General features: G+C 34.5%; 17 protein-coding genes, 1 long non-coding RNA gene and 1 other non-coding gene across 23 annotated transcripts; 9 read left to right on the top strand and 10 right to left on the bottom strand.

The window, feature by feature from the left end:
- The first annotated feature begins 900 nt into the window (after nt 1-900).
- On the top strand, nt 901-2,881 carry LOC142530911 (uncharacterized). The gene is made up of 5 exons (XM_075636832.1): nt 901-996; nt 1,870-1,926; nt 2,139-2,222; nt 2,327-2,496; nt 2,586-2,881. The coding sequence occupies exons 1-5, from the start codon at nt 975-977 to the stop codon at nt 2,682-2,684; spliced, it is 432 nt and encodes a 143-aa protein (XP_075492947.1). The 5' UTR covers nt 901-974; the 3' UTR covers nt 2,685-2,881.
- Nucleotides 2,882-3,987: 1,106 nt separating this feature from the next.
- On the bottom strand, nt 3,988-9,702 carry LOC142530909 (methylmalonate-semialdehyde dehydrogenase [acylating], mitochondrial). The gene is made up of 19 exons (XM_075636826.1): nt 9,551-9,702; nt 9,274-9,371; nt 8,855-8,926; nt 8,573-8,734; nt 8,410-8,488; nt 8,169-8,323; nt 7,933-7,996; nt 7,658-7,737; nt 7,426-7,491; nt 6,534-6,584; nt 6,301-6,452; nt 5,881-5,971; nt 5,657-5,737; nt 5,087-5,164; nt 4,955-4,990; nt 4,832-4,875; nt 4,671-4,749; nt 4,415-4,505; nt 3,988-4,212 (listed from the first exon to the last, which is right to left on the bottom strand). Exons 1-19 carry the CDS (start codon nt 9,573-9,575, stop codon nt 4,100-4,102), a joined length of 1,617 nt encoding a protein of 538 aa, XP_075492941.1. The 5' UTR covers nt 9,576-9,702; the 3' UTR covers nt 3,988-4,099.
- Nucleotides 9,703-10,349: 647 nt separating this feature from the next.
- LOC142530751 (methylmalonate-semialdehyde dehydrogenase [acylating], mitochondrial-like) lies at nt 10,350-23,771 on the bottom strand. The gene is made up of 20 exons (XM_075636557.1): nt 23,543-23,771; nt 21,974-22,532; nt 21,093-21,190; nt 16,320-16,391; nt 16,079-16,240; nt 15,925-16,003; nt 15,392-15,546; nt 14,761-14,824; nt 14,556-14,635; nt 13,374-13,439; nt 12,991-13,041; nt 12,773-12,924; nt 12,579-12,669; nt 12,344-12,424; nt 11,817-11,894; nt 11,684-11,719; nt 11,526-11,569; nt 11,365-11,443; nt 11,126-11,216; nt 10,350-11,033 (listed from the first exon to the last, which is right to left on the bottom strand). Exons 2-20 carry the CDS (start codon nt 22,503-22,505, stop codon nt 10,651-10,653), a joined length of 2,394 nt encoding a protein of 797 aa, XP_075492672.1. The 5' UTR covers nt 22,506-22,532; nt 23,543-23,771; the 3' UTR covers nt 10,350-10,650.
- A 300-nt stretch (nt 23,772-24,071) lies between these two features.
- On the bottom strand, nt 24,072-38,606 carry LOC142530785 (oligopeptide transporter 4-like). The gene is made up of 6 exons (XM_075636616.1): nt 38,006-38,606; nt 35,887-35,984; nt 25,725-26,288; nt 25,383-25,635; nt 25,032-25,214; nt 24,072-24,946 (listed from the first exon to the last, which is right to left on the bottom strand). Exons 1-6 carry the CDS (start codon nt 38,546-38,548, stop codon nt 24,332-24,334), a joined length of 2,256 nt encoding a protein of 751 aa, XP_075492731.1. The 5' UTR covers nt 38,549-38,606; the 3' UTR covers nt 24,072-24,331.
- Nucleotides 38,607-45,941: 7,335 nt separating this feature from the next.
- On the top strand, nt 45,942-50,202 carry LOC142531897 (uncharacterized). Its single transcript, XM_075638167.1, has 5 exons — nt 45,942-46,328; nt 46,639-47,538; nt 48,918-48,997; nt 49,247-49,511; nt 49,679-50,202. The coding sequence occupies exons 2-5, from the start codon at nt 46,791-46,793 to the stop codon at nt 49,951-49,953; spliced, it is 1,368 nt and encodes a 455-aa protein (XP_075494282.1). The 5' UTR covers nt 45,942-46,328; nt 46,639-46,790; the 3' UTR covers nt 49,954-50,202.
- Nucleotides 50,203-51,518: 1,316 nt separating this feature from the next.
- LOC142530803 (heat shock 70 kDa protein, mitochondrial-like) lies at nt 51,519-54,789 on the top strand. The gene is made up of 6 exons (XM_075636644.1): nt 51,519-51,716; nt 52,264-52,331; nt 52,419-52,497; nt 52,591-53,157; nt 53,223-53,843; nt 53,939-54,789. Exons 1-6 carry the CDS (start codon nt 51,642-51,644, stop codon nt 54,563-54,565), a joined length of 2,037 nt encoding a protein of 678 aa, XP_075492759.1. The 5' UTR covers nt 51,519-51,641; the 3' UTR covers nt 54,566-54,789.
- A 2,663-nt stretch (nt 54,790-57,452) lies between these two features.
- LOC142531688 (fatty acid amide hydrolase) lies at nt 57,453-66,209 on the top strand. Of its 2 annotated transcripts, none has more exons than XR_012816357.1 (21): nt 57,453-57,631; nt 57,730-57,833; nt 57,920-58,029; nt 58,174-58,234; nt 58,596-58,786; nt 58,861-58,990; nt 59,129-59,206; nt 59,283-59,430; nt 59,826-59,938; nt 60,012-60,087; nt 60,798-60,869; nt 61,486-61,537; nt 61,813-61,893; nt 61,981-62,064; nt 62,242-62,345; nt 62,473-62,565; nt 62,819-62,887; nt 63,696-63,807; nt 64,420-64,481; nt 65,134-65,229; nt 65,853-66,209. XR_012816357.1 is itself a non-coding variant. In XM_075637914.1 (21 exons), exons 2-21 carry the CDS (start codon nt 57,755-57,757, stop codon nt 65,913-65,915), a joined length of 1,827 nt encoding a protein of 608 aa, XP_075494029.1. In that variant the 5' UTR covers nt 57,454-57,631; nt 57,730-57,754; the 3' UTR covers nt 65,916-66,209. The 2 variants fall into 2 exon arrangements, 1 of the variants encoding a protein (XP_075494029.1); XM_075637914.1 differs by having other exon boundaries at nt 57,454-57,631; nt 63,696-63,760.
- Nucleotides 66,210-66,542: 333 nt separating this feature from the next.
- On the bottom strand, nt 66,543-68,973 carry LOC142531689 (L-galactose dehydrogenase). The gene is made up of 5 exons (XM_075637915.1): nt 68,704-68,973; nt 68,132-68,360; nt 67,610-67,909; nt 67,065-67,193; nt 66,543-66,690 (listed from the first exon to the last, which is right to left on the bottom strand). Exons 1-5 carry the CDS (start codon nt 68,886-68,888, stop codon nt 66,559-66,561), a joined length of 975 nt encoding a protein of 324 aa, XP_075494030.1. The 5' UTR covers nt 68,889-68,973; the 3' UTR covers nt 66,543-66,558.
- Nucleotides 68,974-70,494: 1,521 nt separating this feature from the next.
- TRNAV-AAC (transfer RNA valine (anticodon AAC)) lies at nt 70,495-70,568 on the top strand. The gene has a single exon. It is a non-coding gene; the product is annotated as a tRNA-Val (tRNA).
- Nucleotides 70,569-71,030: 462 nt separating this feature from the next.
- LOC142531856 (malate dehydrogenase, glyoxysomal) lies at nt 71,031-73,777 on the bottom strand. The gene is made up of 9 exons (XM_075638125.1): nt 73,523-73,777; nt 73,125-73,340; nt 72,260-72,574; nt 72,003-72,092; nt 71,826-71,909; nt 71,703-71,738; nt 71,510-71,599; nt 71,333-71,427; nt 71,031-71,256 (listed from the first exon to the last, which is right to left on the bottom strand). The coding sequence occupies exons 1-9, from the start codon at nt 73,580-73,582 to the stop codon at nt 71,184-71,186; spliced, it is 1,059 nt and encodes a 352-aa protein (XP_075494240.1). The 5' UTR covers nt 73,583-73,777; the 3' UTR covers nt 71,031-71,183.
- Nucleotides 73,778-74,241: 464 nt separating this feature from the next.
- Nucleotides 74,242-77,530, bottom strand: LOC142531857 (uncharacterized). Its single transcript, XM_075638126.1, has 7 exons — nt 77,201-77,530; nt 76,691-76,755; nt 76,545-76,606; nt 75,419-76,406; nt 75,250-75,325; nt 75,018-75,140; nt 74,242-74,933 (listed from the first exon to the last, which is right to left on the bottom strand). The coding sequence occupies exons 4-7, from the start codon at nt 75,769-75,771 to the stop codon at nt 74,778-74,780; spliced, it is 708 nt and encodes a 235-aa protein (XP_075494241.1). The 5' UTR covers nt 75,772-76,406; nt 76,545-76,606; nt 76,691-76,755; nt 77,201-77,530; the 3' UTR covers nt 74,242-74,777.
- LOC142530711 (uncharacterized) lies at nt 75,793-77,399 on the bottom strand. Its single transcript, XM_075636525.1, has 5 exons — nt 77,201-77,399; nt 76,691-76,755; nt 76,545-76,606; nt 76,386-76,467; nt 75,793-76,332 (listed from the first exon to the last, which is right to left on the bottom strand). Exons 1-5 carry the CDS (start codon nt 77,397-77,399, stop codon nt 75,793-75,795), a joined length of 948 nt encoding a protein of 315 aa, XP_075492640.1.
- Nucleotides 77,531-78,022: 492 nt separating the features above from the next.
- On the bottom strand, nt 78,023-82,884 carry LOC142531855 (DUF21 domain-containing protein At2g14520-like). 4 transcript variants are annotated; one of them, XM_075638122.1, is made up of 12 exons: nt 82,526-82,884; nt 81,568-81,644; nt 81,392-81,475; nt 80,673-80,786; nt 80,489-80,575; nt 80,194-80,333; nt 80,010-80,097; nt 79,632-79,705; nt 78,915-79,042; nt 78,566-78,837; nt 78,409-78,492; nt 78,023-78,306 (listed from the first exon to the last, which is right to left on the bottom strand). In XM_075638122.1, exons 1-11 carry the CDS (start codon nt 82,701-82,703, stop codon nt 78,445-78,447), a joined length of 1,290 nt encoding a protein of 429 aa, XP_075494237.1. In that variant the 5' UTR covers nt 82,704-82,884; the 3' UTR covers nt 78,023-78,306; nt 78,409-78,444. The 4 variants fall into 4 exon arrangements, with proteins under 4 accessions (XP_075494237.1, XP_075494238.1, XP_075494239.1 ...); XM_075638123.1 differs by having other exon boundaries at nt 78,023-78,302; XM_075638124.1 differs by having other exon boundaries at nt 78,023-78,217.
- A 3,362-nt stretch (nt 82,885-86,246) lies between these two features.
- On the bottom strand, nt 86,247-86,955 carry LOC142531184 (uncharacterized). Its single transcript, XR_012816226.1, has 2 exons — nt 86,817-86,955; nt 86,247-86,695 (listed from the first exon to the last, which is right to left on the bottom strand). It is a non-coding gene; the product is annotated as an uncharacterized LOC142531184 (long non-coding RNA).
- A 4,248-nt stretch (nt 86,956-91,203) lies between these two features.
- On the top strand, nt 91,204-95,223 carry LOC142531813 (protein trichome birefringence-like 13). Its single transcript, XM_075638083.1, is given in 8 exon segments — nt 91,204-91,596; nt 91,598-91,733; nt 92,474-92,651; nt 93,491-93,614; nt 93,616-93,632; nt 94,165-94,285; nt 94,397-94,531; nt 94,857-95,223. Coding segments are annotated over 8 exon segments (1,239 nt in total). The 5' UTR covers nt 91,204-91,332; the 3' UTR covers nt 95,121-95,223.
- Nucleotides 95,224-102,367: 7,144 nt separating this feature from the next.
- On the top strand, nt 102,368-103,061 carry LOC142531542 (pathogenesis-related leaf protein 6-like). Its single transcript, XM_075637710.1, has one exon. The coding sequence runs from the start codon at nt 102,398-102,400 to the stop codon at nt 102,887-102,889; it is 492 nt and encodes a 163-aa protein (XP_075493825.1). The 5' UTR covers nt 102,368-102,397; the 3' UTR covers nt 102,890-103,061.
- A 542-nt stretch (nt 103,062-103,603) lies between these two features.
- Nucleotides 103,604-106,202, top strand: LOC142531888 (uncharacterized). Its single transcript, XM_075638159.1, has 2 exons — nt 103,604-103,754; nt 104,669-106,202. The coding sequence occupies exons 1-2, from the start codon at nt 103,604-103,606 to the stop codon at nt 105,985-105,987; spliced, it is 1,470 nt and encodes a 489-aa protein (XP_075494274.1). The 3' UTR covers nt 105,988-106,202.
- A 4,369-nt stretch (nt 106,203-110,571) lies between these two features.
- Nucleotides 110,572-112,379, top strand: LOC142531887 (uncharacterized). Its single transcript, XM_075638158.1, has 2 exons — nt 110,572-111,236; nt 111,759-112,379. Exons 1-2 carry the CDS (start codon nt 110,637-110,639, stop codon nt 112,119-112,121), a joined length of 963 nt encoding a protein of 320 aa, XP_075494273.1. The 5' UTR covers nt 110,572-110,636; the 3' UTR covers nt 112,122-112,379.
- A 558-nt stretch (nt 112,380-112,937) lies between these two features.
- Nucleotides 112,938-137,599, bottom strand: LOC142531491 (aspartate--tRNA ligase, chloroplastic/mitochondrial). The gene is made up of 15 exons (XM_075637640.1): nt 137,155-137,599; nt 136,882-137,025; nt 136,346-136,455; nt 135,518-135,629; nt 135,300-135,371; nt 117,346-117,437; nt 117,098-117,218; nt 116,619-116,741; nt 115,970-116,165; nt 115,693-115,880; nt 115,499-115,570; nt 114,802-114,900; nt 114,630-114,710; nt 114,094-114,151; nt 112,938-113,559 (listed from the first exon to the last, which is right to left on the bottom strand). The coding sequence occupies exons 1-15, from the start codon at nt 137,539-137,541 to the stop codon at nt 113,390-113,392; spliced, it is 2,025 nt and encodes a 674-aa protein (XP_075493755.1). The 5' UTR covers nt 137,542-137,599; the 3' UTR covers nt 112,938-113,389.
- Between the last annotated feature and the right edge of the window lie 3,739 nt (nt 137,600-141,338).

The raw sequence follows: 141,338 nt of genomic DNA, 5'->3' as shown, positions 1-141,338 counted from the left end.
CATAAACTGTGTTCCTCAGATTGATTTTAGTTGTGTATGTATAAAAAAAGGATATTACTTTATTTTATTAATTAATTAACTAACTAACTAACTTTAGAATGTGAAATTGAAGATTAATATGATTAATCGATCCGGTTTATAATTATAGTGGAAACTAAAAACGAACATTATCTTTATATCTTATAAAAATAAACACAGATCTGATTTCTATTTATAATAAGAACTAGAAATTAATATTTTTAGTATAAAAATAAATTATTTTTATTCAAATTGTAATTATAACAATATATTTTTAATATAAAAACAATATTTTCATTCAAATTAATCTATTCTATCTATTAAGGGTGATGATATGATAGTAACCATCTAGGGGACACCAAATTTTTCTTCCAATTTTACCCTTATATGATACTAATATTATTTTTTGATTTTTTTTTTTAAATTTCAACACACATTTTTTTTTTATTTTTATTTTAATTTCAACAATTCAAATATCAATTTAGTTCTTCTATAATTTGTCAAATTTTACTTTAATTCATCGATAATAATAATAAAAAAAAGATTGTGCAGAGTAACTAGTATATATTATAAATATATTTTGAAAAAATAATAATTTTAATTATATAATATTTTTATAATATAACTAGCAAAAAAAATGATTTTTTTATATAAAATATAATATTTTTTCTGTATGAAATTGAACATAAAACAATCTAAACGGACTGACTATTGATTGCATTGACCCGGCCATGGAATGGATTTGACCGGAATCATCAACAATAAAAGTAGAAAATTTTATTAAAAAAATATTTTAACCAGCCATTCATATATTGACACGTATCATCACCGCAATTCCAATTTCGAATAAGCTTGAACGATTCTTATTTTCGCCTCATTTAGGGTTTACATTTCAAGCCACCAAGATCGAAGCTTCATTTCCGTCTTTGCTCTGCCCCAAAAACCTCAAAGAAACAATGCCTCGCCGCAGCTCCGGAGGTTGATTTTCTGATTCTTTTACTCTATATCTTCTCGTACGGCTCACTATTGGTCCGATCTCTGACTCGGCCTTTGTTTTGTTTCATTTTCTTTTAGATTTATACATATATGATACGAAACAATTTTACAGGTTTGACTTTTACGGATAATTTATGTTTGCGACCATTCTTAACCCATTTGGGATTTTCTACTCTCGATTGATTGCGAGTGTACAGGGTTTTTGGTTCGGAAATATTTAGATGTGTGATTTGTACTTCTTGGAATAATGACTGCTTGGTTGGCAGTTATTTGATCGTCTAATATTTTCCACGTTTGATTGATTGGGGTAGATCTTTTCTTCTCCACTCTCGTTGGTTATGGGTTAGGTTTTTAATGGATTTAATTGGGATCAGGCTCTGTGTTTCGGGCTATTGTGCTTAGCCTTACATTTGTGTATATATATATGATTATATTTGGAGATGTAATTGAAACATTTGGTTTTGGGGAAACATTCATTCCCGAAAAAGAGGGTGGATAATGAATCCAACATACCCTTGTTTTTCTGAGAATATTTTCTTTTAAATTTTTGATAAATGTGTTGTTTCATGTGAGAATTATTCAATTGGTGGTTTGAATCTGTTACTGGAAACGGAACTCGAGTACTTATTCGTTTGTAATGTTTCAGTCGACGGCATTACACGCTCGACGTGTTAAGGTAGTTACGTTTACAGTCTCCCACTTGACATCATAGTATACCAGTATAATAAGTAGATGTGCATTTTCATTTCTATATATGGTTTTGATTAGGTATAGATTAATTTGGGAACCATTTAATGTTGAGTGCTAATTTTAAGAACAGTCCATTTCTCGTCACCTGCGTAATTGGCTTTACAGGAAGATCTGCACGGCCAGCTCCTCGTGCAGCTCCAGCTCGGAATCCACCTCAACCAGGTAATTTGTGCCAAACCATTCAATCGTTTATTAATTTACAAGCAAGATAAGATCAGGGTTGGAGCTATATCTAATATGTTGACAACGTTAAAAGTTTAAGCTATGTAAGATCCTCGTTTGAATTGGTTGAACGATATAATGTCTGTACTATATGTAAGCTATGTGATGAATGTTGTTTCCAAGATTATCATTTTTGCGCATTATTCATGCAGTGAATCATGCTCCTCCTCCAGCTCCTGTTCAAAGTAGTTCTGGTGGATCCATGTTTGGAGGCATTGGTTCAACAATAGCCCAAGGTTAGACTTGAGCCAGCGGAAGCTTTGATATTTGACCTGGACGTTTTTCTGTTGGACAGAAGATTATCTTTAATGCATTTGTTTTGAATACTGAATTTCAACAGGTATGGCATTTGGTACTGGAAGTGCTGTTGCACATAGAGCTGTGGATGCCGTTATGGGTCCTCGCACAATTCATCACGAAACAATGGTCTCTGAGGCTGCTGCCGTACCAGCACCCTCCAGCATGGGCAGCTCTGATGCTTGCATGGTGCACTCAAAGGCATTTCAGGACGTAAGCTTCTTAGCACTGTAAATAATATGTCACGTAATTTTAACTTAATTTTGATGAGTTTATGATTGGAACGGCGATTTTTTCTGCAGTGCATCGGCAGCTATGGAAGCGACATCAGCAAATGCCAGTTCTATATGGATATGTTGGCCGAGTGCAAGAGAAACTCAGGCCCTATGATGAATTCCTAAGAAATGCTCTTAATCAACTTGGCCGAAGTTACAAAACTTCTATATTTTTCATTGAATGTTAACGTCGCTTGAACTTATGAGTCTGACTATAATAATGTTGGTTCAAGCGCAACTGCCTTTTCTATTTGAAATCTTATGGTGTCCGTTTATTTTGGGTTTGGATTATTGGTTGGCTTTATAATATGGAATTCCACCAAGACTCGTTTTAATTCAAGGTTTTGCGATTATGTAAAATATTTGTTTGTAAACTTGTACTTTCTATCTTTACACAACTCAAACCATCAGTGCAAAAGACCACAATCACCGAATCCAGCAACATCTAGGACCATGGCAGATTTAAGAAACTCAACAAGAGCAACTACTTAATGATAAACAATTTAAAGGTTTACACAAATTGTGGTAGAACCTAATATATAAATAATTTAAACATTTTTTCATTTCATTTAGTAGTTCAGGTTGGAACAATGAAAACTATACCACAAAATATGGCGTTAGATTATTTATTTACCTTGCAACGGAAAAAAGACAAGTGCTACAATCTTTGGGTCACGTAAACAAAAAACTATGACAGCTTGACATAAAATGAATCAGTTTAAAAGCATTCATGTGGCCAGGACTCAAGTGATCATCTTCTTTGGCGTCAAATACAACAATGGATACACTTATCAAGAACACGTTTTTAGCGGCATCGAGTCTAAGAGAGATCATTCATAAAATTCTCTCTTAAACCACACTTCTATTGCCGATTTATTCCTTCTGCAACCAATTGGTTTCTCGAGGTTCTCCTAAAATATAGGATATAATAAGAAAACTCATGATCCAGTACTTACCTTGTATTGTAAGCGTAAGAGTTTTTCATAATCACATCATGTGCCAAGTATTTAGTTCAAGCATATTGTGTGTTCGTACCAGTCACTTCATCTATGCAATCCATATTTTCTAAACTAAAGTTCCCTTCTACTATTCAACCTTCTATTCCTCAAAATCACAACCGAATCCTTCATCAAATCATTGTATTCTTTCCAAGTTCTGTCAGAGGATGCGGTTCTACTGTCAGCTCATTACCATAAGCATCTTTCAGAATAATTGTGCAAGTTTTATTCTTCAACGACAAATAAAACATGTGTGGATGGTATCATATTGCATTCAGATCAAAAGTTAAAAACATTTGTTTTGTTAGTTAATTCACTCGAACTTTAATATTTTATGATTATTTTGATTATATATGGCTATATTAATTAAATTTCGTTTACTCACAGTCTCTCCTATCAGACCATTCACTCAATTTCTTTGGAAAGAAAAAAAAAAGAAAGAAATTTCATTACATATTCATTTGATAAGATGGCTCGACTTTAGAAGAAAATCATCTGATAACACAAGATTTTTCAAATATTCAGCTAAGCATTTATCATGATTCATGACTTTTGGGAAGTTGGCATGGCGAGAGAAACTCCAGCACCACTTGGTAAATCCTTCCATTGCTGAGTCACAGTTTTGATCTGTGTGTAAAACTGTACTCCAGCCTTACCTGCAATGAAACGATCCATCGCCCAGTAGAACAGAGTGAAGATTGGGCATTTTACCTCTTATAGAATAGATACACAATGCTAAACCATGAAAGTTGGTGAAAAAAAAGGAACTGACATATATTTTTTAAGCTGAGTGTTTAATATGCGAGGAAAGCAAATGATTTTATTTGTGATAAAAGGATCGAGCTGAGTTTGTCTTACCGTAGAAATTGAGATCCCCCGCAAAAGATGCCTTGGAGCCAGTGAAGGAGAAGAAAGGCAGAGGAACAGGAATGGGGACATTGATACCAACCTGAAGCAAACCAATTCAAGTCAATGTACGCTGGAAAATCAGTGGCGTGGTAGTGCCTTTTTGGGCAAAAAAAACTCGCTGATTCATGATAAATGGTTCGATTATGATCATAAACTGTTGCATTAACAATAAATTTGAATCAACTCCATGAAACAATTTAGTTACCTGGCCCGCCTCTATCTCAGTTTGAAATTTCCTTGCAGCAAATCCAGACGATGTAAAAATAGCTGCACCATTCCCATATCTGCAAAATTTGGATAACATCATGAAATTGCTCAAAACAAGAATAACTTGACGATTAAAGAGAGAAAAGGAAGTGTAAATACTTGTTTTTGTTGACAATCTTTATAGCTTCTTCTATACTGTCAGCCTGAGATAAGGAATTGAATTCAATAATACTGGGAAAGAACACATGATATGAAATATAATATGGATAATCACTGACATACCTGCATGCAAATGAGAACAGGGCCAAATATCTCCTCCTAGAAGCCCACAATAAGAGAAGATAAACATAAAACCCCCGACAAGATTCCTATTGACTTTATGAGATACAAAGAAAAGAATACAAAGACTGGTACCTTGTAACATTCCATATCAGCAGTGACATCAGCCAAGATGGTGGGCCCAATGAAATTTCCTTGTTCATATCCTGGAACCTATTACTCCGCATGGAAGAAAAAGGGTAACTGTTCATTTTAATCCAACGAATCCATCATCTGTTTCCAACTATGGATGCAAAATACATGAATAAATCCAAAAGTAAAGCACATTCAGAGACAAAATGCTAATTAAATCCAAAAGTAAAGCACATTCAGAGACAAAATGCTAATTATTTCACTAAATTGCATGTATATCTTACCAAGCATATTTTCATTTGTATCCTGCCCTCGCCCCACCTCCCAGACTTCCAAGATAATTTGAACTTTTCACGGTGTAGTCATCAAATTAAATTTGCTAACTCGGTGAAAATAGATTCTACCCCAATCAATTTGATATTATTTAATGAAGGGCTTGTGGTCCAAGAAAAGATGTATAAGCCTTTGCTAAAAGTATAATTAATAATTAAAACATGAGCATTCAAAGCATTTCATCGAGAACCTGGTTGAAACTCAGAAGCTGTAATACCGAGTAGCTAAACAAACAAGCACCTTAATAGTTCTTCCATCAAGCAATATTCTGGCCCCATTCTCAACCCCGCTTTGGACCAAGTTGCATACTCTGTCCTTCGCCTAAGATGTAGATGTGAGATTAGAGCAACAAAGAGGCCAGAACAAAAAAACAACTGACATTCGTGCAAAAATTCGCAATTATCATGACCTAAACATGGGAAAAACACAGCTTTTGATGGAAATCTTGACAAATACCCACTGACCTGCTTACTAATGACTGGACCGAGGTCTGCCTCTGGATCTGTTCCAGTATTCACCTTAAGGGCTTTGGCACGCTCCACTAGCTTTTCTTCCCTACAAAGATCCAAATAGTTTGCTGAACATGGAACTTCTGCTTAACCGAATCGCACTAACAAACACACAGGTCTTTTGAAAACAGCCCACATAAGAGAATAGAAGAAACGTGTTTCACTTAACAAAGTAAAATCCTGAATTATAAACATTTTCTGAAACAAAAATTGAAACAGCGCATCTGTAAACAGAAAGATATTGAAACAGCGCATCTGTAAACAGAAAGATTGCCTTTCTTAGTTTTGCTGGTAAACATTTGAGCAGTTGTGTTTAATGAAACGGAAACAAAAATGAAAACAAAATGTGTGATGCCCGTTAAGAAAGAGGATTACCATAATTTTGATCCCCCAACAAACACCACTGTGCTAAGAGCCATGCACCTTTGTCCCGCGGCACCAAAACCAGCTGCAACTAAAGCATTTAAAGTTGCATCCAAGTTTGCATCAGGCATCACAATTCCATGGTTCTTTGCTCCCATGTTGGACTGCAGGTGTTCGTTAGTTAGGAAGTTAAGTTTTTCAGAAATAAAAGACATTTGAAAACAAAATATATTAACAGCAGTGACCTGAACGCGTTTTCCACTAGCCGAAGCTCTCGCATAAATATGCATGCCAGCCTAAACAAGAATAAAAATCAGACCCCTGATTGTAAGAGAGATGGAACCAATCGGTTGCCAGACAAACCATTTAAGATCAGAAAATATGTTAAACGGTATCCTCAGAATTGGAACGGAACTTTACCAAAATGCAAAGAAGCTAACTAGCTAAGATAGGAACAAACAACTATCATAATATTGAAGAGCTAAATGGCTGTATTATATAGTACTGATGCAATGCATCTTTGTTTTGCAGACATAATAGGGAAGAAAGTATTTTCTAAGAGAGAGGTGTTAGACATCATAATTCCTGTATACCATCTTGCGCAGAGTTGGCATAAAGAATGTTCATGTTGCATTCTGCAAATTGGTCACCGACCAATTGCATTAACACGCAAAGAACTGCTTGCACGCACTCACCAGAGAGAGATGGGGAGAGAGTCTGAGTTAATCAACGTGATGAATGTGGACGAAAAACTCTTGGACTTGGGAGAGAACACATGGAACCAGCTTGCGTGTGGTCCTGACTAGAAGTTTTTGCCCGTTACATGGCAATAATTTTTAGATGCATGAATGGGTTGGTATATGTGGTTTAGTGGTTTTCTTTGGGGTGCCTGATTTGTATCTGATCCATTTAAACTTTATATAGTCAAATCACAAGTGACATGTGGATCATTTTGGGCCATACTGACGGAATTTGGTGCTATTTATTTACAAGTTGACTCCAGATATATTGATTGTTAATCCATCTAAACCAAACAAATAAGTAGACTGAAACTATCACTTGCAACAAATAATTTCGGTTGCATAGGCAAGGTCAACTCAACCTGAAACACAAGTGTGACATGGACAGCTTAAATACCGTGTTTGAACCAACAAATGATATGGCCCTAATATCTTCGTCATCACATATAGCATTAACCGTGTCCTGCACGAAAGAGCATTAACATAAAATGTATCAGATCTACAATAAATCAATAGTATTCGCTCATACCCTGGTATTGAGCAAATGATCACTGTTTTCTAATTCAAAATGATTATTGAAGGCATGACAAGGGAGTATAGGTGATATAAAATTGAGAACAGGAACATACAGTGGTGCCATGAACAATGTTAAGGACACCATCGGGCAAACCAGCCTCCATAGCCAACTCTGCAAGGATCATAGAAGCCCCTGAAAAAGTAAAAAGAAAAACAGACCAAAAAATCAGTCGCAAAACAGGCACTTAAATATTCTAGAAACATTATGCAAGTAATACTTGTGAAATCATTGTGGAAAAACTTCGCGTGTGTAAAATTTTCACATTCACAACAAAGACTAACTAATACTGACAGTAAAGAGGACAAAAGATGTGAAGCGAACACTCACCTGGATCTTTTTCAGATGGCTTAAGAACAAAAGTATTTCCACACGTCACTGCAACCGGAAACATCTGACATGAGACATTAGAAAAAGATGTCTTAATACCATGGATTGTTTTGAAATTTCAAATGAGAAAATATACTTATTAATTATTAAGCATAAAGAGGGCTGAATGTAAGATAAATGAAAGAATCATACAAACTTAAAGTTATGTAAGCATAAGAAACCAAAGGCAGATTTACCCATAACGGAATCATTGCTGGGAAGTTGAAGGGGCAAATCCCAGCACAAACACCAATTGGTTCTCTAATGCTGTAGGTATCTATTCCATTTGACACGTTCGAAACATACTCTCCCATCTGGAGAGTGGCCATTCCACACACATGTTCCACCACCTCTTCACGAAACCCAAAAAACAATAAGAACTCAAATCATTATCTAGTGTCCAAAACAGTAAAATCAGCACACACATAAATTACTAACCTAGACCGCGGAACACGTCACCTTGAGCATCCTTCAATGTTTTCCCTTGTTCTGTGGTAATGTTCAAAGCAAGCTTATCCTACAGCAAAAGTTAAAATTATTTTGTTGAATTGATGCCATGGACAAAAAAATAAATTATATTCAAAGAAATTAAACCACTCACCATGTTCTTACGAATAAGATCTTGGAACTTTAACATTGTGCGCTGTCTAGTTGTGATTGGGGTGTTCCTCCATGATGGAAATGCTTGTTTGGCTGCCAAAACAGCAGACTTGAACTCATCCTTTGTAGTTAGAGGTACTTGCGAAACCACTTCTTGTGTTGCCTAAGGTAAAATGTCAAGTAATCAAAATGAAGGGCTAAAGAACTACACGCAACTCAAAACATATAGACAAACATAAAAAAAAAGAATAAATGCAATCATTTCAGCATCTAAATCACTTACCGGGTTTATGACATCAATGGAATCGGATGAATGTGAATCTACAAAGCTTCCTCCGATAAGATTTGGCACCCTCTGACACAAAAGATAATGTAATCCACTCGAACTTCATCAATTAAAATAAATAAATAATAAATAAAAAAAGAATGCAATGCAATACATAGCGGACACTTCTGCCCCATATTTTTCTTGATATTAATTTTATTTTACTTCCATTCGTTTGTTGCCTTTTTAATAACCATGCTCAAAGTTAACTGAAGAAAACTAAAGTTCTAAAGCAAGCACGCACCTTTAGCGTTTTTTGTTTGTGATCCTATTTCCAGAATATGTTCTTTATTCGAGCAATTATAAAAGAAACGAAAAATGGTAAAAGAAAAAAGAAATGGATCCAAACAAAATCGAACAAGATAAAAAAAACTCACAAGCGAGTTCCCATGCCTCCAGGATGGTTCAGCAGCAGTTGAAAATTGAGAATTCGCAATTCCAATTATCCCATGATGCAACCTCCTCATATTTCTCACTAAAATAAAATTAAAACACGAATTGACAAAAATCAGGCACATTCAATAAAAAATCATAGCTTTGAATCTGCAATTAAACAACTTTCAAAACAGACATAATTCATAAATGAACAGGAACAAAAAAAAAATTAACATGAACACAAACTCATCAAATTAGCAAAACCACAAAAAAGCTTACCTCGTTGGACTGAAAAACGCAACATCTTGATATTCTACTGAAGAAGCGACCTGAAATGATGTGCATAAAAGGACTCAACTGTTTACTGATCTCAGGCCAGTATTCTAAATTCGTTATATTTTTGTATTTTTCGAAAGAGATGGACTACTTTGTAATTTCATTTAAATAATGGGGTGGTGTCTGTTATTTATAGTACAATAATAGTAGGCAACTGTATTTTCCCATGTGGCATTTGCAAACCTAAACAATTTTTAATATAAATACTTTTTTAAAAAAAACTAATATTGGACGATTTCGCAGTTCAATTTTATAATATTAATTCCAACTTGTTTTATTGTAGATATGGATCGAATTGACTTGTCTCACAAATAAAAATCTACAAAAAACCTACTCAATTTTTTTAGTTAGATACAAGATAACAATGCGCCACACCTCAGAGATAACGAAGAACTTTATCAAGAAGAAAATATAATAATTAAATAATATGATAAATTTCAATCTTTTCAACTTCTAATAGGATTTGGGTTTGATTTTCAAATACAAGTAAACGAGAACACTCGTTCAAATAACGTGGATAAAAATTTTACACGTTTCTTGTTTGCCATGAAACTCCAAAGTTTTTTTTGGGTAGTATTATATTACAATTTTACGGTGGTAACTTATAATTATAGAGTATCACAAGTAGAATACCATAAGAATGATTGTTTAATAACAAAATTTTTAATAAATAAAAACATTCTCAATTAAAATACTCGGGTTTTCTAATCGAAATCGAAATAAAATAAAAGAGTAACCCACATTAAGTTTAAATAGCTCGTTCATAAGCGCTCCTCCCGTCTATCTTGGAAAACAAAAATTAGTTATCTTTCAACTCTTGTAGCCCAATTCCCCCCCAAAATCAAATACATTATTATTCACAAACGCACGACTACCGAATTTAGTAATGGACTAAAATACCTTAACAAAATTGCAGAAACTTTAGCTCCAAATCTTTCACACAAATTAAATGAGATACATTCTACATACAAGAGGATTCCTGCAGTCTACATAGGCTGCGTCGCCACCACGCATGGTCAGCCGCCCCCTCGATAAGTAAAACACTAAAACTGAAGGGTCCAATGTGATCCATCTAAAATGGGGATTGCTGAAGATATGCCCCCACTGTTTGGAATGTCCCTCGATTGTTCCACCAGAGACTCCTCATCATTGCTAGGATAATCCTTCATAGACTCCCCTTCATGACTTGGTATATCAGTCGGAAGCAATGGTAAAGATACCCCTTCACCGTTTGGGAAGTCCCTCAGCTGCAAACCTAGGGATCCATCGTTACTTGTGAAATCTATAGAATGGAACGCACTGGGGTCCCCATTTTCACTTGGAGGATCATATGAAACCGACATTGGCGATACACTGTTACTTCGAAAATCCTTCCATTGCTGAGTCACGGTTTTTATCTGTGTGTAAAACTGAAATCCCGCTTTACCTGTAATTCGTGAGAACAATAATAAGCAGTTGCAAAAAGTACCACTTCCAGCAGTCAAAATGCTTAAGTCATACACATATTCGATGTTTTACCATAGAAATTGATGTCCCCAGTAAAAGATGCTTTGGAGCCAGTAAACGAGAATAAAGGTAACGGTGCTGGAACAGCCACATTTACACCAACCTAAAACCAATCAAATTAGTGTGAGAGCTGAATGCTAAAAAAGAATCTAGAACAACACAATTTCAGAAGAGTAAAAGGTTGGATGTCCGGGAACTGATAAACTGCGTCTGCCTCGCGTGAAAAAGTATTCAATTTTCCTTGGATTTACCTGTCCAGACTCCACCTCAATCTGAAATTTTCTTGCAGAAGCGGGGGATGATGTAAATATGGACGTTCCATTCCCATGTCTGCTCAAGAAAACAACCGTATCAACCCAACATCAACCTATATAAAATGTTAAAACTCAAAATACCCAAGAAATTGTGTTACTTGTTTCTGTTTACAATTCCTATTGCCTGGTCCAAGTTTCCGACCTGTGCACGAGACGATGGATAATTAATTAATAAATCATTCATATGAGCAAATAATTACAATAGAAGTTTCTTTTTTCTTCTTTTATATTTTAGTTAAGAAATACAAGAGATCACCTTCATACAAAGAAGAACCGGGCCCAATATCTCCTCCTGCATGCAACAAGAGTATGAATAGTCACAATTTACCAATTTCTGGACACAAGGCCCAGCAACCAAACCTAAAGTCATCAAATCAAAAACTATATACCTTGTAACACTCCATATCTTCAGTGACATTAGTTAAGATGGTGGGACCAACGAAGTTTCCCAGCTCATATTTGGGGACCTGTTTTTTTATCAATAAAAAATTAAAATAAATAAATATGTTCTCCGTTAACAGTAGACACTTGCAGGAAAGATTTTCACACACTGGAAGAAAGAACTAAATAATCACAATGAGACCAACTAACATTCCAGTGATAGTCGTTGATTTTCCAGGATATTAGGTCTCATGTCAAAATTACTCTGGATGTGAATTTAAAATTTTTAAATAATTACCTACAAAACTATAATTTATTTTATGCTATGTTAGTTTCTTATGGATGGATATGTGCTGTGTGATGAGAGCCAGAGTACATATATACAAATTGTTTTGAAGGAATTAAGGCAGCATTATTATATTGCCACCTAAGTACCCAAGAACAGTTCACACTGTCCATCGGAATGTATGGAGTCTTATTTTGGATTTAATTATCATAAAGAAGGGTCAGAATAAGAGGAAATCTGTAGTCATACCGGAATCTTTCTCCCATCAAGAATCAATCTAGCACCATTATCGACAAAAGTTTGGACCACTCTGGAAATCCGTTCACTAACCTGCACATATGGAGAAAGAAAGCAAGCCGCTGCTCCGGTTACTTGTGATGAATTCTAATTGATATAATGAAGTAACATTTCACTCACAATCTTAACTTAATGTAAGCAATCCGAATACTTGACTACTAGCAAAAACAAAAATATTTGAGTGCACCTGCTTACTAATCACTGGACCTAGGTCGACACCCGGTTCTGTGCCAGCATCTACTTTGAGAGCCATGGCACACTCCACTAGCTTATCTTCCCTGATGAAATTATTTTTATCACTATTCAATTCAGAATTTCCACGTGAATTTTGTCACAAAAAGCAGCAAAATGAAAATACTATGCATTGAAATAGTCACAAACCACGACTTTGAATCCCCAACAAAAATGAGAGTGCTGATTGCTGTACACCTCTGTACTGCAGAACCAAGGCCAGCAGAAATCAAAGCATTCAGTGTGGCATCAATATTTGCATCTGGCATGACAACTGCATGACTCTTGGCACCAACATTCATCTGAAGGGAACAATCAATGAAGTTGAGCACAAACATATGCCAAAACAACTAAAAACTTATTGTTACCTGAATACGTTTACTGTTGACAGATGCTCTTGCATGAATATACATCCCTGGCTGGAAACAGAAAAACTAAATGAATATACCGGTGTAGTACATTTTTCCTTTAATAGTAAAATTACAATGTAAATAAATGTGAGGTAAGGTGAGAACATGTCTCTACTTACATATCTCAAGCAAATATCATCCTTCAAAATAGTTAATTACTAATGAATGTAAAGTAAACAAGTTAAATTATAAATCATAAGCAACTACGTAAGACAAAAAACTATCAAACCTTCAGCACACATCAAAGAACTGCAATTAGTGCGGACTACGATCTGCTAATAAAATAGCATAATCGGTTCTGCACACACTCTATCACTAATAGACACTGAAAACAAACTCACAGCATCTGAACCAATATATGACACAGCTTTGATTTCCTCGTCGTCGCAGATGGCATCGATGATATCCTACAAAGATATCACAGACATAAAGTAGTCGAGTGAATCAATATACCACATGAACAGTTTTACTTACAAGCAAAGCAACAAATCTCAACGATTTTCTGGAAGTTATTACTGGAATTTAATGAAATGAGAAATTTCCTTCCAAATAGTCACACTGTAAATTATTTTAATATTTGCAATTTAATATGGAATCCATAAGCTTGATACTATTAAATTCCTATGTGATTGATTGCAATGCTAGTTTCGTTTCTATTTTAGCATGCTCTGAATAATATTTATGAAACTCCATAATAAAATACTTTCTCATTCCAAGTTCAACATCTATTCCTGAAAGCTTTTCTTTCCATCTCCTTCAAGCTAATAATTGAAATTTTCCTAACTTCTCCTCTTTGACACACTTCCACCAAATTTACGTGCTTAGAAGTAAGTAAACCACTGCACCAAGTACTCATTAATCGGCCACTAAACCTTTAATTCAACTTAAAAATCCAATCATTAACCATTTTTTTATAAATGCTATATTAGCCATTTAACTAGTCTCGTGTGGTCCATTTATTTTCTAGAATTTTTTGTATTTATCTTATCCAGGACCAGAATAGTACTCAAATCACGAGTTATTATTGAAGAACTATTGATTCATAAACACATTCTTCGACACTATGCTTTCAGCGATGCAGCATTTTTAAGATCACACCTTCCGATGGAATAAAGCCAAACAAGATTGCATCGATTGTTTGAAAAATTGATTAAACTGAGAAACAGACCATTCAATCTTATCCTGAATTGTTTATCAAACTTGAAGATTAGTTTTGCAACTGGATTGATTATTAAACTCATTAAGCTTATACAAACTTTAATCAAGCCGACGGTGATCTGTATTCAGGTGAATCTAGATTTTCAGATATAAATCAATTTTAGCATATCAAAACAACCTCAAGCCAAGCTACAAAAAGCTTATCAAACGATAAAAGTTTAGCTTGATTTGTAATGCATAACAAACAGAGTTTGGACAAGCTTTCATAGATCAATCTTGACATGTATTTAGTGTAGCTTAATTCTTAGCGACCTTTCATGCAATCATAGAAGGGGACACATCAAATATATCTTTAATGAGCTTACATTGGTTCCTTGGATAACATTTAGGACACCATTGGGTAAACCAGCCTCCATTGCTAACTCCGCAAGAAGCATACAAGCCCCTGAAAGCACGAATGAGAGAACAGTGGCGATACTTATTGGGTTTCTCTAAGAAAAATTTAATAGCATGAATCATAATAAGAACGTAAAAAGTACAAGCACATCAAAGTAAAGAGGTTGCGGTTACCTGGAGCTTTCTCAGATGGTTTTAGTATAAAGGTATTACCACATGTAACAGCAATTGGAAACATCTGAAGAGAAACAGTTGGCAATAAGGCAAAAAAAATATTTTTAGAAAGTACAAGACATAAAAAGTGTCAAAAATATATTTGGTAGCAGAGACGGACGTCTTTTCTTGCATAATAATCTGTGCTCCCCTTTTATTTGAGACAACCTTAAACCACACAGGCAAGGTTCAATAAATCTGAAAAGCAATATCCATCGCCAACAGTTCACTAAAATCTGGTCAATAAGATGTTTGGTCCTTTAAGTATGAAGCTGATTAAATAAATGTAATTTCCTTGTCCTTTTTGGTTTTCACCTTTAAATACCGCACGTGCAGCGATTTCGACAATTTCTTGGATGTGGGTTTGTTTGGCTTTATAAATGACACCGAGTCAACAAGGAAAAAAACACTTTCCTTCCAAGAAAGACGTTCCTTTGCATCTATTCTAGAAAAAGTGAATTCTAACAAATTGCATTCACAACATACACAAACCTACTGGGAGACACTGAAAATATTCAAGAGATCTAAATGGGTGAGCAGAAGAAGCAAAACACAGCATACAAGAGGAATGACTGAAACAAGCACAGCTGACCATTAACGGAATCATGGCTGGAAAGTTGAAGGAGCATATCCCAGCACAAACACCTAAAGGCTCGCGAATGCTATGAGTATCTATGCCAATTGAGATATTTGACACGAAGTCCCCAATGTGCATATTTGCCATTCCGCAAGCATTTTCAACAAGCTCTGTAAAACAATATTATATCAAGATGTTCAACGGGAAACGAACTAAGTGTTGGATTTCAATAATGCTTGAATTTTTTAAATTATTTTTTCCTTCTTCAGGCTTGGTATCACCGTTTAACGGATAAAAACAGGGAAAGAAGATCCAAATAAGTTCATTTTTCATTGTCTTGTTCCCAAATCTCCATAAAGTTTCACAAACATCTATGGTAATGCAGCTATTGGCAGATAGAGACATCTCACTTAAAATAAACACAATTACTAATCAAGTACCCAACTGTATTCATCTATCTAAGTCTATAATTTAATCCTGAATTTCAAATCCAAATTCTCTAGGGCTAATAAACACTCAAACTAGAAAAGAAAAATGAAGAAACTCACCAATGCCGCGGGACACATCATTAAATGCATCCTTTAAGGTCTTACCCTGCTCTGTTGTTATATTGCTCGCAAGCTTGTCCTATAAAATGAATAAAACATGCATGTTACTAAATATCTAAAAACAGAGATTTAAGATGTGAGATTGTATGCTCACACTTTCTCTGCGTATAATCTCCTGTAGCTTGAACATAATGCGCTGGCGAGTTGTGACCGGGGTATTTCGCCACGATGAAAAAGCTCTTTTTGCAGCAAACACCGCAGCCTTAAGTTCCTCTGGCGTGGATAAAGGAACTTGTGCAACCACTTGCTGTGTCGCCTATAATTTTATACAGAGTATCAGCATAATATTCTTTCAAAATGAGGACTGAAGAAATTCACATCGTCTCCACACTTACAGGGTTCAACACATTGACTGATGTTGATGATTGTGAATCAACATATCTCCCACCAATGAGATTTGGGACTCTCTGCAAGATTAGTTAAAAGAAAGTCTAAAATATAAAATCAAATCATCTTTAAATTAAGGTACCACTTGGCTGGTGGGACGAGGTAAATGAAGGATGAGCGATCAAAGTCATAAAAACTTAGGATATAGAAATAAATAATATAGTGTGACACGTATATGGTCTCTTGTATGATTTTAATATATTGAATTAATTTTGTGTATTTTCTTGAAAAGATCAAGATACACCCACTATTTTTTCCTTTTACCTACTTATTTTCTTATTTGAAATTTAATTACACTATATGAAAAATCTCTTTGGACACACTTCCACAAATATTAATTTTATTTTCCATTACAAAAATTAATTATCACTATATTTTTTCCTATAATTCCATAAATAATTTTTCCTTTTTCGGCTGCCATACATATTGAAATACTTTTTCACAATTCAGCCATTATAATTTATCTATCTTCATTTTATCTAATTAATATTGTGACTGAAATTAATGATTAGAAATATAACAATGATTTATTAGTTTCAACATAATTACAACCAAAACATAAATGTTTCCATTTTTTTAGCATACTACATTTCTATTAATTAATTACATAAAAAACTTAAAATAATTTTTAATAAAAGCATGGCACAAAAAATTTATTGATTCTTCAAAAAAAATTTATTGATTTGTCTATATTTACGTAAAACAACTTTACCAATATATAATATTTTTACTTCCGCAAATATATACTTTACTCTCCAAAATATTTTTATTTTTAGCTTCAATATGTTTACATCTTTCTTTGAGGCTGCTCTCATATGATATTTTAGGGCTTTTTTCAATGTAAAACAAGGACAAATAAGTAATATTATACGCATTATCCATGGATCAGTAGTTGGGAGATGAGGCATCACAAATCTGTCAAAGAATTTCTTCTCATGGCAGCATAAAAATTTCTTAATGTTTCGACAGCTTGATAGGAGAATTGGGACTTCATGACCCTCCTCTTTTGAATGCAAAGTACACGTGGTCAAATTTCAGGGCAGATACGATTTGCTGCCGATTAGACAGATTCCTCATCTCTAATGGATGGAGGGATATTTTCCCTCGATTCAGACAAACAGTGTTACCCAGGATTACTTCGGATCATTGCCCGGTGATGTTTGATACCACTAAGTCGAAATGGGGGCCTGCTCCGTTTAGATTCTAGAATGTTTGGTTATCACATAAAAATTTTAAAGACATGGTGCAGACATGGTGGAATGATGGGGTGAATCAAGGTTGGGAAGGGTATAAATTTATGACAAAACTTAAAAAACTGAAAGTTGATATTTCAAGTTGGAATAAAGAGGTTTTCGGAGATGTGGGTGTCAGATATGCGGAGTTGACTTCCAGGATAAATCAATTGGACGAGTTAGAAACTGAGGGGGGCTAGTCCGAGAATTTACAGTCCGAAAGAAGGACCGCAAGATGTGAGCTGGAAAATGTTGTGTTTAAAAAATTCCAATTGGAGAGTCAGAAAGCGAAAGTGAGATGGTTGAGGGAAGGTGATCAAAATTCTAAATTTTTCCATTCATTGTTGACCAAAAGAAGGAGCAGATCGATTATAGATAAGGTAGAGTTGGAGGATGGGTCATTGATTACGGATGAGGGACAGATTGAAGAAAACATTGTCAAATATTACACCAATCTCTATAGGGAATCAGAGGGGGATGGGGGAGGTTTTGATGGGTTGGAATGGTGTCCTTTGGATACGATTGAAGCGGAGGAGCTGGAAATTCCTTTTACGGAGATTGAAGTCAAAAAAGCCGTGTTTGAGAGTGATGGAAACAAAGCTCCAGGGCCGGAAGGGTTGACACTAGCTTTTTTCCAAAAGTATTGGGAAACAGTTAAGGAGGATTTAATGGAAGTATTTGATGAATTTGTTGAAGGAGGAGTTGTAAATGGCATTACAAATGAAACGTATATTTGCCTCATTCCTAAGAAACAAGACGCGATTAGGATCAACGATTTTCTGCCTATAAGCTTGACAACTAGTTTGTATAAGATATTAGCCAAGTGTTGACAAACAGAATGAGGAAAGTTTTGAGCGGTACAATTGTCGAGAATCGGTGCGCTTTTATCAAAGGGAGACAAATTATGGATTGTTGCCTCGTTGCCAATGAAGTGGTTGAGGAGTACTGCAAGAAGAAAAAGAAGGGTTGGGTACTTAAAGTAGATTTGGAAAAGGCGTATGACAACGTCGACTGGAGATTTCTTGATTATGAGTTACAGAAGAAAGGGTTTGGAGATAGATGGAGGAAGTGGATAAGAGGGTGTGTGTCTAACGTATCATTCTCGATTTTTATCAACGGCAAGCCGAGGGGAAAATTTAGAGCGGAAAGAGGAATTCGACAAGGGGATCCATTATCCCCCTTTCTATTTAATTTAGTTGTTGATGTGTCGGGGAGGTTGGTTGAGAAGTCTAAGGATTTGGATGAAGTGAGAGGATTAGTGGTGGGAAAAGGAAATTTAGAAATTTCGCATATTCAATTTGCGGATGACACGTTGTTTTTGGTACAAACAAAGAGGCACGTGATGGCACTAGTGGAAATAATCAAATTATTCGGATTTAAGTCGGGTTTGAAGATCAATTTTGACAAAAGTGTTATTTTGGGGATTAATTTCGAGGATGATGAAGTGGTTGGTTTGGCGCAAGCGATTGGATGTAAAAAAGATGATTGGCAGATTAAGTATCTCGGGGTACCGTTGGGAGGTAAGCCTATGAATTTCGAGTTTTGGGAACCGGTCATATCCAAGATGTCAAAAAAACTATCAAGTTGGAAGAAGGCGTTCTTATCAAGAGGGGGTCGCCTAACTCTGATAAAGTCAGTATTATGCGCAATGCCTTCCTACTACATGTCTTTGTTTAGAGTGCCAATTAAGGTGGCCAAAAAAATGGAAAAACTAATGCGTGATTTCTTATGGGATGGAATGGACGGGGATAGGCATTGCCATGTTGTTGGATGGGAGCAGGTTTGTAAACCAAAGGACAGGGGAGGCTTGGGTTTGGGAAATATCGGATTGAGAAAAAGAGCGTTATTAGGAAAATGGTGGTGGAGAGGTGCAAAGGAAAAGGAGACGTCGTGGAAAAATGATATAAAAAGCATTTACGGTCTTCAAGATAATGGGTGGGACTTGGGTTTGGCCAGGAATGCGACATTCAGAAGCCCTTGGAAAAATATTTCTCGCTCCTTCCCGGCAATTCATCTTCTGAGTGGAACGGTTTTGAGAAAGGGTAATTTTATTCGGTTCTGGGAGGATGTTTGGGGGGGAGTGGGTCCTTCTTTCAAAGACCGTTTTCCTTATTTGTTTAGGATTTGTACAGAGATTAATAAACCTATTCGTAGCTTCTTAGAGGTTGTCAATGTAGGAGACAGTCAAACTTATCAATGGGACGTGCGTTTTAGGAGACATGTTACGGATTTCGAGCTAGGGGAATTTGCTACTCTTGCGGGTGCTTTACATACGGTTAGGTTACAGGTGGGTACATAGGATTTCAGGGTTTGGTTGGGGGATTCTACGGGCTTGTTCTCGGTCAGATCTTTTTACGAGTCTTTCTTTCCAGTTCATATTTTTCCTGTCTTCCCTTGTCGTGATCATATATGGAAAGTCCCTATCCCACAAAAGGTTCAAATTTTCTCGTGGATTGTGGCTTTGGGAAAACTTCCCACATCAGACTCGGTGCAAAGAAGATGGCCAACTTGTGCTTTAAGTCCGCAATGGTGTACGTTATGTCAGGACCACAAGGAGACTCAGGATCATTTGCTGCTACACTGCTCTTTTTCACGAGGATTATGGACTATGGTGTTGCAAGAGATCAGATGTTGTTGGGTATTTCCGCACAGGGCACGAGATATGTTCATTATTAAGCCTGGTATTTCATCGGGGATAAGAGTAAAGAAATTCTGGTATGTGATCATTCATTTCATTTTTTGGTCAATCTGGCTCGAGAGAAATAACAGAATTTTCAACGACTCGTCCGCCACTGTCAATGAAGTTTGGGAGATCATCAAATTCAGAGTTGCGTCATCGATAACAAAGATCAAAGAGTTCAGTCATTTCTCGATATCAGATATTGTTAGGGATTGGAATTTTGTAATGTCTTGACGAAAGTGTATTAGTTTCTTTTAGTTCGCGGATTACTCATCCGCTTCTTATGTAACACGAACTAATTATTATATAAAATTAATGTTTCCTATCAAAAATAAAAAATAAAAAAATAAAACTTTCTTAATGGCCTAAGGTTTCTCATAAATTGAGACAAAAACTAGATGAAGAAGGCTTTGAAGACTATCCTTTCCTTATTAACTGCACCAAATGGTGACTAAATACATGATAATCAATCATGACACACAAGAATCCAAATGATAGCTTAGCATATTGTTCATAAATACATCTCTCGGTGCTCATTTACGTGAGAGAATCCAAACAAGGTGGTAACACATTTTCTTTCACTGAGCAATCATGATTGTTAAGAAATAGACAATGCAAATGAAATTCAACAAATTTTACCAGAAACTAGTATAAATAATTCCTCAAAGCTTCAAAAAGGAACTATTTTCTTCAAACAAACCTCCAATAGTATTAATGTATTATAGTAAAAATAAAAGAAAAAACTCCTTTAACTTGGAGACGGAAAAAAAACTCTAATATAATTTCCGAGTTGAACTATGTGAAATTACCAAAGGATGCCGTTTCCTCCATGATGGTTCAGAAGATGTGGAAGGTTCAGAATTTCCCTGAGTGCCCGTGGGAGTTTTAAGTGTCTTCAATCTTCTCACTGCAGCACAAAACATGAAGAAGGTATTTAGCAGCTCAACATGATCAGCTTATGGAGCGCAAGAAAATCAACCCCAGCGACATATTACCATAAGCCCCTCAAGTCTTAAATCAGATGACAGTTAAGTACTGATAGTCCAGGAAAACAGAAATCAGAAATCAAAGCTTATATATCATAATCCTATGTGATATTGCCAAAAAAAAAAACCATCTTTCATTTCATTTTATTGCGATTTGATTTGAAGGACTACTTGTAATATGCTCAACTTTCTCCCTTCACTATATTCTTACTATTCCAAAGTTTGACGCAAGAATATGTTCTTTATTGTTTATGTCTCGGGTTTATTAAATGGGAGCTTGATTACTTGGTCATCTGAGTAGGTAGGTTCTTTTTTTAAATATCCATGTAGGGTTGATTTTTTTCCTAGTCCACCTTCATCTGATATGGTGCTGGGACAGAAAACTTGGTCAAAGTTTTTCATTTCTGTCCCCATATCTCAAGGAGGCCACGTCTCCCGCCATGATGATCTCTTCTTAAAATTCTCACTTTTTAAAAATAGAAATTGAAGGCATTCCATTAACTTTTTTCAAAGAAAAATTTGGAGGTCAAAAACAACTACGGATACATGAGATGCCCATAAAAAACCTTAAACGCAATTGTACAGTTGTACTCCAACAAAGTAACCAACTCAAGATAAATTGTACTGGCCAACACAACATAAAAGTGATGGTACAGAACATTAAATGTTCAAGACACCCCAAATATAAATTAAAGAAACTCTACCCGTAAGATTCCCTTGCCGGAGCTTAGCTTTAACATTATAAATATGCTTTGGTGTTGATAGAAGCTCGGGATTGGTTTGTCGAAGTCTTTTTAGTATTTGGCGTGGTTTTAGACCTGATTCAGTCATCTCTTTAATTTGCACCACTTCTTTCTCATTAAAACGACGAGCAGATGGATGTTCTGATATGTTCTTCATTGGTTCATGATTATGTGAACCATTCTTCACAATGAGAACCCATAAGCCATCCTCTTTCTTACCCACAAGTTCAAAAGGACAATTTGTAAGTCGAGAGCCTGATTTCCTCTTGCGCACATGTTCACCAGTGGCCTCATCAATGAGCTTACGCCTATCTCGGTAGACACCTCCTCTGTCGCAACCAAGGACAACAACTTTCTCTTTTTTGGACTGTTTAATGGTGACCACATATCCCTGAGAGATGGCAAATTCCCCAACATGTTGAATGAGTTCTTCACGATCAATGAAACTCCCAGGCGGAGGAGGGTGCATCTGTGGAGATTCATCTAACTCCATGTAACAGGTCTTATGAGAACGGAAATCCTATAAATAAAGTGAAGTCAATATAACCTCTTGAATCCACATAAAGGCCTTAAAAATGACTCCATGCATGTCAAAAAGAAAAAGGACGAAGTAAAGACTGGCAAACAAGTGTAACGTGGAAAATGCACATCTGCATACATTTTGTTATATGGATTTAAGAGCACGACCTGAAACTTTATTAGGTCTGACAAGTCTCAAGGAACAAATCTTTACGGACAAATTCTAATAGTACATTAATTTATGCTCGAACATCACCACATTTTGTGACAGACATCACCTCCATAAGTAGCCATTTAATGTTGTTGGGGTCTTTTATCAAGCCCTTTACATCACCATAAAGATTCATAATAAGCACACACGCTTGTGAGTTAATAGGAGGTGTGAAATTTGTACACTTGTGGTAAAAAATCAAATTGGTCATGGAATGCATCCAAGGCAATATGCCAATATATAACCAACCTTAATGATTTTGCCACTAAACTTACACTCATGCCACAATTCTTGAACAAAATAATGGTGATTATGATAATAACCACATCATTCAACAAAAATAATAACAACACATGACCATATAATGAACCATCAAGGTACATGGAATAATTAATACAATACGTAGCTTAGTTCAATCTCCCCAAAACCTCAAAGTCAAAAAATGCAAGCTTGGCGTTCAAATTATCCAATTTTTACTATATCACACGATTTTTCTTTCCAGACCGTCAGTTTCCAATCAACGTCAAAATTACGAGTCGCTCTAGCACCAGCAGCGAATCCAGTGAGCTACTGTTTTATTAACACATTGAACTACCTGGTGCATTCTACACTACAATTAAATAACTTATATTCAAATCAAATCTCGTGCTTATCCAAAAAATATGCAAAACATTTCTTAATTCAAATAATAGGAAAATTTCTAATAAAACATATCAAAATCAAACCGAATTCTCAAATAACTCAAGTTTCGCCCATCAATTTGGCAAACTTAACATGGGGATCAAACGAAGAGGGCTTACCGCTGACGGTACGCGCGAGTTTCAATTGCATCAAATCGAATTGTCAACATTTTCAGTCGGAAGGAGAAACGACCGTTAGGCCGTTTGTTTTTTCTTCCATGTGTTTCCTCCTACTTGTTTTCCCCGCAGAGAAAGTGTGGAAGCAACGATGGAGAACTGGAGATAGCGAAAACCCTAATTGATATCAGGCCTCAGATGACGTGAAAACTAGATCCAACGGCTATAAATGCAGCTAGAGAAAAATATGGGCTATGCCAATTTATTCGATTTCAATTAATATTTTACATTTTTAATAATCTGATATTCTAATTTCGGGTTTATAACTAAATATATTTTTTGGCAATTAGTACTTTTAAGCTTTATTTCCACAAAAATGGGTTACCAATAGGTTTATTTATTATAAAAATTAATTTATTTTTAGTTAAATCAAGACTCAAAAACTAAAAAAGTATATTATTTCGTTTTATTTAGTAAATAGGTTGTAGTAAAGGAAGATGTGATGAAAATAGTTGGATTCATGAATTTCAAATAATAAATATAAATATTTAACATCCACTTTTATATTACAACTCATACCACATAATACACTTTTATGAGTGCCAACAGCCATACATAAAAGATTAAACATCTATAAAGAGACTGTAGATACAGAGTTTTCTTTGTATCGGCCATGGACGCATTGATTACCGCCATTTTAATCCTTGAGGATACATACAGAAACGTGGAAGAAGATTCATTCTTGGAGCAAAATAGTGTAAAATTCTAGTGAAGTACAATGATGGTTACAATTTAGTGAACTGGGCAGCCATCAACTGATATGCCTTTAGCTGTCGGGCATGTCGCCAGCGGGCAGTGTTCGCCTTCGGCGCCCCACCAGTTTAATCCTATGTTTTCTATTCCCAGTGAAAAGTACAGCAACACCGCCATGAAAGCAACCCCAGCGTCCATAGCCGCGGAAAAGATATAATTATACCTCTGCCACCACTTTTTACGGTACCGGAAGATAAAGAAGTTGAAAATGGTGCCGACAATGATCCATGAATTGTAATTCAGTGGTGTTGCTGGTGGCATATAAGCTGTCGCTCCTAGAAGGACTGGTAAGTTAACGAGCGGAATCCAAGACTTATTTGGGAACGCCTTGTGGAAGAGCCAAACTATTATTGGTCCTATCGCGCCTCCAACAAAGAACCAGTTCATAGAACTGTAGTCTCCGAGTCTGCCAAAGATTCGTTTTGGACCTACTAAACCCCATATGACTGATGCATCGAAGAAAACACGATCACTAGGGCATGTCCATGGACTGCCCGGTGGAAGTAGATCGTCGTGGCATATGTTCTTTATCGAGGTAAGTAGCCACCAAGCAACGCTTATGTTGACTGAGCCAGCAACGATTGTTCCTATGAACTGGTGGAGCCATTACAAAAATGTTAGTAAATAATTATCCTCAAATGATAAAATCGTATCTTTTTGAATGAACACTTAAACTTACCTGAACGATGAACATCGATCTTGGAGGGATCTTCATGTAGTGACCGAGCTTGAAATCGCTGAGGAAAGACACAGCTTGTTGCATGCTCATGTAGCCATAGGTTTTGAAGCAGACGTTAGCAATTGGTCTTCCGGGATATATGATACCCATGATGTACTCCGTGATGATATTCAAACCAGGCGTCTGCAAATAAAACATATAGTTTCAACATGAATTTAACTAGAACGATAAAAACACTTGGATTTTATAGTATCAGGATTCTTTTTCTGTTTCTATCTGCGCTCACAGTAGCACAACTCTATGTTCTAGCTAGTATCTAAAAGAAGGCCTCATAATTTAGTTTCAAGTTACCTGATTGGTTGTGGCTGTGATTATGCTAATCGGAAGCGTGAAAACAAAGGCCAAGACACAAGCAAAGAGGAGACCCCACCATGGTATCTGAACTTGGTCTTTCAGAAAGATACAAAGAATTAAAGATGTTCCAATTGTCCCTGCCAATAACACATAAAACCACCACGAAGGTATATCTTGGTATCTCTTCATAAGCCTCGTGTGAATATCCTCTTTTTGCTTATAGGAAGCACGAAATCTTGCGTATATTTCCCTGCATAGCACAGTTAATCCGTTCTTAAGAACGTATTGCATGAACCGATGCAGCAAATGGACGAAAAAGATTAATAAAATTAAACATACCTTCCGTAGAAACAGGCGACGTGAGTAAGAGTTGATGCAATCGTAGCAAAACCAAACCCATAAGTCAGGGCGAAGAACATGCTGAGATGTATCCGTCCTTGCTGTTCGTAACTATTCACATCCAACTCGAACTTGTCGTTAACTATAGTTGCTATGTTATACTTCTGACCCTGTGCCGTGAACAAGTGTGATGAGAAAATAGGAAATTTCCGCGCACCGTATAAGTCGAACCCCCAGTAAGCCACAGGGACTGCTACGTAGATTATCAATGCATAGCCCGCAAGGATGTTCATAATCGAAAAGAAGGGGGAGATTAGAGGGCTAAACAGGAATGATGCTACAACTGTCCAGTCTAATGTTACAGCACCAAGGCCAAGTCCCCTCATCCCAGATCCAATCTGTTGTGCTGTAACGGATTTTGAAAATATCCAACAGATCCATGAAATGGTTGAGAGAGTTGGGAAGAGGTATCCTGGGACCACGTACCACGAAAAGCTGCAGATTAGTACGATAAGGAAGAACTTCGCCCGTGACATGCGCTCCTCGTCTTTTTCATGCAAGGCCCTGGAAAGTTGAGAAGCTCTTGTTAGTTAAATGACTTTGAACTCAGATATGTGAAGAAAATGAGAGTGGAATACAGGAAGGAACTAGTGGTTTGCGGCAGTACAGTAGACACACGCAGATCCAAATATTCGTGATTTTTTAAAAATTATACATCAGATTTTTTTCTCATGGACACCACAGCAACTCCTAATTTTTTTAAATGGGATGCAGAAATTTGTTAGTTCAAGATTCATAACGGATAATGAAGGTTAGAAGATTTAATATCTAATCTTCATCGCTGTTCAGGAATGTCGAATTTAAGGCTCCACTCGTTCCGTTTAAAGACAGCCCTCACATCCGACCATGACCGATGCTTGACTGATCGATCTTACAGGCTACATTCTAGTCCTACCAAGAGGTGAAGAATAAGTGATAATCACAGGTTTGAAGCAGATTCTTGATCTTTTAAGTGTCAATGCAGCAATCAGCATTGCATCTTACGGTATCATATTATCATTTCTTCCACGTGAGTTCTTTGTTTCACTGATGAAATGGATCTTATTTTACATGAAATAAGCTAAAAGATGTTGGTCCCACGTGCGGAATTTGAGATAATAAAACCCGAAAATAAAGAATAAAATGGACACCGAGATTTACGTGGAAAACCCCTAAAAATTATTAGGGTAAAAACCACGGGCAAGATGAAAAGAATTCCACTATAATATTTTGTGGTGTACAACTCACTCACTGTGTTTCCAAAGAGAACACACACTCTCTTAATACAGGAGAACAAAACACCTCACAAATATTATAGAACTAAGCACTCAAATGCTTCTAAGATGAGAGAAAACTCGAAGAAGGGATAATTTCAGAATGAAGGGGGGAGCTCTATTTATAGAGCCTCTGTCAGTGTGAAGACACGTATTCAGTCTTCAAATCCTGCTGCAACTTGTACGCATCTTCAATCTTCAAATTTAAATGAAACACGTTTAAAATTCAGCAGCCCCCTTTCTTTGACTTTGTCAACATTTCTCCCACTTGGAGATTTGATTGAGAATCAAACACATCTCCACACATCCTTTCAATCTTGCCATTGCCTGCTGCTTACGTTTCCGCTAGGCCACTTGAGGATCTACACCACTCAAACTTATCAATGTTCATTGGCTTGGTCAGAAAATCAGCTATGTTATCCTTCGTATGGATCTTCTGCATATCCACGCTTCCTTCCTCTATTACTTCTCGCACAAAATGAAATTGTACTCCAATGTGTTTCGTCCTGGAATGAAAGGCTGAATTCCTTGCGATGTGCAAGGCACTCTGACTGTCACAAAACAAAGAAACATTTTTTTGTTTGTGCCCGATCTCCTCCAATAACCTTTTGATCCATATTGTCTCCTTGCAACCTTGAGTAGCTGCCATGTATTCTGCCTCTATTGTAGATAACGCCACAACTGTCTGCAGTTTTGAAACCCAGCTTACTGCTCCCCCTGCAAGTGTAAACACATAACCGGTAGTAGATTTCCTCTTATCAGGATCACCTGCATAATCTGAATCGACAAAGCCCATGAGTGTAAAATCCGATCCTCCATAATATAATGCAGCATTCGAGGTACCCTTAATGTATCTAAGGATCCTCTTAACAGTGCTCCAATGCTCTCGTCCAGGATTCGCCATATACCGACTAATTGCTCCCACTGCTTGAGCAATGTCCGGTCTTGTACATATCATGGCGAACATCAAACTTCTCACTGCTGATGCATAGGGTACTCGAGACATCTCCATCCTCTCTGCTTCACTGCTAGGACACATCTCGGAGGATAACTTGAAGTTAACAGGAAGAGGGGTCGAAATTGACTTACTATCTTGCATGTTGAAGCGTTGAAAGATTTTCTTCAAATAATTTTTCTGGGAAAGCCAAATCTTTCTGTTACTTCTATCTCGGTGAACTTGCATCCCTAGAATCTTGTTTGCTGGTCCCGAGTCCTTCATATCAAATTCCCTAGCCAACTGTGCCTTCAATCCTTGGACCCGATCTTTGTTGGGGCCTGCTACCAACATGTCGTCCACATACAACAGCAAAATGATATAATCATCACCAGACCTCTTGAAATACGTGCAAGGGATCTGCACTCAGTCTGTTGTATCCAAAGCTCATGATATAGGAATCAAATCTCTTGTACCAACACCTCGGCGCCTGTTTGAGACCGTACAGAGATTTCTTCAACCTGCAAACCAAGTTCTCTTTGCCTTTTTCCGCAAAACCTTCTGGCTGGAGCATATAGATTTCTTCTTCAAGATCTCCATGAAGAAACGCCGTTTTCATATCTAGCTGTTCTAGATGTAGGTCAAACACCGCACACAATGCCAACACCACTCTGACTGTTGTAAGCCGAACCACAGGAGAAAATATCTCATTGAAGTCAATGACTTCTTTCTGAGCATACCCTTTTACCACCAATCTAGCACGATATCGCTCCACTTGGTTATTGCCATCTCGCTTGATCTTATAGACCCATCTGTTACCGATGGCCTATGTTGCATGGATACGAGTACGAGTATCGTATCGAATACGATACGGATACGGCGACACGTCAAATTTTGAAAATATTAGACACGATACGGCTAGGATACGACAATCATTAAAATATATATAAATATTATATATATTTATATTTATATAAATTTAGTATTGAAAAGTAAAAATTATAGAAATGGAATGAAAGAGACAGACAAATGTATTTAGGGATTTAAAAGTCCATCCAAATTTATTTTAAATTATTTTTTTTAGTCTCTAGAAATTTTAATTTTTTTTAATTAACCCCTAAAACTTTTAAATATTTGCAATTTTGCCCAAACGTATCCGAAAAACGTATCCATGCCGTATCCATGGCGTGTCCAAAACGTATCCGGATGGTCAACCCTAAACAAAGTCAACGATACGGATTTTGAGGTATCCGACACGCGTATCCGCGTGTCGTATCCGTATCCGTGTCGTATCCGTATCCGATACTTCAAAAAAATAAAAATTTAAGGTATCCGTGCTACATAGCCGATGGCTTTCCTCCCTCGTGGTAGTGTAACAAGATCCCAAGTTTTATTCCTGTCTAATGCCTCCAATTCTTCTTGCATTGCTATCATCCACAAAGATACATCCGAGCTTTGAGTAGCCTCGTGGAAACTCGATGGCTCACCATCCTCTGATAATAGACAATATGCAATGTTGCTTTCAGTGACATAATCTGAAAGCCAACCTGGTGGTCTTCTGTCTCGAGTTGACTGCCTCACATTGGAAACCTTAGACTCAACATGCTCTTGTTCTTCGTGCTCTGGTACTGCTTCACAAGAAACCTGACCTTCGTCAGTCTTATTTTCCACCTGAAAAATAGTAGTTTCTGAATTCGGTGTGCCTTTGTCTCCCTTTACTTTATCTTCCTCGAAGATAACATCCCTGATGATGGCAAGCTTGTGAACAGTAGGATCCCACAAGCGAAACCCCTTTACTCCATCAGCATAACCCAAGAAGATACATTTTCTGGATTTCGAATCCAACTTTGATCTTTCTTGCTCATTGTACAGAACGTACACAGGACTTCCAAATGTATGCAAATGAGAATAATCTGTCGGCTTCCCGGTCCACATCTCCATCGGAGTCTTCAGATCAATCGCCACTGAAGGAGAACGATTGATAATATAACAAGCGGTTTTGACTGGTTCTGCCCAAAATGACTTTTCTAGACGTGCAGTCCTCAACATAGCTCTTGTTCTGTCCAACAAGGTCCTGTTCATCCGCTCCGCCACTCCATTCTGTTGAGGTGTGTAAGCCGCGTGAATTGCCTTTTGATGCCCTCATGTTGACAATATGCATCAAATTCGTCACTGGTATATTCTCCTCCATTGTCAGTCCTTAGACACTTGATTTTCTTTTCTGAATCAAGTTCAACCCGCGCCTAGAAATCTTTGAAGACTTGGAAAACATCTGATTTCTTCTTGATTGGATACACCCAACATCTCCTAGAGAAATCATCAATGAACGAGACAAAGTATCTCGCTCCTCCTAGGGATACAACCGGTGCTTACCAAACATCCGAATGAATCAGCTCCTAATATGCTTTTGCTCCTGGCAGTAGAAGTGCCAAACTTTAATCTGTGTTGTTTACTGGTAACACAGTGCTCACAAAAGGGTAGTGACACACTTTTGTAAGTCCCGGCAGCAGCTTCCGTTCTGAGAGAATTTTCAACCCTCGTTCTGACATATGCCCGAACTTTCTATGCCACAACACTGTTAATTATTCTCCTGAACCAATTGATGCAACAGCTAGTTCCGCCTCTTTGTGTGTTTCTCCCAAAAGTACATACAGATTTGCAGCAACTTTTTCCGCCTTCATAACCACAAGCGCGCATTTCACAATTTTCATGATCCCGTTCTCGATCCGAGTTTTGCACCCGATATCATCCAATTGCCCCAAGGACAAAAGATTTTTCGTCAGTCCCTTCACATGTCGTACCTCCTGTATAGGTGCGAATGGTGCCATCAAACATTTTAATTTTGATAGTACCGACCCCAGCGATTTCCAAGGCATGATCATTTCCCATTAATACAGATCCTCCTGAGACTGGTTCATAATGATCAAATCATTCTCTCCGAGACGTCATGTGCCACGTCGCACCTGAATCCATAATCCATGTGTCACAAAATTTGTGCCTGCCTTCCGCAACTGTTGCCGCTTCGTTGAATATATTTCACCACTGCCTGAAGTACTGGCCACATTTCCTTGAGAACTTTTATCGATACTCGTACACTCTCTCTTGAAGTGTCCTTTTACCGCCACATTTGAAGCAGTAAATATTTTTCTTCTTACTTCTGGACTTTGATCTACCTCGTCTTTGGCTCCCACTGGAGTCACGGTCCATAAATCTCCCTCTTAATCGGTAAAGCCTTTGCTTGCTTCGAGGTTACCAACCTATCTTCCTTATTCTTGCGCCGGCTTTCTTCTCCGAGAACCGCAGTCAAGACATCGTCGAATCTTAGAAAGCCCATAAGAATATTGTTGGTAATGTTGATGATAAGTTGATCATATGAATCTGGTAGACTTTGAAGTAGAAGCTCCGCACGTTCATTTTCCCCTATTTTATGCTCCATGAAAGTGAATTGGGCAAATAGAGTATTGAGTGTGTTGATATGGTCGGTCATCGATGAAGATTCCGCCATCCGAAGAGTATAAAGCCTTCTCTTTAGGAAAATCATGTTGTGTAGCGACTTGACCTCGTACATCTTTGTCAGAGTATCCCAGATAACTTTGGCTGTTTTTATCTCAGAGATACTTGACAAAACTTCGTCAGCTATAGCTAAGTGTAAATTAGCAACAGCATTATCATTCATCTCATTCCACTTTTCCATCATCCGCAATCTCCATCGGTCTATCTCCAATAGCCGCCAAGCAATTTTCCTTTCTTAAAACTGCTTGTATCTTTATTTTCCACAGCATAAAATTGCTTCCGTGGAACTTTGCTATCTCGTACCTTCCCGCCATTATGTCTACAACAATTTTAGAAGACCGGACAAAATAATCCCGCCTTAAATAAAAAATCTCAAAAAATCTTTTCTGATGTGGAAGATCAGTCTAGGCTGCAACCACAGAGCATACTCAGAATTTTAAGAAATTTTAAACCAAGGCTCTGATAGCACTTGTTGGTCCCACGTGCGGAATTTGAGATAATAAAACCCTGAAAATAAAGAATAAAATGGACACCGAGATTTACGTGGAAAACCCCTAAAAATTATTAGGGTAAAAACCACGGGCAAGATGAAAAGAATTCCACTATAATATTTTGTGGTGTACAACTCACTCACTGTGTTTCCAAATAGAACACACACTCTCTTAATACAGGAGAACAAAACACTTCACAAATATTATAGAACTAAGCACTCAAATTCTTATAAGATGAGAGAAAACTCGAAGAAAGGGATAATTTCAGAATGGAGGGAGGAGCTCTATTTATAGAGCCTCTGTCAGTGTGAATTCAGTCTTCAAATCCAGCTGCAACTTGTAGGCATCTTCAATCTTCAAATTTAAATGAAACACGTTTAAAATTCAGCGGCCCCTTTTCTTTGACTTTGTCAACAAAAGAAACTAGGATTTTGGGAGATATTGGGCGAGTCAAGAAATCTTCGATCACCTCGAAATTTAGGTAAGTTAACAAATGAAAGATGACATTTTTTCTACCCGGCTCACAGATTCTGTGTGCCCGTAGTATGAGTCACAAGTCGCTATCACTAAAAAGCCAATAAAAGAAAGTGTATATTCAAAAATCCTTTACTAATTATTAATTTTTATCCCAAAAACTCAATCTACAATCTTTCGTGCCAAAAACCAAAAACATCAATTTTGTACCTCGGATGCCCTTATTTTCCGTCAAAATTTTAGCACAAAGCTGTTAGTTAAAAAAATTTGAAATAGTTTTTTAAAAAATAAAACTTTTAATATAATTAAATAATTAAAATCTTTATTAAATTATCTATAGAAAGTAATTTTATTTCACTATCGTGAAGTAAAATAAATTACGATTTGCAAAGAAAATTAAATTTATTGGTAAAGTTTATTTTATTACTAAAAATTTAGTTTCGAATCATAATTTTTAATTAATTTTGATTTATGCTACTTATTCTATTAATTTGAAGCAAAATGAAGCAAAATGAAGGATGTAAATGAATCAAACCGTTCGCGAGCTATTCGGAGCTCGGTTCGATAAAAAACTCGTTTAAGTTTGTTAATCATATCAAACCAAGCTCAAACTCGATTTATCAAATCAAGTTCAAGTTTAAGGATATTCGGCTCATGCGCTCACAAACATGTTCGATAATAGGCTCTCGAGCTCGACTCGTTTAGGTGGCTCGTAAGCTCGAGCTCGACTCGTTTAGGTGGCTTTCGTAAGCTCGAACTTGGCTCATTTGTTGAGTTGATAAATAAAAATATTAGTACTAATGTCAATGGAAGTAACTGAAGTATTAAAGTAGTGAAATTATTGCAATGTTATTTATCTGGTGACATCAGTGTATGACGAATATTTGTTGTCTGGATGCTAGATATATTATTTTAGGATGTTCAATAATATACCGAGTTTATGTTTTTTTTATTTTTCTCGTTTTGATTATTTATTAATGAATTTACATTTTTATGTCTGATTTAACATTATATCATAGATATATTGAATATTTAACATGCTCGAATCAAGCTCAAACTAGAGCTCAATTATATGCTTTACGAGCTCAAAAATAAGCCGAGCTCGATCCAGACTTGTTAAACTGGTGAACGAGCCATTAATGAATCAAGCTCGAGCTCGTCTTGATTAACATGATAAACGAGCCGAGCTCGAGCTTTTATCGAGCTTAGTAATTTCAAGACAAACCGAGCTCGAGCCTGATAATAGAAGTTCGAATTGAGCTCGAGCCGAAAACAATCTAAAACGAGTCAAGCTCAAGCCTGATACTGTTTAGTTTGGTTTGGATCGTTTACATCCCTAATCATATTTGCATAAACCGTCGTGTAAAATTGTTGACTAATTAAATAATAAATCAGATAATAGAAATGAAATTCGATTTTATTTATTTATTTATTATTTCCGAATAAATGATATCTAAGTTTATGTAATTTGTATAGTTTTGTGAACCAAAAATTTATATCACATCGATTTTTTTAATTTATATAGCTTATTAAATTTGTAGATATAGTTTCTCAATACTTTATTAAAAAAAAGGATTTATCCACAACCAACTAATTCCAATATGAATATAAGATCATTTATCTAGGAAAATCTATATAATCTTAATTAATTAATTTTATTAACATTGCATTTGTTCCCAATATATTAGGTGGGGAAATTTGTAAAGTAAACATGGTCAATCTTATTTTTTTAAGGCAAAAACTTGTGTGAGACGGTCTCACGGATCGTATTATGTGAGACAGATCCCTTATTTGAGTCATCCATGAAAAACTATTATTTTTTATGCTAAGAGTATTACTTTTTATTGTGAATATCAGTAGGATTGACCCGTCTCACAGATAAAGATTCGCGAGACCGTATCACAAGATACCTACTTTTTTTAAAATAGTTAACCAGAGGCAAAAAAACACCCTAAATAGGTTTCTTGTCTTTTCCACCTTTTCTGACTTAGTTAATAAGGGTGTATTAGTACGATGGTTAGTGACCGTTAATTTTGTCCTAGGCTACCCGTAATTTAAGGCATAGTTTGGTACATGTGATAAGGGAAGGAATTGATAAATAATCCTCTTTATCCCATATTTGATACCTTTTTAAAAAGCCCATGATAATATAATGGGCTCTTGATAAATAATTTTTTAGAATGATAAAATGTCTCTTCTATTAGGTGTGATAATTTTAATTTAATGATAAAATACATTACAAATGACTTAATTGCCCTCAATTTATAAATGATTTTTATAAATCTATGATAGTAGTTAGAAATTAAAATCAAATAAATAGAAGCGACATTTTATCATAATTTTAATTTAATGATAAAATACATTACAAATGACTTAATTGCCCTCAATTTATAAATGATTTTTATAAATCTATGATAGTAGTTAGAAATTAAAATCAAATAAATATTTTTATTTATTTTTATATATTATATAATATGATAATTATATAAATGAATTAGAGATAATTATATAAATAATTTTTATAAATATCAATAAAATTATTAGTATCACTCGATTAACCTTAAAAATTGATATTTGATTTGACTCACAAAATCAATGGCTCAATTATCATATTATATAATATATATAATTAGGTAAAAATAAATAATTCATGCAAGCACTATCGGCGCATGAATAGATAAAAAATATGAACTCACGCAACAACTTTGAAATTATAAAAAAATTTATGATAAGGTTAATTTTGTCATTACAATATAATATATAAATTTAATCACTCTTATTAAAATCATACCAAAAATTAAATATAATATTCTACATCTTATTTATCTTTAACTTATCATTATATTATATATCACATGTTTATCATATCATCTGCACCAAACTATGTCTATGGGTCTCCAATTAACCAAATCTTAGAGACAACTGTATTTATTAATTATTAATTAAGTGATTTTCCAATGGACAAAAGCGTACTTAATGGACTACAAGTTGTTACCGAGCTGAAGTCAAAATCTGTAGACTTAATAATTATTATTAAATGAAAAATTATATATAAATACAACATAGTTTACGAAAATAAATATGTTTAATATAAAAAAAATCTTGTTTATTAATTGGATGCTTATTAAGTGGGGAATTTAGAATTGACAAAGGATCAATTGGTCTGGGCCCTCCAGGCTTGTGAATATATGTTATTACAAAATATATATTATTAATAAATATATAGTAAAAAAATAAAATTTAATTTAATTTGATTAAGATAAACGAAACATTTAATAATAACATAAAATATCATGTGAGACCGTCTTAAGTGTTTAATTTATGAAAAATTATTAATTTTTATATTAATCTAAATCAAATTGACTTGTCACAAAAATATCCCCCCCAAAAAACTACTGATTATAAATTATAATTAGCGTGGAGTAAGAGAAACTTACCGGAAAAGCGACACTTGAACGAGAGTACTGGGCCACCACATGTGAGCCGGATCAACCACATACTTTCTTAGAAGCCCAGCCCAACCATATCCTAAAACCTACAAACTAGCAGTTTTATCAGAAATTTGGAGGGGAAAAAAAAAATATATATATATTTCTTTTTTCATAAATGTATTGAATCTTTGATGATGAAACAGTATTCTACTTTACCTAAAAATAGACACATAAAATTTCTAGAAATATATATTTAATTTTAAAAAATAAGGTTAAATCGACACAACACTGGAAAAGGGAAGAATATGTCATGTTTAGAATCCCCGCATGAAGTAATATCTAGAATATGTCATATATAGAATTTTTTATTTTTAAAAAATTATTTAACATTTTTTAAAATTAATTTATTTCATATAAAAAATAATAATCATTCGTTGAGTTTGAATATGATATAATATCTCTAAAAAAAATATTTTAAAAAAAATTATTTGATATATTTTTCAATCAATTTATTTCGTATAAAAAAATATATATATCACTAATACAGTGTAATACCTAAAAAAATTATTATATTTTTTAAAAAAATTTGACATCTTTCTCAATCAATTGGTTTCAATAAAAAACATAATATATAACTAGTTACTCTGCACATGCGTTGTGTGTGTATAATCTTTTTTATCATTATTGATGGACTAAAGTGAAATTTGACAAATTATGAATGGACTAAATTAATGTTTGAATGGTTGAAATAAAAAAAATAAAAATAAAAGTGTGTGTTGAAATTTAAAAAAAAAAAACAAAAAACAAAAGTATAATATTAATATCATATAAGAGTAAAATTGGAAAAAAATATGGTGTCCTCCCTAGGTAGTTATTATGATGTCCTCAGACTTAATAATATAGTATAGATATAGTATAGATGAAGAATTATTGAAAATAATCAAGAGAAATTTGATATTTAGGTTAAAAAAAAACGATATCACCTAATGCTTTTTAGAACGGCTATATATATTAAATAGGGCCGAGATTTTTATAAACAACTCATACAAACCAAACCGGATCTTTCGCTCTTGTATGTATATGTTTATATGAACTTCTATTTGTTTGTATTGATTGGATACAAGCTATGTTTGGTAGCCATGATAAGGGAATGATTATTATCATGGGAATGATTAAATAATCATTCCCTTATCTCGCGTTTGGTTCGTTTTTTATTAATCTACAGACCCTTGATTATGATTGAAAGCCCACACTATTCATTTTATTTGTGTGATTAAATATCCCTCCTCAAATGGTGTGATAATTAATATTTTTTGAATAGTGATCATGATAAGATTGTATATTGACCATAATACCATTGAATTGTTTTCTTAATATAATATGAAAATTAAAATTAGTGAAAATTTAATAAATAATATAATATTTAAATTTTTATTATATTTTTTTATAAATTAATTTCATATATTTTTAAAATTTTCAATCAGTTTAAAGAAAATAAATTGTAATCCAAATCTATCTTAAATTAAATTTTTATAAATTTGTAATTTGTTAATTAATTTTTTTTATGAAAATAAATATTTTTTCAATTCTAATTTATTTTTTAATGATTTAAATGAATTTTAATAAATATAATTATAATTATAAATATTTAATTATCTATCAAATTATTTTAAAAATATTTATAATTATTTTAAGAAAAAACAATAATATTATTAAAATTTTATTTAACATTAACATTCAAAATATTATTGTTATTTTAATTATTAAAGTAAAGACATATTTAAAAACTTATTTTTAATAAATATATTTAAATTAATTTTAATAAATATTTAATTATCTATCCAATTATTTTAAAAATATATATTTAATTAATATTTAAAATATTTTGATCATTATAATAAAATTTACAAAATTAATCTATCATTTTAAAATTATATCAAACACTTTATTTATCTCAGCATACTATTAATTCATATATCTTATTTTTTAATCACTAGTGATTATTAATCATTTATTTATGTTATCGAAGTTTTTCAATTGATCCCATTTTGAGAAACATTTTCTCATGTTAAATTTCACCGCACTTAATGCTCGATTTGTATGAAAATCAGTGAAATGTTCTTACCTGAGTTGTGAGAATAAGCAACCAACCGGCGACGAAGGAGATGCTCCGGCCGTAGAAAGCTTTGATAATAGTCACAATCCCGACTGCGTAAGCCGATCCGTTCCCGAAACCGCTCCCGGCATTAGCGAATATGGAAATGAGAACGTGTTCCTTCATGTTGAACGGGCTCGGGTTAAGCGAGAACAGTCTCGACCCGAATCCGGGTATCCTGAACTTGGTCTTCGGCAGCACCGCCGCCATGAAATGCCCGATCGGCAGCACCGCCACCTGAACTGAAATCTGCGTGATCACCAGAGGCTCCGTCCGGTAAGCGAAGAACTGGTTGAGGAAGGAGAGAAGGGCGCACGATATCAGACCCAGAAACCACATCCGGAAGGTCCATACCGGAAGTGTTGGGTCGTCGTAGTTGGGTACGGTTAGCCGAACTTCTTCGATTGGGGACTCTTCGTCCTCTGCGCTGGTGTGGATTTCAACATTGTGATGGTTGTTGGCGGCGGCGATGGAGAGGTGGGCGTGATCCATGTCTGCTTCTATAGTTCCCATCGCGAGGAACCATAGAAGATAATATAAGATAATTATCTGCTGAGAGCTGGGATTCGATTTATTGAACTATTGAATATATATATATATATATATATATATATATATATATATAAAATACATGTGTATAATTTTTTTATTATTATCGATTTACTAAAATAAAATTTGACAAATTATAAAAGATTAAATTGATATTTGAATGACATGTGGTCATCCGTCATTTAGCTTTTAAACGCTCAGGCGCCCAGAGCTACAACGGTTTTTTGTTCTAAGGGCACCCATAGTAGTGGGTATTGTGGGTGTCATGTCATCCAAATATTTTTCACCACCAAATATTCATAATTGTGTTCTCTTGATTTGTGAGTGTAAAACAATCTAAAAGATTCTCCTTTGCATAAATCAGGATGGTGAGAGACCGTCCATCGCTTAAACGATCCTAAACAACGTTTTTTAGAACAATGGATGAAACAAGAAGTCGTAATTGGTTTATAAATATACCAACACATCACGAAATATCAATGGCTTTTCAAAATAAAAAGCGTTAGTGAATAACCAGTGTAATATTATTTTGATTCAACGGGAAAATTCTCAAACCTATTGAAATAATTAGTGGGGGAGATGGGAATATTGACGGTCGATAGTAGCCACTAGGTGTACGTGATTTAGTTACTATTCACGTTAAATTATAAGAAAAATGTAACAAGATAGATTATATAAAAAATCAATGGTCCAAACAAATTGTAGAAAGTGAATAAAGCTTCCAACTTGATTCTGGTTGGCTGTGTGTGAGTGGGGAACTTTTGGACTTATATCTTACTCCGTAGAAGGGGAGGCGTGATTGGGAAATATAAAATATAAATCAAATTGACAACATCTTATGGGTTGTATGATATGATTTTGACATCTTTATTTGATTTAAAAGTGAGTAAAAAAATTAAATAATTTTATTTTACTCTTGCTTTATTAAATATATAGCTGGATCAGATTGATTTTCGACACGACTCGATTTATGAAAATATACTTTATGTTATGATATTCTATTACAATTTATTTAAAAGAAACTATATCTTGAAAGAAACTATATCTTTTAGTAAGTTATGTGAAACTATTATATCCAATATAATCAAACAACAGCCGCTGTATCCACACTACGTTTTCAAAACACGAAAGCGGTGTTTTAATTAATTAAGGCTTGAATATTCTCAGCTTTCTCACGTGATGCCAACTCAACTCAAGCGTTCCAGCTAACACAAAACACGGTCATAGATATAATAGAAAGAATGCGTAGGTATATTGTGAGACGGTCTCACGAATCTTTATCTATGAGACGAGTCAATCCTACCGATACTCACAATAAAAAGTAATACTATTAGTATAAAAAGTAATATTTTTTTATGGATGACCAAAATAAGAGATCCGTCTCACAAAATACGACCCGTCTCACACAAGCTTTTTGCCTAATAGATTTTACCTTTAAAATTTTCCGAACCCCATGAAAAATTATTTTTTATTTTAAATATATTGTCATATATTAGTGGTCAATGATTCATTAATTTTCCGCTAATTCACACATCATAAATGGGATTCATATCAAATCATAATTTTGACTCAATAATCACAACAATTTTAGTCGTGTCTCGTTCTTTAATAATAGTCCAAACTATCATCAAACACCCATGTGGTATGATCGTATGAACCTTTAAATAGAAGAGATGTGTAAATTTTCTGTTACGTGAGATCGGGGTTTAGTTCTATTAGTCTCACTTTATGTCAGAATAACTGATATCTAAGATCGATCCGTAATCTTCCCAAACTTGTACTAAAAAAACAAAATTTCAGATTCATCGTAATCGAAATAAAAAGTTATTATTATTTTTAAATCATTTGTGAGATTCAAAAGTATTCTAATAAAATATGTAAAATACCTTTCAAACCCGTGGACGAGCCTTGCGTATATATTCCGAATCCCAGTATATTGTGGGGATCTCTTGCACAAATTTTTTAAAGTCGGTCAACTATGTCACCCAAATTCAAAGTCTACGGAATGGAAATAATAAATACAAAATACTCTTTGATATCATCGCTTGTTTTTATTTGACAACTTGCCTAAGTTTCTGATTTTTGCCCAATGCATACGTTGTGTATAACAGTAGATATAACATAAAGGCAAAAATTTGTGTGTGACGGTCTCACGCAAGAGACCTGCTTAAAATTAATTCATGAAATTCAGACGAGCAAAATTTGATCCGCATAACATCGCACAATATGACATCCTCCCTGAAGATATTTTACCAAGAAATCTTGAGTTCAAAAATCTCATTTATGTGCATATGAGAAAAAATTAGGACATCATCAGCTCTTAAAATAGTGTCGTTCTCTTAGAGAGATGAATTTATTATTTATAGGACCTCTCTGGAAAAAACATAAAAAAACCTCTCATGGTGCGTCCGTGACACCTTCAACACACGAGAATATCGACTTATTTCTCTACTTCAATTAATTATTTCATCTAAGTACGTTTCGTGAAAACAATAATTATCAATTTCAGGTCCTTCGAATTTCATACTGTCTTTTCAATCCCACTTTTTGTTGAGATACTTTTAAAATAACACGCAAATCCAATGATTTAGGTAGGTGTGTGTGTGTGTATATATATGAGTTAATTTATACTACATTTGGAGTCATATTTTCCTATAATTGAATACAACGTATTCAACTAGTAAAATTGTAAGATTGATAGAGTGTTTGTTGCTTTATCAGAAGCTATAGCTGGTGATAATGGTGTAACTCAAATCTTCTAAACTGTATAACAGTTCAAGCACCATGTATCGATTGTTCTGCTCAGCGGATACAATTATTGCAACCAATAATCTATCTACCAATAATTGCACTACTTACAATCAATGAAAATTGAACTCATTATCTTGGCTTCGAGCACCACGTATCGATTGTTCTACTCAGCGGAGACAATTATTGCACCCAACAATCTCTCTCAATAATTGCACTACTTGCAATCAATGAGAATCAAACTCATTATTTTGGCTCTGATACCATTTGTAAGACTGGATATTTGCCGCTTTACCAAAAGCTATATCTTGTGGTAACGATGCAACTCAAATCTTTCAAACCGTATAGTAGCTCATGCACCAGATTTCGATTGTTTTACTCAGCAGAAAAAACTATTAAACCTAGGGAAGGCAATTTTCCCCGCGGGTTCGGATCCCCGTGGGAAAAAACCGAAACGGGACGGTTTCGGGGGAGAGCTATCGGTTTCGGTTTCGGTTTCGGGGATTTTTAAAATCCCCGCAATGATTCGGGGGCGAGTGTGAGGATGATATCCTCATCCCCGAACCCGCCCCGATCCCGGCCCATTGTCATCCCTAATTACACCCAACAATCATTATCACAATGATTGCACTACTTGCAATCAATGATAATCAAATCTGTGACATTGACTCTGTTACCAATTGTAGGACCGACTGCTTGTCGTCTTGCCAAAAGTTATTGCTGGTAGCAACAGTGTAATGCAAATATTTAAATCTTACAGTAGCTCCAAGCACCATGATTCGGTTGCTCTACTCAGTAAGGACAATCATTGTACCGAACAAGTATAAATTTAGAATAAAAAAACATGTTATGCATACTCTGGGACTGAATGTTAGTCGTTTTACCAAAAACTATAACTAGTGGTAACGGTGCAACTCAAATATTTTAAATCGTATAACAGTTTAAATACTTCGATTATTTATCCAACATTAATAAATATTGCACCCAACAAATATTATAAGATTAGTTGATCATGTTATATTAAAATATGAGGAAAAATATCGTTCTAAATGTAGCATAACTTCAAGCGATAAATCTATGTAGGGATGTAATCGAGTCGAGTCGAGCCGAACTCTTGAATGTTTGAGCTTGGTTCGTTTATAATCGAGCCGAGCTCGAGCTTTATTTAACGAATATATGCATGGCTCACGAGCTTATTCAAACCTTTATTGAGCCTAAACAAGCTTAATAAATATGAATTATACATTTAAATTTTCATTAAATTAATTAAAAAGTAAATTATATATTTAAAGAAAAATATATTATTCTTATTAAAATTTGTAAATTTAATTATAAAAAATAAATTTAATAGATTTTTCTATATATTTCATAAATAATATGCAAAATCAATAAATCAAATATCAAAACTATTATTATTTCATCTAAAAGATTACTCATGAACTTACCAGCAAACATGTTCACGAGCTAACGAGCCGAACACTGTAAAGCTTGAGTTTGGTTTGTTTATCTTAACGAGCCTCATTAAACGAGCTTTTATCGAATCGAGCTTCGAATAGCTCACGAACGGTCTGGTTCGTTTACATCCCTAAATCTAAGGTAAGATTTCATTGTGTTCCACTTTTGTGGGTTTTGTGATTTTGACTCGAGCTCACTTGATATATATTATACACTGCATATTTACCATACATATATGTGAGGATCGCTCAGGTCTTACTCATAAATTGGATATAATAAAACATATCAAAATTATAAATTCAATAGATGGATATTACCTCAACGACACTCACAAAATTATGCAAGATTAATATTTATATATCGTGTACTCTAACACATGTATTAAAAAATCACTATTAATCATTAAATGAGCTGTCATTTAGTAAACACACAAGCGCAAAATTTGATAGAAAATATTGATCCACTATAATACAAAGATACACTGTATCTATAAAATAATATTTTATATTAAACTATAACAAATATGTATCCATCATGTACTATAGAAAATTAGTTAAGAAGGTTACTAGGCTTGAGTTGTTCAATCATGAAAGGAAAAATTTTAAAAATAAAAATCTAAACTTTAGTTTTATTTATAGTGTATGTTTCTCTATCAAAAGTTAATTTAAACTCTCTATTATATTTAATATTTTGCAAAATATTCTTTTAACTATATTTTCGGTACGTATCATTGTTATATCTATTTAGCTTGTCTCAAGACATATAACTACGCAAGGTTTTCAGTATATATATCATGAATTAAGGGTTTTTTTTAAAAGCTCATCATGATTTCGTTTAATAAATTAAACATTTTACCTATTTGACCAGAATGTCGTCGGGGCTGTATCCACCGGATTTTACATAATGCTCTTCATAGTCTAATCATACAGTTACAACAGATAGTTTCTGACGTAGATCTCTTCAACAACACTCACTTAATACAACCTTGTATTATTTCTTATCTCATGTTGTATAGCAGTTTCCGTGAGACGTGTAGTGAAAAAAAGTTGTAAATACAATATTATTGCTTAAAAAAATATAAAATATAATATTAGTTCCGAAGAAAAAGAGTAAAATCGGAAGAAAAGTTGGTGTCCTCGTAGAGCGGTTCTTATAAGTACCTCAACTACTATAAATAGTAGATATATATCTAATAGATATTTGTTGATGGTATAAACCTATTTGTATAATTATATTTTCTTTTACATATACTGATTACTGAGTATTATCTTTTCTTACATTGAATTTGTCCCGGTTCTCTTTATATATGTGTGTGTGTGGAAATAAAATGCTCGGGCTATCTAAAATTCTAAATTGAAATTTGTATGCCACGACGGTCTAATACCCAATCTCGCAGTTCCAGATCAGCCCGAATTGTATTGTTGGCCCATTTAGCCCACATTGGTCTGGGCTGGATGTAGCAAAGTTAACTGAAAACACAGCCCATTTTATGATCTTGAAATAACATGGTCATCCAACCATTTAAAAAATGTGGGCTAAAAGATTATTTTCGATTTATTAAACACACACTTAGAAAAAAGCACAAAATTTGGGTACATATGCAAACAAAAAAAGAAATGGGTATTTTTCCCCTTAAATTTTAAGAACACGCAATTGCACATAATCATTTAGTCGGTTTTCACATGGATAATAATTGATATTTTCTTTTAAATTAATATATATGACATATATCTTGAATTATGCTTATTATCTCAAATTAATGTTGTGAGATCAAACACTAGTCATTTTACCAAAAAATACAAGCAGTGGTAATGGTGTAACTCGAAGATTTTAAATCCTATAATAATCCAAACATTGTGTTTTTTGTTTTGATAGCTACTTTAGCATAATCAATTATTGCTCTATAACATTAATGCTCCGACAATTATACTTTATCTGACCCATATGAATCGAACATGATATAAATTGTAAGATATACCATTTACCGTATCCGTGTAGGTGGAGTATATGCGCGTTTGATCAATTATCAGGAATTTGATTCTCTCTATCAACATTTTATCGAGCAAGTTTGTCATACAAGGCTTGCCCATTAGAATTTATTATCGAGAAAATTTGTCATACAAGGCTTGTGTATTATCATTAATCTGACTGACATTATTTGTATGTTATTGCGTTAGTTCAACAATTTAGTTGACGTGCACAAAAAAAACAATGGATAAAAAAAAAAAACCATGTTTGATGGTGCAACTCAATTATGATTCATGAATGATGTATATACGGTACTATATATGTCAGATTTAGATTTTGTATACTAACAAATTTGGTGTTTGGTGAAACTTTATAATCTTCATAACAACTCATTACTATTTAATATTTCTTCAATCAAATTTAAAGAAGAACCTTCATTTTTTTAATTTTTTCTCACTTAAATATGCCTAAACTTATCCGACAAGTTTGTAAAATAACTTATCTAACCTGAATACTTTAAAAAAAAGTATTTATCACACATAAATTTCAAAAACATTATGTATTGCATGTGGCAACCGCAGTCCGTAAAAAACGATTAATTCATACATCACTCTCTCAATCATCTTCGATTATATTTTTTTGAGTAAATATATCAATATTTAATTTTCTTGTGAGACAGTATTACGAATCTTTATCTGTAAGATGGGTCAACCCTACCGATATTCACAATAAAAAGTAATACTCTTAGCATAAAAAATAATATTTTTTCATGGATGACCCAAATAAGAGATATGTCTCACAAAATACGACCCGTGAGATCTTTTCACACAAATTTTTACTTAATTTTTAATATTCATGAGTATTTGTGATACATATTTTGAACTAGACAACAAATCAACTAAAATGAAGAAATACTAAAAAGATTTATATATTATAATAAAGAAATTAAAACATGTTTAAAAAAAGTTACAAATTATTTTAAATAATTTTAGAAATGATTACTATTATTTTTTCTTTTGGGATAATATCTGGAAGTCAAAACAAGAGAGAAAATACTTCATCACTTTCCTAACAGATGGATGAAAACATGCGTCTCAGTAAAATTGGATTTAGTTTTATATTAAAAATGATAGTTTTTTTTATTATAATTTTGAGAGAATCAAAACCAGAGATTATCATGATATTAAAATCCCAACGTCAGATTTTCTCCTCTAATACCGGCTCATGGAGAAGTTTCGAGGAAACCACCTTTACGTGATCAATATATTATTTTAAGTTCTTGTTTTGCCAATTCCTGCTCTCTTTGGACCTCTTCTTGTATTCTGCTTTGTGCAAGATTGAATAATTCCAATCTTTTTACAATGTGTAAAAGATGAAATTCTTGATTTTATTTCATATTATTCGTCATTTCCATGCATATTTATCTTTTGTAGTGGATGAGCGCCGGGAAAGATTGTTACTTTTTCTGTTTTGGGTTCAAAAGCATATATTCTCAGTGGGCTGTGCTTGATTTCACCTGGGTTTTCTTGGATTCAAGCTGCCTCTTGAGTCTGTAAAGGTTTGCATGAAAAAGGTAAAATATTTGCGTCAATGCTTGTATGCTCATACCTTTTTTTCTCTCTTGTTATTTTGTGAAAAAAAATGCGATCGGTGATGGATAGATTTGATTGTTTCCGCGATTTTGAGTCATTGGTGGAAATGGTTGTTATTTTGTATTTATAAGCTTCAAAAGTGCATCAATTATCACTGTTATATTTATATTTGAATCACCGTTTTTGAAGAATTTAGTGGATGTGATGAAACATACTGATTTGGTGATTATTTGGAGATGCACACTTGAAGATTTGGTGATCTGAACCATTGGATTTTATACATTGTTTCAGGGAAAGAAGCTGGCGAAAGGGTGTTTTGGTGGTTATATACTGTTATCATCCAACCTCGTACGGATATTGAGGTTGAACAAGAACTGTACAATATTAGATCTTATTTGCCGGGAGTTGTGGACTTGTTTGAAGAGTGATTTCTTAGAATATTTATGGCACTTCATCGGGTACACTGTGAGGGCGAGGATCTGGATACAGAACCGTTGACTACCACCAACATTCGAGGTATTCATTTTCATGGCTCGCGTTATCCTGGTGCAGTGAGACCGAAGGCCTATATATTTGATGGAGATGGCAATTATTATAACAAGGAATGGGATCTCGTGGAGGGCAGAGGCAAAGAGTTCTGTTGGTATCATGTGGAACTTCCGAAAGGGAGGAATCAAAAACTATCACAATCTGCACAATATCTCATTGACTTGCTCTGTCCGCCCCTCAAACTTCAAGATATCCTATCACTTGTTAGCAACGGACCCTTCTGTGGACATGTAGATGGTGCTCTAGTATTCAGAGTTAATTCACCTGGCCCTGCTTCTAGTAGATTTACATTCAGAATTGCTGCAAGAGTCACGGAGAATTCAGTTATTACGATTTCATTAGGCCGTGTCCCAAGATTGGGTTTCTCCCCAGCTAACAAATCACTGTTATCGGAGATTCCAATCGTGGAGGGTTCAAATGATGGTGGTAGTGAAGCCAAGGATAGTGGTAGAATGGTGATTAAAGAGCATGTCCTTGATTTTCTATTGACGATGAATCATTCGGAGGGGGCTGATAATCCTGTGCCGAAATATATTTCCAATCTAGTCGTTCACATAATTGACACACACGTAGATCACCTTCAGGATATTGTGATCAAGCTTGAGCTTGAGTTGGATTCGGTGGAGCTAGAGATGGACAGAGGTTTGCTGTTTCCAATTTCTTTATGTTGTTCCCGTAATGTAACTTTTCCTCCCGAGCACTGTAATTACAGACTGCTAGGATGGATAGTATCCTATTTTCATTTTTCATGTTACAATTTTCTATAATTTTCTCTTTTCCTTATCTTTTTCATAAATTAAAGGTAACTTTCGGGTAGAACATAAAAAATTACTTGTATGCAAGTACTTTATACTGGTTGAGTGTGAAGTTATTTGATCATTTCAGCTAAACCTCTTTCTTTTTTTAAAAATCTCCCTAGTCTGGATTTGCCAACTTTTTATCATATTTACATTGTAATGATATTTGTGATTCTCTGAAATGTTTACTGTTAATGGTGGTTTGATCTAAAGGAGAAAAATAACAAGCGGCAAAAGCATTAACATCTCGATGTGTTCTTATGCTTATTCCTTCTTTTTTCAATTTGTTCTTTGCTAATTATGAACAGATTGATTTCCTGTGTTGCTTGAAATTTTAGGACAAATTCTGTGGACCCATATTTTCGTTGAATGACATGTTAATATCTCAAGTTCTTCAAGTGGTTCCTGGGAATTATAGCTTAAAAGGGCTAGCTGGTCTATTAGGAAACATGTCTGTCAAGAAATCTATATCAGTCTTTAAGATTTTACATTCAAGGCTGTTCATCTATTTTAGGAGTCGAGAGGTTGAATATCCCATTGAATCAAGTCAACATGATAACATGATGAAAGTTCTGCATTTGTAAACTTAATTTTATCTATATTCTTTTGGAGTGCAGCATAGTGAAGATTGGGACATTCAGAAAGAACTTTCTCATCTTTGAGCATATTATCTTAAAGCAAAAGAATATAAATATGTTAAGATTAGTAGCAAGTGTCAGAACTCACTTGTCAAATCTGTTTAGGATTTAACCTTAGATTTCAAGTTTCAGAAACAGCTGCGGTTATGGAAATGATACGAATAGTGATCGTCTCAATTAACAATCAAATTTAGCTCTTTTATACTTTAGAGTTTGTTTTTCTTCAATTGGTAGACTGCATATCAGAAAATGACTTCCTCTCGAACAAAATTTTGAATTCTTGAAAATGTTTGAAATTTAGTAGGTTGTCAAGACAGCTTATTGTTTTCTGCATGGAGTTGTAGATCAATAAATGTTGCACTAAATTATATCAGCATTTCCTACTTAAAACAGTCAGAAAGAGTTGGTGCATTAGCTCTGCTCCAAAAGCCCGAAAAAAACGGAGTAAAAATGTAAATTAAACACCGTGATAACTCGCTAGTTTCTTGCAGCGTTACTTGGCTGATTTGGTATATTGGCGGCATTGTTATTTTTTTCTTTGCCTCGTGATGTTTGTTTTGAAGTCTGTTTCCTGATCTGGTTATAGGTGGCTCTGCTTTGAAGAAACAGATGTTAGATGACAGAAAATTCCCCAAAATGCACCTTGATTTGCAACGTCTCTTGCAGGTGCTCACGGGTTTAGATTCGGTGCCCCTGATCCCCTCGAAATTCTCCCTTTCTATTTGTGTTTTAAGTGTATTCACGTTACAATAAATGTGACTTCTGACTTGGTTAGTAGTAGCTCAATGGCTGCTTCATTATGCAGGTTCCCATTATATGGTTGTCTACAGAGGAATTTCCCTTACATTTACGGGCATAAAACAAAGGCTATTGGGACGATAGACTAATTTCCAAACTCCTTGTTCTATATTGCAGGTGATTGCACATGGTGAGCAAGTATTCCCTCGTGTTAAAGAAAAGTGTTCATCAAAAGACTGGTTCACCAGTGAAGATATCAATGCTTTGGAAGAATTGATTGCACGGATACGCAGACTAAAGGAGAACGTCGGGTTTATAGCCAACCGTGTCACGGCAATTCAAAACGGCCTAGACAGTTGGCAATCCGAGCAAATAAATAGAAAATTATATTATCTCTCGTTCCTCTCTATCATTTTTCTGCCATTATCAACAATCACCGGAGGTTAGATACCTCCCTTCTTACTTTTTCTTATTGAAACTTTGAATCTCTATTTTCCTCACATGCATTGTAAAAATCAAGTCTTTATCTGTCTCACTGATATTTCCATTTCATAAACTCATCTAAAAACTTTTAACAAATTGACATAAAGTGCTTTCTTGTGACAACAGTTTTCGGGATGAATGTGGGAGGTGTTCCTTGGACTGGGCAAAGAGATCCATATCTAAAGGATGGCTTTCTCAACGTAATGTTTATATGTATTGCGACGGCTGGAATTGTTCTCCTATGCTTCCTATTCCCGAGTCTTTACAGTCATGTAATGGCATGGCGAAGAAGAAGGCAAGCTTTGAGAAGAAGTCGGTCTGTCAACCATAAATCCTTCGTTAGGAGAACCATCACAAATGAAGAAAGAAACGATAGAGGTGGAGGCTACCTTCGGCTTTAAGCTGTAAATATATTACTTGTGAGGGATGGAGGATATGCTTCATTACCATTGATGGTTGATGTTCTGCTAACTTTCTCTGATCCTTTCGAAGTTCCAGCATTCTTTCTGAAAAGCTGGAGACTGGAGTGGGCTGTGTACATACATTTTTCTTCTCGTAAGCTGATGATAAATCGTGAATTTTAACATATTTTTTACTTGGTTGCAGTTGCTATATTTAACCCGATAAGCAAATTTTTTGAAATAATTTTATATTTGGTGTCGGCATCATGTTAAAATAAATCTTTTTAGTCTGAGTACCCAGGATAAATATCCCATTTCTATGGAGAAAGATGGGCACCAAATGTGTAACGAGCGGGTATCTTGTGAGACGGTTTTACGGATCTTTATTTGTGATATGAGTCGGTCATGCTTATATTCACAATAAAAAGTAATATTTTTGACATAAAAAATAAATTTTTTTCATAAGTGACCTGAATAGAATATATGTCTCACAAAATTGACTTGTGAGATCATTTCACGCGAATTTTTGTGAAGACATACCAATGAGAAATGCTTAGATTATGGTGGAGAGTACATAAGTTGTTTTTTGTTATCAGAGATTAAAATTTAAAAGATTAGAGAATATGTTACTACTTTTTTCAAAAAAAAAAAAGTTACTTATTGGTCTCCAGGGATGATCAATTCTAAATGAAAATATTAATCTTATTTCGCGAACAAACTACACATACATACTTGTACAAAATTCAATCATCTTATCTCGTGAACAAACTACACATACATATTTGATATAAGTGTTAAATATTTATACAAAAGTCAAAAATTTACTCATTATCTAAATAAATTATAAATGTTTTATTATTGCATCATCATTATTTTAAAAAACACATGATTTAAACGATGATTTATATAAAATTTAACAAAATAATTATAAATTTTTCAATAAAAACCATTTGTGTGGACGGAAAAACAACTTACAAGTATGCAACGCACAAATGTCTATAGTTATTAGTAAATAATACAGTTATATGCTAATTACCAATTGGTCAAATAAAATCATCTTTCTCAAATTTGGGAGAAATCAATTAGACGATTATATACATTTCATTCTTACCAGGATGTTTTTTAAAAAATTCAGTAAAAAAACCAACAAATATTAAATAATAAATACTAATCAGAAGAAATGTAAATAATATATTATATATATATTCTATTTTATCTATTTTATTAAGATTGAGTACATGATAATAACTACCTAGAAATATACCAAATTTTTCTTCCAATTTTACCCTTATATTATACTAATATTACACTTTTGTTATTTTTTTAAAATTTTAACACACACTTTTATTTTTATTTTTTATTTCAATAATTCAAATATCAATTTAGTCACTCAATAAATTATCAAATTACACTTTAGTCCATCGATAATGATAAAAAAAATTTGTACACACGTCGCATGTGCATAATAATTAGCATATGTACATATATATATCCACTACTCCTCTACATGTGTAGAACCTTCTAGAAGTGTAACCATTTTTGTAATTAAACTTCACTTATATATTTTTATTTGCTTTCTCTCTCCGCCTCATTTTCTCGAACTGCCCTTTCCAAAACCCTAAACCCTAGTACAGCTGATCCACAAAAGCGGAAGATTTTGCGAAAAGCTCTTTTGCTCCTCGCAGTCAATGGCCACCGCCGTCCTTCTCAGATCTCTTCGTCGCCGAGAATTTTCTTCAGCTCCGGTTTCTGCTTTTAGAACAGTATGTTTCTTTTTCTGATTTTGTTATTATTATTCGATATGATTATTTGTGATTTATTGTTGACGCGTGTTTATTTAGGTAGTTTTTCCGGTTATTACGTATTACGTTTGTTTGATTTCGAGTCCTTGTGCTATGTGAACTTGTTGTATGTTTGGATAATTTCAATTCGGGTGTGGACATCTTTGAAGCTGGGTAGATATTTTTCTTCTTCTTCTCATACCGGTCTCTGGCTAGTAGAAGCACCTTTATGTATTTTTCTGTTTATTTTAAGCTCGAAATCTGTTTTGAACCAACTTGTATTAGCTCTGTTGGTTGTTTCCTCAGCTGTTGCAGGGTTCTAATTTGTCTGGTGTACTTTTTATTTGTGGGTATTATATAATTTACCTAAGCATTTGAAAGCAACGTTATTTTATTAGAACAACACTGGATCTGTAGTATTACATATTACTGTGTTATTCTTCAAGAACTTTTTCTCCAGCATGTTTTATTGCGATGGTTTCATTAGCAAGATTACATTTCTACGTTTTGGCTTGTATTTTTCATTCAGTTGACTGGAAACACCAACCCGTCATGGGCTGTGAATAACAAGTGGGCAGGCCTTGTTAGGCCATTCAGGTAACTTTTTGACCTTTTTGTCTTCGGTTTCTATGTTGTTCCGGAATATGCAATTGAGCCTTTAGACTCACATTATTCATGCTACAGCACAAAGCCGGCTGGTAGTGATGTTATTGGCATTGATTTGGGAACCACAAATTCTTGTGTATCAGTCATGGAGGGCAAGGTAAAGTTTTGTTGTTGTTGGTATTTTGGCATAAAATGGATGTTCCAGGTGCTAGTAATTGTAATCTAAATGGTTTCCAATTTTCTTCTTCAGAATCCAAAGGTTATTGAGAATTCTGAGGGTGCTCGCACCACTCCATCTGTGGTAGCTTTTAATCAAAAAGGAGAACTTTTGGTCGGTACACCAGCAAAGCGACAGGCAGTCACGAATCCAACCAACACTGTGTTTGGAACGAAGCGTTTAATTGGCAGGCGCTTTGATGATCCCCAGACTCAAAAGGAAATGAAGATGGTTCCATACAAAATAATTAGAGCGCCCAATGGAGATGCCTGGGTTGAAGCCAATGGCCAACAGTATTCACCAAGTCAAATTGGAGCATTTGTATTGACTAAGATGAAGGAAACAGCAGAATCTTATCTAGGGAAGTCGGTAAATAAGGCTGTGATCACAGTTCCAGCTTATTTTAATGACGCTCAAAGGCAGGCCACTAAGGATGCTGGCAGGATTGCAGGCCTTGACGTGCAGAGGATAATTAATGAGCCTACTGCAGCCGCGCTTTCCTATGGCCTGAATAACAAAGAAGGTCTCGTTGCTGTTTTTGATCTTGGTGGTGGAACTTTCGATGTTTCTATTTTGGAGATATCAAATGGCGTCTTTGAGGTATGTCCAGCAAGTTTGATTTGAATTATCTCGTTATCTTTGCTGATAACATATTGACCATGCAGGTGAAAGCAACTAATGGTGACACATTTTTGGGAGGAGAGGACTTTGATAATACTTTGTTGGAGTTTTTGGTGAGTGAATTTAAGAGAACTGACGCAATTGATCTGTCAAAGGACAAGCTAGCTCTGCAGAGACTTCGAGAGGCTGCGGAAAAAGCAAAAATAGAGCTTTCCTCAACATCTCAAACTGAAATCAACTTGCCATTTATCACGGCTGATGCTTCTGGTGCTAAGCATCTGAATATTACACTTACTAGATCTAAGTTTGAGGCTTTGGTCAACCATTTGATTGAGAGGACCAGGTCCCCCTGCAAGAGTTGTGTGAAGGATGCTAATATATCAATCAAGGATGTTGATGAGGTTCTTCTTGTTGGAGGGATGACACGTGTCCCAAAGGTTCAGGAAGTGGTTTCCGAAATCTTTGGCAAGTCCCCAAGCAAAGGAGTGAATCCAGATGAGGCCGTTGCCATGGGAGCTGCTATTCAGGGTGGTATTCTCCGTGGTGATGTCAAAGAGTTGCTTCTCCTGGATGTCACTCCCCTTTCGCTTGGTATTGAAACACTTGGAGGCATCTTTACCAGATTGATCAGCAGGAATACCACTATTCCTACGAAGAAAAGCCAGGTTAGCATATGATATGTTGTGAGTCCTTAATTATGATGCTCGGCATATTGACCCTTCATTTTAGTTTGCCTGGCCCTAATTTGTACTGTTTTCAGGTATTCTCTACTGCCGCTGACAATCAAACCCAAGTGGGTATCAAAGTTTTGCAAGGTGAGCGTGAGATGGCTACAGACAATAAGCTTCTCGGTGAATTTGATCTGGTGGGTATCCCTCCTGCTCCCAGGGGTATGCCTCAAATCGAAGTTGCATTTGATATAGATGCCAATGGAATTGTTACTGTTTCTGCAAAGGACAAGACTACCGGCAAAGAGCAGCAGATTACCATTAGATCTTCAGGTGGTCTGTCAGAAGACGAGATTGACAAAATGGTTAAGGAGGCTGAGATGCATTCCCAGAAAGATCAGGAAAGGAAAGCTTTGATTGACCTCAGAAACAATGCTGACACCACCATTTATAGCATCCAGAAGAGCTTGAACGAGTACAAGGACAAGATTCCAAAAGAAGTTATTTCAGAAATCGAGACCTCTGTTTCAGATTTGAGAAATGCAATGGCCACAGAAAACATTGATGACATCAAGGCTAAGCTTGATGCAGCAAACAAGGCTGTTTCCAAGATTGGGCAGCACATGTCCGGCAGTTCAGGTGGTGGTGACTCATCCACTGGAGGTTCTCAGGGCAGCGATCAAGCACCCGAGGCAGATTATGAGGAGGCTAAGAAGTAAGAGAGACGGAATCCGAAAGCAGTAGATGAACGACATAATTTTGATCTTTTGTTTCGTCAGATCTGTATCTAAAGAACTCGATTTACTTGGTTGTATTGGAAGTTCCTGACGGATAACCTTTTGCATGTGGAACTCGATAGCAGTAGATTTTGTTTTGTTTTTTTCCTTACGACAATAATATATGGTGGGATTAATTCCATGTTTGTTGAAACTCTAATGTGTTATTTCTGAATTTGATGTCGTGTTATCTAGAAATCTGGTGCCATGTGGTGGACTGATTCTGGCAAGTTGCATGTGTTATTGGGTACGTTTTGCTGGTCATCGATGGATCTGATTAATTGTCACGGAGCAAATTTATGTTAAGATCTGAATTCGTTTTCACAAATTATTACACCAAATGGTTTGTTATTTGCTCTCGTGTTGTGTTGTACGAGGGAAGCGCAAGTTTTTAAATGATTCGGAAGCCTTGAGTCATTTAAATTTTAAAAATGAAAAATATTCGAAATTCCTATAAAGATATATATTTTCTGCCCAAAAAATCCTAAATAATTCATTCCATCATTTTTACATTCCAAGACATCCAAATATCAAATGCTTGACGAGAACACCATTTTGATTTAAAATTATTTAAATGGTATTTTTTTTATATGATTAGACATATAAATTATTAAAACACTTATAAAATAATTTCATATATACTAGTTTAATTCATCAAAACAAATATAATCGATTTTAAGATGAAAATCATCATATACACATTCAATCAGCTTAATTTCTTGATGTCATTTTATTTAGTTTCAAATCATTATTTTAATTAATTTTAAATTATCATTTTATTTTTATTTTCTAAATTTAAACAAGATAAAATCAGTACAAGATTTAAGACTGAAATAAAATTTATTAATTTATTTATTAAATCAGAAAATTAATTTAAATTATCATCTTTTTTTTTTTTAATTTACTTATTGACATAAAATTGGTAATAAATAAGCTCAAGATGCAACTTTTCCACCAGCCCTGATGAAGCTTCCCGCCTAACCTGAGATAGGTAGAGAAGGAAGGCTACCAAATTAAATAATTTGTTTTGTCACACCGTAGCCGATGATTTGTCTTAAACCTGACTCTTGCTTTTGTATAATAAAATCTGGTATTGCAATCATCTATGCAATATTTGTGCGGTGAGTCTATGTTTTTTACTTAGAAGTTCTGCTTTTGATATGTTTGTATAAGATGATGTATTGATAGTTTTTTGAGATGATCGTCAATCTTCTTATGCAAAACAAAAATCGATATATAGATATACTATCTCCGTGTAACATAAACTCACCCATACTTGTACATATGTCATCTTACCTTAATATTCTTGAAATACAATTTGTCATCTTGGTTCGAGTGACTAGCTTTTTGTAGTGTTTGACAAGTACAATCAACTGATTCCATCCAATCGTTACTTTCTAAATTAGTTTGTGTTTTTCTCATTGTTGATTAACCAAAGGGTGATTGGTAAATGTGCATGGAATCACCCGAGGCTGTTTTCCAGTGTTTTGGGAAATAACTATTTCACGGGGCCATTTATTCTGCCCAGTTCATTGGACCAGGATACAATTTATCTGAATCTTGGAAGACCAGCAGCAGGCAGAAACTTTGAGTTTTCACCTTGTTACTTGTCTGCTTCTGGACAAGTAAAGTCTTGTATTCTTACTGCACGGACTCCATTCAAGCGTTAATTTTACATGTTTATCTGTTCACTCTCGAATGACGGTGCTTATTTTTGTATTACCGGGAAACTGATATTACCTGTAATTGCGTGCTTGGTATATATGACTTCCAAACCGTAGAAGATCCACTTGATAACCACGAAGTCAAGAGCTGAACAACACTGTGAGTGCTTCCGGCCAATCTCGAACTAACAGAAATTTCTTGATGAGTGGAGGGAGGATCAGTATTCCGGACTGTCCACGTCCACAGGGCTGCCCTACCCAAATCTGCATCATTTAATAGTTGCAACTTGTGATCGCCAATAACATTTTATTTCCATATCATTTTGGTTTAGCATTGCTCCGAATTTTGTTTGTTGCGTTTCTTGGCATGCCTATGTTTATATGTCTCATCTTCTAGATTGATATCTAATATAAACTTCTGCTGTTCTCGATGTTTCAGGAACTTTGTGCCACAACAAAGAATAAGCCAGTGCAATTTTATGATATGTTGAAACTTGAAAGAGGATTGAAACACGCAGTTGCTTACTTGGGGATCCATCCATGCACAAGATCCAGTTTTTGCCTTAGAAAAATTTGTGGCTATTCACTCTGTCATGCTATAATCGATAATAAATTTAGATGGCCGGTTGTTTAAGTTGGCATTTTCGTTCCTACATTTCAACATTTAGATCCAATGGTATCATTTCTTTTCTTTGTTCAATAATCAAGTAAGATATTAAGTTTGAGATAAAATCTCGAGTTTTAGACTCGGTTTTTCTCATCGGCTGATGAAAAAAAGACCATGTTGAACCTAACATAATTATATTGGATTTTTTTTTGATGAAAATTTTGGTAGGTTCGTATGTTGGTTTAAAAAATGAGAGTGCGTAAAATCAATCCAACCAAATGGAATTAAATTTTTAGTTAGTGTCAGAAATAATCGAATTGTTAGAAAAAAATTTAAAATTTAAATTTTGTTTATAAAATCTAATATAAAACTGAATTTAACAAAAAAAATAATTAATTATGTTAATACCAATGGAAAGTCTTTTCATTTAAAATTTTTAAATATTATAAATGTTAAAACCCACCTGGCATAGTCTAGTGTAATAGAGACTGTAGAGTCCAAAAAGCAAAATCATTGAAGAAATATTTTATTGGCGTAGAAAACTATGCTGCATTGGCAAATACTCATGGCCCACTTCTAAGTTACGCTGCTCTCTCTGATCGCCTACTTCTGTACCATTTCCATTTATTCATTCCTCCTCGGTCCTCCCAACCCAACCTCTTCCACCTGCTCAACACACTCCATTCCCCCCCCCCGGCGCTGTATATTATTCACCAAGCGGTCGAACAACGGAAGAAGGTTGATTTCTGAAGCTCTGTCAACTGCAAAATGTGTGTATTGGAATTCTGATTCGGTGAGTTGATCATTTTTTTTTGTTTTTTTCGTTGTTTTGGCAGATTGGACCGGAATTTTTCGAGGAAAATGGTGAAGAAGAAGGTGATGCTGCCGGCGGATGAAGTTGACTTGGCTACGGTGAAATATCAGTGTGAGATTATTGAAGGTATATTGGTGGTTGACTATCAGGCTCTGATTGAATTGAATAATTGAATAATTCCTTGCTTTACTGATTGCCGATTTTTGGTGCAGCGCCTCATTTGACTGGATTTTGGCTCAAGTTGTTTGTTCAAGTGGTTGAGACGTCCATAATTGGTCCATTGATTATATCTCATTTGAAGAAGGAGAATAAAATGGTTGAGGTCAGGGTGTTTTTTGTGTTTCCGATTTCATCGAAATTTGTATGTTATTACATTTTTAGTTTGAGACTGAACTTCTCTTTGATTTACAATGGATGTATCATGTATGTAGAGCTCAATATTTGAAATTGATCCTTATGCAAACAGATGCTGAAGAATACTGTGATACCAGAGGCTCCAATGTTTAAACCTGAGTTTCCTCCTCAAGGTTTATTATCATTTTCTCTTTGATGCTCTCTGACTCCATTTTTATAGTTCCTTTTTATGTTAACGAAGTAACTGTTATTTCATTGGGAAATACTTTTTGGCGTGGAACTACGTAAGGAATTAAAAGAAAAGAAACTGAAGAATAATACGTCTGCTATATATTCTGTGACGCATTGGCAAGGGAAATCGGTTGCACTCATTGATTTTATTGGATTATTTTGTACCTTCTCTTGGAATATTTAGGTTAATTGATCATATAATTTTCACACTGGAAGCAAGGAGCTCTATCATTAAAATAATTATTTACCTTAGCCAACAATATTGCAAATGGCTCAAGATTTTATGGTTGGACTTGTATTCAGAACCAGAAACTGAAGTTATTCCTCTGGAAGAAGATGGAAAACCTGAAGAGAGAGTTGAATTGGCCTTGAAGTGTCTTCCAGAATATGATCCGGCTAAGAGTTGGACGTCTGATTCTTCTGATCCTTTCCGCTATTGGAGTATTCGTGATTATGCATATGCATACAGATCTAAGCTCACAACCCCATCTATTGTAAGTACATTTTTGGAATTGTCTTTCCTCTTTCTAATTATCATAAATTTGTCATTTTCAATTTTATGTTTCAGGTTGCAGAGCGCTTCATCTCAGCGATAGATGAGTTCAAAAATAAGAAGCCTCCCACTCCATTGTTGATTTCCTATGACCCTGGAAATATCAGAAAACAAGCAGCAGCTTCTACCAGAAGGTTTGAGGAAGGTAAAAATAAGCATGTCCCAGTTGTATCGGTTTTTATTCCTTTTTTGTATTGTTTTTTAACCGATGTAATAGCTCACTGGTCTAGCTCCATGGCATGTGTTGGCCCAATATTAGTTCTTATCTGAATGGAATGTGCAGGGAATCCATTGTCGATCCTTGATGGTATATTTATGGCAATTAAGGATGATATCGATTGCTGCCCCTATCCTTCTAATGGTACTTATTTAAATTGCATTTTTTTTATCATCCTTTTAAGCCATGAGTCAATTGGCAAGTGCTCCGTGACAAGCAGGTGGAACAACCTTCTTTCATGAGATTCGTCTGGTTGAAGAGGATGCAGCCTCTGTTGCAAAATTACGTTGCTGCGGTGTGATTTTGGTTGGAAAGGCAAATATGCATGAACTGGGTCTAGGCACGACAGGAAACAATCCAAATTACGGGTATGTCATATATAGCTGCCTTTCACCGACGAAAATTCTATCTCTAGATGCCAAATTGTTGCAATGGCCTAATCAATGTATTTCTTGTGGCATATAGTGCAATAAACGATATACCTAGTTCAAATAGCAATTTGTGAAAAAAGCATGCCTTTGATTATGGATCTTTATAAAATGCTGTGATTATGAATCTTTTAAGTTTTAATTCAATGCAAGTATTTGATTTATCCTGTTAAAATCTGGTTTATAAGCCTTTGCTATCTATTAAACTTCACAGATGGTGAGGTCACTGGCATTTTGTTAATTAAAGAATATTGAGTCTGTCCACCTGAAAATGAAACCACTTTTCGAACTTGATTTCTGTAACTTTTGAACAAAACGTTTATTTGTGCATGTAGGACCACTAGAAATCCACATGCTCCTGAAAGATATACGGGTGGATCATCCTCAGGACCTGCGGCAATTGTAGCCGCTGGATTATGTTCAGCTGCATTAGGAACAGATGGAGGAGGTTGTCCATTTGTACCACATATAGTTTTTCAAAAATGACCATGATTCAATCTATTTCGATTTAAAAATTACAGGTTCTGTTCGAATTCCATCATCTTTATGTGGTGTTGTGGGACTGAAATCGACATATGGAAGGACCAGTATGATAGGGTATGATCAAGGACATCATATTTTCATAGATTGTACTTATTCACTTTCATGATGAAGAATGACACTTCTGGTAATTTTGTCAGAATGCAAAAATGTCCTTTTCAATTTGTTTTTCAGATTTATATTGCATGTTAAGTTAATAGTTCCAGAATTGACAGCTATATGCTGACACATCCTGGAAAGTACTAATTGTGAATCTTTCTAAACTTAAATGATATATATTCCAACCCAGTAATAATTTCCAACATGAATAATTTCGATTTCTTTTTCGATTTCTTTTTCGATCTAATTGCTCTAGAGTCATCAGTTTGCTAATCCGTGGAACCATGGAACAGTTCAAAACTGGTGATAATTAGTTTAACACGAGAATTTATTTATTTTACTGCATGGTTTTGAATTGTGCAAACTAAATTTCCATTTCAGTATTTGTAGCAACTTCACTTTATGAGATGCATTAGCTGAAGTTTTTCCTGACATATTTGGCTCCTAGATATTTTGTAGTAACTATAGCCCTCTCATTTTATTGTACAAAACCTATAATGGAAAGCTGTTCTTGCACATGTTGTCTGGTGCGTCCTAGTCCTTTTTTCATGATTTCTTCATCAAATTGTCACATTGAATCTCAAAATATTTTTTAACAATAGATTTAATAGAAAATACCCTTTTTGATATTGGAACATTCACTTTCGAGTTTTCTAATAATTTGACAGATCTATATGTGATTCGGGGACAGTGGAGATTATTGGACCTCTCACAACTACTGTTGAGGATGCGATACTTGTGTAAGTAATCATACCTTGATATTCTTGAAATATAGGTTTCTACCATCTTGGTATGAGTGAATACTTTGTTGTGGCGTTTCACAAATACAAACAATCGGTTCCATCCAGTTTTTAATTAAATTGTGGTTTTGCTCTTGTTGATTAACTTAAGCTTTAATGGTAAATGTGCATATAATCTATTCTAAGCTAATAGTTGTTAATGTTTACTGTAAAGGTAATGAAAAAGTATCATCTAGGCGACTGCGCTACATGCAGAAAAAAGTTGATCTTTCAGTCCTAGTGGGACGAGTTTTTTAAATCTATTCTCCTCCCATCCACTTATTGACCTCTTTGGTGTATGTCCTCTCTAGGAGTTCATCATGGATCTGGACTATCACCATCATATTATTTCTGCTGTTTTGGAAAATAACTATTTTACTGGGCAGTTTTATTCTGCCGAATTCCTTGAATCATGATACACTTAATCTGAGAGTTTCTCTATCCATAAATTCTTATATTATTACATCACTGTCTCCAATGAAGCACTAATTTTACATGCGCACTTGTTGAATAGTTGACCTTAATTTTGTTTTACTGGGAAACTGATACTTCCTAATATCTGTACGATCACTTTCAGGTATTCGGCAATTTTGGGATCCTCAGCTGCAGATAGAATTGCTTTGAAACCTGTAATTGCTTGAGAAATACTTTTGTTCTTTGATTTTCTCAATTCATTTCTGAGCATGTTACTGCAATATCTCATTTTCTAACATTGTAATGCTGACTGACATTCTTCAAACTTGCTAACTATTTTCAAATCTGTAATGTCCTTTTTTTTTGTTTGAGCGAATAAAATCTGTAATGTTAAGATAGTTACAGCAGGAAATTTTCCTTTTTTTCGAAGTTCAAATTAGAATTTTCTTTTTTTTGTTGATGAAATTAAATGACTTTTGTACTTTTGCAGTCAATCCCCCAGGTACCTATCTTATCTTCGCACAAAAGTTCAAACTTTCTGGGATCACTAAAGTTGGGAAAGTACACCGAGGTGAGGTGTTCACTAGCTTCTTGTACTAGAAACCTTTCGACCTGACCATTCAAATTTCATTTAACCGGTGTAATGCCCTCACTGCAGTGGTTTAATGATGTTTTCTCGACTGATATTACCGAGAAGTGTGAGGACGTGATAAATCGTTTAAATGAGACACATGGGTGCAAGGTGCACAGCTCTTCTATCATGATTGATCAGTTCCTTTTCTCTGGTTAATTGCCAAATTTTAGAGATTTAATATTATCTTCATTATAAGAATACTGCATCATATCTCAACTTAGATATTTGTTGGTGGTGCCACATAAACTTTTCCTGCTTTGAGTGGGTTTTCTCTTTCTGCAAAAGACAGTGGAGATTGTAATTCCAGAGCTTCATGAGATGCGCAATGCCCATATTGTTTCAATTGGGTCTGAATCAGTGTGTGGGTTGAATCCTGATTTTGAAGATGGGTATGTTCCTTTTTCTGTTTACTATGTAGGTTCCGAACTTGAATTCACTTCAGAAGGTTCAATATATGTGAGTGAAATATCTCGGTGATAGTAAACAGATATCTGAATGATAATTGCTTTTCTTTAGTAAACGAACGAAGTTTACAGATGACACGCGGATAAACCTGGCACTTTTTCGGTCCTTCACAGCATCGGATTATGTTGCAGCTCAATGTCTCAGGTCAGTCGTGATTGTCAATTTTATGGTTGTGGGTTACAATAATCCATTATCCCGGCGATAGGTCTGGGTCTGCTAAAGATGCATTTATTATATTTATATTTATTGAAATTGTTGAGACAGTTCTTTGATAGGCCTCCTTTTTGTTCACTTTTATAATTCTAGTGGTGATTTTCTGTCTATCAAGCATGCTGTTACTTGACCAATATTTCCAATCCGTATTTTAAAATCTCTAGTTTTGTCTTGTTTATTGTAGGAGAAGGATAATGCTCTACCTTACGGATATATTTAAGAAGGTGGATTTTATTATTACTCCAACGACGGGGTATGATGAAATAAGGCTTCTTGATGTGGTTAATATATTTTTCCATGAATATGCATTGTTGCTAGACATTTGCATGGGTTCATCCATACACCAATTTCTGGAACATTTGTTTACTAAAAACATTTGATACCACTTTTTGCATGTATGGTTCATTCATCATTTAATGGCTGCAACTTCTGATTGCCAAAAGCTTTTTATATGCATATCATTTTTGGTTTAGAATTGCTTGTTTATTGTGTTTCTTTTGTCTGATTGTGTTTATTTGTCTCATGCTCTAGACTGGTATTTGATATATATCATAAAGTAACTTCTCCTGCTCCATAAAACCCTTTGCTGTTAGAATCCACAAATTATGTACGATACTGTGGTAACGACACGTGGTTTGTATCTTTTTGAGGACAGGGTAGAGAAAAAATGGACTTTTCTTTTCAGAATTGACTTTAAAATATAATGACATGGAAAATAGCATGTATAATTACATTTATGAGACATTTTTAAAAGTGAGAAATACAAAATAATGGTTGGGGACAGGGTTGGAGTCTTTCCTGAGATTACTTTCTCTGACTAGCAACAAATTCACTGTAAAGCTTCAAGGAAATAAAATTTTCTTGTACACATTATTCCAATATCCTAAACCCCAACATCATAAGGTCTGTTCTTTTACAACTAAATAGTTCTCATATCTATTCTTGTTTACACTACTTTTAACAGAAATTGTGTATCTTCTTGCGTAAATGTTCATGTTTTGTAGAATAAGATTTTATCTCCTGAATTATTTAAAGTGGTTAATATGATGCTTATTCTTTAGGATGACAGCACCTGTAATACCTCCAGCTGCACTTAAATCTGGAGAGACAGATTTGCAAGTTGCAGGTTAGTTTTGTTGCATCTCATAAATTTTGCAGATTTGCAAGTTGCAGGTTAGTTTTGCTTCAAGAAAATTTCTCCTCTTATCTGATGTTGCTCTTTTAGTTCCCTAAATGCCACATAAATTTTACTTTTCACTAGTAACTGTTTTCTCCAAGTTTCTAAACATCAAGACATTCTATGTCTCTCATTATGTCAATAGAGAATAAATATGGTATCAACCGAAAAATATTGATTCTGGTGCTATTTGGTTATGCATAGCCAACAAAATTTAATCCAAACTTGTTGGGGTTGGATCTCTCTTATCCATAATCTCCCAATCACTTGAATCGTGCCTAAATTAGTATCAGGTCCATCTTTTTTTAGTCTACTATCTTCCTCTTTGTCACTGTGTCTCTGACAAACATAAATGTTCAACTCTGGTTTTATTTCAAGCACAGTCATCAAAGTTTTCTCTCATATGTTCATTTCAAGTTCAGTTCGTTCCTGTATATTCATTCTTTAACCTATCTTAATTCATCATATGATCTCTTTAAGCATAATGACCGATGAGCTAATTTAACCTTTCACTAATGATGCCAGTAGATCTAAACAAATGTATCTGATGTCAATTATTGAAGTATAATTGTAAATTGTGTCTGCTAATGAATTCCTTCATCCAACAGGAAATCTAATGCGGTTTGTCACATTAGCAAATCTTCTTGGGCTTCCAGCAATATCTGTGCCTGTAAGTGCTATAATTGCTCTCTGCCATGACATTGTTGTAAAAAAATATATATATATATATTCAAAAACAAGGAGGATTTTGAAATTATGGAGCGGAAAGGAGTTTTAAATAATATTAAAGGACCAGCATTACTATAATTCCCTTCAATGGCAGGAAATATTCTCTGAAAGTTGCTGGAGGGGGATGATATGGAAGAATTTAAAAATATAAAGAGATGATTTTGAAATTGGGCTCTGAAGGATGGCGATAAAATAGAAAATTACCGTTTTAAAATTACACTTGCAACAGGTTTATATAAGACTTATCAATATGTTTTGTGTGAAGTGTATAAAAAGTTTTTCAGTTTGCTCTACTTTTTGTTGATGTCTTGGCATGCTCTAATTATGGAATGCTGATTAGGGAATTAAATCTCGATATTTTAGGTGCAAAGTTAAAATTTTAATGCAACCATTCATAAAATTTGAAGATTTTAGGCAATTCTGCTTGCTCCATCCGCCCTACTTCATGGTGTGCTAAAAGCGAAGAGTATATCTGAATCCCTTTTAAGGACAAAGAAATAAAAAATGCTGGCTTAAATTCACCTCTCACTCTGTACCTTCTAACTACCGGCTTCTATTTTCCTCCTTTTGCTTCCAAAATTTTGACTATCCAGGTTGGGTACGATAAGCAAGGTCTTCCCATCGGCCTGCAACTCATCGGCCGTCCATGGTGTGAGGCTTCTATTCTGCGTTTAGCTGCTGCAGTCGAGGTATATTTTTTCCTTTGATACTCAAATTAAAAACTTCATCTTCACAACGACTGTAATTTTCCTTGAAAAAAAATGGCCATTTTGAAGGCAGTTTTCATTAGATAAACGGCAATCGTGTTTAGAATGATGAACAATGGGTGCAAGCAAACCTAGGATTGATAAGTTCGACTTCGAGCTATTCAAGCCATTACAGTTGTGCCAGAGTATATATAATTTACGCTAAAGTACCTGTTTAGATAATTCAGCACAAGACATTTTTTATGTTATTTTACTTTTTAAAATGCCGTAGGAATACTCTTTTAACTCAATCATCTGATTCATAAATTTCTCTTTTTGATAATTTTGAAATACATAGCAATACTTCGGTTTTTTTAGTTTCGAAAAGAGTGTAGTTTTCGAATCCTAAATGCTCGCTCGCAATTTGATAGCCGATTTGCTAGTGAGTCAGACTACATCAAATTGCTCACAATTTCTGCCCCCTCCTTATAACAATGTGTTGAACTAATTAAACAAGTATTCGCGTGATATATCCAGCATCAGATGTTCGTCGTCCGACTACAACATGAAAGCATTTCATTGCCCCCATAAATAAATTGATGCTTATAGAACTTTCTATATTTCAGGAACTTTGTTCTACAACCAAGAAGAAACCATTGCAGTATTATGATATGTTGAAAGGGAATTGAAATCACACAATTTCTTGCTTGGGGATCCATCCATTCAGAAAGATCCAGTTTCTGCCCTAATAAAGTTTGTCGTTAATTATAGGAAAAAAAAATTAAACTTTGTTGTTAACCACTCTGCCATGATGCCCTCAATAAAAATATAGATGGTCTGTTCTTTAAATTTACCTTTTTCATTTTTTCACGTTCCATGCAGGTGTATTTAATATTTGTGTGAGACACTTTTGATGCTGAATAATTGTGAACCATATTTTGGTTGGTTGGGTAGCTGTGAAATCACGATGTTTGATAAATATTCGATAACAGGAAAACTTGTGTTAGCTACAAAAATGCGCACACGTTCAAAATTTTGATCAATAAAAAAGTTCGACAGAGCAATGCACAAACAATCACATGAATGTATTCAGCCCCATATTTCATTCAAACCGTAATGCTTGATCTTAAGGCTATAACTAACCCCCTTACCCACCATTAGTGGCCAAGGTTTTAGGACAGTTTTCGGGAAGAAATAAATATCGTTTATTCTCGTCATAAATGGCCCTTCCTCAAATTGAACGTACATTTACACGATCAAATCTTTAGTACTCTCACACACTTTATATAGAACAAACAACATGAATTTTCTGTAAGTGCACCAGATTGTACGTCAACTTTGGTGAATACCGCTTGGCCATGTCTGATTCTTCACAGGTTTCAGAATCTCTTCGATCTCCGACAGAGTTTCTTTGTCTATTCCAACTCTAGCAAGTTCTGCAGCTGCTGCTACATTTTCATCAACCTGAATTTCAAAGAGGGCCATTAAAAATTGATTTATTACACTATTCATTAGTTCACGGCTCAACTAATGTCAATTTATCTGCATTTTGTTTCTAACACATCCATTTCTGTCATACGATAAACCTTGAACTATTATTTTCTTCTTACATCGTACTTCTTGGATTTCATGTTGCACTTATAATTAGTTCGTTATTGCCGTATATCATTACATATGTGGCTTATGAGCTCATCTAGCGAAATGCACTAACAATTCGCGAATAAACTGTGGTGAGCATGGTATGAGGCACACTGAGAAAGCAATAGGATTGTCTTGGTGCAAAGTAGTTAATTTTTCTAAGAGATTATAGGGCATCTGCAGAAACAAAGAAATGTAACCTGTTTGACGGAGTTCATCCCAACCAATATAGTCGAAATATCTTGATTCGATAAGCTGAATTGCATGGCTAACTTCGATATATTATTTCCCTTCTTTTTACAGTGAGCAGCAGCAACTTGACAAGCAACCTGAGAGATGATATTAGTCGAAGTAACAGTAAATTTTAAGTTAACTTAGGGCCAAGTTAATGAGCTGGATACACACACACACACACAAACTAATTTAGCATTCAACTAAAATTTATCAATTCGTACCTCTATTCTATTTAGAAAAACGAGGTTTAGCAACTATTTTATAAAAAAATTTGAAGGCATTGTCGTTAATACACTGTCGTTAATCGCGCTTGCCGAACTCAAGCTTGAGCTTCACAGTTACTACTTATTCAGGTCGATCATAAGCTAAACTATTGTATTTACTTTTCAAATCGAGCTCAAGTTGGGTTTCACTCAAGCCTTATTCGGTTTGGATCATCCATGGTCGCAACAAATTGTGCAAGCAAGAAAGCTATGAAGAATGTCCATACTTTAGAGGAGATGGGACATACCTTGAGCTCGGGGCAGGCAGGATGCCATTCTGGAGGGCCATTTTCGGTCAGAAGACCCATCGCTAGTGGAGAAGCACTTATTACACCAACGCCCTTGCTCTTCAAGTAAGGCAGTAGATCTTCTAAAGTAGAATCATTGATACCATAGTGACAATAAGATAGGACTACATCTACAGTTCCTGGTGGCACCCTATCCAGAACATAAGTGAAAATTCCCAGTGGAAGCCCTGTTATACCGATGAATCGGATCTTTCCTGCTTCTTTTAATTTACTAAGTGCAGGAATTGTCTCACTCACGATCTGTCTCAATGAAAGTTTACCAGATTCTAAAATCAACACACACAAAACACCTAGTCCAACAACAGGAGCTATATTTCGAATATTTTATCAGTCAAAATCCGAAAAACTATCAGAGCACGGTGTCACACAATCTCCATCTATATAAAATCTAATAATGTCACCATAATACACTGCTCTTTAACAAATAACATGCTACCATAGAAGTGAAACAACGAATAAAACCTGGTCAAGTGAGCCAAATTCTATGTCATGGCATTGCAGAATATCCACATAATCAAGCTGCAACCTTGCCAAGCTCTCATCAATGCTCTTAGTCACTCTTTCAGCACTGAAATCAAAGCCTTCTACATACCTTCCACACTTTGTCGATACAATGTATTCGTTTCTTGCTACTCCCAAAGCTTTTAAAGCTTTCCCTAACATCTTCTCAGATAATGTTCCTCCATAGTACCTAGAAATCCAGATCAAAATCAAGACACCAGAATTTCTTTTCGCCCAAGAAATCGAAATCATTTACTATGGCAGATTAAGATAGGAGAAAATCATATGTTTCATCTTCCTAAACAAACGACAGTTGAAAAATCCAAATGAAGAATCCTATAAATTAATAGATATCATGGGGAGCCACGATCAGCTGATCCAGCGGGTAATAAGATCAAGTCTCAGCCGTAATTTTCTTTAAAATGCAAGAACAAACCAAAATTAATTAAATTGTCTGCCTGCCTTAGTCCCCTCGATCAAATTTCTGGTTCATCCCAAAAATATTAACAGAGAAGAAGATGAGAATATGTTACGGGGAGGTGTCGAAGAAGTTGATTCCGAGGTTAAAGGCTCGACGGACGATGGCAATGGCGTCGGATTCGGAAACAGGCCCGAATACATTGCCCAAAGGAGAAGCCCCAAAGCCCACAGAACTGAGTTTGAGGCCAGTACTGCCCAGCGGGCGGAGTTCAAGCGGAGTAGCCGCTGAAGCCGCCATCGGAGATTGCTTCACTTTCTAGGATTATTAGTGTATGGAAGCCTTTAAGGAGGTTGAAAGGCGGGCGCGTACGGCCATTTTGGTCCGATCAGGAGTGTATTTTATTGACTTTTAATGATTTTTTAAAATTTTAAACTTTAGACATATTCAATTAAGATTTAATGTTTTAATTAATTTCGTCAAAATTGTATATTTGTATTTTAACAACGATTTTTAAATTTTATTTGCTATTTTTTCCCTAATATTTGCTAAATTTTTATTTTTTTTTATCTAGAGGGTGTTTGATTGAGGTTATAAGTTCTAGAAAATAATTTATAAGTTGTTTTAAAGTGAACGTTCTCATAATTTATTTGGTAAAAAAACTAAAAATAACTACAATTTACAAGATGTTTTAAAATGGGATGCCGAAATTTTTCAAAAAAAATTTGTTTTAATATTTTATTTCTCCAAAATATATTTATTAAATCTTCATTTTATCCACATTTCTTAAATATCTATGCTATCACTTTATTTTTTTATTGAATTTAAAATAAAAATTTCTATCTTTTTTATTAAAAATAAAAACAAAAATTTTATCGAGAAAATTAGGAACTACAATTTTTTTAATCAACATTTATTTGTACATATTAAAAATAATAATAATAATATTAATTATTTAAAATATAAAATAAATTTATTTTTTAAATATTAAAATCATATTTAAAATAATAATAATATCATTAATTTTTTAAAATATAAAAAAATATTTTTTAAATATTAAAATTATAAAACTATTATATATATATATAACTACTTAGATTAACTTATAATATTATTTTTTTAATTTAAAAATAAAAATCGGATAAAATACAAAAGAGTAGATCTCTTGTGAGACGGTCTCACGATTCTTTATCTGTGAGATGGGTCAACCATATCGATATTCACAATAAAAAGTAATACTCTTAGCATAAAAAATAATATTTTTCATGAATGACCCAAATAAGATATATGTCTCACAAAATACGACCCGTGAGATCGTCTCACACAAGTTTTTGCCAATACAAAATGTGATCATTAATTAACAATTCGATATAAATGATTAAAAGACATATTGTGATTATGGATCCAAACTCTATTATGTATATTATCTATTTGTATTACTTATTAGACCGTGAAAATTTAACTAAAAACCTTTATGAAATAAGAAGTTGCATTCGAGAGACATCAAATGGAACCATAAAAACGAGTGGTAGCTTTCAAAGAGTGTCTGAGTCGATAGAGTATGTAAGTGTTTGATCAATAGTCATAAATTTGATTTCTCATAATCACAATTTATTGAACGAGCTTGTCACATATAATTTATTTAATATGGTTTATTTTACTAACATGATTTGAAAACTATTATTTAATTTGAAAGTTTATCTGATGCAGAACAAATAATAATGATCTTGAGTTCTCGTATCATAAAAATAGTACTTCCTTTTCTTTTTCTTTAGCCATATCAACAATCAACAAATAAATTAAGTCGTGCGTTTATATCACACGGGAAGATGATGAGTTTTTCCTAATTTAACTTGCTTTAAATATTTAATAATAATTAATAAAATTGTTCAAAAGTCTGAACAACGGTTTCGTGGTGTAGTTGGTTATCACGTCAGTCTAACACACTGAAGGTCTCCGGTTCGAGTCCGGGCGAAGCCAATACTTTTTTTATTTTTTTTCCCACTTTTCAATTCCCCATATTTAACCATTCATCCAACTAAACTGGATACCAAAGCAGAGAAACGCCCGTGAATTTGAAGTTGGTGTTGACGCGTTTAATTTATACCAGTACACCGACCGACACACGTTACTTGATTGTATAATATTTTTTATAATTCATTTGATTTATATTTAAATGAAGATCAAAATAAAATTATAAAAAATAACGAAAGACTACACTGTAATTTTGATATATAAATTAAAAAATAAAAAAATAACCTCAATAAAAATTGAACCTATAAGCCAAACCCCAAAAAACAATGACTCTATCCGCTGAACTACATATAACTTGTATTAAAATTTTAACATTTTTTTAAATATATATAATTATTAAAAAAGACCATGACACCAAAGTTAGTTATTCTAAGTATCTCAATCTTAATAAAATAGTATGGATACATATACAGGAACATAAAACATGTCAAGAGAGATTTCTATAACCTTGTTGAAGCTTATGAAACTGCATGTATTATATATTTGCTGGTACAAGTTGTTGAAAGCCAAAAAAACAAACATATTTGCTCTGGTTATCAACGGACATTCTTATATATTTTTTCAATTCCTAATGAAGGAAACCCCCTTCTGAATACTTCCTTCCAGCTCCTTTTTCGCTTTATCCAATCCAGCCCTGTCAACAGTCGCATACCCATTAATGCCTGATAATATGCAATGGAAAATAGTGTGATAATATGCAAAGAATGTACCTCTCATACTCGTTTAGAAGCCCGAGTTGGTACACCTCTTCAGCTCCTCCACGTCCAAGTCGAACTTTCGAGGCAAAGAAAGGGAGTTCGGTGACCTGTTATGATCATTCGACCATACATCACCACACACCTCATGAGTCCTCACTAGTAGGTCATTGAGTGAGGATGAGATCATACCTGTGAAGCCACAAAAGCACATTCAATTATGCCAGCATCCCCTCGTAATCCACGGAGGCATGCATCTGCAAATTTTACTGCTGCATATGCCTGCAAATTTGACTTATCCATGTTATCTCCTCACTGGAAAAGTATTTACACCTTAATATTTTCGGTTAGCACAAGAAGATGATTGAAGATGAAAGTTACTAACCATGGATAGTGTTGCAGAGCCAGCACCTGCTTTCGCCTGCAAATTTTGAACAAGATTCTGAATCTTTAACAAATTTAATGTGTGTAAAAAATGAATAATTCAATGGATATGAACTGATAATACCTGAACAACTTCCGTTCCACCATCTTGAATACGCTTGGTTAGGTACTCGGTTTCCTCAGGTGTTAAGGAACAAGGAGGTTTTACCTGCAGAGCAATGATACCAAGATGATTTCCTCTTTTAACTCCATAACACAAGAAAATGTTGATGAAAAGATCAAAAAAAGGAAAAATCTTCACCTGGGAGAGAAGTGGCAAAATTGTCACTCCTGCATGACCGCCAACCACAGGAACACTAACCTCTCTTGGATCAAGTCCCAGAACTTCAGCCTTTATAAAGATTGAGATACAACATGAAATCGATTGCCTTAATAATTATAAAATTCAAATAAAAATTATTATGTTATATCCTATGTTAGCATATAACAGAATTTTCACATTTCCAGTTGGTAATAACAAAGCACTAAAAAAACCTATGAATACTTGTTAAAACATACCACAAATGTATTGGCTCTCACAACATCAAGCATGGTAACTCCCAGAAGCTTTTTCGGGTCATAAATGCCTGCTTTCTTGAAAACTTCGGCTGCAATAGGAACAGTAGAGTTCACTGGATTACTGATCAAATTGACAACAGCATTAGGGCAACACTTTGCAATGCCTTCACATAAGGTTTTAACAATCCCTGCATTGATTTTGAAAAGGTCATCTCTAGTCATTCCTGGCTTCCTTGGAACCCCAGCAGGAATTACTACAAGGTCCATTCCTGTAAGTGCATTCTCAAGTTGCTGCTGCCCAAGAAAACCCCGTACCTGTCGTACACCAGAAAATCGGTTCCATGTTAGTATTAAACCAGGAACCAAACCAGGACCCATGCAATTTTGGAAGTGCGATTTAACGTTCACCTATTTAAATTTGACAGTGCTTTGATATTCCAATGCAACCACATAAAGCTACTCTTGGGCCTTAAATTGTGACAGTTAATCACATATGTATAACTGATTTCAGACTACCTTTAGGAGGATTTTGGAGCAACTGGCATAAACTAAATATTTATAAAAAAGGAATACAATTAAGTTGTGCAAATTACAGATAATTTAACTCAAAAGTCAAAACAGAAAGTTTCCATATGTCTAATATCAGCAATTGGAGGGTAATCAATACACCTCCTTAGCTTTGGAGTGCTCAGATATAACGATGAAACTTCACAAATGTTTTGCCAGACATTAAACCTTCGCATTCAAATAGCTCGATACAGTATAGTGTGGTTGCAACCACACCCAGTCCAACAGACAAGTGGTTCAATGTCGTGTGGTGAACTACAATCTGTGTAAAAAAGATACAAATTTTTTAGTAACTTACAACAGCACCAGTGTCCATATGACTGATATCAGCAGTCACACCAGGGGAATTAACAACATCATAAAGATGAAGAACTGAAACCAAAGGATTCATTTTCATCAACATTGCAAGAGGTTGGCCAATGCCACCAGCAGCACCTAATATAGCCACTTTGTACCCAGGAGCTCCGCCTTTTGCCCTGCAATCAGCCTGTCTCAAAATGGGATTCTCCCCCATCTATTCAGCAAACAGAAAAAGAAGAAAATAAAGCAAAACATAAGTTTCAGAAGCATGAAAACTCTTATGAGTGATAATTTCGAAATCTATTCCGCTCAAGTACAAGCCGTGCACAATCGAAGGAACATCACAAATTTTCACTGACAAGAAGTGAGTACTGATCAGATTATTGGAGCATAAACCTGAAGATTTGAAGGGTGGAGATGAGCAGAAATTCTTGCAATACGCTGATTGATTTCCATCTTGCTGCTACACTGGTTATCGAATTGTCACAATATAATAGTGTTTGAAGCAAGAAGTGAATCGTTTATGGATAAATAAGGAGTTGGGTCAGCAAGAAATCAGAGTGCAAGACTGATTGGGATTTATTGACGATATTGCAAGAATTTTTGTGAACCTTGTTTCTGTATCCAATATGCTTGTGGCTCTGAAAAATCTCGTCGTTGTTTTGGGTTGGCTTTCGTAGTCCATTGGTTTTTTTTTTTTTTTTTTTTCCATTTTATCTGATTCAAATTTAACCATCCCTCTCTTATAATATTATTTATTTTTATTTTTTAAAAAAACTATTTTTTAATTAAAATATATTAAAAATTGACAAATAAAATTTTACCTTCGTTGCAGAATATAATAATTTTTTAGACTATTTAAGAAAATGACTAACAGAGTGAGATATTTATTTTATTTTATTTTTTTGGAAATTTACACAAGAACAAAACTTGTTAGCTTGTGCTCAAAATGATTTGATATAATAATCTTTTTCAAGAGCTATTTTAATTGTGTGACTGGAAATTATTTGATATTTGCATGTGTCAACTAAAAAAATACTTTCTATAAAAATCAAGTTTGAGTTCTTCTTAGTTTCAAGTTGGTTTAAAAACTTTTAAAATTTATCCAAACATCAATAATTTGACACTAGATAATTATTTCCCTTGACAATAAATCCTTCAAGAGAGCCAGGCAAAAAAATAATCAATTTAAGAGTCTCTTAGTGCAACTCCTTGGTGTATTGGTGCCATGAAAGTTTGGCTCCACAGCAGTCACGGCCTCCTCCTACGGGGCGTAGATCGAGATGAGGAAGCAACAGTGCTAGAAGAAACGCCATTCCTAGTTTCTTTCACGACCCTTTTTAGTTCAGGATGCTTGGGTGAATTTTCGTGTATGGCTTCAAGTTTTTGACCAGGAATCAAGAAAGAAGTCACTACTTCCTTCTTTGTTGAAGCAATCCTCTTGTTAAATTAGGCGAAACTCGGAATTTTTAAAAATTACACCTTGTTATTTTTCAAAACAAAGAAGGCGTGTTTCTCACTCACCCTTGAGGCTGAACTAGAGATGCAATTTTTCTGAACTTCTCCAATCTTTGAGTTGCGTTGCTTTTGAGAGAGGATTGTGATAACTACACGTTTAGTAGAACAAGAGTTTCAGAATATTATTACTTCATCAAGTAGGAATAAAAGGGAAGAAAGTTCCTTGGTTATCACTCCCTTGCTTCATCTGCAACTTTCCACCTAACGTGCTTGAATTTGAACTTTCGTTTTGAGATGCCAAGGAATTGGCTCTTCTCTCCAATGTAGCTTCTTTAAGAATTCCCCTCTCCTGTAAATTTAAACTGATGTAAGATTTCCACACAAAATATACAGCCGATTCCAAGAGCGAGAGTGGAGGTAAATAAAAGATTACATCCGTTCTTAGTTTAAAAGGTTTAGGATTAGTGGGTTTTGGTTTCTTGAATTTCACTCCAGGAGCAAGAGCACCAGATAAAATCAAACCCTCCTTCAAATTATTTTCTTGTGCTTGAGCAGCCTGTCATTAATTATAGAAAGCAATGTTTTAATAGTAACACAAAGATCAATCAAAATGAAAGATGAAATTTGATATTAAAAAAAGATGAAATTAAAGAAAAATAACGAACCTTTTTGATGACGCCATATTTGTCATGCATGCCAAATATTTTTCTTTCGTTTTGGTTCGTATTATTATCATGCCTTCTGCAAACAATTAACTAAGTTATGCAAACAGATGATTCCAGAAATCAATAACCCAAACAACACTCAAACAAATTACGGAAAGAAGACTCAAACCTGTTCTCATCAGCACCCGCAGTATTCTCTTTGTCATCACAGTCCATAAGTTCCCGTTCATTTCTCCGTCTTTCAGAAGAATCATTCTCAATTCTCTGGCTAAAAGATTCTACATGACCATCTGAGTTAGTTTTTGAAGTTTCATTTGGTTCATTTCCATCTTTGATATCACCATCCTCTCTGTTTGTGGCTTGAAAACTTGCAGTATCACTACATTCCAGTTGCACACACCTCCCTTCTCCATTGTAATGATTTTCTAAGGCCGAATCTGTATTGTGTAGCAATGGTGGCATAACTGAAGATGCGCAGCCTTCTTCTTGCACTGATTCTTCAATTTGAAACTCTTTCACCATTTCTGCTGCCAGTAACTTTTTTCAACATCGCTGCCGTCTTATCGATTTTGAACAATCTATAGGATCATCTAGCAACAATTTCTTGGAGACTTGTTTATTTGGTAACTTGCCTTTACTTTTACTTCTGTTCAATCCAACTGATTTTGCTTCGATTGTATCACAAGTTTGAGAATGAAGCAGTTCCCCTTTCTTTATTGAAGCATCAGTTTGCCAATTACTGCATGATTTACTAGAAAGGCCCAGTATGAGTTGCTTTTTCTGATCCGTTATCTCGAGCTTGTTCATTCGCTCGCATAACTTAGTTAAGGGTGAAGTTTTTACCTTGATTGTTTTTTTGGGAGAGTAAAAAACTAAAGCCTTTGCTATCATTCTACTTTTTGGCACTTCAACATTAGCTGGTTTTGCATTCTGAACACTTCGAAATGATTTTGGATTCGATAATTTGGTTTTGTTCCTTGGAGTCGTAAGATACTTAGAAGCAACCTGCTTAACCTTAGTCATTGGTGTAAGTCCAGGCTTCGAGGAAGGCTTCATGATCCTTTTCATTTCATCATCCATCTTCTGAGAAAGAGAAGAAATTTAATCTTGGTTTGGCAGATTTAGGGGGAGCTGACATAGGACATTTTAAGGGTGTCCTGCAAAATAAAATTTGATTGGGGTAGAGTCATTATCAAAACATATATGATAAAATAACACCTAAAACAAAAATCTCACCTAAAATTCACACTGCACTAATAGTGTAATAATCCTTGTATTTAACAAGCTATAAATACCTTGAAGATTTTCCAAGAGCTTTCCTAAGCCTTACAAGATTTGGACTTCTAGCTGCCATTACCTGTATAAATAAATTATAGCATCATAAAAATTTGAAATTATTCAAAGAACGTTCAACTAACCAAGAAAATAGATCGATGCAAACCCTGAGGACAAAGTTCTTGTAGATTGCTTCATGATCCATTTCTTCCTCGTGTTTTTTGTCACATCCTGAAACAATGCTAATAATAACGAGTTCTTCAAAAAAATTACTTGTTAAAGAATGCATTTGATGGCAGAGACAAATTTATTTCCAGCATTTCATTTAGTTAATCAAATGATACAACAGTTTCAGAATAAATTTATATACCAAAGCTCATCCAAATAAATTTTCGACCATGAAAGAATAAAGTTCATTAAATAAGTTTTAAACAAGTTGAGTTCAATCTAAACACCAACTAAAATACGTTCTCTGTATATAATCTATCAAATTTTCCACCATATGTATACCAAGTACCTCGAAATATATAGAACTAAAACTGAACTTCATGAAAAATGGGGAAAAAGAAAGAAGAAAACAAAAGGAAGAAGCTAAATTTCAAAATAAAGGTAGTTCCAAGTCTAGAATAAACCTAATTACTGAAAGAAAAATCTAGCTTAAACACAAAACAATAACCAACACGGAGGCAAAACCAGTATCCGTCGTCCGGGTGGAAATGATCTGGAACAGTGAAATCAACGAACTTGGGCGCCTCCAGATTCTCATAAAATTCCTCGCCCTCCTCTCCAGCTTCGTCGGCCGTCTCTCGATTTTTCCATGAACAAGATGACGATGATGACAACAATTTGCTGAAATTTTCTTCAATTTCCACCATTTTGTGCGTTATTCGGGGGGAATTTCCCCTTAGAAAGCCTTTATTGAAGTGAAAATTGAAGAGAATTGGGTCGTGGAAGTTGGAAGTATTAATGGAACGTTGTCATCTTCGGTCGGAAGACAGCAGAAAGGTGAAAATGAAATTTTCAACATGGATCAGCCTGTAACTAGCCGTTGGAACCCGTCTTACGTGGACTTTTGTTAAAAAAAAACTCCGCAATTGGAATTCGTATTGTGGACTACGTAGTTGGCCCGTTTACTGTACAAGGCCCACAAATTGGCCCAGAAATTTATTTAGATGGTATATGGTTTTGAGTTTTGTAATTTATTCACAAAATATATAATTGTGTTGATTCATTGAAATAATATTTCACGGGGAAATAAATTCGACTCCAAATCAATTGTATTATTGAATCACCTTAACATACAAGTTGATCCATGACAATTCCTCAATCATGCATCAATAAATTTTAAAACCTATTACCAGATCAATTAGTATTATGCGAACTAAAAATATAAGAATATCAATGAACCAAACTTCGGAAGTATCGAAGATATATTAATTTTTATTTTATTTTATTAAAAAAAGTTGTTAAACCAAAGTAGTTAATGACACTATCTCAGTTATATGTACAATTTGAGTTTTTCAAAAATCAGCTATCAATACATAACATTTTTTTACAACATTAGACACAATCTTTGAATTGGTCCCCAAAAAAAATATCACTAGTAAATTTGCTATGGAATCACATGGAGAACGACATCTGGTTGGTCTTTCTGAGCTGAAGATTGGAATCTGGTGGGAATTCGGTTGAATGCCTAATTTCCCAAAAACATTCCCAGTTTAGACATCTTATGACATTGTCATCATAACGACTAACAAGAAACAAGAGTTTCCTCAGATCTATCTACAGCAAAAAAAAACAATTAGACTGATATAGTCCGGGTTCGAATTTCTACATACCATCGTAAAACTGCCTAAATTTACTGGCATAGGACGTAATGCTTACCGGTGTGTCTCAGATCAGTACATCACAAACCAGATGTTATGATGAATCCTCGACATGATGATCCGTTTCATCAAATATCTCTTCCTGCAATTTGAAATTACTAAATTAGTGACATTATAAGATTCGGGTTTTCAAACACAGGCATAATGGATTTCACCTGCAAAAGCTCTTCGATGACATCTTCCATAGTTATGATTCCAACTGCTTCCCCTTCTTCAGGGAGGGTAGGCAGTGGCATTTCATCTATTTTCAGGATATCAGAGTACATGTTTTTGGTCCATTTCTTGCTCCTAGGAGTACCCTTGAATGAATTGTTCCCACTGTTTGGGAAACTCTTCCATTTCTGCAGTGGTCTTTGGACCTTTACGTTCTTATTCTCCTTTGAAAGCTTTTCGCCATCAATGTCTACCCTCACGTCCACGACTGATTCTACATGTGAGAAATTGTAAAAAATAGAGTTGGGCCTATGCCCTATATATTGTTTTAGTAAACATAAGTTAGCTTACGATCCACGGGTACTGAGGCAGCAGGCTGGTCCAGGGCTTTAGCACTCGGTTTTACTACAACAGCCATATGACTATGGCCCTTTTGGAATTCATTCAAAATGTCATACAATGGCATGGTTTCTGGAACCCTGAAACAGTAAACAAACAGAATGCCAAGGATTATCAAGGGTATTCGTCACTTATATCCAAGAATGAATGGTATATGATCACCGTAAGGTCTGTTGTTATGCAACTTAAAGCACTCCTTTAATATCTTCCAAATATCTCGGGACATGAAGGATCAATGGAGATTAAATCAACCAAATAATGCATTTAAAAGAACCAAACAAATAATTTTCACAAACGCAAGCCAAGATTAAGCGCGTCTTCATTTCACTAAGTTGAAAAGATAGAAATTTAAAAGAGCGCATACGAGAAAAAGCGGAGACAAAAACCAAAATAGAAGTCAACAATATTTTATTTTCTGAACTAGAATGTTATAATTTGAGTGTTTTTTGTATAGATATGTGCAGGTATGTATATACATTCAGAGATCACAAAAACAACAAATGTTCGTCTTCGAGTTCACGTCCAGGTAAAACCTAAAAAATGACAGGTTTGGCATTCAAAAATAGTTACGAAAACAAATTTGTTGGAGCAAACAATTATTGATTTTCACTGTGTTCAATTTTTAGACAATTCCATGACCAATTATAAAGTTTCGGTGTGCCAACAGACCTTGGAATTTTGCGAATAGTGACACTCTTCACTGGGACTTCATCTTCTACATGAACGGTGAGTAAGTTTTTAGCCTACAAGTTAAATAAGTAAAAGAAGAACAGTCAGGCAACTACATCAACCAGAACATCAAAAAACAACAATCTCAAAGTAGTGATATAAGTGGTTTAGTGGCAGCTAGCACAGAATGGAAACAATTGAAAACTGAACAATCATGACAAGCCTTTTTTTCCCCCAATTAGAAACACAAGTGTATATCTCCAGTAGCAGTTAATAGGTTACTCCAGTTGGATAAGTCCCCCACCAAAACAGTGCATGCACACCAATATTTGTAATACTAATTGCTCTCTGAGACTGAACCAGAGATGAAACATGTACCAGAACAAGTCCAATGATGTTAGTAGGATGTTCATAGTAAACAGGGATTCTGCTATGTCCTTTTTCCAAAATTTGATTCATCAAGAACCTAAAACATAACAGATAACAAAATTATTATTATTATTTACAAACTTGACAGAAAGTCCACTTGCGGAACTTATAAGACTTGTCTAAGTGTCAAGACCTATCAAGCTTCGCATTTATATCAATTGTAAAAATATCAGATATTGGGGTCATGGCATCAGCGGCTGTTTTCTCAATGAGTTCCAGTGCCCCAGCAATAATTGTTGTCTCGTCATGTGTAAGTTCTCCACCCTTACCTGCCTGCAGGTTCAAAGCAGACAAGTCAAATTAGGGCATCAAAGCAGGGAAGCTAAAGCCCCAGATCACAAAGTTCAAACATAAGCATAATCAATGATTACCTGAAAGTGAAGGCAGTAAAAAGGGAAAAAAAATAAAGATGGATTTTTATCTCATACCTCATTGCCATGTAAATTAACTAGTGTTTTCAGTTCAGCGCGTCGAAATAGAGCTCTATTCCCATGGCCAAGCAAATAGTCTAACAACTAGAAAGTACAGAAACAGTGTGTAAAAGGTGTTAAATTGCTTAAACAAATCAACTACTTTCTGCACACCGGCGAGAACCAGGATCAAAACATGTACCTTGCTAATTGGATATGCAATTGGAAAACAGATCAAGACAAGCAAGCGAACTACTGGAGCAACAGTAGCACCAATAGCAAGTCCATGTCTAGAGCAAACAGATTGTGGGATAATCTGAAGATATAGAAAGGAATAAGTTCTTTTTGCTCAATCTTATCAATATACTACTAGGTTGCTATGTGCTTGAACAGAGGAGATAATAAGAATGCAATGCTAAAAGTCCAGCAATAGATATAGCAGATTGAAATTTTTCCCTCATTTTTTTAGTAGATGATTTGATGCCATCCTTGATGTACAATTATCTCCACGTTAAGAATTGTAAATCCAGTCTTGATATGGCTCGTAAAAGACCTCAAATCTAGCCTTTAAAGGGAGTGGTGAAAAGAAAATGAAAATGTTATTAACTATAAAAGAATGTTACATTAAGCTCCTGGCGTATTTTGATCTTGACAACAATCAAATATCTATTAGCTTTCCCAATCTGATCAATTATTACTCTGATTGTTGCAGTATGCATGCTTGGTTCTAACATGTATCAACCTCCTAAAGTCTCTGAAAATTTCAGTTCGATCACTTTTGCTCTCTCAGAGAAATGAAGGCCAAAAAATACTGATGGAATTTACGTCGAGCTAATTTTCTTCTCCTGCCGGAATCAGGGATTGTAATTTTCTTACAGGGATGAAAGGCCTCATAATACCTATACAAAGCAAATTTCTTACCTCACCAAATAGAAGTATTAAAGTAACAGATATCAGGATTGCGCCCCAAGCTGAAACTAAGCCGTCCAGGAAAATAGGAAGCGCCTAAAAATCAAATAAATAAAAACTCAAACATTAAACAATCCAACGTATCGATTAAAATCACATTTGGCTCACAACTATAAAGCTCTGTGTACCTCCATTGCAGCAGCGTTACAGATAAGAAGGGTACAAAGCAATAAATGCTGATTCTTGACAACGGGTAGTATTTTTGCTGTAAGCACCGAATGAAACTTCGTATCAATACCACACACAATGAAGAAATCAAAAAGAAAATACAGCACAAAGCCAGGTGATTAGCAAAATCATCAAAAACTAAGGCAATGCCTGGAAGTGTTAGAAAAAATATTTTCGTTCTCCCAGAACAGACTTAAAAATATATCACATTCTCTATGACAATATTTAAAAGGCAATTTTTAAAATTTTATATCTGTCAACATGAATATTATTCTCAAATCTATTTTTCATCAATACTTGAAAATATTCTGTAATTACATTGTTTTATTTATCTATACTATATTTTTAAAATTTCAAAATATATCATTTATCATCAGTATTAAATATACATATGACATAACACCGTCGTCCAGACAATGTCTCCCATGTCTCGCCGGTGTACAGTGGAGAAAAAAAACATCTTTCAGAAAGTAAAATTAAATATAAATCATACGCTCTTTCTACACCATCAAAGAGTCGTAAAAAAAAGTGTTACGTGAAAGGAAAAAAAAATCAAACACCATAAACAGTGGTTGCGTTTCCGGAAGGGGAATGGTAGCTGATGGATGCAACAAAGTTTTTGAAATTTTTCCAAATTTTCTAATTTGTTCATTAAATATTTTCCAGATTCGTAACAATAGCTCCGCGATGGCCTCGGCAGCCGTTTCTACGAACGATAAGTACTCACACGTGAATCCACACGCCTCATTGCAAATTCACATAATATCATACGATAATTCAAATAACCAACGCATAAATTAACCTAACAACACAAACCCTGTATTCAAATGAACAAGGTAATCACGAAAAATGCATATAGTAATAAAACAGGAAATAAATAGGATTTTTTTAAAAAAAAAATTTAACAAAAGCGTTTACCAGCATGTTTCCTATCCTTTGGAGTTCCAGATTTTTCAAGAACTTCAAGATCAACGAGACTCAACGACATCAGCCCCAGAGTAAGCCCGGACATTGACCCCGCGAACAGAACCAGAAAAACAACTATTATAATATAAATGAAGAAATCCGTCCCGCAACATGTATGCTCAACCGCCATTCAATCCTCCAAACGCCGCCGACGCTACCTCGCGTCTAAAATTCAGCTGCCTCGAAATGCGCAGAGCAGAGAGTGTGCAAGAACCGGAGGGTGCGGACTCTCGAGACATTTATAACAGATACAGGAAGAGGTGACGTGGGAGGATGAGAATATTGGCCAGGTGGTGTTTTCTGGTGAAAGATATATTTCTGATACAGTTCCAATCTCTACAGTGACGTACTTATCTGTACAAAACTTTAGCGACACCTATGCGTGACACCGATTCTTCGAGAATCCACACATAAAAATATTATTCTCTCTTTTTTATATTTTACAATACAATATAATCATATTTTTATCGAGAATTGTGTGGTGGTCGTATACTAAAAAAATGAGAAATATATGAAACAAAATCGAAAAAAAAAATTATTTCGGAAATAATCATTTATGTAATATTATAAATTGCAAAAAAACAAAAAAATAATTAAAAAATGATTTTTTTTTTCTTTTTCACTCTACTCATTTTAATGCCTGATCTTTTCTTCTGATTCAGTATTCGTTTTTTCTTTGAGTAAACTAGTTTTCTAGACTAGACTAGACTAGAGTAGACTAGTGTTACATGGTTCAATACCTCTCATTATCATTTTCGAGGATGAAACTTAGAAGTTATAACCGCTGTTTTTCGGTCATACTGAGTAAATCTTTGAGTTTACAAGATGTTTTGTAAATCACGTCAATCAGATAAATTGGACAAACTCTGTGTGACGAGCTTCCCAAAAAAAATAGGAAAAAATTTTTGTGAGACGGTCTCACGGGTAGTATTTTGTGAGACGGATATCTTATTTGGGTCATCCATGAAAAATATTACTTTTTATGTTAAGATTATTACTTTTTATTGTGAATATCGGTAGGGTTCACCCGTCTCACATATAAAGATTTGTGAGACCGTCTCACATATAAAGATTTGTGAGACCGTCTCACAAGAAACATACTCAAAAAAATATTGTTAAGAAATCAAACACGCAATTATTATTCAAGAGTTTATCTACTACTAGGTATAGAGACCTCAATTTCTTGAGGTGTTTACCCAAGTTTTTGTGCAATATATGATAAATTTTGTTTATACTTTAAAGCTGATAAATATGTGTGTATATTTGTATATGTTTAATTTTATTGTTTTTTTTTAATGAATTACATTTAAATATATATAAACTAAACTAAAGTAATTGTATTTTTTTTTTTTGTAAAATAATACATGGAACAATATATAATGTGATTTTTTAAAGCAATAATCAAGTTTGATTTATTTGTGTAAAAAAAACTAAAGATGCTAAATATGGGGAGAAAAAAGTTAGTATTGTAGATACAAAAAACTATATAGTTAATTAGTTTATGCGTATGTAGTATATTTAGGTGTAAACTGATATATTAGATGTAGGGACATATATTTTTGAAAATGTCTAAAATTATACTCTTTAATTTGGTTAAAATTGTGTATGTAGTAATATGGAAAAGTTTTATTTAACGTTTTTAAAACAATAACGAAACTAATCAATTTGAGCGCAGCTATGTCACAAGAATAAACAAGAAATTAGCAGCTAAATATGTGGGGGTAATATTTAACATTTTTTCCTTTTGTTTTTTTTTTTTAGGAAAAATGTGACTAATAGCAGTTGTATGTTTTCTATATTTTGATAAATGTGTGTGTTAGTAATCAAAATCCAGAAGTTGCTTTGAGAAAAGAATTATATATTCTACCTTATCAATCTTATACATTCGGTCAATGTTGTTATTCTGAAGTTATTGTGAAGACATATGTGATATTTTTGTCTAACTATTGGATAATAATAATTAAAAAAATAGTTATTATTTTAAAAATTTTTGTAATGGGCATGTTTTATACATACGTGCTATTTTCGGTGAATATTCTTGTTAAAACTAAGAAACAAGTTATAGATTTGCTGACTCTTACTATCAAAATATTAACAAAGTCTAGCCATAATAGCAACATAATAATTGACATATATTTTATTTAATTTTTCCAGATGTTACATGCTTAAAAAGAACAAAAAGTCTAGATATGTTCTCATTATTACAAGTTCACTTTAGTCTTCGTTTCTGACTGTGGGATTGTCCCTGAAGAAAACAAATCCCATAACAACGGTGAGTTAGATTCTAGTATATTCACTCGTGCTCAACTGTATAAATTTAAATGCTTGTAAATAAAAATATTCAGAAAATCTAATCATATCATTTTAGTTTATTGAAACTAAACAATTTGTGCAAACAAACTTTTTAGAATTTATTAAACTACTTTCTTCTAATAAGAAAGACAAACTATTATTCGTAACCAATCGTGAGCAATAATACATTTGCATAAGCTATATCATATATTGGTATTTACTGAGGATATCTATGATTCAAAGGTTTTATATAGCGGTTATTGGCTAAAATCGGAATCAACTAAATACATCAGCTATTAATTAGTTCATCAATAACATGTCAAGTGAGATACATCTTGAATAATCGACAATAGCTATACTATAAAAAAAACATGTCTCAATAACATTACATAAAATTATTTATATATTTCAAAATAAAAACCCCACTTTTTCACATGGAAACATTCCAAACTCAAAGCATAGGGTAAAAAAGCTCAAAAAAATCAACATGGGAGTCCATGGGGGAAAAAATATTACACGAGAACAAATAAAAGCACAAATAAATGGTGAATCCTTTGAATATTTCAATTCCTTCTTATATACATATATGTCTGAAACTTAGCAATGACTTTTTTTTATTATTATTATTATATTGTGTTCAATTGAAGCAAAGAGTATTATGGGGAGCTGAATAAGAGAAACATCCATCCTACATCTTTCGGTAAACATATCAAACAACATAATAAAAAATTCCGGTAAAGATCATAATTACCAATGCTTAAGTAAAACAATAACCAAAATAAAATCTCTTCCAAAGAAACGCAACAACTCCGACAACAACAGGACATTAATCCTTAAAAATTCAATAGAAACAAGGTTTTAGTATCAACTCCAAAACAATCTGGAGATTCTTTTTTTTAAAAAAAATAAGGCTAACAGATTGCAAAAGGGAAAACCAGCAGGGAAACTCACGTACGAACTAAGAGCAAGATGGAGACCAGAAGAGATTGAAGAAACCGCTGAAAGATATTGTAAATCCAATTGGTATTTTTTCACGAAAAGCAGAGATCGAGATGTATAGATCTTGTTCATGGATTAACGAAAAAGTAGATCCCGCTCTAATAGCTCCGAATAAATTAAATACAAAATAATAAATTTTAAAAATGGTTAAAATCATGTTTGATTTCTTTGCTTAATGTTAGAGAATTCAAAAAATAAACTTGTTGAGTATAAAACTTAGCCTCTACTTCCATCTTTGCCAGTTGCTAATGTACACAACACAACACAAGACAACCACTTTCTTTGAGCTTTCATCTTCTTAATTAATTTTCCTTCACGACGGAGAGGAAAAAAATAAGTTGCATTAAATTCCCACAATAAGTCACTCTCAGTCTTAGAAAAATGTACAAAGATAATCCTGCCATATATCACAAATTTCTTAGTTCATTTGCCTTGTTTGCACAATGGAAATCATACACTGCTTATTCGTGTTACGGATCTTGAATGTACAACTCTTGATCCAAATTTAGCCAATGTGGATGGAGGGAGACATCAAAATCACATGAACAAGAAGCAAAAGAGTGAAATTTCATCTAAAGTTACCCCAGCCGATTCCCGGAACAATCTCCCACTGTTCCAGCCGACTCGCCTCTTCCCCAACCCGAGAACTTCTCGAGCACGAGCTGCATTTTCAATGTGTCTGATTACGGTGCAGTCTATTGGAGACGGAGATACTGATGACACTGATGCCTTCAAAGCTGCATGGAAGGAGGCATGCCGAGTGGAAAATGGAGTGGTTCTGGTCCCATCATATCAGGTGTTTCTTATTACTTCAACCATTTTTCCTGGACCCTGTGAGCCGGGGCACATTTTTCAGGTAAGATCATAGTTGTTTCCTAATGGTGTTGAATTTTGAATTAAAAATTGTGCAATATGCGAAGAAATTACAAGGGAATGTCATTAATTACCGTACCTGTGAAGGTGGATGGGGTGCTAATGCCGCCTAATGGACCAGATTCCTGGCCAGAATCCGACAGCACTACGCGGTGGCTGGTGTTTTACAATCTTCACGGCTTCAATTTCACTGGAGCTGGGAGCATTGAAGAAAATGGCCAGAAGTGGTGGGATCTTCCGTGCAAACCTCACAAGGTAGCGATAATTATGATTCATATACATTATGCATACATACAAAGAAAGTGGGTTGTATCCCCCTCTGTATACATTGTTTATCTTTGTAATTTAGAACAATATTCATAACATTTGGAACAGAAAATGACAGTAATTGCCGCGAAATATGTGTCCTTTTTAGGGTATTAACGGAAAAACGATGTTACATCCCCGCGGTGAGTGATAATCTCCAAGTTAAAAATTGTCAGGCGGTGATTAACAACTAATGAAATTGATTTCATTTGCATATATTTACAGTTGATTCAGTTTTTCATGAGCCCGAACTTGGTGGTGAGTGGTGACCGGTTTGCGGATCCAAAACAGCCCACAGTTTCACATGAAATTCGACGGATGTCAAGGTGTCCTAGTCGAGAAGATGTCGATTTCTTCCCCTAAGTTAAGCCCAAACACAGATGGAATACACATTGTGAACACCAAATCTGTTGGCATATACAAGTCAGTCATAGGCAATGGTAATCACACACAGACAAGACACACATATACATAAATCGATGCACAGTTCAATGAACCAAAGAATTACTGATATGAATTAATCGACTGAGTTGTAAAATGATTTATGAAACAGGGGATGATTGCATTTCAATAGGTCCAGGTTATTCAGATGTGGATGTAGAAGCCGTCACTTGTGGGCCGAGTCACGGGATAAGGTATGTGGTAGCGCTGCTTTCATCACCCATTCTCGAAAGAACAACATTGAACTTTATTACTGTACCACGTAGTGCTTGCTACAAAAAATTAAAAGATTCCTTGGCAAAAAATGCGGATTTCTTGCTTTCCGAGAGCAGCGCGTTTGAAGCTGTAAAACAAGAGTCAAGAAACGTCGACAACAAAATCTTGAAAGAGGTAGGCACGAAGTTAGAAGCCGATTTCAAGGTCTTGAAACATGCAATCTGCTCACCGAAACAAAGGAAGAAAAGAAGAAAACGATGAGGCAAAGAAAGAAGCAAACCCACCTGAAGTGCGGTGTTGTGGTGGTGCAATGGTGGAAAGACGAAGACCGAGGCTCCAAAGCAAAGTTCCCCGCAGCAGAGTTAAAACCGATAAACTGCAACAAGAAGGAGACAAAGAAGACAACAAGCAAATTTTTTGTTGGAATTTGCTCGGTGCAATGGTGGAAGGAAGAAGACGGAGGCTCCAAAAAAAAGGAAGACAAAAGGAAAACGAAGAGGGAAGAAGGAAACAAACGGAAACTGTAACCTGCAGGTGTGTGTTGCGATGGAGAGAAGAACCCATCCCACTTGCTATTGTCTCTCTACGTAGTGTGGTGGAAGATCAGGCTAACGACATGTGTTATGGAAGTTACCGGGAACTGTACAGCAACTGGCCATTTACAGATTATATCCGCTTTCATATAAGTAGATGTAGCTATTGTCTCATTATTTTCGATGTCAATAATTTCATTTGTGGTTTGTTTTGACACCTATACATCATCTTGTATATTTGTAGTTTTTGGTGAACTTTTTTTCATTTTCTGATCCTTGCACTTAGAGCTTGAAAAGAAGTGAGCAAAAACTTGTGTGAAATGGTCTCACGGGTCGTATTTTATGAGACGGATATCTTGTTTGGGTCATTCATGAAAAAATTATTACTTTTTATGCTAAGAGTATTATTTTTTACCTGTGAATATCGATAGAGTTGACCCTTCTCATAAATAAAGATTCTTGAGACCGTATCACAAGAGACCTACTCAAAGAAGTGCACGTTTTTCCTTGATTTGGTTGTCAAGAGGAATGACAAATTTTGTTTTCATCATGTTCTTTTTATCATTTGTTTTCATTTGACAGTTTAATAATTTGTAAGTTTGAAAACTTAACATTTAGATTTAAAATTACAATTACGTATACTTTATCGAGGAGTTCAGTGCATTCTTTCACCGAGGAACCAATAAAATATGAAGTCGCGTCCTCAATAATATAAGACTTGCTGATGTGTCATTGTTAACGGATACCTATAAAAATTCACTTGAAATATAAGTAAATATTTGAACATAAATACAAGAATTGAGAATATGATGTTACATTTGCATCATTTGAACATGTTTTTTTGCAATGTGCACAACTATTTCATATGTTGTTTCATTTATCGCTTTGAGATCATTGATATATACTTTGTACCATGCTTTTGATTTATTTTCAATATCACATAATATTGCTTTAAAGTAGTAATAATACACGTCTTATAAAAATATATAAAACTTTTAATGTTTATGTGCATTATATGAATTCGTTTACGTGAAAAAAGGATAATTTTATATGTAACATAAATTTATTTTCCTGCTTCGCTGCATGTTGGGTTTTGTAGTATTCTTTTGTGAATGTTGACTACCCTGGAAATCCTGGGTTCTTCAGTGTATCATCGAATGATCACTTATATGTATAAATGAACATCTCTGTAACTTTACCAATGAAACGTGACATTTACATCACAGATACTAATCTGAAGCTCGATCGACGACCTCTATCTTTATTTTAGATAGCTGAATCGACTAAAAACCATATTATAATATAATACGCTTCATAATAAGATCTTACATCGAGAGACATATCTCATTATATCTGTTATATATTTAGAAACTTTATCCATAATTAAATATAATTATAAAATATTATTAAAATAAAAATACCAACACATGGATTGAAAATCGAGAATTTTGCATGAATCCACACCTGTACCTATAATAATTAATCAATAATAAATTTCTAGGGCTTAATTAATTAGTATTCTACTCTGAATTCAAGATGAAAACTAAAAATCCATTCACATTTATTTATAAATTAATAATTCATTCGTGAAAACGACATCGACAAGCGGATAATTAATAAATTATTACAGCTCACTGAATAGAAATCCCAGTCTTTGTCCCTGCCATTTGAGCTAAAAGTAACGCAGATCTAGATCCCAATCCAGTTCTTGGCTCCTGTCTCCCGATTTTGCATTTTAGGTAATGTCCAGTGAATTAGTTGGTATTTATTAAGATTTAGGGTTTTCTTATTTATTTGTTGAAAGTATGACCTGATTCTGTTTTGGGAATAGTGGATCCGTCTTTCAGATTATTCGTGGGTACGATTCGATGTTAAGCAGTAAATTGTGTTCATGAAGTAATTGCAATGAGTTGGATTTTCTTGCTGCTTCCAGACTCCCGAATTAAATTAAAGAGCTGAAATAAGTGGATACTTTCTCGTTAACTATTTGTGAATATGGAAAGTTATAGGATGTGATTTATTACGTGGAGCAGTGCTGTCGATTGACGTCACACTAAGTTTTATTTTTATTTTTGGGGAACTTTTCAATTTTAGAAAAATTATATCTTTTCAACGAGGGAAGTATCTCGGTCCACCTCTAATTGATTGATGCACAGTATGTTAACTGATTGATGGATTACCGACGGTTTTGTATGACGATGGGCCAGTATCTCTATCAACGTGTTGGCTACTTGGAATCTAGTATATTAGCATTAATTGTGTATGGTTACCATGCATCTGTTTGCTTGGTGAATTACTGATCAAAATAATTTTAGCTATTGGTTAATTTTTCCAGCCGACACGATGCCATATCCCGGTTTATTCGACCCTACCCCTGCTGACAGTGCCCGCAAGGGTCGATCCAACGGCTCGGACTATTCCGAATCAATTATTTTTTTTTTTTTTACATGGAGAGTGATCCGAGCCGTTCATTGCCCGTGCAGGCGCTGTCTGCACAATCCCCATATCCCCGCGAGGAATTATATTACTTCCAGCCCGATCCGTACGACCAGCCCATAAATAAGTCTCATTGTTGTCCTGTCAACGAGCCCGCCCGGAATCGGCCTGTTTAGCGTGTCTCAATGGTCTGCGAGTCACTTTCTTTCTTTCTTTTTTTTTTTTTTTTAACAAAGGACAATTTGCATTTCGATCCATTTATATTCGCTGTTTACAATTTTAGTTATTAATTTTCTCAATTTATATATTTCTCGAATTTTAACAATTTTAATTATTTTTAATAAAAAAATATACATTGATGCAAAATCAACATCAAGTAAGGAAAAAATATCGGAATTGTCAAATATATAAAGATAATAGACTATGATCGAAATTTAACAATGATCAAAATTAAAATTTTCTTTAAATAAGATTTTAGAAACAAATGAAAACTAAATCTATATTTAAATAATACAATAATACAAATATTTTTCTTATAAATTAGAGATTTTCTGAAATCTTCAATCCATTGCATCCCAGGAGTACGCACTAGTCTACAGAGAGTACAGGATAAAAGAACCACAACGGACTAATGTGCGCCGGGTCCGCACTTCACCATGCTCCATGGCCACGAGGGACCCTCACTCGAAGAAATCCGCGTCGAATTCCTCGCTCGCATCTCGACTCCTCATCACTCTCTTATGCCTCGCCTCGCTCTGCCTCTGCTTCTCTCTGTTCCGAAAAGACGCCGACTCGCCGCCTTTAGCCGCTTACTCTACGGTGCTGGATAAGACTAATGGCATCTGCAACTATTCGAATGGGCGGTGGATCTACGATCCTACGGTCAGATCACTGCCTCGATACGATCACACGTGCAAGGAGATATTCAAAAGGGTGGAATTGCATTGCCAGTAAAAAATCCAACGCCATTGATATTCTCAAGTGGCGCTGGAAACCCCATCAGTGTGATCTCCCGATGTTCGATCCTCTTCGATTCCTCAATGACTTCCGAGACACCAATATAGGTGAGTGTTTTTTTCACCTTTTCTTTTGTGTCAGTATTTTTCAGCTGGTGCTTCATTGTGAGCTCGTACATTTTCAGTTTGCTATGTTTCCTTGTCGTATTTTATATGGTTTGTATTACACTTTCATTTGTGTGTGTGTGGACTGTGGATTGTGGACTGAGCTACTTTGTATTGTAATGCACAGTCAGAAAACGTGCTCAAATACGATCCATTTTGTTAGCTTATATGTAGACTTGAGCTGCAATATTACTTGAATGAATAGAGATGAATGATCTGGATTCTGGTTATGAAACTGGTTGCCAGGAATTGTGATCTGCCTGAAGAATTTTTTTTCAGACAGCTTCCTGAGTTTTTTTTTTAGGTATTAAACTAAATTATTAAGACATAATTCCTACGAATCCTACAGAAACAACAAACGGGCTCCCCAGTTTGGATGCCTAATCTGGACACCAAGGGATTACACTATATGGATTTAGGTTAACATGACTCCAATTAACTTTAAATTGATTTTCCTTTTGTGACCTAAAATTTTATGTTCTCCTGTAGTTGAAATGTGACATGTTGTATTTTTAAAAAAAAAACATTTTTTACTTCTTTCCCCGATTCCGTGTGAAGTACTAGCATCACTGTTCTCCATCTTTTTTCAATTCTCCTCCCATCCATGAATTTGGTCAGTTTCCCATGCGATGATTATATAAATGATGATGAAATTTCAACCTGTATAACCTTAAATAATGCAGGATTCATTGGGGACTCATTGAATCGAAACATGTTTGTAGCACTTTTCTGCAATTTGAAAATAGTATCTGGTGAGGTAAAAAAGTGGCGTCCTGTTGGAGCTGACCGGGGTTTCACTTTCCTTGAGTACAACATGACCATTGCCTATCATCGGACAAATCTCCTGGCCCGTTATGGTAGGTAAGCCAAGTGCAACACCTCTCATATAGGTATTGCAACTAACAAGTGAATGCACTGGTGATGACTGATGATGCATTTTTTTACACTTCTTTACAACCATCCACCATTTGTAATATATATCTCTCCCTGCCATCCAAAAAATTTATATATTCTTTATTTTAATCGGAATATCGAATCAACAACATTTTTTTCTTACTGAACTTGAAATCCTAACTGTAAACAGAATTGGTGTAAAATACTAATCCAATGAAATTTAAATTTTCTAGATTTCTCTCATGTCGATCAAGACACAATCACTTGCAATTTTAAGGAAATCCAACGTGGAGTATAAGATCTCTTATTCTGTTACCTGTATTCACATTTTTTTTCGTATTTTCTTTGGAGTATTGCATTAGAATTTTTTATTTTGCATTACTTCTTGGCAAATTAGGAGTCTTTTATCTCTTACTAGAATTGTGGGTTCGTAGTGCTGTAGATAAATCCTTACTGCTTGTAGATAAATCCTGCTCTGAGAATGCATGAAAAACATCTCGCATTGCTGACCATTTTTTCTGACACTGATAAATTGTTAATACTACGCATTAAATCTCCTAGATTTTATTCTTCGTCCTTCCTATATGCCGGTTGTGAAATGCTTTTTGATGCCCAGATTTATTGTGAACTTGTGTGCTTGTTATGGCTTTTTAGATCATCAGATAGTGTGCTCTTATATTTCGTCCATGCCATTATGATCTGAGTTATGGAAAATTGTATTTACTTTTGGCTATTTGATTCAAATTTACTTGTACACATTTTTTCACAATTTTCACATAAAACTTATTTGTATATAAATTTTGTAGGTGGTCAGCCAGCAATAGTAGTGGCATGCTGGAGTCACTTGGTTTGAAGGAAGTCTATAGAGTTGATGCCGATCTACCAGAAGGAACGTGGGCTGAAGCTCCAAGTTTCCATGACATACTTATCTTTTAACACTGGACACTGGTAATCTATGTTCTTTGTGGGTCTCTTATGTGTTGAAAATATAGGATGCTGCTAATATTCTTGTAGCTATTTTTGTGTTATGAATCTGCTCCTAAGGCTCCAGGCTCTTTCTTTGCTTCTCGCACATTCTTTGCCGAAAATAGAATTAACTATTTAAAGATGTCTTCAAACTTCCACTTTCCTTGCCTGTTCAGTTTCTTCGAACCTTCAAGTGTCATGGCGGCCATGCTTAGTTTGATGACATATTTTTTAACAATCAGTAAACAAATGGCTGCTCCTTTCCACCATATGAATATAAGAATTCAAATCACATTCCCTAGATTTCAAAGATAAATGACTGTGATAGCTTGTACTGTTTCCTAGTTTCAGTAAAGTTATTTCATCTTTTGTCTAGCTAATCTTTAAATACTGCGGCGTCTTTAGGTAGTTGCGGTTGCTCAATGACCTTATCCTTTCTTTTCTCACGTTCTGCCAATTTTCCATGAATTGTTGTTGATGGTGCTGGATTTTCTGTCTTCCTTGCCTCCGGTAGGTGGTGGGCGCCTTCGAAGTTTGACCCGGTAAAATCACCTATGCTTTTCTTTGAAAATGGTTTGCCAGTGATTCCTCTCATCCCACCTGATGTTGGCCTTGATATAGTCTTAAGGCACATGGTATGAACCTTGCTTCGCTTTCAAATACCCTAAAAATTTAAGGAATTGTTTTATCTTCCACATTCTTTCTGGCATGAAAGCACAATGATGTCTGTGCCTTGTCTTTACCAGCTATCGTATGTGGAGAAAAAAGCACGTCCAAATGCAGTTCTTTTCTTCAGAACACAATCACCGCGTCATTTTGAAGGAGGTGATTGGGATCAAGGTGGTTCATGTTCACGTTCACGACCTCTGTTGCCGCAAGAAGTAAGCTTCTCTACACTGTGAATCTCTTGGTTTACATGCATTACACTAATTGAATCTTACTACATTTATCATACATTGATTAAATAGTCATCAGAATCATCACGTACCTTACTATGGGACACATGATAAAAGAGGATGTATTTATGAGATTTAACATTTTCTCAGCGTGGTAGAAGATTTATACTGTTGGGGATAGCAACATTTATGATCTAAAAATACTCATTAAAGTTTTTCTTTTTCCTCACATCAAATGACGGAACTGCCTTATTTTGTGCTACCCATATCCATTGTTATGTTTAATCAGAATGTCCTATTCTATGTTCAGGTCGAAAAATTTTTCTCTATAGAATCCAATGGAACGAATGTGGAGACACGACTTGTAAACAAACATCTGCACAAAGCCCTCGATAGCTCTCGTTTCCAGTTACTGGACGTGACACATATAAGTGAATTTAGAGCCGACGCCCATCCGTCAACAGCGGGTGGGAAAAAACATGATGACTGCATGCATTGGTGCTTACCAGGACTTACAGATACGTGGAATGACTTGTTTGTTGCTCATTTAAACACCATTAGAGTTCGAAATTGAATCAGTTATCACTGTACGATTTTTGGACACTATTTTTTACATCTGATTTTAGTTTTAAGATTATTTTTCAAGAAAAGTATAGGTATTGTTTGGTTCCGTTTAATACATTTTTTTTTTGTCGGGGGTTCCATTTAATACATTGGTAGAGAGAACGGAGTCCACAAGTGTCTGATGATGAACGCAAGGCCGTTCTTACAGAAGCCGGTGTCATTGATTTGTAATAAATAATTATGATCGTAGTTTCAAAAGTTATATTCAGCACCTTGTTAGAACAACAGCAGCTTTTCTGAAGGATTTAACAGTGAAGTCTATGAGAGGACTCGAGATTTTGGTGAGGGCGAGACCGAACGAGGAAGGCAATTTAATAGATAATTGTAGCCTTTTAAATTGATATTTATGAAATCCAGGGCCAAGATCATTACATTTTCTATTCTTGTGTGAAGCCGTGTGCTGAACCTGATCCAATGTTGTAGAATACTCGACTAGTTTGCGTACCTGAACATTTAGGGTCGACGTTAGAGCGAGGGTACTTTACATCCAATGGCCCGAAATCAATTGAACATGAGGGACCCCTATGGTTTTTCAGTTGATCCGTTGTATCAACAAAATTTGGGTCATTAAATGTGGAGTAGGCATCTAACTACATGTACTAGCTCTCTTAAGATTTTCTATATGTTTGGTGGATAGACGAGATGAACAAAAGTGCCAAGTACCATGACTAGACATGCCTGGCTTGGACACCGAGAGAAGTGGTGCTGCAACGACGTTGTGCTGAATTTACCCGATCTGTCTCTCGTGAATATCAGAAGTTGTAGAGAGGCATGGTGAGAAAGAGCCCCTCAAGACGTATGCCCAGAATCAAAGCTTGACCATATTCAATCTTTGCACCAAGCACAGGATAAGCAGTAATGTGTAGTTCTTTCAATGAAATCCCAATTTTAGTTAAAACTGTTATACGGGGTCCAGCTCTTCGGTGGAAGAATAATTAATACAAGATAAAATATAGGATGGTGATCCATTTTTGTTTATGAATTAACTACTATTTATTTTTAGGCAAAAATTTGTGTGAGACGGTCTCACGAGTCGTATTTTGTGAGACGCATCTTTTATTTGGGTCATCCATAAAAAAGTTTTACTTTTTATGCTAAGAGTATTATTTTTATTGTGAATATCGGTAGGGTTGACCCGTCTCACAGATAAAGATTCGTGAGATCGTCTCAAAAGAGACATTCTTATTTTTATTGATACTAGCAAGAAGCACGTGCGATGCACGTGAATATTAATTATTTAATAAAAATTAAAATTTGATTTTTTTTAAAAATAATTTGAATAAATTTTTTTTAAATTTATATTATGTTGGTAGAATAAGATTCACAAAATACGTTTTTAGTAAAACACATTTTTCTTATTTTTAGTTTAGTATAAATAGTTCATTTTCTTCCTTTGGATACAATTTTGGAAGCTCATTTATCGTGGTAAACCGAACAATGAAACCTCTCCATTTTCTGAGAAATGTTCTTATGAGTCTTAACATATTGGTTTAGTCTATTGTCATATTAGACGAATAAATTAATTAAGAACGTATATACCTTACTTTCAAAATTGTTTCTCAAATTAAAATTCAAGCAATTGATTTTATGTTATATAATAAATTATAATGAGTATAATTATAGAACGAATTTAGCTGAAACAAATTTTGAAAAAATATATATCTAAGCACCACGTATAAGTTATAATAACCTAAAAATCAATCAAATTATGGATTTTATAAATACATATATAATAATTTATATAAGTGAAGCACACTAAGGACAAATAATTATCAATTTAAAATATTTGTGATTAACTCATCAAAATATTATCAAAACTAATGAAATAATAATATTGATAATAAAATATAACCCATAATATTCAATTTAAATATTATTTAACCTCATACAGAATTTTTTTACCTTTTGCTTTAAAATTATATATTATAGATAAATTAATTTTTATATACATTAGTTAATAAATAATTTTTTTAAAAGTATATAATTTATATTTTTCATTAAGCCATCAATTACAAATATATATATATATATATATATATATATATATTATGTATTTGTATGTGTTTAGTGATTGTATATTACTGGGATCAGAAAAGAATTTAGTTGGGTGAATAAACTCTTTTAAAAATATTTGCTTTTAAAATTTGTCTTTAATCGTTTTTAGGCGGTTGAAAGATTTTGTCAAACGGTTAGAATATGAACCACGTGAAAAGTGTGAAAAACGATTCAATATTTCTAATATTTTCAACCGGTTGACAATCTAAACAACAAGATATAGTTTGAAATGTAAAAACTTAAGAAAAGTAAAGACACGAGAATTTTATGGATGTTCGGAGAAAAACACTCATACCCCTTCTTCTTCTGTAGGAAAGATTCCACTAAAACACTTGTCTGATATATATATTTTTTTAAAAAATTGCTACTAAAATATTTAAATTTCTTATTATAGCTAGCTCTCTTAATTTTTCTATCAGATTCATATTTTATGATATTATTAGTATATTAACATTCATGATTATTGATATAAATTATACTAAATAATTTATTAAATTATTTACTTTTAATTCTTAGTTAAAAAATTATAAATATATTATTATTAAATTTTATATTATTATATACTTATCATGTTATTGTATTATTGCATATATAATTATTTTTTCTTATATCTTCTTGTGATACTATGATTTATTATTTAATCAGAAACTACATTAAAATATAATAACAAAATTGCATTAAAATCATAAAATAACATGTAGAAAGAAAATTAAAAGGATAAAATATTTAAAGTTAGTATAAAGATGAAATATTTGAGAAAATTAATATAAGAGTTACATTTTATTCTTGAAGTGATATAAATTATTACAATCAATGTATATTGTAGTGATAATTTATTAGCATTTGTTAGACTATTAATTATATATTATGTGGAATAATTAGGCTACTAATTAATTGTATATTAGGCGGAATAAATAAAAAATTTCGATATTTCATTTTTACACTTGCAACAATTAGAAATTTTCAAATATATCTTTATTGAATCTAGGATTTGTATTGATGAGAAGGTCATTTTTATTTTTTGACAATTGGAAAACATGGCTAATGATCTACACTTTTGTAGGTATATAGATAAAAAAATATTTTTTTATCAAAGATATATTCATTTTTAATGCATAGATTTCCTATAAATTGTGTAAAAAATTTCCATACAATTAATCTAACAACACACAATTTAAGGGGGTAGTAGAAAATTTACAATGAAAAACTTTGTTATTCTTTTTACACTTTTATAAGTATAATAGTTAAATATATATTCTTTTAATATTTTTAATTATTTTTTAAAATTAAAAAATCTATTCTTTTAATATTTTTTCTAAGAATTATGTATCAAGAAAATGTTATTTTTCTAATGTATTTTTATTATCAAATATCAATTCAATTTTTATGTAACATTATTTTCAAAATTTATTTTGTTACAAATTTCTATTAAAAAATAAAAATATTATTATGATCTTCATGTATTTAATGATTGTGTAGAAAATTTTTCATACAATTAATCTAACAACACACAATTTATGGGAATAATAGAAAAATTACAATGAAAAACTTTGTTATTCTTTTTACACTTTTATAAGTATAATAGTTAAATATATATTCTTTTAATATTTTTAATAAAAATATAAATTTTATTAAAAAAAAGCTATTCTTTTAATATTTTTTGTAATAATTATGTATGAAGAAAATATTATTTCTCTAATGTATTTTTTATTATCGAATATCTATTCAATTTTTATGTAATATTATTTTCAAAATTTCTTATTTTACAATTTTCTATTAAAGAATTTTTAAATTACAAAATTATGATAACTGATTTTGGAATTGAGACTAAGAAAAAATTTATCTGATTTTGGTTGTACTGTTCTTGAGAACCATTGTCAGGTTAGCTTTAGACATTTAATTTAATGTCTAAATCTTAATCAATCTTAGTAGATATTTCGAATATCACCAAATTTGTGTGTGCTGAATTTATAAATTTGTCGTATGTATAATCTTTTTTAAAAGTGCTACTAAAATCTTTACTTTCTTACTATAGTCAAACTCTCCAAATTTTTCTAAGAGCTTCATATTTTATGAGATTATTAACATATTGACATTCATAATTATTGATATCAATTCTTCTAATAAATTTATTAAACTATTTACTTTCAATTTTTTGTTTAAAAAACCATAAAATATGTTAGTATTAAACTTCACATTATCATATTATTTTATATTTATCATGTTATTCTACTATTGGACATATAGTTAAATCTTTTTATATATCTTCTTGTAACACTATAATTTATTTATTACTTAATTAGAAATTGCACTAAAAACATAATTACAAAATTATAATAAAATCATTAAAAAAATGTAGAGATAAAGTTAAAAGAATAAAACATTTAAATGTAGTATAAAGAGCAATTATTTATAAAGATCAATTATTTGATAAAATTAATATAGGATTTACATTTTATTATTGAAATGATATAAATTACTACAATCAATGTATGTTGTAATGACAATTTATTAGCATTTGTTACAATTTTACATATATATCCTTATATGATTTTTTGAATTCATATTAATAAGAAGACATTTGTGTCTTTTCACAATCGGAAAACAAATGAGTGATCCACACTTTTATAGGTACTAGGTAAAGACACGTGCGACGCACGTGAAAATATATTTCTATTATCAATAATTGTTGTTAAAAAAATGAGATCAGAAGAGATTAATTTACAAAAAATTATATATTAATGATTTCATGCTATATTAGTCGATAGAAAATGAGTAATGCTTTATGTGCAACCAAATTTGTACAATAATTCTTACAATTCAAAAAAATCAATACAGAAATTTCATTTATCAAAACCTCATGATAAATTAAATATAAAATCTCATTAGATAATAACAAAATCTCACGATATAATTGTTGTAAATATCGCAGTACGATATATTAGTTGTACCTTTAGCATTATCCGTAGGAAATTCAATGTAATATAATTTGTACTGCATGTATTATTGTTTAAAAACTTTATGTGTTATAAATATAAGGTTATTCTTGAATGGAAAGATTTCAAATCCATAGATTTCAATACATTCAAATGTATTTTTGTTATTTAGAGAAATAACATCATAAACTTCAAATCCACTCATTTCATGTTTATATAGTAGTATTTCATGTTAGTTATGATATTTTTCAAGTCCACCCAAAAATAATGTTATTTGAAATTTATTCTACTTTATATAAATTATAATATGTAAATAAGTAATGTGTAGATTCAAAATTTGATATATTGTTTCATTGTTAACAATAAAATTATAATTCTAATCCATAAATTTGAAATCAATTTATCCAAGCGCAATCTAAATAAATTAATAATTGTTGAAAAACATATTAGTAATAAATATTATAATTTTGTATAAATTAGACATTGGAGAAAATATAATATAAAATTGATATCACAATAGTTATTAAAATTAAATTTGAGAGAAGAAAAAAGTATAATACATAACGTTGACCACTTATTTTACCACATGTTATTGATTTATGAAAAATAAAAATATAATATAGATAATATATTCTAAACCTTAAATTAAATTATTGCGTCAAATGTTTTTTTCTTTTATATTTTCAATCTAGATTGCTTTCACTATTTTTTTTGTTATCATTTTTTTCTTCTCTGTGAAAAAACAATATTCTCGCCATCTTCATTAGCAAATCTTATGAGAAAAAATGTATATTCTTCTCTATATGATGCCTCTACAAATCTCCACACAATTAAGTGTTTTGTAGAAAAAAAAATTTGTTTCATCAAGCAAATAAAACCAAAGAATTTTGTTATTTCAGTATTCTACAAATTATATTTATTTTTTGTAAATATTTTAACTTAATCTACAAGCAAATAAAATCAATGAATTTTGGTTATTCTATCTTCTAGACAACTGACAAAATATGATTTAATTAACATTTTATTATATATATCAAAAAGTGTTCAACTCTTAATGATATAACATATTTATGCAATATGTTATTTAAATACAAAAATACAAAATTACGATAACATATTTTTTTTATATTTCATACTATATTATTGTGAAAAAAGTTTCTTCAATTCATCTACAAAAAAATAAAAATCAAAGAATTTTAAAGTTTCAGTTTTTTTGGCAACTTGATCATTATCTAACATAAATGTAGTTTGACAATTTTGTCCTTATCTTAATAACTGATTTGACAAAAACATCCTCACTAAATTTTTCATGTACAAACTAAGGACAAAGTTGACAATACACAATAGAAAAACTTTGACTTTGATTCACACTTTTATAATATAATAATAATAATATATATGTATAGATTTTACTGATTAGATTATATGAGATAATATTTGTAGATATTTATTTTTCGCATATGTTTCCTATCAATTCACAAAAACCTTACTAATTAATAATAAAATAGCTTATTAGATATTTATTTTTCGCATATGTTTCCTATCAATTCACAAAAACCTTACTAATTAATAATAAAATAGCTTAGTTATTTGAATTCAGTGATCCGCACATCAACGACTAATATATATTGCATTATTGATTATTCATTGAAGTACATGGGTCTATTAAGAAGTTTATTTTATGTTATATTTGAAATATTTTTTCTCATGTGGTTAAATATTAGTAATTGGATATCATAAAAATACGAGAACTCACATTATCTAATGGTATTAGAACAGAGGGAGAAACATTTTTGCTGTAGCATAGACTAACCCGTTTTGACATACTCAACACGATAAATTTAAAATTTTAATCGATTTTTGGGGGTTAATTGTATCGATTCCAGATGACGAATTCAATTAACGTGACAAAATCCTAGACTTACGCAGCACGTACTCCTGTGCTTTTCTTTTAGTAAAAGGTCGGTGGATACAGAAGTGGTAGAAATTCACAGGGCCTTGCCTCTACATATGTCCAAAGGGAACGCTTTAGTAAGTTTATGGTTACTTAAAATTCTAATTAATTCGATAGCACCTTCCCACATGCCATCACGCATATTTCAATGCTAAATATGGTAATATTTTATCATACAATATATCCATATAATTAGCTATAAATAGCCAATAGTAATGCTCACATCCTCATCCAAATCCTAAATTCTCAAAACATATTGTATTACCACAAAAAAACATTACAATGGCCATGCATAAAATCTCCATTTTCATCATGTTTTCTGTAGCTTTATCTTCCCATATGTTTCTCTCAAATGCCCAAAATTCGGCACAAGATTACGTTAACGCTCATAACACGCCCCGTGGGCAAGTGGGTGTAGGAGGCGTGACTTGGAACATAACGCTAGCTAACTATGCACAAAACTATGCTAACCAAAGGATCAGCAACTGTGCTTTAACTCATTCGAATGGACCTTATGGCGAGAACTTAGCGAAAGGTAGCAGCAGCACGTTCACTGGAGTGGCCGCGGTGAATTTGTGGGTGGCAGAAAAGCCATACTACAATTACACTTCGAACTCGTGCACTGGAGGGAAGCAGTGCTTGCATTACACTCAAGTGGTGTGGCGCGACTCTGTTCGGATTGGGTGTGCCCGTGTCCAGTGCAGCAATGGATGGTATTATGTGGTCTGTAGTTATGATGGCCCAGGGAACTGGGTTGGGGAGTGGCCATATTAAGTAAAATGTTGCTAAACATGGTTTGAATAATATAAATAAACTAATAAGTAAATATTGTCCCAGCCACCAACCAATTAGTCCATTGATGGGATAATAGGTTTTCCCGTAACTGATATCTTGTACTCAAGTACTAGAAAAAGCTATGTTTGTGTTTGTGTTTGTGTTTGTCCTGATTAAGCCAAAATCCTTCCCTTTGTCTTAGTGGGAGAGGGAAACAAGAAACATGTGTATCTTCTTTGTGTTTTGTTACATCTATAAAAAGTTTATATTTTATATTTGTAATGAGTATGTATATATATATACACACGCACACATGAGAGAAAATTCATGTTAAATTCAATATTAGGTAACTATATCAAACCGAAATATCTCAATAAATAAAACTGATAATTTTGAAAAATAGCCCTTTCAAGTGTGTTCAAATACACTTGATTAAGTTAATTTTCAAAAACAAATTGATCATGTTATTTTTCAAACTATCCTTGGTTAAAAAAAAACCGAGTTGAAATATGAACAAAAAAGGTTTCCACAAAATCAACCAACGTAGCCCATAAACCGGGTTCATTCAAATTGCCAAAGCCAGCAGGTGGCATGAAAACACACATCCTCAAGTCTCAACTGAGCTGCAGAAAAAGCGTAAAGTGACTTGTTGCCATTACAAGAGTGAATCAGATTTCAGAGAGACACAGAGAGAGAGTGGAAGAAAGCTGTCAAATGCCAATTCAAACACGCACTAACACGCACCAAATCAATACGATTTTCTTGCTGCATTATTTCTTGGACTTGATGCTGCTTTTTCTTGTTCAACTACTCTCGAGTTATTGTACCGGTGCCACTGCCCCCTTTTTTTCCTTTTTCTTTTCAGGTATTGCTTCTATTTTTGAGTGTATTATATATTGTTTTTCTGTATGAAATGCATTTGCTGTCGTTGTTATGAACTTTTTGATGGGTTTTTGGGTGCTTTAGTAATTTGCTGTAATTTGAGGACTTTTTGAATTGGGTTTCTTCGTTTACTGCTTGTGTATATTGTTTCTTGAAATGGGTTTTCGTAGCGACTGTAAAGATTTGTTTTTTTTTACTTGAATGGCTTCGGGTCTTGGTTCATCAGTTTGGTAATTGCTGGGGAATTGTCAAAGATTGAGTTCAGTTTCTCCTGCTTAACAGGGAGCATGGCCTTAAATTAGAGGCGACTTAGTGCACTTCGAAATTACAAAGCGTACGATGCTTAAAAAAATTTATCCTGAAATTTGGAATATATTTTTCATTTGGCAGGTGGTAGAATTTCATGTGGATTCAGTTCCCTTTTTACATGTCTCCTTGTGTAAAGCTGCTTGAACTAAAGAAATAGGATATTAGCATCTAATTTGTTACGACATGGTTTTGTGTGCCTTTTGGTGTACTAAAATTAGATGCAGGAGTGAGAATAGAGATGAACAGAGGTTTTTTTTGTTGTCTGAATTCTGAAAATCCTAGAGTTGGTTTCCGCAACCTTTCTTGAAATTGTGGAAGAATCTGTGGATAAACGTGTAATTATGAAACCGTTGGTACTGTAAGATTTCTTTCCCAATGTATTATACCGAATCAAACTTGCGGACCTCTAACCATTTTCCGTAACAAGAATTTAATCCACCAAAGTTATCCTCACAAGAATTACCTTGAATTCCCAAAATTTTAGCTCCCGATGCTAAATGAGGCTCTCTTGTTTCAGAATGATGTTAGATCATTCGATCCATATAAGGTGCTTATTTTTTTTAATGAACTCTTACTATGTTTTGACAGGTTTGATAGGTATTAGCAGCGAGAAAGAAGATCAAGAGAAAATAAGGGAAATTATCATGTCCAGACAGTCGCCGAGTAGGAACCAGAGATCCAAGGGAATCAAGATTAAGCAAGTTCTTCAAATTTGTTTGTTGGTTGCTATTTGCATTTGGTTGATATACCAAGTCAAACATTCCCATGATAGGAAAAAAGAATTTGACGAAAGTGATGAAAAAGTGTTGCTTCGTAGAGGAGGTACTAATAATATGATTAAACTCGGAAGAAAGGACATACAGACGCAAGTGGAAGAAATTTTCTCCAAGAATGCAGAACATGATGACGAGCTGGAAGAAGAGGAAGAGGAAGACAAGAATGAAGAAGATGTGCAAGGAGAGAAATCGATTCGAGGAAGTGAGAATGAAGGTCTGGGAGGTGAAGAAGAAGAAATGGACGAGCAGGAACGAGAGAAGTTAGAAACACAAATTGATCGAGAAGAGGATTTTGTTGACAATGAGGAGGGGGAAGATAGTGATGACCAAGAAAATGAAGAAAAGTATTCTGAAGACAGTAAGACTGATGTCTCTGTGGAGGATGTGGATCGTGATGGAGATGATAGGAGTAGCCATGAAGCACGTGAGGAACATTACAAGGCGGATGATGCTTCAAGTGCTGTGACTCATGATACCCAAATTGATAGAGAAAACTCAAGTGAACACCTTGATCTTGTCTTAGGAAAGGGGAAAAAAGAGCGTAACAGTGAAGAAACCAACACATCTGAGAATAGAAAAGAATTAGGTTTGGAAAATGGCAAAATGGCTAAAGTGAGCAATGGGTCAGATGTAACAGTCAAAGAAACTTTGCTGGGCAACTCCCAGAATGGATCGTTTTGGAATAACACACTGACTGAAGGGTCTCATCATCGGTTAGATGTAAATAACAGCTCAACAGAGGTAAGGTTGGGGAGTCGTAGCTCATCCTTGGGGAACATAACAGAGAGCTTTTCTGATAATAGTATCAACGGCTCTATTTCCACGATTTCTGCTGAAACAAAAGGCATGGATTCAAAGTCTGAGGAGTTCTCAAGTGCATCAAATGATTCAGATTCTTTTGAATCAGTAAAAATCAATGCCTCAGAGGCTTGGATGGACACTGGTGATGGTAAAAATGAAATCTTTGATTCCAGAATGCCTGAAATATTTGAGGAAGTTGAACACGGCCTGATTGATTTCTCCGATACATCAAACTCTTTGGAGGATGAAGACGTCCCTGCGAATCTTGATACACTGCTCCATGGGGTATGGAACCAAGGAACTCATGCCAAAGAGGCAGCAGCAGAATGACCACTGATATTTTGACATCTTTTAGTTTTGCTGGTTCTTGGGTTTTGAGGATACATGCAACGAAGAAAAGCTGATCCATGGTTTTTAATCACTTAAAGAAGTTTTTAGCTAAGCATTTTTTGGTGGGTGTTGAACTTCAACCATATGGATCTACCCAAATCTCCTGCTCTCATGTTCAAAGAAAAAGATTTCCTTCTCTTTCAACAAATAGAAGGAAATTAAAAACAAAAATCTCAGGGGGAAAAAAAGTAATGCAAAACAAAGCCCAAACTAATATTTGGCAAGATAAAACAAAAAATATCGGTTTATATACTTGTGTGTGTGAAACATTTCTTGGGGCAATGCACACAAAAAAAAAAAAAAAAAAAAAAAAAAAAACAACAATTGTTCAAAATTGACAAGGCCTAAGTTAATAGATTCGAGAGAACTGCAATAGCAGCCTCTCAAGAAATTGAATGAAAATCTAAAAAAAAAAGAAAAAGAAAAAAATCAGATATTGAATAGAAGAATACTGAACTGATATGTATTTTTTTGACAAATGAATATTTTGGAAAAGTAAAATTTACATTTTCAGAACTGTTGTCATTTCGAGGTTACTTTTTTAATGATGCAACAATTTTTACAAAAATATATATGATCACCATAAAATACAAGTTCACTTTTATTTTTCTAATTATTTGTAGTCCAAAGAAGTAGGCTTTTTTAAGCAAATATTATAAATTAATAAAATATTTAATAAAATATAACAAATGTGAGAATTTTGCAAAAATGTAATAATCCGGGAATTTGATTCCCGGATTCATATTTTTAATAAAAAAAACTGGTCACGGATCTTCTGCCACGGATGTGAGAATTTTGCAAAAATGTAATAATCCGGGAATCAAATTCCCGGATTCATATTTTTAATTAAAAAAATATTGAGAATCTGTGACCTTCTGCCACGGAAGGCCACGGATTCTTAATCCGTGCCCTACACCGTGACCTCCTCCCCTTCTATTTAATTGCACCCTTCCCTTCTTGCCGATCATTCCATTCGCCTTTTTAATTCCATTTCAATTTGTTGGCTTCGTATTTTCCATCCGCCGTTTGAATTTGTTGGTTGTCCACGGCATTTCCATTTGTTGGTTCATCGGTGACATATTATTCCATCTTCAGTAATTTTATTTGCGCAATATTAATATTTTCGTTTGTTGGTAATAATTCTCGTCGATTTGTTATGCTCATAATTTTTTTGTTATCGAGAGTTGTCAAGTATTATTTTATTTTATTATTGTTGAATTAATATTGTTTTATAATGTATTTTTTGTAAGAATATTTAATATTGACAGGTTATTACATTGTTCATTGATTAATCATTTATTTCATACGATGAAATCTTCAGAAGTAACATTATTATTTTTGTTCATTATATTTCTTATTGTTCGTTTATTGACTGAACTAAATTTGATTGACTGAATTTTATTATTGCAACAATTTATACTATTAAAATTAGTTTAACGTAATAATAATTGCAAAATTAAAATTGTTTTAATAAATATTTATTATTAGTTAAATAATATTCTTTAATATTATTTTCATATAATATATTTTCATTAAAAAACTTATATGTTATTGTTATTTAGTAAAGGTATTTGAAACCTCCCAATGTCTTTGTAAAGATAGTAAAAAATTTACGCATGTTTTAATGTTTTCTTGCACAATCTTTGTGCATGATACGCTGTCGGTTCAAATTTATGTTATAAAATTTATTGATTGATAATTTATATAAATAGAAGCCAAAATTTTTTATTAATCGCTCTTAATAAATAATATACATTGCATATGAAAAATACAATTTGTAGCAATTATTTTTTATATATTTTCATAGGAAAAAGTACTCAACATTTACTGTCTGCACGTGTATCGGGTTTTTTTTAAAAAATAATATATTTTTAAAATTTATTTATTAAAATATTGCAGATTTGAAAACTTTGTGAAAATATTACAATCCGGAAATGCAAACTCTAGATTTAGAATTTTGTTTTTTTAAAAAAAGAAATTGTGTCACGAATTCTAAGAATCCGTGACCTCTTTTCCTCCCTATAAATTGCACCGAGTATTTGGCATTTTTTCATCGATCTTCGGCGCAAATATTCTTTCATCAATCCTTCGGCACAAATATTCGGCATTCTCCTACGCGATTTTTTTTCTTTGCTCCGTGGTATTTTTTGTTAGTTATAATTTTTAGAATCCGTGAATCTCCTCCCTTTATAAATTGCGTTGATCGTGTGATTATTAGAATTTGTAATTTGATTTCAGGGAATTCTGTCGAATATCAGAATTTTAGAGATTTGCATCGAGTCTCAGTAATTCAGAAGTTGATTTGAGAGAATTGTGCTGAGTATCAGAATTTAGGAGAATTGCGCCGAGTCTCAGTCGAATCTCTATTTTTTCTTTCTATATTGAATATTTTTTGTATAATATTTCTCATAATGTTTGTAATTTATTGCAGATATTAAACATCATTCGCTGATTCAATTACAAATTCCGTACAACCACATTTGAAAAGATAATTTCAATATTTTTTTATATTTTAATTGTATTATTTATATTTTATTAATGTAAATAAAATTTTTTTCAGTTGCATTTTAATATTATGTATAATTTTGTTATATTTTATATTTTTAATATTATTATATTATAAAATTACTAATACGAATACTAATAATAAAGTAATAATAAATATAAATTGTTGATGTAGGCGTAAAAACCTAACCAAGTTGAGAAGAGGTAGGCGTAAAACCCAACCAAGTTACGTAGCGCTGTTGTAAAGTATGTTTGTTGTACGCGGTGTCTACACCAGTGATGAACATGACATCAATATTCAACCCCCAAATAAAGGCAACGTCCTGTAGGGTGATTGTTGTCTCGCCGACTGTAAGGTGAAATATGTGTATCTCACGACGCCATCTCTCAACAATGGCTGTACGCAAATGATTATCATAATTTTTAATAGGACCACACTGAATGACATCATAGAAGCTCATGCGTGCTAGACATAGTCGGACACGGAGGTGAATCCCAGCATTAAGCAATCTCCAACGACATTTGTCAGACCGACGTGACGGAATTAGTGCATCCATATTTTCATCGTTGATATTATTTGAGATGTGTCTACCCGCAAATACAACACATTATCCGTATTTTCAGCCATCTTGCAAACAAAAAATCATTAGTTCACAAATATTATATTTTTTATCAACAAAATTTAACTACATATTTTATAGTAAACGAAATTTATTTGTAATTTCCAGCTCGAAAAAATAAAACGTATATGTTGATGATAAATTGGTAATAAAACTACTTACTGTAAGTAAACTAATTTCTTTTAAAAATAAATAATACTTCATAATATTTAAATAAACTAATTACTGTAAATAATTATATTATCTTTATTTATAATAGTAACATATAATTATAACAAATAGAATAGTAATAAGAATAACTATACATATTCTAATTTCAATAATACAATTAATATTATAATTATTGTAATTAAAATAATTATAGTTATTATTATTATTATTGTTATTACTTAAAACTACTATGATGCGTTGATGAAGTGCTTGGTGATGCAAAAAAATCTAAATTATAGTATTATAATTCTAATAATACAATTAATATTATAACTATTGTTATTATTTAAAACTACTATAATTAAAATAATTATAGTTATTATTATTACTAGTGTTATCTCCGTTGAATTCTAAATTTGTTTAAGCATTGTCGCAAAAATTAGGACACAATTGTGACTATTACTATCATTATTATTTCAAGTTAATCAATACAAATAAAAATATTTAAATTACTGTCATTAATAAAACTAATGCAAATTTTTTTAAGAAAAACGTATGTTAAGGATGTCGAACAGTATTAAATATAAAGGACAATAAAAAATATGTTATTTTTATTACATTAAGTTAATTTTCATAACATTGATTGATTCAAGAATGAAATTCAGTCAATCAAATTTAATTCAATAAATCAACAAATAATAATAAATATAATAAACAAAAATAATAACGTTATCTGTTAATATTTTGAAAAAATGCTGAAGATTTGCGCTAAAAAATTCTGAAGACTTGTGTGTGAATTCGGTAAGTGATTTGCGCTAAAATATTCCGAATGCAATACTTTTACAACATTTTAAAATTTGCTATATTTTAATATATATTTTGTAAAATTAAATTATTTTTAAAAAAAAACCCAAAGAAGTACGGGCTTTTAAACATTAAATTTACCCCATATTTGGAGTATGTTTTTTGTGAGACGGTCTAACGAATCTTTATCTGTGAGACGGGTCAACTTTACCGATATTCATAATAAAAGTAATACTCTTAGCATAAAAAGTAATACTTTTTCATGGATGACCCAAATAAGAGATCCGCCTCACAAAATACAATCCGTGAGACTGTCTCACGTGATTTTTTTTCATTTGCCAAACATTTGCAGATTCAGATTTTTTTTTAATTTTTTAAAAAAATTTAAGTAATAGTGTAGAAATACAAATATTAATTATACTTGTAATAATAACAAACTAAACTCGACTCGACGCTTGGGGCTGCCAGATCTACACTCCCGTTCCCACATTCTTCATCTCCTCCATTGCGATGGCAAATTCCTGGAAAAGAAACCAATCCATTAAAATCCTAACCCCAATGAACCTGCTTCTCTTCATCTCCTCATCCCTTCTCCTGCTCGCGTTCCTCTACTTCTCCACCCAAAATCCCCACAATAATCCCAACAAGATCAGTAAAGATTCAGTATCTGGCAGACCCATCAAAAGATTCGATTGCATTAGCTCTCCTCAGGCTTACCCTGTGTTTGCCAACGTTGTTGAAGGACTCAAACACTCTTTCCTCTATTCTCTTGCGGACTTTGGGAGTTTACCGGAAAAGCCGCACAAAAACATTGTCAGGACGCTTAAAGGGAAGCCCTTTAGAAGGCCTGATATTTCTGCGACGGTACAAGAGTTGATGGAGAAGATGAAGGGGGAGGGCAGAAATGGGATGTTTGTGGACGTGGGAGCTAATGTGGGAATGGCTACTTTTGCTGCTGCTGTTATGGGTTTCAGGGTCCTGGCATTTGAGCCTGTTTTTGAGAATTTGCAGAGGATTTGTGAAGGAATTTATTTCAATAGAGTTGGAGACTTGGTGGAAGTTTTTGAAGCCGCTGCTTCTGATCGATCTGGGAACATCACATTTCATAAGGTGTTTGCTTTTCTGCCAAATTATATTCACCCCTTTTGTGTTGAAGGATTAGTTGGAGTCTGCTAATGTGTTTGTGTTGAAGGAGTAGTTGGAATCTGCTAATGTGTAGAACTGTTTCTTTTTTCCCCTGAAATTTGCTCTTGGGTAAATGTTTTATGTTATTCCGGTATTGCCGTGCCTGAAAGGATTGTACAATGCAAAAAAGAACTTTCTATCGATTGTGTTGCAACCTGAATGCCTTTATCCTGTCTCCTGTTAACTCAATTGCCCTTTTCATCTTTTGTTTTTGGTTTCCCTTACTCGAGCTACTACATTTTTTCTCGACCATTGCTGCATACTCTGCTTCTGATTATAAACTTAGATTTATCTGCTGTATGGACTATCTGCTGTGGGAGAAACTAGCATTCTCCATTGTTGTTTCTTTTCAACGTAAAACATGTGTATATGTCTGGTTTATCTTCATAGAGTGATTCCTGCTAATTTGAATGTGTCTTGCTTTATTTGTCGCATGTGTGTATGTAGTTGGTTCGCCGGCTTGACAATAGTGCAGTCTCAGCTGAAGGGGCTAAGATGGCTTTTAAGTCCAATGAGGAGATTGAACTACAAGTCAAGTCTGTCCCTCTCGATCAAGTTATACAAGAATCTGAGCATGTGCTTCTCCTCAAAATAGATGTTCAGGGTTGGGAGTATCATGTTCTAAAGGGCGCATCAAAATTATTATCAAGAAAGAAGAACGAAGCACCTTACCTTATATATGAAGAAGATGAACGTCTCTTGCAAGCAAGCAACAGCAGTGCGAAAGAGATCAGGGAATTTCTCAGAAGTATGGGATACCATCAGTGCATGCAGCATGGTACAGACGCACACTGCACTAAAACAGATTGAAAATATCATCCTTGGATAAATATTTTTCCGAGGAATTGAACAAACGTGAGCAGTTCTTGAAATTTCGTGGCTTGGTGATGGGAAATCATATCACCAGTTACTTAATTTGGATGAGTGGAAGACATGCAAGATACTCCTGTTGTAATAGTTCTTGGATTGCTGATGTATAGGTTGCACCCAGTTTTGAGCTTCTTGGCTATTCGGAGAGATTTTTGCTACCAACTTGGAAGTTGGCATCGAATCTTGAAAGTCTGCCATGTTTTTCATACACATTATAGGATTCTGATCTTAGGAACGTTTGGTTTTCTTCTATTTTGGAACTTCTGTTCTATTTTGTTTACAAGTATAATGAAAGGTAAGATTATTATTCTTTTACATCAGTTTGAGTTCATGTTCAAACTATTTCTAGTTATGTTTTCTGGTTTCTATACTTTTATACCTAGAGAGATTCTTTTCGTATGTAAAAACGCACTAACAAAAATAACATGCAAATAACAAAATGTCCGAGAACCCCTATGCCAAATAATGTCCATTGACACGTTACCTACCTGCAACAACTGCAACAGACGTGTTACTGGGACTCAAACCTCACTAGCCTTTTGAACTTTCACGAGATTATTGGATATTCTGCATTACATAACACGCTACTGTCTTTCGTATACATATATAATCAACGTCATGTTTACTTTTCTCCTCTATGTATATAGATGTAGAGAGAAATGCAAACGCGGCTGAATATAACCGGGATGGGGCTCAGATCGCCCTCCCACCCCTTCATTCATTGAAAACATAAGACGTGATTCAAACATTTGATCGTGAACTAGAAAATAACTCAGTTGATTAAGCAAATGCAATGCAATCAATATTTGTGTTCACGTTTTTACATAAACAAATAAATACTTTTTAACATAAATTTGAAAATATTTAAATATGGCAGTACCATGTGATGAGTGTAAACAAACCGAGCCGGTTCACAGGTTTTTCGAACTGAATTCGAGCTTCAAGTTTTCATCATATTCGACTCCTCTTTGATTCATTTACACCACTGTACCATACCATGTGATGCAGTTACTACTCTAATGTTATGCCAACAAAATGTGCTACATAGTATATCCAGTAAAAAAATGTAAACCGAATTTAATATACAAACAAAAGACCAAAGGTATCACCTTCCCTCCCACTACTTCCCACACATTCTACATGAGAGGAGCATATGCAAACTGAATAAAAAAACAAAACAAATTACAAAGATTAAATGTATCGATTAGTTATTTCGTCTGAAGTGAGAGATCCTTAAGCTGCTGGGCATCCACCTCCGAAGGGGAGCGAGTAAGGGCACACTGCGCAGCGGTCGTCTTGGGGAAAGCGATGACATCCCTAATGGAAGAAGCTCCTGATAATAGCATCACAAGTCTATCCAACCCGAAAGCGATTCCTCCTGAACAAACGAATATGCCTATCAATATTTAGGAATTGAATAGCATAAGAAACAGACTGACAAACAGAGTCATCTAAAGGAAAAGGGTTACGTGTTGGTGCTTCAATCTTAAACAATGGTATGCAACAGGTTGAAGAAAAGGAAATGAACTAAAATAAGAGGATTCTTTAAGAAGGATTACATGCACCGTTAAAAATATTCAGTAGTTCTTAGTTTAATTTGAAATTAATAGTCTGGAAATGAACTAAAATAAGAGGATTCTTTAAGAAGGATTACATGCACCGTTAAAAATATTCAGTAGTTCTTAGTTTAATTTGAAATTAATAGTCTGGAATACCCTTCTAGCTTGTTCACAAGCGTTAACAAAAAATATATATTTCTCTTTACATATATTAAGGAATTAGACAGAGGTGGCTATCTTCCACCATCTTAACGGTTGGCTTTAAGCAAATTCAAGTTAAACAATAAATGTCACCCGCAGACCTTTCATATTTTACAAACAAATACACACCAAAATAATGAAGACATTAATACCATGGGGAGGAGCACCCATGTCCAAAGCCTCCAATAGATAACCAAACTTTGCTTGAGCCTGCAATTATATATAGAGTGCAAACTTGTCAGATAGACAAAGTTGATGTTGATCCACATAATTTTTAGTATTTAAAGGTTAAAAAGTCAATAATCACTTCTCCGATCTTACAGTTTTTTTACAGGGACGGCGAACAAAAATACCAACAGCCATTTACAGGATAAAAAGTTCAATAATCAATTTCATTGGCCTATCTTCAGAATCCGCATACAGGATATTCATGGATTTAGCAAAAATGCGGATTATCAATGTCAGGTGCCATCGTCAAAACTTCGGTATGCGAAGCAGAAACTAGATCCATGAAGGGCAAAGCTCAAGACTTATAAACTCGGAGCGATATGTGAAATACAGTTAGAAATATCCACTTTACCCATTCATACATGAGACGAAAACTGAATATTAAATTTCGATCATGACAGACGATGATTATAAAGGTGCGTATATTATATGGGCGATGAAATTGCATGGCTTTGTTAACCTGTTCAGAGGAGATCCCAACAATTTCCAACACCTTTTCTTGTACGTCACGTTTGTAGATCCTTAAGCTTCCTCCTCCAATCTAGTAACGGGTATGGGGATAGCACAGTTTTAGGAACTACTTTTTCCTTCACACAAAATACAGCTACTATCACAAATTAGTTTCCCTCTACCTCAACACCATTATAAACCATGTCATATGCCAAGGCACGAGCAGATGAAAGATCCTTCATATCCTCAGGGTTAGGGGCAGTGAATGGATGATGCAAGGCCTACAAGAAACATAGTGAGTATCATCAGTAATAAATCCTGGAAACTAGCATGCTTTAATATGTAATTATGGATTATCAATACAACTAAGACTAGAGTATGAGTATACTATGACGAGGATTTCCCACTCAACTTGATTCATTTGCTAAATCTTCTATTTCACGCATATCTAAAAGGACTGGAAGACCCACACAATGCAATATTTCCACGAAAACATTTCCCCGAAACAGAAAATAAAATAAAACCAAACGTAGTGATTATTTTATTGGACAAGTTTCCGGAGGCTCGAAGCACAGGCCATTGTAATATTGCAAATCAAATGGAAACTTGAACGTCAGCATCACGATAAATCTCACACATTCCCTTGTAATCCAATTTGAAGTTTGATGAGGTAAAGTTTCATCACATTTTAAATGTCCTATTTTGGTCTGTTTCATCCAGACACAATTAAAACTCGAGATGTTGAGATTCGAGAATACATATAAACTGCATCAAATAAATAGTGTCTGGCCTGATAATATTTTTTTGCGACAAAGCCATTAAAACATTTCCTCCTGGATAGAATATTTTAGAAGATGCAAAACTAAGGATTTTACAAACCTCAAGCCTCTCCTCAGAGTCATTCCATTCGAACATTGGAAAATCAGTCACCCACAAGATTGAATGCCTTGACTAGCCATATAGATACACAACACACCATAAAGTCAGAAAAATTAATCTTAATTTCTCAAAACTACATTTTCCATCAACTGAATGTATTATATTTAATCCAAGGTAATGTAACAATAACTAACATGATCAATCAAGCCCAGCTCATTCGCTACGTGAATCCTCAGCCGGTCTAAGATTTTATTAACTGACGCAGGTTTACCAACCGCAAACAGGATCAGATCATCTGAACTGGCAGATAGTAACTTCAGCAAACAATCTTGCTCGGCCAGATCCAAACTAGACACAAGAGCAGGAATGCCTTCAAGTGACCCTAAAATAGAATATTAAGTTACATCAACAATTATACAACTCATTGACATAAGCATTACATATTGTGAGCCAAAGCACTGTTGTTACTACCATCACTTGAGACCTTTAAGAAAGGCAAACCCTTTGCTCCAGATTTTATGGCTTCAAAGTAAATATCGCCCTTTTTGAGAGCTGTATTTGAATAATATGTTGCTCCTGAAGGGACACATAATGCCTTGATGATTCCCCCACTAGACAAGGTATCTGCAAATACTTTGAAGGTTGAACCCCTGAAAACATTAGATACCTGCAGGCAGAACTTCAAATATTAACTCCAATAGAACAAACACAGAGATAAACATTGAAAATAACTTATAGGAAGATAGTGTGATAATAAAATCAATCTATCTAGAGGAGGAAACCATTTTTGGCTTGTGGGCCACAATCAATTTTGCTACGACTTGTCACCTTCAGTTCAGTTAGTAAAAAGAACATAAAACATAATGAATGATGATAATCACTGAGATGAGAAACACACCAAGTGATTAAGAATTAAACCATGAAACATGCAAGAAAAATAAATGAAAACTCACTTTTTCATATATGAGGCAGATTCTTCCAACATTGTAACTCAAACACAACTAGGAGCCCAAAGGAGCAGACAAAGAACATAACAAGATAAACTGATAGAGTATGGTCTTATCAACCCAAGGAAATGACAAAAGTAATTAAACGAAAAAAAAGTTAACAAAGATGTTACATCTTTCAGTTCAAGATCAAAACGGGTGTCAGGTCTATCTGAACCATATCTGATCATAGCTTCAGCATATGTAAGCCTTGGAAAGGGGTTTGGTAGCTCAACTCCAATGGTCTCAAAAAAAACCTGCAAGAGAGTATATGTTCGTGCTTACTATCCAAAACATCCGATTACCATTTTCACTGTTCTATTACAAAAAATGCCATATTAAATTAAAATGTTTAATAACACCAAGAGTATTTTCGGTTATGGACAGAGGTAGTACATCAGAGTATATATGTGCAGAAATAACAACATTTAGTACTGCCAATTATTTTACAAGTTAAACAAATTTGGTACCTCGGAACAAGAATTAAATGGAGTAAATTAGGCTAACCAAGAAACTAAGACAAAAGTAAGACTAGTTCTGAAAATATGCAAGGGATCTTAGCCTTCTCTGTCATGAATGAAACAAAGCGGAAATCCACCCCAAACTGACAAACCTTTCTGATTAAATCTTCATTGAGCTTCAGCATGTCTTCCAGAGGAGTGAATGCCATTTCCATGTCCAACTGCGTGAATTCAGGTTGTCTATCTGCCCTCAGATCTTCATCCCTGAAGCATCTGTAAATAAGGTAAGTCTTAAGTTATTTGGTCAGAAAATACGAATGCCAAAACTGCACCCATCATAGAAAGATGACACAGGTTCAGGAGGGGAAAAGAAAATAAACTGAGTATTAGCAATAGAAACCTTGCAATTTGATAGTATTTATCAAAACCAGATACCATAAGCATTTGCTTGAAAAGCTGTGGACTTTGAGGCAAAGCATAAAATGTTCCTGGCTTCAAGGAGAAGGATCAAGGATCAGACCTCTACAACATATATATGCAAACTCAACCGATAGATCACCATGAAGGCAAAAGTGAAATAATGTGTTATTTTTGCACGCGACATCAACTAAATTAGATAATTCGTCTAATAGAAAGTGCCAAGAGAAATTAGTAATGCATTACGTAGTGTTTATAATAATTTGATGAACATAAAAAACGTATATTTATTAAAGGTTTTATTTATAATAAAAAAAATTAATTTAAGTTCTTAATATCTGAATTTTATGAGTTTTATATATAGTAATATGTGTAATTGTAATTTTTGGCTGCTTTCATAGGTTCGATAAAACAATAATAACTTTGGCTTCGGAAATAGGATTGAGTTATTTCATGAAAAGTAGAAAGTTGATTTTACTATATACAATATTGATTAAAAGCATGTGTTGAATATATATAGATTTGTTGATAAGATAACTCTTTTAATTGTTAGTTTAGATAAGAGTTTATCTTCTCTGTTTAAATTCAAATTAGACTGGATTATATAGTATTTGATTGAGTACAACTTCTATATACTCTTGAGTAACATTTCATTATTAGTCATTTAATAAACTAAATAATTCCTCTCATGTCTATTTTCTATTAATGTCAATTATCCGAGACATAGCTGTCGATGACAAAATGCGGTATGGCATCTCGGGAAACTTCCTTCTCCTCCGACGGCTTATCTAACACTGTCGGTACTTCAAATTCTACATGCTCGGCCACTAATCTTCTCGAGTCGTCCACAGATAGTGGTGGACATTTGAAACCCTACCCGATTGGGTCGGGTGATTTTAAAAAACATCAGGTTTGGGTTTTAACCAACCGGCTATTAAAAATCAGGTCGGGTATCGAGTAGTATTTTACTACCCGAAAAACCCGATCGGGTACCCGATTTAAAAAAAATTAGGACTTTGGACGAAGGTGGTGGTCAGATGCAACATAAATAATCAAGGTAGAAGGAGCTTCTATATTATTTAGATTTTTAAATAAAAAGTTTATCACTATCCCATCAACTCCGACATCGCCGTTTGGAGACACAAGAGGCAGCGCCTGTATTGAGCGGATGTGAACTTCCCATACCAGGGATTTTGCAGAGTTTAACGATTGAAGAAAATGAACGATAATGGAACGTTGAGAGGGTGTCAACATACCATACCAGATCAATTTGCTGCAAATGGATGTGAAGTAGCAGCGGTATTTACACAAGGAGAATGGAGAGAGGGGCAACTATAGGGAGGGGAGTATAGTTATACCGCAACATGGCCAGATTTTATTGGATGACTAGAGTAGGGAAAGGTAGCAAAAAATGCTCCCTAAAAAGACCCGACCCAAGAAAACCCGAACCCGATCGGGTACTCGACTAGTCGGGTAACCTAAAAATTGGGTCGGATCGGGTATGAAAAATGATGCCCAAGAAAATCGGGTACCCAACCCGAACTACCTAAAAAGCCCGAACCGAACCCACCCAAATTTACATCTCCCATAAATTAAATTGAAAAAGACAATTATCTTTTAGGTGCTTCACCTCAAACTAAATCCGCAAATTCAATGTTCAAAATATGGAGATCCGAGACAACATGGTGTTGGGTAATTATGCCGAAGCGATGACGATCATGATGATAATATATTATAAAAAATGCGGAATAAAATAATCAACAAGAACACAAAGATTTACGTGGTTCACCCAATATAGGCTACGCTACTTCCATGGAGCTACTGCAAATCTTTATCATAGGGAGAAAATTACAAGCGTATACAAAACACTTAATATCTCACAATCTCGACCCCGAGTATAACCGAGAAATATTTTCTCTAACTCACACAAGAATAACACAATTTTTCTTCTCACTTGAATTGTTCTCTTGAGCTTGGGATGCTTAGAAAGCTTGGATGATATGTCTAGCAAATGAGTTCTATATATAGTAAACTCTTCAAATGTGAAAGTCAAATGTAAATTCAAACTTTGCTAGCCACCTTTTGAACGGTAGTGCGGACGTTCACATTGGATGACACATGTGAACATAGGCACAATTTTCTTGCCTATAATTTTGGTCAAAAAACACATGTCCAAATCTTAACAATTATTCCATTTGAACACTTTATTTCAATTATATCTTCACACCATCAATGCAGTAGCTCATATACCTTTTTCTACTTGTAGTCCAACTGAAGTTAAACACAACTTCAGCTTGTCAATTGTCACAACCTTTGTGAACATATCGGTTGGATTGTTACTTCCAAGAACTTTCTCAAGCATCAAAACTCCGTCTTCCAGTACCGATATGATGAAATGATATCGAATCTGTATATGCTTTGTCTTTTGCTGAATGAATTGCACTCTGTGTGTCACAGTATAATGTGCTCTCCCCTCAAGTTTTTGACCCAATTCCTCCATAAATGATCTCAACCATATCATCTCTTTGCTAGCTTCTGTAGTTGCAACATACTCAGCTTCAGTAATCGAAAGCGCGACTATCTTTTGCAACTTAGTTACCCGGCTTACTGTCGTACCACCTAATGTGAACACTTACCCAGTGGTACTTTTCCTGCCATCCATGTCACCACCTATGTCGGCATCGACAAAGCCTTGTAAGCCCAAATTTAACCTTCTGAAGCATAAAGATAAACTAGCAGTACCTTTCAATTACCTCATAATCCATTTAACTAATTCCCAGTGCTCTTTTCCTGGATTTCTCATAAACCTGCTCACAACTCTCACTGCATGTGCTATGTCTGGTCTAGTGCACACCATTGCCTACATGAGGCTTCCGACAACAGAAGCATAAAGAACTTTGTTCATATAAGTTTGTTCTTGCTCCGTCGATGGCGATTGTGCTTTGGTTAGTTTAAAATGACTAACCAAACGACTACTCACGTGTTCAGTTTCATCCATGTTAAATATGCTAACCACCTTTTTCACGTATTCTTCTTGAGATAACTTCAAGATTCCATTCACCCGATCCTAAAGATCCTCATTCCAAAGATTTGTTTTGCAGCACCCAAATCCTTCAAAGAAAATTCTTTTGATAACTCGATCTTGAGTTTATCAATCTCCTCCAGACAAGCTTCTCTTATCAACATATCATCTACGTATAGCAGTAGAATGATATAAGAACTATCAAACTTCTTCACATAACAACAGTGATCAGTTTGACACCTCAGGAAACCATTATTACTCATTAATCCATCAAACTTCTTGTACCACTGTCTTGGAGGTTTTTGAGACCATACAAGCTCTTATGAAGTTTGCACACCATTTTCTCTTTTACCTATGCTTCAAAGCCCTGTGGCTGCTTCATATAAATTTCTTCATCTAGGTCATCATGAAGAAATGCCGTCTTCACATCTAACTGCTCTAGATGTAAATCTTCTTTTGCCACTAATCCGAGTACGGTCTTGATAGTTGTTAACTTAACCACTGGTTACCGCTTTTTCATTCATTCACAGGAATATCTATCATTGTCAGTTCATTAGTCTTCTTGACTTCAGGACATTCATCTCCAGCTCCAATATTTGACTTGTCCTTGTACAATCCTTACTCATTGCAGATCACATCTCTTCTCCGAATGATCTTCTGATTTTGGTCATCCTAAAAATGACAACCAAACTCATTATCACAATAACCAATAAAGAAAAACTTCTTTTATTTCGGATCAAGCTTTGTTCTGCTATAGGAGTCAATATGAACATAGGATAAACATCCAAACACATTCAAGAAAGAAAGGTTTACTTCTTTGCTGCTCCATACCTCTTCGGATATTCTATAGTCAAGCGGTATCGAAATCATCAGCCCAGAATGATTTCGGTAAGCCAGAATGCAGTCTCTTGCTCCTAGCACGTTCATTCAGGGTCTTGTTCATCCTTTTAGCTACATCATTCTGTTGAGTTGTACCAGGAATGGTTTGTTCCATCTTAATCTTGTTCTGTGCGCAATATTTCTGGAACTCATCATCTTCATATTCACCACCATTATCAGATGGTAAGCACTTCACATTCAAGTTGGTCTCATTCTCAACCATGGCTTTCCACCTTTTAAAGGTCTCATAAACATCAAATTTATTTTTTAGAAAATAAACCCAAACTTTCCGGCTTGAATCATCGATGAATGTGACATAGTATCTTGAGCCTCCAAGGGATGTCACCGGAGATGGTCCCTATACATCAATATGAACCAGATTCAACTTTGATGCTTTCGGTTCTCTACCGCCTTTTGAAAAGCTCACACTTTTCTGTTTTCCAAATATACAGTTTTCACATATCTTGTGTTCAACGGTCTTTAATTCAGGTAGCTTCCCATTTGATACAAGCATTTTCATTCCCTTCTCACTCATATGCCCAATCCTACAATGCCATAAACTTGAATTAGCTCCAGCATCCACGGCTGCTAACGTATCTCTGCAACTGGAAGTCATATAAAGTGTTCAAGTTTTCTTCCCTCGAGCAACAATCATGGCTCCTTTATTCACTTTCCAGGAACCATTACCAAAGGTCACATTATGGCCTTCGTCATCGAGCTGTCCCACCGAGATCAGTTTTACGTGTCAATTTTAGTACATGCCTAACTTTGTTAATTTTCCACAGATCCATTTGATATCTTCATCCGGACGTCACCCATACCAACTATTTTCAAAGGTTTTCCATCAGCCAGGAAAACTTTTCCGTAATCGCCAACGATGTAATTATCGAATACATCACGATAACCAGTGGTATGAAACGAAGCTCCTGAGTCCATAACCTAAGAATCAATTGGGCTTTCCATGGATAATAATAGAGCATCATGTACCTTCTCAGTAACAACAATTGCATTATTCTTTCTTGATTTGCAGTTCTTTTTCAAATGACGAGTTTCACCACAACTACAACACTTCAAATTCTTTTCAAAGTTGCTTTTGTCTTTTCCATTTGTTGACTTGGACCTACCACGCCATCTTTTAGAACTCTTTTCGCCACTCTTGTCTCTTCCTCTGTTCTCGAGATTTAGAACAGATCTCGATGATGTTCCTTCACCCGAATCAATCCTGCCAACTTCTTCAGCAAGAATTTGATCTCTGACATCATTGAATTGTAGCTTTTTTTTTCCAACAGAGTTGCTAACCGCTGCCCGCATTGGTTTCCAAACATTTGGCCGCTTCATATAAATTTCTTCATATAGGTCACCATGAAGAAATGTCGTCTTCACATCTAACTGCTCTAGATGTAAATCTTCTTTTGCCACTAATCCGAGTACGGTCTTGATAGTTGTTAACTTAACTACTGGTTACTGCTTTTCCATTCATTCACAGGAATATCTATCATTGTCACTTCATTAGTCTTCTTGACTTCAGGACATTCATCTCCAGCTCCAATGTTTGACTTGTCCTTGTACAATCCTTACTCATTGCAGATTACATCTCTTCTCCGAATGATCTTCCGATTTTGGTCATCCCAAAAATGACAACCAAACTCATTATCACAATAACCAATAAAGAGAAACTTCTTTGATTTCGGATCAACCTTTGTTATGCTATCAGAGTCAATATGAACATAGGATAAACCTCCAAACACATTCAAGAAAGAAAGGTTTACTTCTTTGCCGCTCCATACCTCTTCGGGTATTCTGTAGTCAAACGGTATCAAAGGTCCTCTGTTGATCAGATATGATGCAGTGTTGACAGCATCAGCCCAGAATGATTTCGGTAATCCAGAATGCAGTTTCATGCTCCTAGCACGTTCATTTAGGGTCTTGTTCATCCTTTTAGCTATACCATTCTGTTGAGGTGTACCAGGAATGGTTTTTTCCATCTTGTTTTGTGCGCAATATTTCTTGAACTCATCATCTTCATATTCACCACCATTATCAGACCGGAAGCACTTCACTTTCAAGTTGGTCACCCAGCTTATTGTCGTACAATTACCTAGTGGTACTTTACCTGCCATCCAGGTCACCACCTATGTCGGCATCGACAAAACCTTGTAAGCCCAAATTTGACCTTCTGAAGCATGAAGATAGCACCTTTCTAGCAGACACCTCAGGAAACCATTATTACTCATGAATCCATCAAACTTCTTGTACCACTGTCTTGGAGCTTGTTTGAGACCATACAAGCTCTTCTGAAGTTTGCACTAATTTTCTCTTTTCCCGGTACTTCAAAGTCCTGTGGATGCTTCATATAAATATCTTCATCTAGTCAACATTGAAGAAATGTTGTCTTCACATCTAACTGCTCCAGATGTAAATCTTCTTTTGACACTAATCCGAGTACAGTCCTGATAGTGGTTAACTTAACCACTGGAGAGCTTAGTGTAATCAATGTCTTTCTTTTGTTGATAACCTTTTACAAAAGAAAGACATTGATTACACTAAGCTCTCCAGTGGTTACAAAAAGTCTTGCCTTGTACCGCTTACTACCAACATGTTTTTTTTAGTCGGTACACCCAGTTGTTATGTAATACCTTTTTGTCTTGCTGAAGCTCTGTCAACTCCCATGTCCGATTGGATGACAGTGAATCCATCTCATCTTCCATAGCTAACTCCCACTTGGTTGAATCATCATTTTTCATTGCCTCATCAAAGGTTTCTGGTTCACCTTTGTCTGTCAGCAAAATATAGTGAAGTATGGGGGAGTATCTCTCAAGTGGTCTAATTGTTCTCACATATCTTTTGAGTTCGATCACCGGAGTTTATGGTCATCATCTAGTGCAGTTGCTTCTTTATCTTCCTGGTTACTGCTTTTTGATTCGTTCACAGGAATATCTGTCGATGGCAATGCATCGGTCTTATTGACTTCAGGACATTCATCTCGAGCGCCAATGTTTGACTTGTCTTTCTACAATACTTGCTCGTTGTAGATTACATCTCTTCTCCGAATGATCTTCTGATTTTGGTCATCCCAAAAAGGATAACCAAACTCATTATCACCATAACCAATAAAGAAACACTTCTTTGATTTCGGATCAAGCTTTGTTCTGCTATCAGAGTCAATATGAACATAGGATGAACATCCAAACACTTTCAACAAAAAAAGAATTATTTCTTTGCCGCTCCATACCTCTTCGGGTATTCTGTGGTAAAGCGGTATTGAAGGTCCTCTGTTGATCAGATATGATGCAGTGTTGACAGCATCAGCCCAGAATGATTTCGGTAATCCAGAATGCCGTCTCATGCTCCTAGCACATTCATTCAGGGTCTTGTTCATCCTTTTAGCTACACCATTATGTTGAGGTGTACCAGGAATGGTTTTTTCCATCTTGATCTTGTTCTGTGCGCAATATTTCTTGAACTCATCATCTTCACATTCACCAACATTATCAGACCGGAAGCACTTCCCTTTCAAGTTGGTCACCCAGCTTATTGTCGTACCTCCTAATGTGAACACTTACCTAGTGGGTACTTTTTCTGCCATCCAGGTCACCACCTAATTCGGCATCAACAAAACCTTGTAAGCCCAAATTTGACCTTCTGAAGCATGAAGATAAACTAGCAGTACCTTTCAAGTACCTCGGAATCCATTTAACTACTTCCCAGTACCTTTCTAGCAGACACCTCAGGAAACCATTATTACTCATGAATCCATCAAACTTCTTGTACCACTGTCTTGGAGCTTGTTTGAGACCATACAAGCTATTCTGAAGTTTGCACTAATTTTCTCTTTTCCCCGTACTTCAAAGTCATATGGATGCTTCATATAAATATCTTCATCTAGTCACCATGAAGAAATGTTGTCTTCACATCTAACTGCTCCAGATGTAAATCTTCTTTTGACACTAATCCGAGTACAGTCCTGATAGTGGTTAACTTAACCACTGGAGACAAAATCTTAAGTGTAATCAATGTCTTTCTTTTGTTGATAACCTTTTACAACAAGTCTTGCCTTGTACCACTTACTACCAACATGTTTTTTTTAGTCGGTACATCCAGTTGTTATGTAATGCATTTTTGTCTTGCGGAAGTTCTGTCAACTCCCATGTCTGGTTGGATGACAGTGAATCCATCTCATCCTCCATAGCTAACTCCCACTTGGTTGAATCATCATTTTCATTGCCTCATCAAAGGTTTCGGGTATTCTGCGGTCAAGCGGTATCGAAGGTCCTCTGTTGATCAGATATGCAGCAGTATTGACAGCATCAGCCCATAATGATTTCGGTAATCTAGAATGCAGTCTCATGCTCCTAGCACGTTCATTCAGGGTCATGTTCATTCTTTCAGCTACACCATTCTGTTGAGGTATACCGGAATGGTTTTCTCCATCTTGATCATGTTTTGTGCACAATATTTATTGAACTCATCATCTTCATCTTCACCACCATTATCAGATCACAAGCACTTCACCTTCAAGTTGGTCTCATTCTCAACCTGGCTTTCCACCTTTTAAAAGTCTCATAAACATCAGATTTATTTTTAGAAAATAAACCTAAACTTTCTGGCTTGAATTGTCGATAAATGTGACATGTTATCTTGAGCCTCCAAAAGATGTCACGATAGATGGTCCCCATACATCAATATGAACCAGATTCAACTTTGCTGCTTTCGGTTCTCTACCGCCTTTTGAAAAGCTCACATTTTTCTGCTTTCCAAATATACATCTTTCACATAGCTTGTGTTCAACGGTCTTTAATTCCGATAGCTTCGCGTTTGACACAAGCATCTTCATTCCCTTCTCACTCATATGCCCAAGCCTACAATTGCATAGATTTAAATTAGCTCCAGCATCCACGGCTGCTAATGTATCTCTGCAACTAGAAGTCATATCAAGTGTTCAAGTTTTCTTTCCTCGAGAAACAATCATGGCTCTTTTTTGTTCACTTTCGAGGAACCATCACCAAATGTCACGTTATGAAACGAAGCTCCTGATTCCATAACCTAAGAATCAATTGGGCTTTCCATGGATAATAATAGAGCATCATGTACCTTCTCAGTAACAACAATTGCATTATGCTTTCCTGATTTGCAGTTCTTTTTCAAGTGACGAGTTTCACCACAACTACAACACTTCAAATTCTTTTCAAAGTTGCTTTTGTCTTTTCCATTTCTTGACTTGGACCTACCGCGCCATCTTTTAGAACTCTTTTCGTCACTCTTGTCTCTTCCTCTGTTCTCGAGATTTAGAGCAGATCTCGATGATGTTCCTTCACCCGAGTCCATCCTGCCAACTTCTTCATATTGAATTGTAGCTTTTTTTTCCAACAGAGTTGCTAACCGCTGCCCGCATTGGTTTCCAAACATTTGGCCGCTCCATATAAATTTCTTCATATAGGTCACCATGAAGAAATGCCGTCTTCACATCTAACTGCTCTAGATGTAAATCTTCTTTTGCCACTAATCCGAGTACGGTCTTGATAGTTGTTAACTTAACCACTGGTTACTGCTTTTCCATTCATTCACAGGAATATCTATCATTGTCACTTCATCAGTCTTCTTGACTTCAGGACATTCATCTCCAGCTCCAATGTTTAACTTGTCCTTGTACAATCCTTACTCATTGCAGATTACATCTCTTCTCCGAATGATCTTCTAATTTTGGTCATCCCAAAAATGACAACCAAACTCATTATCACAATAACCAATAAAGAGAAACTTCTTTGATTTCGGATCAAGCTTTGTTCTGCTATCAGAGTCAATATGAACATAGGATAAACATCCAAACACATTCAAGAAAGAAAGGTTTACTTTTTTGCCGCTCCATACCTCTTCGGGTATTCTCTAGTCAAGCGGTATCGAAGGTCCTCTGTTGATCAGATATGATGCAGTGTTGACAGCATCAGCCCAGAATGATTTCGGTAATCCAGAATGCAGTCTCATGCTCCTAGCACGTTCATTCAGGGTCTTGTTCATCCTTTTAGCTTATACCATTCTGTTGAGGTGTACCAGGAATGGTTTTTTCCATCTTGTTCTGTGCGCAATATTTTTAAACTCACCATCTTCATATTAACCACCATTATCAGACCGGAAGCACTACACTTTCAAGTTGGTCACCCAGCTTATTGTCGTACCTCCTAATATGAACACTTACCTAGTGGTACTTTTCTTGCCATCCAGGTCACCACCTATGTCGGCATCGACAAAACCTTGTAAGCCCAAATTTGACCTTCTGAAGCATGAAGATGAACTAGCAGTACCTTTCAAGTACCTCGGAATCCATTTAACTACTTCCCAGCACCTTTCTAGCAGACACCTCAGGAAACCATTATTACTTATGAATCCATCAAACTTCTTGTACCACTGTCTTGGAGCTTGTTTTAGACCATACAAGCTCTTCTGAAGTTTGCACTAATTTTCTCTTTTCCCCGTACTTCAAAGTCATGTGGATGCTTCATATAAATATCTTCATCTAGTCACCATGAAGAAATGTTGTCTTCACATCTAACCGCTCAAGATGTAAATCTTCTTTTGACACTAATCCGAGTACAGTCCTGATAGTGGTTAACTTAACCAGTGGAGAGAAAATCTTAGTGTAATCAATGTCTTTCTTTTGTTGATAACCTTTTACAACAAGTCTTGCCTTGTACCGCTTACTACCAACATGTTTTTTTTAGTCGGTACACCCAGTTGTTATGTAATGCATTTTTGTCTTGCGGAAGTTCTGTCAACTCCCATGTCCGGTTGGATGACAGTGAATCCATCTCATCCTCCATAGCTAACTCTCACTTGGTTGAATCATCATTTTTCATTGCCTCATCAAAGGTTTCGGGTATTCTGCGGTCAAGCGGTATCGAAGGTCCTCTGTTGATCAGATATGCAGCAGTATTGACAGCATCACCCCAGAATGATTTCGGTAATCCAAAATGCAGTCTCATGATCCTAGCACGTTAATTCAGGGTCTTGTTCATTCTTTCAGCTACACCATTCTGTTGAGGTGAACCAGGAATGGTTTTATCCATCTTGATCATGTTCTGTGCACAATATTTCTTGAACTCATCATCTTCATCTTCACCACCATTATCAGATCACAAGCACTTCACCTTCAAGTTGGTCTCATTCTAAACCATGGCTTTCCACCTTTTAAAGGTCTCATAAACATCAGATTTATTTTTAGAAAATAAAGCTAAACTTTCTGGCTTGAATTGTCGATAAATGTGGTCTCATTCTAAACCATGGCTTTCCACCTTTTAAAGGTCTCATAAACATCAGATTTATTTTTAGAAAATAAAGCTAAACTTTCTGGCTTGAATTGTCGATAAATGTGACATACTATCTTGAGCCTCCAAAAGATGTCACGATATATGGTCCCCATACATCAGTATGAACCAGATTCAACTTTGCTGCTTTCGGTTCTCTACCGCCTTTTGAAAAGCTCACATTTTTCTGCTTTCCAAATGTACATCTTTCACATAGCTTGTGTTCAACGGTCTTTAATTCCGATAGCTTCCCGTTTGATATAAGCATCTTCATTCCCTTCTCACTCATATGCCCAAGCCTACAATTGCATAGATTTAAATTAGCTCCTATCTCTGCAACTAGAAGTCATATCAAGTGTTCAAGTTTTCTTTACTCGAGCAACAATCATGGCTATTTTTTGTTCACTTTCGAGGAACCATCACCAAATGTCACGTTATGAAACGAAGCTCCTGATTCCATAACCTAAGAATCAATTGGGCTTTCCATGGATAATAATAGAGCATCATGTACCTTCTCAGTAACAACAATTGCATTATGCTTTCCTGATTTGCAGTTCTTTTTCAAGTGACGAGTTTCACCACAACTACAACACTTCAAATTCTTTTCAAAGTTGCTTTTGTCTTTTCCATTTCTTGACTTGGACCTACCGCGCCATCTTTTAGAACTCTTTTCGCCACTCTTGTCTCTTCCTCTGTTCTCGAGATTTAGAGCAGATCTCGATGATGTTCCTTCACCCGAATCCATCTTGCCAACTTCTTCAGCAAGAATTTGATCTCTGACATCATTGAATTGTAGCTTTCTTTTTCCAACAGAGTTGATAACCGCTACCCGCATTGGTTTCCAAACATTTGGCTGCTTCATATAAATTTCTTCATATAGGTCACCATGAAGAAATGCCGTCTTCACATCTAACTGCTCTAGATGTAAATCTTCTTTTGCCACTAATCCGAGTACGGTCTTGATAGTTGTTAACTTAACCACTGGTTACTGCTTTTTCATTCATTCACAGGAATATCTATCATTGTCACTTCATCAGTCTTCTTGACTTCAGGAATCTCCAGCTCCAATGTTTGACTTGTCCTTGTACAATCCTTACTCATTGCAGATTACATCTCTTCTCCGAATGATCTTCCGATTTTGGTCATCCCAAAAATGACAACCAAACTCATTATCACAATAACCAATAAAGAGAAACTTCTTTGATTTCGGATCAAGCTTTGTTCTGCCTATCAGAGTCAATATGAACATAGGATAAACATCCAAACACATTCAAGAAAGAAAGGTTTACTTCTGTGCGCAATATTTCTTGAACTCATCATCTTCATATTCACCACCATTATCAGACCAGAAGCCCTTCCCTTTCAAGTTGGTCACCCAGCTTATTGTCGTACCTCCTAATGTGAACACTTACCTAGTGGTACTTTTCCTGACATCCAGGTCACCACCTAAGTCGGCATCGACAAAACCTTGTAAGCCCAAATTTGACCTTCTGAAGCATGAAGATAAACTAGCAGTACCTTTTAAGTACCTCGGAATCCATTTAACTACTTCCCAGCACCTTTCTAGCAGACACCTCAGGAAACCATTATTACTCATGAATCCATCAAACTTCTTGTACCACTGTCTTGGAGCTTGTTTGAGACCATACAAGCTCTTCTGAAGTTTGCACTAATTTTCTCTTTTCCCGGTACTTCAAAGTCCTGTGGATGCTTCATATAAATATCTTCATCTAGTCAACATTGAAGAAATGTTGTCTTCACATCTAACTGCTCCAGATGTAAATCTTCTTTTGACACTAATCCGAGTACAGTCCTGATAGTGGTTAACTTAACCACTGGAGAGAAAATCTTAGTGTAAATCAATGTCTTTCTTTTGTTGATAACCTTTTACAACAAGTCTTGCCTTGTACCGCTTACTACCAACATGTTTTTTTTAGTCGGTACACCCAGTTGTTATGTAATACCTTTTTGTCTTGCTGAAGCTCTGTCAACTCCCATGTCCGATTGGATGACAGTGAATCTATCTCATCTTCCATAGCTAACTCCCACTTGGTTGAATCATCATTTTTCATTGCCTCATCAAAGGTTTCTGGTTCACCTTTGTCTGTCAGCAAAATATAGTGAAGTATGGGGGAGTATCTCTCAAGTGGTCTAATTGTTCTCACATATCTTTTGAGTTTGATCACCGGAGTTTATGGTCATCATCTAGTGCAGTTGCTTCTTTATCTTCCTGGTTACTGCTTTTTGATTCGTTCACTGGAATATCTGTCGATGGCAATGCATCGGTCTTATTGACTTCAGGACATTCATCTCGAGCGCCAATGTTTGACTTGTCTTTCTACAATACTTGCTCGTTGTAGATTACATCTCTTCTCCGAATGATCTTCTGATTTTGGTCATCCCAAAAAGGATAACCAAACTCATTATCACCATAACCAATAAAGAAACATAGGATCAAGCTTTGTTCTGCTATCAGAGTCAATATGAACATAGGATGCCAAAAGATGTCACGATATATGGTCCCCATACATCAGTATGAACCAGATTCAACTTTGCTGCTTTCGGTTCTCTACCGCCTTTTGAAAAGCTCACATTTTTCTGCTTTGCAAATATACATCTTTCACATAGCTTGTGTTCAGCGGTCTTTAATTCCGATAGCTTCCCGTTTGATACAAGCATCTCCATTCCCTTCTCACTCATATGCCCAAGCCTACAATTGCATAGATTTAAATTAGCTCCAGCATCCACGGCTGCTAATGTATCTCTGCAACTAGAAGTCATATCAAGTGTTCAAGTTTTCTTTCCTCGAGCAACAATCATGGCTCTTTTTTGTTCACTTTCTAGGAACCATCACCAAATGTCACGTTATGAAACGAAGCTCCTGATTCCATAACCTAAGAATCAATTGGGCTTTCCATGCATAATAATAGAGGATCATGTACCTTCTCATTAACAACAATTGCATTATTCTTTCTTGATTTGCAGTTCTTTTTCAAGTGACGAGTTTCACCACAACTACAACACTTCAAACTCTTTTCAAAGTTGCTTTTATTTTTTCCATTTCTTGACTTGGACCTACCGCGCCATCTTTTAGAACTCTTTTCGCCACTCTTGTCTCTTCCTCTGTTCTCGAGATTTAGAGCAGATCTCCATGATGTTCCTTCATCCGAATCCATCCTGCGAACTTCTTCAGCAAGAATTTGATCTCTGACATCATTGAATTGTAGCTTTTTTTTTCCAACAGAGTTGCTAACCGCTACCCCCGCATTGGTTTCCAAACATTTGGCTGCTTCATATAAATTTCTTTATCTAGGTCACCATGAAGAAATGTCGTATTCACATCTAACTACTCTAGATGTAAATCTTCTTTTGCCACTAATCCGAGTACGGTCTTGATAGTTGTTAACTTAACCACTGGTTACTGCTTTTTCATTCTTTCACAGAAATATCTATCATTGTCACTTTATTAGTCTTCTTGACTTCAGGACATTCATCTTCAGCTCCAATGTTTGACTTGTCCTTGTACAATCCTTACTCATTGCAGATTACATCTCTTCTCCGAATGATCTTCCAATTTTGGTCATCCCAAAAATGACAACCAAACTCATTATCACAATAACCAATAAAGAGAAACTTCTTTGATTTCGGATCAAGCTTTGTTCTGCTATCAGAGTCAATATGAACATAGGATAAACATCCAAACACATTCAAGAAAGAAAGGTTTACTTTTTTGCCGCTCCATACCTCTTCGGGTATTCTGTAGTCAAGCGGTATCGAAGGTCCTCTGTTGATCAGATATGATGCACTGTTGACAGCATCAGCCCAGAATGATTTCGGTAATCCAGAATGCAGTCTCATGCTCCTAGCACGTTCATTCAGGGTCTTGTTCATCCTTTTAGCTACACCATTCTGTTGAGGTGTAGCAGGAATGGTTTTTTCCATCTTGTTCTGTGCGCAATATTTCTTGAACTCATCATCTTCATATTAACCACCATTATCAGATAGGAAGCACTTCACTTTCAAGTTGGTCACCCAGCTTATTTTCGTACCTCCTAATGTGAACACTTACCTAGTGGTACTTTTCTTGCCATCAAGGTCAAAACCTTGTAAGCCCAAATTTGACCTTCTGAAGCATAAAGATAAACTAGCAGTACCTTTCAAGTACCTCGGAATCCATTTAACTACTTTCCAGTACCTTTCTAATAGACACCTCATGAAACCATTATTACTCATTAATCCATCAAACTTCTTGTACCACTCACTGTCTTGGAGCATGTTCGAGACCATACAAGCTCTTCTGAAGTTTGCACTAATTTTCTCTTTTCCCCGTACTTCAAAGTCATGTGGATGCTTCATATAAAATATCTTCATCTAGTCACCATGAAGAAATGTTGTCTTCACATCTAACTGCTCCAGATGTAAATCTTCTTTTGACACTAATCCGAGTACAGTCCTGATAGTGGTTAACTTAACCACTGGAGAGAAAATCTTAGTGTAATCAATGTCTTTCTTTTGTTGATAACCTTTTACAACAAGTCGTGCCTTGTGCCGCTTACTACCAACATGTTTATTTAGTCGGTACACCCAGTTGTTATGTAATGTCTTTTTGTCTTGCAGAAGTTCTGTCAACTCCCATGTCCGGTTGGATGACAGTGAATCCATCTCATCTTCCATAGCTAACTCCCAGTTGGTTGAATGATCATTTTTCATTGCCTCATCAAAGGTTTCTGGTTCACCTTTGTCTGTCAGCAAAATATAGTGAAGTATGGGGGAGTATCTCTCAAGTGGTCTAATTGTTCTCACAGATCTTTTGAGTTCGATCACCGGAGTTTATGGGTCATCATCTAGTGCAGTTGCTTCCTTATCTTCCTGGTTACTACTTTTTGATTCGTTCACAGGAATATCTGTCGATGGCAATGCATCGGTCTTATTGACTTCAGAACATTCATCTCCAGCTCCAATGTTTGAGTTGTCTTTGTACAATACTTGCTCGTTGTAGATTACATCTCTTCTCCGAATGATCTTCTGATTTTGGTCATCCCAAAAACGATAACCAAACTCATTATCACCATAACCAATAAAGAAACACTTCTTAGATTTCGGATCAAGCTTTGTTCTGCTATCAGAGTCAATATGAACATAGGATGAACATCCAAACACTTTCAAGAAATAAAGGTTTATTTCTTTGCCGCTCCATACCTCTTCGGGTATTCTGCGGTCAAGCGGTATCGAAGGTCCTCTGTTGATCAGATATGCAGCAGTATTGACAGCATCACCACCATTATCAGATCACAAGCACTTCACCTTCAAGTTGGTCTCATTCTCAACCATGGCTTTCCACCTTTTAAAGGTCTCATAAACATCAGATTTATTTTTAGAAAATAAACCTAAACATTTTGGCTTGAATTGTCGATAAATGTGACATACTATCTTGAGCCTCCAAAAGATGTCACGAGAGATGGTCCTCATACATCAGTATGAACCAGATTCAACTTTGCTGCTTTCGGTTCTCTACCGCTTTTTGAAAAGCTCACATTTTTATGCTTTCCAAACCGGCGACCCATACATCATGATGGGCTCACCCACTTCCAAACCGGCGACCCATAGCTCGGCCATTGCTTCTCGTAGATCCTCATTTTTGGATGATCCTGCAACTATCCGCCCTTCCCCAAAACATGTATCAGCTTATTGGAAGCCCTCACTCACAAGCATGCCAATTCCGCTGTCACTAAGTGTATTTCACCCAACCCAGCCCCATATATTGCAGTCCAACTGGAGGCTCTTCAAAAACTAATCTGTCAAGCCCAATCCTCACCAAATCCATCAAACATTGCCATAGCCAGCATTGCTCAAAGAGGTGATTTGTCATTTGCTAACTCCACTATTTATCACTTCTTGGATAATTGATTCAAGTGCATCCAATCACATGACCGGAAATTTATCCACTTTTAAATCCTACATTCTTTTTCAGCGATCACACATTGTCCGTATAGCAAATGGTTCTTGCTCTAAAGTGTTTGGTTCCGATTCAATGCAACTTTCTAAGGATATTTATCTACATTCAGTTTTGATTGTATCTAATTTGTGTTGCAACTTACTTTCAGTCTGTAATTAAATAGTGACATGCAGTGCACTACTAAATTCTTCACTGATTTTTGTGCATAAAGAATTGGAATTAAGGAAGACGATTAGCAGTGCTGATTTTTGTGCTGGACTAAATGGTGATATGCAGTGCACTACTAAATCTTCACTGATTTTTGTGCTTAAAGAATTGGCATTGAGGAAGACGATTAGCAGTGCTGATCTTTGTTTTGGACTATAGATCTTCAAGAAGAAAAACCTCCGGGAAGTATGACCTCAAATTCATCCAGTTCCCTATTTTCCAATTTTGTATTCATGTTAATAAGGATAATGACATCCTATTGTGGCATTCACCACAAGTAATCGTGTTTCTATTTACTATTCTAGCAACCAAAGGTGGCAAGTTGCATATTGTGATTAGTGGTACATTGTGATGCATACAACGCCACTAGCATTAGCATGGGAACAAAATCGTTAATGTAGATCACAGTTACACAGCCAATACATATTGAATACTATGAAGCACGAGTTAAAATGATAAGAATGCAATAAGAAATACAATGTTTTAACTTTTTTCAAAAAATCCTTTGTTGTAAGAACCTGAAAATCAAAGCACAACTACCAGTTGACAGTAAAAATAGAAATAGATAAAGGTACCTGAATTCTAGAAGGCACTAGATAATCTCTTGCACCTTCTGGGGTAGACCTAGATAAAATTGGAGTCTCGATCTACCTTAAAACATCAGAAACTTGATCAACTGAAGGAAATAGGATCAACCGAGCGCAAGCAATCCCATAACCCTTTTCCATGATTAACAAGTTACAAACAACCAATATCATCGTAATTTAAAGACACAGCGGGTCAGGTTTATTACCTCTATAAAACCATGAAAATCCTCAAGATACCGTCGAATAAGTTTCACCACTCTGTGCCGCAAAACTATGTTGGAATACATATGAGGTCTTCGTAAATCAAGGCATCGATATCTGGCAAAGTTTATATTATATATACTTTTAGTCCATGCAGCCTGAGGAATGATCAACAAGATTTAAATTTTTATACATGTCTCAATGGTGATCTAATTTCTCTCCCAACCCTGCCCAATTTTTTATTTTACCAAAGAGCTTCAGTGACAACAATAGGGAGACATGTTGGGGGCTTGAAGCAATAGTGATGTTTATTTAAATATTTTTGTCATTCATTTGCCTAAAAGATTCCTAAAATTGCAAGAGCACATAAACATGTACCCAAGAAAACTAAAAGACATAAATGAGAAAAAAAAGGAGACGACATAATATAACAGGAGAAGATCACAAGGTTTGAATATTCCACAAATTTGAGCAGTTTCTACACAATTTGAGATTATCAAAAGATTACTCAATATTTGAAATAAATCAACCTTTTTATGTACAATATCTAGGACAAAAAGATAACTAGTTTTAAGTGTGAATCGAATCATATATATTTACTCGTTCAAATGATGAATTCCAAATAATACACTCATTTTCCCAACAACATTAGGGATAAAACAACAGTTAAGAGGGGGCTTGGACAGAATATTTAAAACAATAATCCCCATCATATATCTATATCTTTTTTATGAGCATGAACAATGTAACGGATTGAAAATGGTTCTAGTTACAAATTTAGAATTCCAATTCCAATTCATTCATAAATGAAAATCCATGAAAAGGCTAGTTACCTCAGTCTGATTTCCTCTTTAATGGAATCTTTGGTTTCCTCTGCAGTGGTCACCAAGAAAGGTAACTTAAACCTTACCGCATTCAACACATGGACGTGCTCTACAGCTACCTACGTGCATAAGATATTTTAACAATAATTTGAGAATGTTTACATAATAAACCAGCCAACACATTTTACTTTTTTCTATCAGAGATAGTACATGATGAGAAAAACCAGTCAACGAGTTTAAAACAGCCAACATATCAATCAAGAATGTCCAAATTCCAAGAGTACATGTTGAGAAAAACCAGTTGACATAATTCCCAAAAAAACAGAATATTTATTCATGCAGAGCTGAGATTACAAGGGTCTCTCAACATGCTAGAGATTTGAGAAGATAAAAATATTTAGGGCGAGGCGTGTAGACAACTCTAAAGAAGAAGGTGACAAGTGAAAAAAACATTAAATAAATGTTTTTCTTTTACTAAACTTAACAATTAATTTTTATACGTATCAGGGTATAGATTTACCGTAATTGCAAAATAAATTACCAACCTCTATGGATCCCGTCTTCATGTTCTTGTTGATAGACTCCACTGGTCTAGGCCGAACAAAACCTTCCACGGCTATTACATACTCAAGCCTCAATCCATTCATAACAGAATGGGCCTCCGGAAACTTATCTGGGAGCGTCGTTACCTGATCGTCAGAAACCAAAAGAAATAGAAAGGGAAAAAAATAAAATACATATCACCAAATTTTTCAATTTTTATTTTTAAAAAACGATATATTGAACAGATTGGCGTCAGGAAACAAAGTAAGAAAAACCTGAACAGTTCCGGTATGGTCACGGAGAGTGACAAAAATGAGAGCACCATGAACACGATGCAGAGCCACCCACCCGCAAAGTCGGACCCGTTTACCAACGTCGGGTTCGGACAATTCGCCACAAAAGGCCGTTCGACTGACCCATTCAAGTGCGACTGAATTTGCGTCGGATGAGGGTCGTAGAGGATGTTTGTGAGCAGAGATACTGAAGGTTTCCGAAGCGGAAGCGGCGGAAGCAGAGATCGATGAAATCGCACGTCTCTGAAGCGATGCGATTGGATTCGATTTAGTCCGGCGAAAAGCGAGAATGAGAGAGAGAGGCGACGACGGCGAGTACCTAGCGCGAAAAGCGCCGGAGGGAAGGGAGCGGAGGAGGAGAAGGGACATTGGAGGGATGAGAACTTATCTAGTTATGAGGAGGAAATAAATCCGATGGTTTATGGGTTTCAACGGTAATTTTTTTAAAGGTTGACCGTTATGGTAACATAAATCTCTAGATGTCCAACAGAAATCAGGGATTTGAATAAGATAGCAGCAAATATCGACTTTTCGCGCATACTCCCACTATTTCACTGAAAAATATACAATACAAAAATCGATTATATGACGATAGAGAACTACGCCTCTCCAAACTTTATAAACTTTACTTAGCCGTTTTATGAGAATCGATCATGTGACGTTGAAAAGTCCGTCACCTCAGATCTTATTAACTCAACTATGTTTTTGGGCGGTTTAACAGTTTATTAAACAATAAATACAATGTTTTAATGAATAAATTATTTATAATTTATAAAAAAGATTTATATTATTATTTAAAAAAATTATATTAATATATATTCTTTCCAAATCTCTACTATCTTGCATTTATTTATAATTTATAATAAGATTTATATAATATATTAAATAAAACTGCCATATATATTCTTACTTGCCAAAATATATACTATCTTCCCTCTATAAAGCATAATGGCTCATAGTCCGGTTTTGTACACAAATTAAATTTAATAACACTTTTATAAATCCAAAAAGTAATCTTCTTTATTCAACAGATAATTGAAAAAATGTTTTTAGTACATATTTGTTCAACAAGAATATTATAAAAATCATTTTGAGGAAATTTATAAAATGTTTGCAACTACCATATCTCATCAATTTTCCAAAATTAAATTTTCAAATATTATATGTACGAACTACAAATACATGTTTAGATTTATTTGCCTCCCCTTTATTGAGACCAGTGCACCGACGCACGCGTTGCGTGTTTGTATAATATTTTTTATAATTCATTTGATTTATATTTAAATGAGGATCAAAATATAATTATAAGAAATAACGAGGGACTACACTGTAATTTTGATATATAAATTAAAAAATAAATCGAAAAATAAAAGAATAAAAAAATAACCTCATTGAGAATTGAACTTATGAACTAAACCTCAAAAAACAATGATTCTATCCGCTGAACTACATATAACTTGCATTAAACTTTAACATTTTATTAATATAAATAATTATGAAAACAGATCATGACACCAAAGTTAGTTACTCTAAGGGTCTCAAACAGAGTCGTACCTCCTGTGAGGCGAGAGAGGCCATCGCCTCAGGGCTCAGCCTTCACAGGGGCCCAAAAAAGATATTGGTCTCATGTTGTTGAGGCATACACCTAAATAATATTTACATTAGATATTTTAAAAAAATTAGACATTGACCTATTGAAAATATGATTAAATATGATGATTGTGTTCATTGTGATTTAATCAAATTATGTAGAGCCAAAATAATAAAGCTACATGGCTCATTAATTAATTTTTTAAAAATTTTGTATGCATAAAATAGTAATGTTTGTCCAATATATTTATTATTTTATCTTGTGTCAATTCATATGTTAAATTTTTATATTTTACTTGTCGATTATTTGGCCTCTTTTCTTGAATTTATGTAGTTGAACCCATTTCAAAAAATAAAATACAAAAAATTGTGATACTTACCTATTTTACATATCTTTATTTTATATTTTCTTGAATAAAATATTATATTTATTATTTAAAACAAATCATATATTTTTACAATATTGATTAATTATATTTATCATTTTGTTATTTGATAGTTTATATTGATAAATTTCAATTTTAGTAACATATCTTACAATTTTTGTCAATTTCAATCTTTTTCCAATATAATTGTTCATATGACACTGCATTACGTTATAGTTATGTTGATGTTGTAGCGCACGAAGAAAAAAATCACAAAGAGATAAATATATAACTCGTAAATTATATTTTCTTTATATCTATTGTTTGGTTATTTTTAATTTACAAACTGAGCTTTACGGTTATTTATCACAACAAGATTTTTTTTTAACATATCGCTTCAGGCCCTGTGAATCACAGGTACGGCTCTGGTCTCAAACTTAATAAAATAGTATAGATTCAATGAATGGCCAAAGCGGCATTTTTGATGAGCGTATGAAATTGTGCTTAGCTTCTCCAATCTGCATCGAAACTTTCATGCCATTTTGATGCAGAGAAACCTACTCCAACGGAGCTGCGCTATTTTGCAAAATAGTGTAGCTCCATTTTCTTTGCGCCAATTTTACGCAGAGTTCCTCTTTATTTTTTTTAAAAAAAAATTGTTTTTATTTATTATAAATATTTATATTAAAAATTATAAATATTATTATATTATTTTAATAATTATATATATTTAAATAATGGTATAATATTTATTGTAATAATTATATATATTTAAATAATAGTATAATATTTATAATATTATTTTAATAAATAGATATTTAATCATAAAGATTAAAATATTTAATTAAATAAATTTATAAATAGATTTTTTAAATAATTTTATAATTAAACATCAAACACACAAATTTATTGAATAATATTTAACATTGAAACACACAGTTAAAAAAAATACGAATTCGAATTCAGATAATTTAAATGCAAATATAATAAAAGATAAAAAAACTAAATAATCAATAATTTGAAAAATCGGATCCGGATCCACATCCAGATCCTCCAAAATCACCAAAATATTTTCCAAATGCACCGCCCTCTTGTTGACGATGTTCTTAATCTCTTTTTTGCATAATTCTTGCTCGTCCGTTTTGAACAATTTGACGCATTTCTGGATCGTCAATTGTGCTTAGATTCATGTACAAAACTTATTCTACTCCTGAATTTTAGTCATTTCTATTGGTTGTCGACGAATATCTAGTCTTTTTTGCTCATTTTGCAATGCTAACATCTTAACATCATAATTTTGTTGCATATCGGTATATCCCTTTTGCAACATAATTTTGTTGCATATCAGTAGATCCTTTTTGCGATACATTGATAAGCTCGCGATGCCCTTCCTTCATCGTAGAAATTAATTACGAAACCTTTTCTTCTCTTTTTTTCTTTAATTTGGATTTTTTCACTCCAAGAGGTCGTTGAGATGAAGTTCCACCTGCATTCTCATCACAGGTTAAATTAATTGAAAATGAATTTACTGCAGGGGAACCTGATATTGGATATTATGGTTCTTGAGTATCCGACTGTTATGAATCTAAATTTGTGACATTTTGTTTGGATACTGGTATCGACGCACTGTCGTTGACCGAAAATTTCTCTATATCTTTCATTGTAGGCCAAACATAATCAGATTTGAATTCTTTAGTGAAATTTTTATCTTGCATCGTTAAATCATTTGTTATGTTCAACTGCACAGAAATATTTTACTCGTATAAAAAATAGACTTAGAGTATTCATGTAAATATAATAATAAATACTTCCAATATCTTCTTCAGATACGCCACTTGGCTTCAGCTTTTCAATTATACTAGCACATCCACATAATTTTCTAACGGCGCGGAGAATAACTTGCATGTGACATTGCAATGATATGATATTGCATACTTGCATGTTATTCGGTTTGCCGGCATTTAAAGCTTCTTCAATACGACTCCAAAATCGATTTTAAGATTGGTTTATACCAATGATAGGATTTTGCGAAACGTCAAGATAAACATGATACATGAGTTTATCTTCTTCAATAGCATAATTATTTGTTTGGAAAATGGAGTCTATTGAATTTCTTTGAACAATGAGATTATTTAGTTGTAGATTGTAATGTTTATAATTTAATCAACCAACGAGAAATTTATTTATAGTGGGAAGGTGACCTACCAGTCA

Source organism: Primulina tabacum, chromosome 17, assembly GCF_025594145.1.
Source record: "Primulina tabacum isolate GXHZ01 chromosome 17, ASM2559414v2, whole genome shotgun sequence".
NCBI lineage: Eukaryota > Viridiplantae > Streptophyta > Magnoliopsida > Lamiales > Gesneriaceae > Primulina > Primulina tabacum.
This window is presented reverse-complemented; position numbering and strand designations above follow the sequence as displayed.

Coding starts and splice junctions, on each gene's coding strand:
- LOC142530911 (XM_075636832.1), top strand. CDS start 975: ATGCCTCGCCGCAGCTCCGGAG. Junction 997..1,869: donor GCCTCGCCGCAGCTCCGGAG/GTTGATTTTCTG, acceptor TTGGCTTTACAG/GAAGATCTGCACGGCCAGCT. Junction 2,497..2,585: donor ACTCAAAGGCATTTCAGGAC/GTAAGCTTCTTA, acceptor TTTTTTCTGCAG/TGCATCGGCAGCTATGGAAG.
- LOC142531688 (XM_075637914.1), top strand. CDS start 57,755: ATGGTGAAGAAGAAGGTGATGCTGCCGGCGGATGAAGTTGACTTGGCT. Junction 58,030..58,173: donor AGGAGAATAAAATGGTTGAG/GTCAGGGTGTTT, acceptor TTATGCAAACAG/ATGCTGAAGAATACTGTGAT. Junction 63,761..64,419: donor GACAGATTTGCAAGTTGCAG/GTTAGTTTTGTT, acceptor TTCATCCAACAG/GAAATCTAATGCGGTTTGTC.
- LOC142531689 (XM_075637915.1), bottom strand. CDS start 68,888: ATGGCGGCTTCAGCGGCTACTCCGCTTGAACTCCGCCCGCTGGGCAGT. Junction 67,910..68,131: donor AATTTGGCTCACTTGACCAG/GTTTTATTCGTT, acceptor TCATTGAGACAG/ATCGTGAGTGAGACAATTCC. Junction 67,194..67,609: donor CTGCCTGCCCCGAGCTCAAG/GTATGTCCCATC, acceptor ATCATCTCTCAG/GTTGCTTGTCAAGTTGCTGC.
- LOC142531857 (XM_075638126.1), bottom strand. CDS start 75,771: ATGGTGAAAGAGTTTCAAATTGAAGAATCAGTGCAAGAAGAAGGCTGC. Junction 75,326..75,418: donor GCGGGTGCTGATGAGAACAG/GTTTGAGTCTTC, acceptor AATTGTTTGCAG/AAGGCATGATAATAATACGA. Junction 75,141..75,249: donor AATATGGCGTCATCAAAAAG/GTTCGTTATTTT, acceptor AATTAATGACAG/GCTGCTCAAGCACAAGAAAA.
- LOC142531855 (XM_075638122.1), bottom strand. CDS start 82,703: ATGGCGGTTGAGCATACATGTTGCGGGACGGATTTCTTCATTTATATT. Junction 80,576..80,672: donor TTGCATATCCAATTAGCAAG/GTACATGTTTTG, acceptor TGTACTTTCTAG/TTGTTAGACTATTTGCTTGG. Junction 80,098..80,193: donor ATAAATGCGAAGCTTGATAG/GTCTTGACACTT, acceptor GTTATGTTTTAG/GTTCTTGATGAATCAAATTT.
- LOC142530751 (XM_075636557.1), bottom strand. CDS start 22,505: ATGGAGTTAGATGAATCTCCACAGATGCACCCTCCTCCGCCTGGGAGT. Junction 16,004..16,078: donor AGATTATACGCAGAGAAAGT/GTGAGCATACAA, acceptor TTCATTTTATAG/GACAAGCTTGCGAGCAATAT. Junction 11,895..12,343: donor TTGATGGGAGAAAGATTCCG/GTATGACTACAG, acceptor ATAAAAAAACAG/GTCCCCAAATATGAGCTGGG.
- LOC142530785 (XM_075636616.1), bottom strand. CDS start 38,548: ATGGGAACTATAGAAGCAGACATGGATCACGCCCACCTCTCCATCGCC. Junction 35,985..38,005: donor TGCTTATTCTCACAACTCAG/GTAAGAACATTT, acceptor GCTAGTTTGTAG/GTTTTAGGATATGGTTGGGC. Junction 25,215..25,382: donor TCACAGCCACAACCAATCAG/GTAACTTGAAAC, acceptor TTTTATTTGCAG/ACGCCTGGTTTGAATATCAT.
- LOC142530909 (XM_075636826.1), bottom strand. CDS start 9,575: ATGTTGCGTTTTTCAGTCCAACGAG. Junction 9,372..9,550: donor GCGTTTTTCAGTCCAACGAG/GTAAGCTTTTTT, acceptor ATTTTATTTTAG/TGAGAAATATGAGGAGGTTG. Junction 4,213..4,414: donor GGGGGATCTCAATTTCTACG/GTAAGACAAACT, acceptor GTTTCATTGCAG/GTAAGGCTGGAGTACAGTTT.
- LOC142531491 (XM_075637640.1), bottom strand. CDS start 137,541: ATGTCCCTTCTCCTCCTCCGCTCCCTTCCCTCCGGCGCTTTTCGCGCT. Junction 136,456..136,881: donor TGAAGACGGGATCCATAGAG/GTTGGTAATTTA, acceptor TTATGCACGTAG/GTAGCTGTAGAGCACGTCCA. Junction 114,711..114,801: donor TGGTTTATAATGGTGTTGAG/GTAGAGGGAAAC, acceptor ACCCGTTACTAG/ATTGGAGGAGGAAGCTTAAG.
- LOC142531888 (XM_075638159.1), top strand. CDS start 103,604: ATGCCAATTCAAACACGCACTAACACGCACCAAATCAATACGATTTTC. Junction 103,755..104,668: donor TTTTTCCTTTTTCTTTTCAG/GTATTGCTTCTA, acceptor ATGTTTTGACAG/GTTTGATAGGTATTAGCAGC.
- LOC142530803 (XM_075636644.1), top strand. CDS start 51,642: ATGGCCACCGCCGTCCTTCTCAGATCTCTTCGTCGCCGAGAATTTTCT. Junction 51,717..52,263: donor CGGTTTCTGCTTTTAGAACA/GTATGTTTCTTT, acceptor TTTTTCATTCAG/TTGACTGGAAACACCAACCC. Junction 53,158..53,222: donor TATCAAATGGCGTCTTTGAG/GTATGTCCAGCA, acceptor TTGACCATGCAG/GTGAAAGCAACTAATGGTGA.
- LOC142530711 (XM_075636525.1), bottom strand. CDS start 77,399: ATGGTGGAAATTGAAGAAAATTTCAGCAAATTGTTGTCATCATCGTCA. Junction 76,756..77,200: donor CTGGTTTTGCCTCCGTGTTG/GTTATTGTTTTG, acceptor GCATTGTTTCAG/GATGTGACAAAAAACACGAG. Junction 76,607..76,690: donor ACAAGAACTTTGTCCTCAGG/GTTTGCATCGAT, acceptor TTATTTATACAG/GTAATGGCAGCTAGAAGTCC.
- LOC142531856 (XM_075638125.1), bottom strand. CDS start 73,582: ATGGAAATCAATCAGCGTATTGCAAGAATTTCTGCTCATCTCCACCCT. Junction 72,093..72,259: donor TGAGAGCCAATACATTTGTG/GTATGTTTTAAC, acceptor ATCTTTATAAAG/GCTGAAGTTCTGGGACTTGA. Junction 71,600..71,702: donor GCTCTGCAACACTATCCATG/GTTAGTAACTTT, acceptor TCAAATTTGCAG/GCATATGCAGCAGTAAAATT.
- LOC142531887 (XM_075638158.1), top strand. CDS start 110,637: ATGGCAAATTCCTGGAAAAGAAACCAATCCATTAAAATCCTAACCCCA. Junction 111,237..111,758: donor GGAACATCACATTTCATAAG/GTGTTTGCTTTT, acceptor GTGTGTATGTAG/TTGGTTCGCCGGCTTGACAA.
- LOC142531542 (XM_075637710.1), top strand. CDS start 102,398: ATGGCCATGCATAAAATCTCCATTTTCATCATGTTTTCTGTAGCTTTA.
- LOC142531897 (XM_075638167.1), top strand. CDS start 46,791: ATGGCACTTCATCGGGTACACTGTGAGGGCGAGGATCTGGATACAGAA. Junction 48,998..49,246: donor ATTTGCAACGTCTCTTGCAG/GTGCTCACGGGT, acceptor TCTATATTGCAG/GTGATTGCACATGGTGAGCA. Junction 49,512..49,678: donor ATTATCAACAATCACCGGAG/GTTAGATACCTC, acceptor TTGTGACAACAG/TTTTCGGGATGAATGTGGGA.